This window comes from Homalodisca vitripennis, chromosome 4 (genome assembly GCF_021130785.1).
Source record: "Homalodisca vitripennis isolate AUS2020 chromosome 4, UT_GWSS_2.1, whole genome shotgun sequence".
Classification (NCBI taxonomy): Eukaryota; Metazoa; Arthropoda; class Insecta; order Hemiptera; family Cicadellidae; genus Homalodisca; species Homalodisca vitripennis.
Window position 1 is genome coordinate 170,120,802 of NC_060210.1, and position 113,783 is coordinate 170,234,584.

The window sequence follows — 113,783 nt, forward strand, 5'->3', positions numbered from 1 at the left end:
GAGTAAAAAATAGGCCACACTTCTTTATCTTGAGAGCAATGGAAATGTAAATACACTGTTTCAATACTTCATAGCACACTTTTATAAATATTATTAAGCCATTGCGGGTGACGAAAACCTTATCACATGACAATCAGCGGTCGGAAATCGGCCGTCCCACCGCAGTGCATACACAGTTTACTTGGAGTAATTTTAAATACACTATTTTAATACATTATATATATTTTTATTTACTACCATATGCATTTATTTATTTAGATAGGTACTGAACTAAAACAAATCTAGAATAAGTTCGTCAAAGACTTCGCAGAGCTCACTCAAGATTGTACACTAATATTCGCGAACAAACTGGAACTAATTCATCGTCACACAAATCATTGTTGTAACCATATTCTCCATCATCGCAACTTTATAATAACAATCTGTCAAGTTCTAAAATACACAGGTTTATCGCCCATTGTAAACAACGAACATGACCGAAATACATTTATTACAAACAAAACTGAAAGTGAAGTTCATATTAGTAAACAGATGATACCATTCCAGCTGATATTATTTCTAAGCTACTACTGCGAAAATAATAGAGTACAAAACATAACTGAGAGCATCCGAGTGCATTCTAGTGGAAAAAGTATGAAATAAACAGTAATTGCTAAACAACGAACAGAGGATGAATAGCTCACGTCTTTCAGAGTTTGGTCCACTGGACAATCGGACGTGCGTCTTTCACCCGCAGTGAATTAATGACAAATTATTAAGCCTTTTTGCACCCTTACTTTAGTGCTGGCATTTAATTAGAAAATAAATTAACTTGAACTTAAAGATAAAAACATACCTTTGGTGGCAGTTGTAAGGTATTCCAGTTGTTATTTACATACTGTAAAATATCTGCATCTATCTCATGAAATTTCTTTGCTTTGTAAACAGTTAGATTAAATAATACTAAATGCATCAGATCAACCCACTTCATTTCCAATCGTCGAATAAATTCTTTTCCATTATTGCACAAATTACAAACAAAAACATAAAATCTGAAACAAAAAACAAAGAAATGAGAATGAGAATAAAACAAGACACTAATTACTGCTAATAAATCTAGGAAAACTGTGTCTAAGATGTTTCCTAAACGAGTCAAATTATCAAATAATCAAGTGACTTACATAATTTTAATTTCTGAGTGCACATACAATATAAAAATCCTCTGCCAAAAGGCTGATTAATTGCCACCTATTGCAACTTGCGCTGTTTTCCTCCGTCTAAAGGGGAGCATCTTGAAACATCTTGCCGCTCTAGCAGTTCAGTAAACCTGCCATTCTCTTTTTGCCATCTCCTAGGAGTGGAGTGAGGAAAATTCATAGAATTTTGTAATTATATAAAAATTGCACAAAATCCAAGATACAAATCAGAAACTTCCCTTGTTCTATATGTTGGTTTATCAAGGCATGCTGTATAAAATAAAAAGCATCAAGTCATATTGCCATAGTAAAGAAATTAACTTAAAAAGAAAATGCTAAGAATGAGGTGTGTTGTGTTTACACTTGATCTCATATTTATTTTGATTATAAAATAACACTTCTGGCTTAGACGGAAGAAAAGTTCATTTCACATGTGGCTATCATCTCGAAATGTCAAGGGAAGGTACATTATTAGGTGGACAATTTGCACTAAACTGATGATACAGCGTTGTAAATATTTGCATGGCAATTTATGTGTAGGACTTTAAAATATTTTAAAATTAAATCTCACAATTTAATTCTTTAAATATTTCTGCCTAGCTATGAAGAACCATATCCATTCTACAGGTGTAAACTTAAATTTAACATTAAACCTAAGAACTAAAACTGGATATTTGCTTATTAACACATTCACTTATTATTTTTTAGTGTTATATTTTTAAGACTTTTGTATGGTTATTATCTCGAAACCTCAAGAAATGTTTGAATGTCCACAATCTTGAAATCTTTAAAAAATATAAAAAATGCAAGAATAAAAGTCGTTATTTGTGCCTATGTTAAGAAAAGCCAAGTGAACACTTTCGAACAAATCAAAATTCAAAATTTGTTTGGATAAAACTGGCTGATCAAGTCATATGCAAATTTCGATATACACCCTTGATATTAAAAAAATGTAAACTTACTAAAACTAGGTTAATTTTAATCATTCACATTTCAATTTAATTCTTTTGCCCTGTTAACTAGGCCCTACTAATTAGTTATTTTATTGGGACTTACGGATCACCCAGATATAAAGGGTAATGCAGACATCGGATACAATGCTCGTGGAACCACTGCTTACACCGGCCACACTGCAGCATTTTCATGTACCAATCCCCAGGAAGGCCGCAGTAACAATACTTGTTGTCACTGTTCACTCTATGGTGCGTATCCCACACCAAGTTGTCCATCTACCAATCACAAAATCAGTCTACAGTGGTACGTCTACTTAACTAACAGTATTTATGATCTGCTCATTTGCTGAGACAATTTGAAATAGGCTTACAACTTAACTAATAGTTATATCATACAAAAAACAAATGAACTTATCAATTGTCCTGATTGTTATATCATTATAAACTCATTAGGTTAACCCTCTCCCGGTCGAATTACCGTGACACGCTTTTGGCGCTACTGGGCTGAATTAAATCGGGTGCTCTGCCACGAGGGGACACTTATTCGCGTTTTTACTAAGTAAAGAACTTTATTTTAATAAAACTATTATGTATTGTACATCGTTACAAAGATGATTAAATCCTCTATAATAACGTTGTATTTATTTAAAAAATATCAACCTTATGAGGTAAATTAAAATCAAACAAAAAGCCAAACTTACATGAAAAATCTTGTTTTAATTGACTGCGAAAACGACTAACAAAATTATTTCAGTAATGTAACCTGTATAAAAAGTCCCAAATAGTTAATCAAATTACGTAAGATAGCAGCACAAGTCAGAAAGAATTGTACTACTAAACAACTAGATCACCGTCAATGAAATAATCAATGAACCGTTTCAAATTATTAATCCTAGATAGCGTTCCTAGTCATAAAACTATGAATAAACAAGGCAACAATGACACTGCCAATAGATATTTCCAGTATTAGTTCCCCAAACAATCGTATGACAGCAGCACAAAGCAGAGGGCGTTGATAAAGCAGTTCGAGGCGATTGGAGGTGTTTGGACTTTAGCGCTAGGCGCCCTGCCGAGGTGTTTTGAAGCGTTTGCCCGGGAGAGGGTTAAACCCACCCAATTGTAATACTTTCAATTTTCACAATAGAAAGCCCATAAATGGTCTTAAATCTATCAAACACAACCACGGTTCTTACTCAATCTTAGTCATCAAATTCACGGCTAATTCATAGTTTTCACGGGGGGAAAAATAATAATTTCACTGTCAACTGTTTTTATAAACAACATTATGAATGAAAATAGCAAAAAGATGGGGTTTCTTTCAGTTGAGAAACTTCAAACTGAGTCCTGAGCCAATGCACACATTCGTGGCACGTTTTGACGTTAGACTCTGAAATCGGGCACTCAGTGAGAAAGCACCAACCATAACTTGCAACTCCATAAGTCCAACAAGCAGCAGTCAGCGATTTCTGGGTGATAAGAGCATGAAAAGCTGAGTTCGGTGTTTGAATTACATTATGGAGCAGTTCACAAGAGCGAGCACGTGCTGGCCGATCACGGGTGACTGCAACGTGCAGGTGTGACGGTCACAAACAAACCACCACTACCTCTACTAGAGCGTAGCTGACAGTGGTGACGTAATAGATATTTGGGACCATTGGACAGTTCACAAGAGTGAGCACGTGCTGGCCGATCACGGGTGACTGCAACGTGCAGGTGTGACGGTCGCTAACAACCACCACTACCTCTACTAGAGCGTAGCTGACAGTGGTGACGTAGTAGATATGTGGGACCATTGGACAGTTCACAAGAGCGAGCACGTGCTGGCCGATCACGGGTGACTGCAACGTGCAGGTGTGACGGTCACAAACAACCACCACTACCTCTACTAGAGCGTAGCTGATAGTGGTGACGTAGTAGATATGTGGGACCATTGGACAGTTCACAAGAGCGAGCACGTGCTGGCCGATCACGGGTGACTGCAACGTGCAGGTGTGACGGTCCCTAACAACCACCACTACCTCTACTAGAGCGTAGCTGACAGTGGTGACGTGGTAGATATGTGGGACCATTGGACAGTTCACAAGAGCGAGCACGTGCTGGCCGATCACGCGCGTGACTGTAACGTGCAGGTGTGACGGTCGCTAACAACCACCACTACCTCTACTAGAGCGTACCTGACAGTGGTGACGTAGTAGATATGTGGGACCATTGGACAGTTCACAAGAGCGAGCACGTGCTGGCCGATCACGGGTGACTGTAACGTGCAAGGTGTGACGGTCACAAACAACCACCACTACCTCTACTAGAGCGTAGCTGACAGTGGTGACGTAGTAGATATGTGGGACCATTGGACAGTTCACAAGAGCGAGCACGTGCTGGCCGATCACGGGTGACTGCAACGTGCAGGTGTGACGGTCACAAACAACCACCACTACCTCTACTAGAGCGTAGCTGACAGTGGTGACGTAGTAGATATGTGGGACCATTGGACAGTTCACAAGAGCGAGCACGTGCTGGCCGATCACGGGTGACTGCAACGTGCAGGTGTGACGGTCACAAACAACCACCACTACCTCTACTAGAGCGTAGCTGACAGTGGTGACGTAGTAGATATGTGGGACCATTGGACAGTTCACAAGAGCGAGCACGTGCTGGCCGATCACGGGTGACTGCAACGTGCAGGTGTGACGGTCACAAACAACCACCACTACCTCTACTAGAGCGTAGCTGACAGTGGTGACGTAGTAGATATGTGGGACCATTGGACAGTTCACAAGAGCGAGCACGTGCTGGCCGATCACGGGTGACTGCAACGTGCAGGTGTGACGGTCGCTAACAACCACCACTACCTCTACTAGAGCGTAGCTGACAGTGGTGACGTAGTAGATATGTGGGACCATTGGACAGTTCAGAAAAGTATTTTTTCAACTTCGATCACATGCCAGATTGTCCAATGTGATCTGAGGTCGGGAAAGACTGATTGAAAATGCCCATGACCATCAGTGCGGGCTTAGATGACGCCTCAGTGTCACCCCGCATTTCTGACAAAAAAAGAAAAACATCACTCAAGATAATATCCAAATTTAAGCTCAGATCACATGAGCGCTCATAAAGGTTAACTTTCACTTTAACTACTAGTACCATATTTATGATAACTTAAATCTAAATCTACTTATAGTGTATAATAACTAGTAGTAGATAGGATTATTAGGTATATTAATTTTTACTCAAATAAATACTTTATTAGTTTTATATTATTTTTACACAGATATAATAGGCATATACAAGTCAAAACTGATAATGCAACACTAAAACGTAGAAAATGACTAAATAAAAAATAAACATGTTTTTAAAACTGAAAATAGTAAATTAATTACTCCTATATTCAAGCAGAATTGTAATACCATTACATTTCTACTAAATATGTAAAAGAATTATGTTACTAAACAACAAATATGTATGCAAAACAAAAATTGGTGTATATAGTAGATGATTAATTTTTCATGTATACTTTTATGTCTCAAGTCCCACATCTTTCAATATTAATAACATTTATTATTATACATTTTTAGGAGATACAACTTAAATGGGGTTCTCAATTGAATTGTACGTAGGAGAAATTTATTTAGCAAAAAAATTATAATTTTGTCTTTTAGCCCATTTCAAAATATCGTAGTTAAAAATTGTTTTCGTTAATTTAATTATTTACATGTTAAGCTATGAATAAAGCAAGAAGTTTATATTTTAGTAATATATATTTTGTTACATCAAGTTCCAATTCTTGCAAACTTTTGACGACATTTCTGTACTCAAAGTTCATGAAATAAAGAGTTTTGTCTATTGTCTATTACAGCTATATCAATAAAATTGTTATCTCGTGAAATTAGTACTCAAATTTAATTATTCATTTGGACATGCTCCCTTTAGTAAAATAACCAAATTATTATCAAATGCAATTCTCCTGCCATGCACAACTACAAGTTCTGTTGGATAAGTACTATAATTGTAAAATAAATAACAATAACAAATTTTCAGGTAAATAGTTATTCATATATATGGGTATATTTTTAAGGTGATGTAATCTGATTATAAGTAACAAAACGAACAAATAACAATAAATAAAAGTTTTTATTTACTAGTGCACAGATATCACATGAAATATTGCAAATAAAAAACATAAAATATTAACATCATAATGTGCAAAACATAATGTTTATACTTTATATACATATTATTCAACAAGACCATGAACTCCTCTCTAGCTGAATCCACTGACACCCATATTTCAATAAAGAAAGCTGTGGTCAGCCTGCTCGCTCTCACTTGTGTGAACCGCTCCATTTTATCAGGTAAGCTAAAAAAATTACGATTAGACTTGCACAATTCTCGCTCACATGTAAACCAGACATTACGACATTGTCACAGTGATAACGCATGTTGATTCATTTATTAGCAAGTTGTAGATATTTTTACGGTTTGTAATTTCCGTTTTTTAATAAATCCTTGCATACCTGTATAATTAGAATGCAAATCTTGATTGCTTATGTCTGATACTCACATCATAAGGCAGCTTATTTTTTGTTTGTTCTTGAGGAACCACTGAGAGGGGAGGAGGAGGGGCAGGCGCTTGTTTCCTCATGGCACGTAATGGCTTTGGTGGTGTTGTTTGGCATCTTTGGCACTCCCAACAGTCGACTCCTACTTCTATTATAGGCTAAAACAACATAAGCGAATTAATTTGTGATATACATTCAAGTTAGAGGGGCAGGTGCTCGTTTCCTCATGGCACGTAATGGCTTTGGTGGTGTTGTTTGGAAGCCTTGGCACTCTTAACAGTAGACCCCTACTTCTATTATAGGCTAAAACAACATAAGCGAATTAATTTGTGATATACATTCAAGTTAGAGGGGCAGGTGCTCGTTTCCTCATGGCACGTAATGGCTTTGGTGGTGTTGTTTGGAATCCTTGGCACTCCCAACAGTAGACCCCTACTTCTATTATAGGCTAAAACAACATAAGCGAATTAATTTGTGATATACATTTAAGTTAGAGGGGCAGGTGCTCGTTTCCTCATGGCACGTAATGGCTTTGTTGGTGTTGTTTGGAAGCCTTGGCACTCTTAACAGTAGACCCCTACTTCTATTATAGGCTAAAACAACAAAAGAGAATTAATTTGTGATATACATTCAAGTTAGAGGGGCAGGTGCTCGTTTCCTCATGGCACGTAATGGCTTTGGTGGTGTTGTTTGGTATTTTTGGCACTCCCAACAGTAGACCCTTACTTCTATTATAGGCTAAAACAACAAAAGAGAATTAATTTGTGATATACATTCAAGTTAGAGGGGCAGGTGGTCGTTTCCTCATGGCACGTAATGGCTTTGGTGGTGCTGATTAGTATCTTTGGCACTCCCAACAGTAGACCCCTACTTCTATTATAGGCAAAAACAACAAAAGAGAATTAATTTGTGATATACATTCAAGTTAGAGGGGCAGGTGGTCGTTTCCTCATGGCATGTAATGGCTTTGGTGGTGTTGTTTGGTATCTTTGGCACTCCCAACAGTAGACTCCTACTTCTATTATAGGCTAAAACAACAAAAGAGAATTAATTTGTGATATACATTCAAGTTAGAGGGGCAGGTGCTCGTTTCCTCATGGCACGTAATGGCTTTGGTGGTGTTGTTTGGTATTTTTGGCACTCCCAACAGTAGACCCTTACTTCTATTATAGGCTAAAACAACAAAAGAGAATTAATTTGTGATATACATTCAAGTTAGAGGGGCAGGTGGTCGTTTCCTCATGGCACGTAATGGCTTTGGTGGTGCTGATTAGTATCTTTGGCACTCCCAACAGTAGACCCCTACTTCTATTATAGGCAAAAACAACAAAAGAGAATTAATTTGTGATATACATTCAAGTTAGAGGGGCAGGTGGTCGTTTCCTCATGGCATGTAATGGCTTTGGTGGTGTTGTTTGGTATCTTTGGCACTCCCAACAGTAGACTTCTATTTCAATTATAGGCTAAAACAACATAAGCGAATTAATTTGTAATATGCGTTTTAGTCAAAGTTATCACTGAAGGAATTGTATATAAATACCAAACATTTTTATTCAAATCTTTTTAAATTTAAATATTAATATATTTAATTTTTAATTTGTCAATTAATTTTATGATATCAAAATACTGTGGAAAAAGAACAGAATTTAACCCTTTGAATGCCACAAGGCAAAAAACTTAGTACAAAAGAAATGCACTAGCAACTATATTGCAAGTCATATGCGAAAAATGCCAGGGAATAATAAGAAGTATTACCGGGCTTCCGGAAAAAGAATATATTTTTATTATTTTTCATACTATTTTTATGAATCAGGTATCAAAATATTTGTAAAAAGTTGTATTACAATAAAATGTTACAAAACAAATGAAACAACATAAAATAATATTAGTTTTGGCATGTCAAAACCAAAAAATGTATAAAGCAATTTTTATTTTTTAGTTTTTATTTTTTTTAACAAATTAATAAGAAACAATTTTACTATGGGAAGAATTTTTTTAATATTCTTTATAACATTGTTAATGTGAAAAAAAATAATGGTTAACTTTTTTATATAATTACTATAGTTACATAACAATGCTTGAAATTATGTACATAATGAAAAAATCATTTTTCAGTACCGGTAACACAACACTAAAACAAAAATAATTAATGCATTACTTACATTTATCCTTTGGTTCTAAAGTATATCTAATATATGGTCTTCATATTTTCCCAAAAAATATGTACACACACACACACACGCGCGCGCGCGCACACACACACACACACACACACACGCGCGCGCGCGCACGCACGGGAGATATCAATTTAACAAAATCATTTTAGAGATCCTAACCTCAAAACGATGTAAACACAACCATGTAACCGAACGTATTATTTTTAGATATTACGCATACTATAAGTAGCGAGTTGTTTACGCGCCAACGATGTTACGCGCCCGGTTAATCACCGCCCGCTGTTGTTGCTTCTATTATTCTGTGTTTTTTTTATCTTCACTAATATAAAGTACTATGTGAACTATTATTTATCTATTGCAGGATAGTTAAGAAATAAAACAATATTGGTTGTGAAAAGAATTCATGAAAAATAAAGCGTTAAAAATTACGATAACAGACGGCGACGACGGATCGTCGCCTGGCACTTTTCGCACAGTAAGTCGGCGACGATAGATCGTCGCCGTGGCACTTTTCGCAAGGGTTTTTGGCGACGATGTATCGTCGCCGTGGCACGCAAAGGGTTAAAATAGTAAAAAATTCTTTATCTCTATTGATAAAAATTTATAGGATGGGTTTTTTAAGTTACCCTGTTTTTAAAATGGTAACATGTTTTTATAAGCAATAATAGTTAAATAAGTTTAAATATTTCAGGTAATTTTAATTTAAAGACTGTTTTGTATTAAGTCTTTGTTAAAAATATATATTTACTGACTCTTAACTAGTTATAACTCTAGAACTATTTTATAAAATCTAAAAATTTCCAATTTCTCAAAAAGCACTAACAATCTGTATAGTACTTCAGTCTTCTTCTGATTGAAAATAATCCTATAAACTCACCTCAAAATGTTTGTTCTTACACTTAAAGGAGGATACTACCTTGTATAATTTTTTTTAAGAGAAAATTGGAAAAGTTTACTTAGAAGCTACTACACTAAAAATAGGCTAATAGATGTACCTGATGGCAGAGTTGGTGATAACCTCTGGAACACCGGTCGCAGACCACAACTTCATTGTCTTTCTTGGTCTGTGACTTCTTACATATTACACACATCACATTGTCCACCTTATTGAGCTTTGCTAGGTGCTTGAAAGCAGACCAATGGTCAGTATTGTCATCGAATTTCACCAAACACTTTTCTTGTACAAGATTCACCTAAAATTATTAAAATCAAAACACATTAGATTCTTGAATAATTAATTCAAGAACATGGAACTCTTAACCAACAGAGTATATGTTTGAGAATAATTACTAAGCAAATCGTCACAGTAAATGCCTGGCTCACCCATCTCTATGAACGATATTTTGGATACCGACTTGTTTCCAAAACCGTGTGATATTCTGATTGATTGTTAAGTTATATTAGAAAAATAGAACACTATACTTCGAGGAAGAACACTGTGGTTTGACACCCGAGAAAAGGGTAGAGATTTTAACCCTTATAACGTCAGTATATCTTTTCACGACTTCCAGCAAACGGCACAATATTAAAAAAAAAAAAATTTTTAAATGTGTAAAGTTCATTTTTATTTTTACTTTCTATAATTATGGTAAGTATAAAAAAGTAAAAATTTTAAAATTATCTTGTACGTACATATATTTATGGGACATTAAATTGTAGATATAAATAAAGTCAAAATAAAAGGCACACAAAATTTTATTAGCTAAACTATAAACATTACCAGACAATTATATAAATTACACTTGTGATAAATATAAAAAAGAAATGCATGATTGTAAATATACAACACTACCTGAAGCCAAACTGCAAACAAAAGCACGCGCGCTGTACGGCGTCTGTGCCGTGTGGTGGGGAGAGTGTCTTGACACCGCGTCTATTGTTTCAAACAATGTAACGCAACAGCTATATTTTGACGCTTGACATAGGTCAATAACCCACACACATGGTTGACGCATACCGTTAGTGACATTGATCGGATTTAAAAGGAACTTAAATTTGCTATAGACGCAGTTTTGTGTCTATGCGCCATACGGCGTCTGTGACGTTATAAGGGTTAATATTTTAAACATAGTGTTCTATTTTTGTAACATATAACAATAGCAAATGTCTGAAATAATATTGTTCTTCATAATCATCCATGTATACGAATATTTATCATTGGTGTATATTTTAATTTGGTAGACGTTTGAAGTGAGATGTTTAGTGTGTGAAAGAGGTCGCCAGGATCCGGCTCAGTCTTTATCTTCTTTAGAAAAAGAAAGTATGCAATTAAGGCTTCATAGTTTACTTACTATTATTATTATTATTAATTATTGTCATTCATTACACCTTCTCCCAACACTTCAGAATTGTTACCAGTAAATTTCAGAAGCTTTTACTATGCTAAATATGTTATAGATTTATAGGCGGTAAATAACTAAACAAATACAGACAGATGGCAGAGTAATGGGAGGTCAGCTGAGAGTGGCATTACCTGACACAAGGCAGAAAAATTATGCACAATCAATTCTTATTTTATAACTACAATTCTCACACATATTCTCTAGCCTTGTGAGTAATCTGGGATACATTTCAATGCAAAAAGTAACTACAAAATGAATTTAAATAGTTTATATTATAATAAATTAACAGAAAAAGCTAGTAGTAGTAGTTACATTAATGTGAAATTTCTTTAATGATAAGTAATACTTATTTCAAAAATGGTGAGGAAAACCAAATACAAGCAGAATAAAATTGACATGACAAAAAGCAATTAAAAAGTTAGCATTAACAAATCAGTCAAGACATAATATCATCATAAGATATAACCACAGTGCAAAATTTACCAAATTAATCAAATTGTAAAAGAACCTATCATAATCTTTCAAATTTTGTATCTATCTATAATTATATCATTTGGAGTTTACATAATATTGCAATATTTGATCAAGACTGTGAATAGTGTGTTCAGTTACTGTTATATATGAATATTCTTTGTGTCTTTATCTAGTAAGTTTAAATATATTTGCAACAGGTGCACATCACCCCATATGACGTAATGTGTCGGATGTTTTAATCGTATGATTTTGAATAAACGGCATTGGCTACTCGAGATCACCTGATCCCCCTCTCCTTTGGTCACTGCCTTGTCCGAGCATTCCTTGAGCCGCAGTAGGCAGTCAACTCCCAGTCTCGCTTGCCACACCACCCCTCGTGTGGCCGTGTCTTAAGAAATGTAAAAAGTGTTCTTTATTTTCGATTCACCCGCCCCCGGCACAAGTACTGTTATTTAGATACAAACATAACAAATGGCGACGAGGTCGGTTAAATTTACATACCGGGCAATGCAACTGTTCGATTGTGCCGCGTAGTGTAAATTTGGAACAACACGTGTAAATGTCGGATGACGAAGTGGATTTAGTGCCGTTACTACACACGATATCGAACTGCCGGCAACACAAAAAAATGTCGGGAATAATCGGCGGAATCGGTGAATACGATCAAAAATAGTGAGACGTGGTCGTCTTATATCGAGCGTTTCGAACTATTCATCGAGTGCAACAATATTAAGGAGGAGAAAAAGGTTAGCACGTTATTAACTGTTGCCGGTTGTAAAAAACTTACAGTCTATTACGGGATTTATGCACGCCCAATAAGCCGTTCTACAAAAAGTTTTGACGCATTAGTATCTTTGATTCAAGATCACTTGTATCAAAACCATCGTTCATAGCCGAGAGGTACAAATTCAGCAAGAGGATTCAGCACGAAGGCGAATCAGCAGCAGACTACATCGCCCAGTTAAGAAAAATGTCCACCCATTGTGAATTTGGGGCAGTTTTAAACGATTACCTGCGAGATCGTTTAGTCTCCGGAATTAGAAATGAAGCAACAAAACAAAAACTGTTTAGGAGAATCCAGCTTGACATTTGACCAAGCAGTTAAAATCATCACGTCAGCAGAAGAAGCCGCTGAGAAGAATGCAGCAGCCCTGGCGATCAGCGGAAGCCGCAACGCCGAGCGAATACAAAAGATGACAGCTCATCACCGCAGTGTAACAGCTGGGGAGCAGAGCATCGGCGGGTGCCGGCGGCGCTACCACACCTGGAAGTCACCACCACAACCCCAAAAGCAGCGCTTCGCACGACTACAAAGTGCAGTGTTCGTGTTGTGGTAATGTGGGCCATTTGCGCCATCAGTGTCGATTGTTTGGTGTTACGTGTAACGCGTGTGGAAAAAAAGAATCACATTGCTAAGGTTTGTCGATCAAAGGGTAAGCCCCAAAAACCAACAATCTAAGTTTAAACACTTTAAAATAAAAATGATAGTAGACATAATTATGTAGAAGAAGTATGTAAGTCAAAACACTGATAGTAATGTTGAACCTGAAAGCTATGAGGAAGATATTTCAAATTTATTTAAAATGAATGAAAGGGAAGTTGAGCACATTAAAGTTAGTCCGGTTAAATTAGAATTAATAGTTAAGGGTAAGCCAATCTATTTTGAGGCTGATACAGGCGCGTCAGTAAGCGTGTGCAGCGAGAGAAATTTTACAAAGAAACCTTAATAGTTGTAAATTATTGCCCACTGACTTATCTCTAAGCTTCGTATACGAATGAACCTATAGTTCCGTTAGGGAAAATTGAAGTGGGATGTTCAATATCAAGGAGTTAGCAAATTTCTTGAATTGTTTGTAATCAAGAAAGGAGCTCACCCTCTCATAGGACGAAATTGGCTTCAAAGTCTCGGTGTGGAAATATCTTTCAAAAATAAAATATTTGACATAAGCAATAAAGACAGTAATCCGGATGTTACGAGTAAACATTGCATTGAATTAACTAAAGATTTGATCAAAGAATTTCCGGAAGTTTTCAGTGACAAATTAGGTCAATACAAAAGGTGAACCAGTTAAATTAAAGTTAAAACCTGACGCCACACCAAGGTATTTTAAGCCACGGTCCATTCCCCTTTTCACTTAAAACTAAAGTCGAAAAAGAACTAGAAAGGTTAACTGAAGAAAAAGTACTTGTTCCAGTAAAAAGTAGTGACTGGGGCACTCCCATTGTTCCAGTAATAAAACCAGACGGAGGAATACGCATTTGCGGAGATTTTAAAGTTACCTTAAATCCATGTTTAGAAGTTGAAAGTACCCTATCCCCAGAATAGATGAATTGTTTACTTGTTTACAGAAAGGCGAGAAATTCAGTAAAATAGATTTATGCCAAGCTTATATGCAGCTAGAGTTAGATGAAGAATCTAAGAAATTATGCACTATCAGTACCCATAAAGGGTTATTCAGTTATCAAAGAATGCCGTTCGGAATTTCTTCCGCAACGAGTATATTTCAGTACAGAATCGAACAGTGTTTACAAGACTTGTCCAATGTTGTTGTATTTTTAGACGATATATTGATTACAGATGTAAACGATGATCTACACTATCAAAAACTTAGGGAAGTTTGCAAACGCCTAAGCGAAAATGGTCTCACAGTAAAAAAAGAATAAATGCACATTTTTTGCACCTAAAGTGGAGTATTTAGGTTTCTGTATTGACAAAGAAGGGTTGCACACTTCCGAATCTAAGTAGAAGCAATTAGGAATGCTCCCATACCTAAAACAGTGACAGAGGTCAAAGCTTTAGTAGGTCTAATTAATTACTACTCAAAGTTCATACCAAATTGTTCCACTATACTAAGGTCCATGTACAGTCTTCTTAAGAAGGACACACCTTTTAATTTTGATAAGAATTGTATCGCAGCTTTTGACAAAGTAAAAGAGTTACTTTCAAACGCACCAATTTTTGGCGCATTAATGACACTAATTTGCCTTTGAAGTTAGCCGTAGATGCTAGTTTCAGTTGGCTTGGGAGCCGTCCTAAGTGTTATCTCACCAGGTGGTATAGAGAAACCAATAGCCTATCAGTCACGCACGCACACTCTCACAAGCTGAGCGGAACTATTCACAGATAGAGAAAGAAGCTCTGGCTATCGTATTTGCAGTCAAAAAAGTTTAATCAATACTTGTGACGGTCGGAAATTTATTTTGTACACTGATCATAAACCTCTTTTAAGTATCTTTGGAAATAAAAAAGGGTTACCTATCTTTGCTGCGGTCGCATGCAAAAGATATGCTTTGTTCCTGTCCGGTTACGAATTTGACATTCAATAACGTAAAGACGGAACTAAATAATGCAGATATGTTATCTAGATTGCCTTTAAGTGTCAATCACAACAATGCTACTGATGAGTTTGCGTGGCAAGGTACCTATTTACATTGTATTCAAGAAAGCTCATTACCTTTGACTTTTGAACATGTAAAATCAGATACACAGAAAGATCCAGTTTTAAGTAAAGTGTATGGCTTCATTATGCACGGTTGGCCTAATGTCATTCCTGAGGGAAGCGAAGAGCTTACTCCGTTATTTCCAGAGACAGAGACGAACTAACAGGTTGAATTTGGAGTAATTATGTGGGGTTATAAAGTAGTCGTACCAGTAACTTTAAGGGATTATGTACTTAAAGAGCTTCATTCTAGTCATTTAGGTATTGTGAAATGAAATCGGTAGCACGCAGCTACGTCTGGTGGAACGGTATTGATGAACAGATCACAAATATAGCTAACAGTTGTTCTTCCTGTCTCCGGGAACGGAACAACCCGTCAAAAAGTCAATTACATGTTTGGCACTATCCTTCCGCTCCCTGGGAACGTATTCATGTGGACTACCTAGGACCTTTTAAAAATAAAATGTATTTAATCGTCATTGACGCTCACTCAAAATGGTTAGAAGTAGGCGAAGTTAGTTCAACTTCCGCTAAACTAGCTATAAGTTTTCTAAGAGAGCTATTTAGTCGCTTTGGTCTACCTGTTAATTTACATTCTGATAATGGACCACCCTTTACCTCATCGGAGTTCAAACAGTTCATGGAAATTGAACGGTATAAAACATACTTCAGTCCAGTGTATCATCCAAAAAAGTAATGGCCAAGCAGAAAACAGCGTGAAATTTGCTAAAGACAAATTAAAGCGAGCATTTCATGACAATGCAGATGCTAGCGTAGCCTTAAGTAGGATATTGTTTGACTAACCGTAACTCTGTACATAGTACTACCAATGAAACACCAAGCAAGTCAATGTTTGGCAGGAAATGCGCGCACCCGGTTGGATCTATTGAGACCAAACATTACCCAGTTTGTAAATAAGAAACAAAGAGGAGAGCAAAAAATAGTTTTAATAAAAATATTTACTAGGGTAGTTTATCCAGGTCAAACTGTATTAATGCGAGATTACAGGTCAAACAACAAATGGTTGCAAGGTATTGTAAATAAACAAATCAGTCCTGTTATGTATGAAATAGAGTTAAGTTCTGGCATTGTAACGAAACGTCACATAGATCAATTGATCGGTCTGAGTGACAGTTCGCTAGACAGAGACTCGAGTGCAGTAGCAGAAACTGTACCGAGAAACGTGGCAACCCCTACTTCCGCATACGCAGACGTAGACTTGGCAGCGCCGCAATACCAATCGCAGTGTAACTCTCCCCCTGCACATGACGTAAATCGATCGCCAGTTGGCATGGCAACCACTACGGCGAGTGGTGGAAGGTCACTCTCTTCCCCCTCTACCCCGCACCGTACTACACCAATATCAGAGCGCGTAAAATCAGCTGTTCTTGACAGCACCTGCCAAAAGTCGGATGCGACGCTATCCTGAGCGCACTAGAAAACCCGTAAATAAACTTGACTTATAATAAAGATGTACTTATTCAGTAATGGTTGTGTATTATGTTATACTATGTGTTTTTTTCTTTTTATTATATTGTGGTTTTATCAAGCGTTTATTTAATTTAAACTTGTTTAGTGTTTACTTTTTGTCAACTTATTGTTAATTATAGAATCATGTCATATCAGTACTTTATCAATTATTACTTTAAGTATCAAGAGGAAGCATTCAAACTATTGAAGGACAATTAATTTTTAAATTTGATTTGTTTGTAATTTCTGAATTTAATAGGGAGGAAATTGTTATATATGAATATTCTTTGTGTCTTTATCTAGTAAGTTTAAATTATATTTGCAACAGGTGCACATCACCCCATATGACGTAATGTGTCGGATGTTTTTAATCGTATGATTTTGAATAAACGGCATTGGCTACTCGAGATCACCTGATCCCCTCTCCTTTGATCACTGCCTTGTCCAAGCATTCCTTGAGCCGCAGTGGGCAGTCAACTCCCAGTCTCGCTTGCCACCACCACACCCCTCGTGTGGCCGTGTCTTAAGAAATGTAAATGTGTTCTTTATTTCGATTCACCCGCCCCCGGCACAAGTACTGTTATTTAGATACAAACATAACAGTTACAATATCAATTTAAATAACAATAATTGCTATTAAGTTTTTTTTTTTTTTAACTGTAACCAAAAAGTATATTTCTGAGATTTTAACAGTGGTTGTAAGTTAAAATTATACGATTCCAAAAATTGATAAACAAGCGTGTGAGCATGGTGGCCAGTCATACCAACCAAAAGCTGTATGTACACAGATTTGTAAAACCTGTGATATATTTTCACAATGTGAGGCCTTACTTATGAGTCAAGGTTGGCTCACTAAACAAGCAGTTTTGTTTTCTAGATTTCTATTACCTCAACAACTGTGCCCAAGTAAAAGTTGCCATCCTTCCTCTGAACAAGTACCTCATCTCCACAACAAAACACCCGATCCCTTGTTGTGGAGTCTGGAGCCGTCGGACTCTCCGCATCTCGCTGGTCCTGAAAAGAATCGTTGATTAACCTTCATGATAACTTATATAGCAGCAGACTTCTTAACAGAATAAATTAAGTGACAATGTAGTTGCAATTTTCAGATTTATTTTCAGCTCTGAAGAATCATATTCATAGCATGTATGTAAATTTACTCGAGATTAAATTCACTATATCTATATGATTTTATTTTATGAGATCACAACAAAAGTAAACTATTTTAAAAACATCCTTTTTAAGATTATTTGCTGCTCTGTTAGTTTTTATACAATTTGTCACCAAATGTTATTTATACATTATTTTAGAAGCCGCAATTTTTAACATTATTGTAAAATTATATCTATGTTTTGACACTTTTATTATTATGTATTGAAACTGATCTCAAAAACTGGAAAATGGTATGCATCATAGTAGTTGGGGATATCTTGTAACCAAGTCCACAGAAAAATTGCTGAAGACTCAGTCATGGAATCTTTACAAATATAATATATAAAAGATAACTGGAGAGAATAGTATTTAGATACAAAAACATTAACTTTCTTCAAGTCGTATTACATCAAAAGTACATGAAATTTGTATAACACTTCCAGCGTTAGTTGTCGCGATCACAACAGGTTAATAGTTGTTTACAATTATGTTTTTAGAAGAAGTTTTTTTTCCATCTGAAATATAACGTATCATATATTGTATTAAACAGCTGATTATAAACTTCCTGTTACACACTGTCTATTGATGCATATCGTATTTGGCTAAGTTATGTGCCTTGTAGAAAATCTTGTAGTAACACATCAATCACAACTGTTTATTGATCATATGTTGTCATCGCTCTAATTGTGTTGTAACATTTGTGATTTGTGGGTCATTTTGAAATATTTTCATTGTAATCCCAATTTATTTGTGAGTAAAAATGTATATAATGTTTGATGGTTTTATTAGTTAACATGTTACAAATTCCAAAAACTAGAAGTAGTATTTTTACTGTCAATATTTTGTTTTGATATTGTAAATTAAGAAAGAATATATATGTAAATAAATGTATACAATATCTAAAAATACCATGGATAGTGTAAAAAATTAATATTTTGGATAAGTGCATTTTTAGTTCTTGTATTTTATAAAAGAGTACAAACTTTTGAAATGAAAAAAATTGTAACAATTTTAATATTTATAAGACGTCTACAATACACAAAATACAAGGTAGGGAAACAAGACATTACATGCTTTTAACAAATTGTAACAAGTTTACATTATTTTCTTTCACTATTTTTCTTGGGATCTGGTTACACAAGTCCCAAACATTCCAAGTTTTGATGCCCCTAATTAAATTTCTCATGGAGTGTTGGAGTTATCCAAAGCGATTTCCGCTGTATTCCAAAACAACATGTGTGCTATAAGAATTATATTCCTTTTAAAAGAAAAATTGCTAATCACTAATGTGAACAGTTTCAGTTATATTAAAAGTCAAAGTAATTGTTTCAATACACAAATTATGTTAAAAATACACATAATACTATCAAATAGGCTACTTTAGATTGCAAGTAGACTAAATAAGAAGTTTTAATTTACTACTAAACCAATAGTGCTTTTAATCTCCAATTCATATGAAAAAAAATGCATTTCAAAATTGTAAACTTATACATATTTACAGACCATTTAAAACGGTTACAAATACAATTACCACACATGTTGCTGGCGGCATCGCTGGGTTTCACATTGTTCTTTTTTTTACAAACACAGAATATTAAAGGAAGAGTATTGAAAATTGTTGTTCAAAATATTGAAAGGGCGAAAAATTTAAATAATTCAGATATATCATAATTAGTATTAGATAATAAAGTAAAGAAGAAAAAAAAATTAAACAATTGTAAAATGTAATGAAAAACATCATTTTGTTACATTTATGAAATAAAGTAGTATATAATTGATTACTTTAGTAGTAGTAATGTCAATAAAATAGCCTAATAATCACTAACTTATAGTTAAAGTACATATTAATAATATTTAACTCCTTCAGGTGGTTTGGTAGTATGTGTACATCTCACAACACAATTGTAATATGTGTTAAAAGTTCCTAAATAATGTTTGTTGTCATTCTGTCATTTGGTTGTCATGTGGGAAAATCATGAATTATTTTGAATATTTAACCATTGGAAAACAAATAAGAAACAAAAGCTGTTCTTATTTTTTGTTTTATTTAGTTGAGTATTGGCAATACTGTAATGAAAAGGCTGCTGTTATAAACTGATTGCAGTTATGGCAGCATTAGTAACAAAGTGGGCAGGCTTGCCAACAAGGATGTTATTTTCTGGATGTTTTACATTGCTAGAATTAATTTTTCTTTAGGAAAATGTTAAGAGATTATTGTAATATATGAAATAACTTATTGTGACGGTGAAATAAATTGCACAATGAACAATGAATTTTGTTGATGTTTTGCCACACTGATAGTAAAGAGCCATATTTCCCAAGGACAACGCTTATTGAGAGGTTTAAACTTATGCATATATGTTATTACTGTGGTCTCCATAAGTGTTCAATAGAACTAATACAAATGTACAAGTAGCATTTAGTGAATCCAGTAAACAGTTTAAGGTATAGTTCAGTAGCAAGTTAAATTAAATAAAACTAAAACCAAATTATCAAAAAAATAAATTAACATATGTTAGAACTACCTCTGTGGTAAAATTTAATATTATATTCATGTGTCATTAATTTATACCGTTTAAAAGTCTATAAAATAATTCATATTTTTAATAATTTTTTGGCCATTTAATAGTAGATGAGGATTAATCTTGGTACTTTTATAAATTTAAAAATTTTTTAAAGACGATTAAAGTAAACATTATCTCATCATTTTATTTTTACCACCCAAACATTAACCATTCATATCCCATGCACATGTATAGGCATGTGGTGCCTCACTACAAGTCATATTATGTATTTATGTATGTGTATGTGTGTGTGTAGAGTTTAAAATTGTTGTTGCTTTGTATTACATTGAAAACAATGTTGATCGCTTATGCTGTAGGTAGAGGAATCAGCTGATAAGAGTACTGTAAGGCTTGACTGCACATTATTAAAAACATGCATAAACCGCCACTCTGTCCATCAGGCCTGGGTTGAATACAAGGTCATAACCAGGCATATGAAACTTATCTTTCTCACCACTTTTAATGTAGACTTCTGTCATCAAAATAATTAATTTATATTTTTCTGTTAACTGTTTAAATAAATGCATAGTTCATCAAGATTTTTCAAAAACTTTTTATGTTTAAAACAAGTATTTTAAAATTAATTTCCAAATCATAACTAGTTAGAAAAGTGTTGGACATAAATTATTTAAAAGACTAATTTTGTATTTATTCTTCTCATATACTGAAAACTTACAACTCTGTTGACTGCCCATTCCTGCTCTCACCCAGCAACTTTGTTAATCTAATCTGTTCAAGAAAAGTTACCTGTATTTTTTCCTATCTTCTTTCTACTTGAAAAATATTTTCCCCTCTCTAGCCCAGACATACTGCCATCCTTGCTCCTCGAGTTTTTTTGTATCATACAAAAGGTCTTTATTATATGGTGTCAAATGCTCATTTACATAGACATTAGTCTTAGGAACATCCTTCACAAAGTAGGTCAACCTAACACTGTTTTTTTTTTACATTTAAACAGGAATGAGTCACGGATTTGTCTGTTTGAAAACTGAACAACTATGGGCTTAGGGCCCCTTTCACATTTGGTTGGAATATGATGCATAGCTTGAATGTCACTTACAAAGGTTATCAGGACACCTACAACTCCTGATAGTGTTTCCAAAACACCACTCATACTTTTGTTTCTGTGCTCTGGCACCAATCTATTTGAATATTTGTTTCTGTTGTACTGCTCTAAATAATGTAACTTAGCTTTGTATGCTTTGTATATGTCAATATCTTTTATAAACAGTTTGTTTTCATTTACTAAGAGGTCCTGAGAATCCTGCAGAGTTTAAACTTGGGTTGCATAGCTTTTAATTTGGATCTCAGTCATCAATCTTACGATAAAAAATACTCCAGTGAATTTTTTAAATAATTTAACTGAGCACCCAAATTTGTCTTGTACTGCAGGAATTGAGACTTAATAGTTTCCTCCATTTTAGCTAAAAACTCAGTGTGAAGTTTTTCTATACCAGCAAACTCCCTAGATCCCTTACCTTTGCTTGAACGGCACTTACTACAGTTCCAGTTTTCACTCCTTGCCAATTTCATCCTATTCCGAGTGCTTTCTAAAATGTCAGTACATTGAAAGTATAGGTACAATGTTATACCAAATTATTATAAAAGTTTAAATGAAAATCAATTCGAGGAAGAGTTGAAGACGTTACTGATGTATAATCCTTTTTATTTTGTACCAGAATTCTTTAATTTTAATTTTGACTCATTTTGGAAAAAAAACACCAGTATAGTAATATACTAAAAGCAAGTTGGCTGAAAAATAACTGTAAGATAGTAGTCTGTATTGTTGTTTTTGTATTTTAGGATAGTTATAGTATTAGTTTTGCATTTATGACAAATCACCTGTCCAAAATGTGTTCACATTGTCCTTGAATGTAATGTGCTAATAAAGAATGTAGAATGTCTAATGTCACTACAAAGAGAACAATTCCATCAAACAATTTCCAAACAAAAGTAAGCATCAGTATTTCTGGCTGTTGATAGTAATTTTTCTGATCTGTGCCCATCGTGGATTTCATTTTAGCAGGTTAGCCTATACTTTTTTTTATTTATTTCTAAGGTTCCAGTGATAAACATAAGTTTAGAATATAAAAACTTCACTAGTGGGATTGACATAAAAATTGTCCACAAATAGGAGGAAACCCTTAATCAAACACGTTCCCATTTCCAACAACTTGATGTATGCCAATTATTTTTTAATTGGTAAGATAAGTTATCACAGATTTGTTTACAGATGACGATAAGCTTCTTTGAATACTGGATCTATTGGGTATGTCAGTGTTGAAAGTGAGTGTTGATCTCTTCTAATCATTAAAAACAAAACTCTCAATAGAACTACGGGGGCTATCCAGAAAGTAACAGACGTTTTTGAATGGTGCAGCAGTGGGCAGGGCTACCTACTTGATACTTGTAATTCGACAGAATTTGACCACTGGGGTTTCTACAGGTCAAACTTGGGTGCAGTATGATAAGCGGCCACCATCACAATCACATCAACAATATTCCCGACTATCTAAAAATACTGAAAACAATATAATCTACAATGCAGTCATTCCTGAGTCCTGTTTTTAATGATTTTTTTGTAGCTCTCTAGTTGGATTCTATTATTTGCAGATGTTAGTGGATCGACGTTTGTGTGATTTATAGTTAAATGGTCATATCCTTTTGTATTTATACCAAAATCGGCTTTCCACAAATCTAACTATTGTTACTCCTCGTTTGAAATGCTTGACAATCTATATATATAAAAATGAAACTGTTCGTGTGTAACAGCATCACTCACAAACGGCTGGACGGATTCGCCTAATTTTTTTTTTAATTTGTTCGTCTTGATCTGTAGAAGGTTATAGGATACTTTTTATCCCTTTCCCGATTCAGGATTCCGCCCCACTGGTTACAGAAATACCCGTAAGAAATGCATTGCAGCAAACATATGTTATTAAGTGAAAGAGTCTTTTCAAATTTTTAATCAGCTGTTCTTTGTAAACATATATAATGCGACAAAAAATATATTTATATATAAATTTCTTTACACTTATAGTTTTAAAGCATAGAGTAAGCTTAAGAGAAACGACAAATTTTGTTTAAACTGTTTCTGCAATCATAATATATAAAAATGAATGTTTGTGTGTTTGTCCTTTATAGACTCAGAAACTATTGGACCGATCACTATGAAAATTTGTATTTTTCTATGTAGAAGGTTTATACGCAATGCCCATTGATGTAACTAACCAACAGGCTTTACTGCAAGATATAAAAGTTATCAAAGCGCCTGCACATTATAAACTGCAGTTACAACACAGTAGTTACGTATATTAAAATATCCAAACACTATTTGAAGGCAAAGAAATATACGGGCAAAGCTTAAGAGACGCGTGCGAAGCCGCGGGAAACAGCTAGTATTTACTATAAGTAAATCAGTAAATCTCCAAAAGGAAAGAACCGCATCTTATCCTTTTGGAAATGTCTATATTTGTGTTTATTTCAATAATATATATCATCCATGTACCCTCTGTAGTCTTCTACAGTTGCTCTTTCCATTTTTTGTTTCATCACCACCTACCAATTCTTTATTTTCAAACTTGTCATCTAACCATACAAAACAAACCTCTCTAGAATAGAATAGCCAATCTAGAATTGTATTTCTGCACATACTGATGCCATAAAAACTACATTAATTTATAAAAAAGTCATAGTTGGTTTGATTCCAACTAAAATAGTACATGATTGTTAATATATTAATTCAAACCAAATTTACTATGTTCAAAAAGTCTTCTCAAGTGTGTTTTTAGTATCGTGTTTGTTCTGATTTTGTTTGCTACGGAACACTATTAATTTGATTTCCACCCCTAGTTCTAGTCTTTATCTCTCCCAGAAACACCAAAATTATAATCAAAACTTATACTACCAAAATTTATATACAAATAAATACAAACTTGACACTTCGGATTTAGCCCTTTGCACTCCCGACATTCGTTGTATCAGACGATCAATCGCAAATTGTAAGAAAACCTCTGACATACGATATAACGGATGTTTGATTGGTCATGTTTACTGGCTATATAAATGGTTAGTCCAAATGCGATAAACACAATCTAAATAGTTGTAGAAAATAATGATGAAGTAAACATTGATACTATATGGATTTTTTTTTAAATAAGTTACTGAATGATTTGGTTTGGATTTCATGGGTGATAGTTTTGTAAGCATCACATCTAATTCAGATGAATCTGAAGATGCAGACAGTGAAATTAAGAGAGTTATGTCAGGTTTAGACGACCACATTGATGATGACCATAACTGGGAACTATCAAAAGTAACTAGCTTTGATGAAGAATATTTTGTTTCCAAGAGAGTAAAGTAAGGCCTGTTAGTCCATTAATTGACGAAACTATTGATGATGTCATCACATGTTCAGGTAAACCTTTTACATTCTACTAGTCATTATGTTAAGACTTCTGATAACCTGCCACAACAAAACTAGGCCGTGTAAATAATGATGTGAATATTCTTGTTTAGAATAATATTGAAAATGTCATTAGATTTGCACAAGATTTTTAAATGCCTGGTCCAGATCATGACATTTCATAAGACTTAGATCCTAATATTCCTGATTATATGGAGTGGACTGCTGTCATATATAAGAGACTATAAGATATGGCTACCAATACATTGCTACGCACGCACATGTTTTCTCTAAATTCAAGAGCTTGACAATGGAGACCTGTAACTTTGGGAGAAATGAGAGCTTTTATAGTCACAATGAATATGGGGCTCAATAGAAAACGTATTATAGGTTTCCGGGAAAAACTATCTTAGAAAAGAAGACCTGAAACCGTGCTCTCGACAAAACAAACAGGCAAATCCACCCAAAAGATAATAAAGAAAAGAAATCATCAAGATGATAAGAGTCTCTGAAATGATAAGACTCCTACAAGCACTTTATAGGCAGTGTCGATGGATCCGAACAAATGATTTTGCTATTTGGATGACAGACGCACCCTAAAAGACTGGAAAAAGGTGACCTTCAATATTTTTGCAAGGATGATATTGAACACACACCATCTACTCAGAAAACACTTCCGGAAAAGTCCTCTCTAAGTATCATTTTACAGTATCAATCATTGAGGATCTATCTAAGCAATGGCTCTATGGAAAATATGCTGGTTGTCAAAGTGATGGAGATAGACCAAAAGTCAACTTAACTATTGGTTTATGAAATTTACCAGGCAAACTAGAAAGAAACTGTTGTCTGCAGCCCAACCAGCACCAGAGGAGGAGGAAAAAGGATGGTCATGAATATCGATGATTCCATATTATTCAATAATCATCATCCGATTGTGTTGGTAGCCGTTTATTATACTGTAGTCAACAAGAGTTGATTTTGTCACTAAACCCTTACAGAATTGATAAAAAGCCCTTGGAGTTTTTTGTGAATACATTTGCAATAGATGCCAGCGATTTTGACAGTGACGAAAAATCTTACTCCAAAGTGTTACAGGAGCAAGATCGTTATCAAGGAAACATTGTTAAATGTTTAAAAATGCATTTTGGCACAAAAAGCACATGATCATCCCCATTGTCCTTGCTGACGTCATTACTCACTATACAAATTATTTAACTTTAAGTAATTTTCAACGATATTGTTATTCTGTTAACACATCTGGAAATTATTAATTATGAATATTTACAGGTCAAATATTTTTATATTTGATAGCTTAGATATTTCTAATTGATAATATAGTTGATTAGATTGTGGTGGTGACTGCTTATTATTATTGTGGTACTGAAACCTCAAAAAATACCCTCAGGAAGAACCACAGTAGCTCCGAAGATTTTATTTTTTACATAAATTTTATATAAATGTGTAGGCCTAAAACTATGTTAATATTCGGACTTACCCTTCTTCGACTTGTTCCTGACATCTTCAATATCTGACTTTAAGCAAATCTTGACAATGTAAGTGCCCTTTATGAGCAGAAGGGCTACTGTCAGTGACTTGAAAAGGTAAATCCTTTCCTAAAATACAGTTTAGTTTTGGTTACAACAGATTTACACAATTTATATTAGCCTATCTACACTTAATAATTAAACCATGATCGATATATAACTAAACAAATTTTAATTGGTAATAAAATGCTAACAAAAAACACATACAAGAATTTAAATGGGCATAACAGATCATAATTTATTCTTACTAAAATTTGAGCATTAAAACTGATTACATGAATTCAAAGCAAAATATATAGATCTAAGTGGTAGAAAAATGCAAGAAACGGAAATAAAAAAGCTATTCACCTAAAGCCTGTGAGTTTCATTTGTACGAAATTCCTACCGTCTTCTCCATAAAAAGTCAGCCATGTTTGGTTAAACTAAACACGGGCGGACGATTTCCTTGAAGAAGATCATATAAACTTCAAATTCTACATCTAATATCCATTCTAAGAGCACCACTGAAAATATTTGAATAATGATATACACTCTCCTAATAAATTAGAGAACATTTTGGTAAAAATCATAATACTAAAACGAATCAAACATTGCTAAATATTGTTAGTACCGTTCAGCCTATCGGTAATCATATTTCAGAACCTATAAACTTTGAGCATCAAGAAACAGCATCCAAACTAGCGCTCCTATTCTCCTAACACAGAACTAAATAACATCTAAACATAGACAAATAGCAAACAATAAGTATAATGTTTGTTAATGATGCTTCCAGTAGTTAGAAATATGGCATCAGCATCAACTGTACCGTAGCACTATTGTATCATAACTGTTCGTTTGGCAGAATAACCGGTAATGAGCAAATTAAGTTTGGATTCAAATTACTAAAAAAAGGAAATAATAATACGAACAAATCTAATGCGTTATACAGGTGTTTGTTGTAAAAAATTATAGTTCTGTAATACCTTTATACGAATGAGTGTTCCTTACGCTTTATTTAGCTCTGGGATGAACCTTAACACATACTCTTTTTACATTTTTGTTGTGTGATGGTTGCGGCAATCTCAAATTGTTGCAAGAAGTGACTACTACTACTACTAATAATAATAATATATATAATTGCCAACAATAGATAGCTCGAATTACCGACAACAAACAACGCATAGTAGAGTAGGAATCCTTTTAGATTGCACTCCACTCAGGTAATGTTAATGAGTCATGTGTGCTGGACATCTGAGGAACGTTTTGCTAATAGGGATTACCAAAAGCTAACTGAGGACAAGTGAAAAGTATACTCTTCCACTTGCTTCCAAGGCCTGAGCTGCTAACTCAAGTAAAATGCAGATATCTTCTATCCTTTGTCCTTATTCGCTGGCTTACAAGATTATTCCACGATGCAGCCATCTGACAGGCAATGCATAGTAATGCTGTCACCTATTGAATTCATTGGACATTTACAACAATGTAATATAAGCTATCCGTTATTGCATCAAAGGTTTATTGTGCCAACTGCTAACTATGTAGGTATTTATTGGACAATCAATCGAGAAGAATATTAGGTGAGTTGTTTACATATCGTGAGTTCAAATGGTTTTCTCGTCGGCCGAAGGAGCGGCATTTTCTTGCTAACCACACAAATAAGAGAGTAGTCCACAAACGTAAGATATTTATTTTATTTTTCTGTACAAATGAAATTGCAATAACAAGGTAATTTTAAATTTGCCACATTGGTTTATCCTAGCCAAGCATGATTTATCAATAAGGAATTAAACTAGGAGTTACCCACGGCTTAGTGTATGAGCACTTTTAGTTCGAGTGATTTTTTTAATATATATATATATATATATATATATATATATATATATATATATATATATATATATATATATATATATATATATATATATATATATATATATATATATAAGAGAACCTACATATGTCAAAAGACAAATTAAATGGGGTTTTCTAACAGTCTTTAAATAAATGGAAGTTTTGTCATAATATATATATTCATGGAGACAATTTCAAACCTAATACAAATTCTGTAGTTGGAGATTATTTTCCTCCTTGCGATATAGTTAGTGAAGATTGTGTAAAAAGACCAGATGGAATGGTTTTGACTTTTTTAAATCTCATTTAAGTCTCAGCGTCAGCTATGCCGGCTTCGAAGTGCACTGGTTTTTTATTTTCAAAGTGCGTTATTGGACCTCCCCGGGATTTGAACCCGTGATCTCTCGGTTAGAGAGCCGAGAGTATTAGTCTATGGAGGAGGACGGTTTTGACTTGTAAAATATCAGTACCAAAACTGACAGATGGACCTTTTCCTACATTATTTGAAAATCGATCAAGTAAAAAACAAACTACTATGGTTGTGGTTTTCTAGGTTATATGTCACAAACTGTATCAAAGAGAAATAAGCATGAAAAAGAAAATCAGAAAGTGACTACATAAGTTTAGTAACAAGTGAAGAGATCGAAAGTGATAAAGTAAATATTTTGTAATTTTAGTAAGAATCTGGACAACTTATAGAATAAGAAGCTAGGTTAATAGTCCAATAACATTATTGAAATTGTACAGCCTTTTCAAAATCAACGTACTTATTGAGTGGTCTCGTAAAATAAGTTTGTCATTTTGCTGTAATAAATATTTTGAAGTTAATATTTATTCGAAGGATGTTGACATTAGAGTTAAACAACGTGTTTCCCTTGGGAAACAATAAACGTGATTTCTCATATAAGTCATGGACGGTATTAAATAAAATATCATATTATCTCTCCAGTTTGTAGATTTGTTGATAAAACTCTCAGAATGCGATGAATTTTAACACACACACACACACACACACACACACACACACACACACACACACACACACACACACACACACACACACACACACACACACACACACACACACACACACACACACACACACACACACACACACATGATTTGAAAACAGCGCAATAAATATAGAAAACATGTCAGAGTATGGTAAATAACTATAACGCTCTTAGAGCTAGAATACTTTTTTTAACAAATTGGACTTATCATGGAATTTTCTAGTTGTAGTTCTATAATGCTAACGTAAGCATCCATATTAAGTTTTACTAATCCTTCAGGCTACATTTCCCTTCGGGCAAGCAATGGTTTAACATTGCCCAATAAACGTTACTTCTATACGTTTTAAATTAAATTGGACTGCCGTAATTCTGGTTTAAGCGATCAGCAATGTGCTAACAATGTTGTGGTCAGTTGCAACGGAAGAATAACTACTGATGGAATGACAATCTGAATTCGACAATCGAGCGACAATCGGTTGTTTCCTGAATATTACTCCTCATCTTTACTTCTTACGAATCCTTTCCCTGCACAATTTAAATTAACACGTGATTATACTACAATACAGAAGTAAAAAAAAAGTTATGCAAAATGTAAAAACATGCAGAATAATCGAACGCTAAAAAACAAATCGGTTGTTAATAACAGGTTAAAGGCGATTCGTTTCGCGTCGGTTTTTACTGAGGATCAACTGGTACAACAATAATTAGGAACACTGCACTATTAGTAGGATGCCTTAACGGCCAGGCTTGCAATGATATGTTTCTTACTAATGGTTTAACACTGCCCAATAAGCGCTATTTCAAATTAAATTAGACTGTTAAAATTTTGGTCTAATGGATCAGCAACGTGCTTACTTGAAAAAAAGTGTTTAAGTGTTATGGAAAAAAAGTGTTATGGAATATTATGTTATGGATCATACAGCGTTGTACATTAATAGTCTTTGAGTGTATTACAAAGACATCTAGAGTATAAAAGAAGAAATAAACGTAGTTAACAGCCGGAGCCGGTTAGCGTTAGCGACGAGCTCCTCCCGTTTGTTTTCAATGGGGTGATCGTGACAGGCGGAGAGAAAAAGTGGGGATGGAGGGGCCCCTCCTGCCAACTAGAGATAGCCCGCGTATTAGAATAGTGGAATAAGCAGTCCGCGCGTTCTCGCTCTGTACTCCTCTGAATTTAATAGAGCCTGGTGGTGTAATATGTATATGTATGTATATGTATAAATGTAATATATATATTACATTTTCAAAGCTGGATGCTGCAGGATGCAGCGCAATTAAATTTATTTCATTGAACCGTGATTTTACAACGTAATTAATGGCAGGCAATTACTCTTGTCTACATACAAATAAACCAATACAACGGAGTATCGAAATACCAAAAAAGACGTAAGGAAGTCTAATGTAACAAAGTAACTTCGTTACATTCAGTGGCGTAGCTATAAAACATTCGAGGGTGGATTAAACATCCAGGAGGATTAAAAAGAGCCCTACTTAGCATAGTAGTTAAAGAATTTATCTTCAGGGTCTCCAAACACAAAATCAACAATTATGTTGAGTTTTTTAATTGCATCTTTCGTATTAAAATGTAAACCAATAAAATTGTTTCGTAACATTATATTTGGTTCATTGCATTTTCCAACTGCCTTAATCAAATAAATATAATTTGTAGGTTACATTACTATTAGTTAGAAATTATTCGATAATTTCCATGTACTATAGATCAGATCAGCATTATAATCGCGTACGCCAGACGACACAAAATGACACTTATCAGGCTTGGTCGAAGTTGCATGCACAATTTCAAGTCTAGCTTATTTCTCACGTGCTATGTTAGGTATTTAAGTCAGGTAGTTGTCATTGATTTTGTCATATTTCTATAATTATGTTTTTGGTTAAGTAATTATTAATTTATTTACTACCAATTAAGGATTCCACATTATAATATGTTGCTTTTGTCCTATTAATTTGAATATATTCCAATATCACAAAAAAAGATAACTGGATATGGTTATAATTTATATTTATGGCATTTTATGTATACTGAATTAGCTTTAGACTTTGAAAATTATATAATGTGTTTTTAATTCAAATTTAAGTGTTTTATTAAAGCTTAGTTTAAATGGGTAGATTTATCGTATTTGAATTTATTTGTTAATTTCATTTGCTTGAGTGTTGTTTTCTTTTGTTTTTCTAAGAAAGTTGGAGCCTCTACACAGGCAGTTCCTTGCCTTTTGAGGTCCTATTTTGTTTTCTTGAATTTTGTTTATTGATGTACCCTAGCTGTATTAAAATAAAAAAAGACATGTTCATATTTCTTTAATAAAAAGTAACATTGTTTTATTTTTATTCTCATGTCAATTGTGTCTACAACTAAGGAGCAATGTTTGTGTTTGTGCTTAAGGTATAAATGATGTTTATATAATTTTACTATTGTACATATTTTCAAGAAAATAAATAATTTTTCTATTCTATTCTAGATTATGACATTTTATTCGTTGTGCACCATCTCACATTTTGTAAAGTATCTTTAGAGTTATAAAGAAAGTTCAATATTAATATAATTAATTCGATACTTCGATTAATTTCTATGTTTTGCAGATATGTTCGGATATAAAACGACTCATTAATTCGGATATAAAACGACTCATTAATTCGGATATAAAACGACTCATTAATTTGTAAGATAATAGAAATCAGAACCGTTCCGAACTGAGGTCGCTATCAGCCGCATGTACAGGGTTTGTCAGGAATGTTCGGGATTTATCGGTACTGCTCGGCTCTGCCCCCACTCTTTCTCTCCGCCTGTCACGATCACCCCATTGAAAACAAACGGGAGGAGCTCGTGCGTTAGCGTAGCTAGACTTTGGCAGTTGTTCTGCTTGTGCCCAGCAGCTGACATAATTATACACAAAGTAAAATAAAAGCTCCAAAACAATTATTTGATTCTTAACGTTAAGAATTTTAGGGATTTTCATTTCCTGTGGTGTGGTAAAGTGCTTGAAAGATTGGTAAACAAAGAGTAAATTTTCTATCCTCAGTAAAGTAAGAAAAATGAATTGTGGAAATTGTTCAAGAGGGTGAAGATATGGATGCTTGGTTTGATAGTTCATCTTCAGGAACTTTTAAGGTAAATATTATAAGTTCCACTCGGCATATTTCGTTGATTTTTCGAAGAAGTTAGTTAATTACAACTAAGGAAATGCCTGAAATAGGATAAAAAATCCTAAAAATTGGAGAATTTTTATTAAGGAAATTTATGATGGATCCTGCCATAAGCCATATTGCCAATCATTTAGGCTAATTTTTCTTCCAATATTCGCTAAGACTTATTGGATAATGTTTGCTCTAACCATGTTACCTTAAAAAACCTAATCACCTTGAACAATTTCTTTAAATAGTATAGGCTTACTAGTCAATACATTTCTAGAAAGAATTAATTAGTTAGTTGTTAATTATTTTGTTGATGTTATATTTAAGTTGCATGAAAATGTTGTGAAATTATTGTATATTGGCAGATGCCGTTGAAATAATAATAAATAAATAAATAAATTAGGCATTAAAAACCATATAATGCACAAAAACCATTAGTGTGTTTGAATTTCAATTATTTATCTGAATTAGTGCATCGATCTGGTGGGCCAAAGGAATCTGGGTTTTAGGGTCACGAGGATAACAAACTAAGGGTAGATTATAATAACAGGGGGTAATTATCATATTAACCGCCGGGGCGGAAAAATACGAGTTTTGCGTTCTTAACTTATTGGAATCGTCCTATATAAAAAAAAGTATAAGGTTTGATGGGGTGGAAATGAGAAATAACGAAGTTCTAGAAAATAAAAAATTAAATAACTTTCCAGTAATATCTCCATGTTCTACATCCACGTCTAGCGTCACGTGACCTTTTGTGGCCAATGATTGAACCTCGTGATGACGTCATCGGTTGCGCCGCCATCTTTGCAAACGTAAATGAGAAATTACAGAAATGAGCAGAATTTTGATCAAAATTAAATAATGTTTTTCTTAATTTCGAGAAAAAAATTAATTACGAGTGCCTCCGGCCATCAGCGCGGGCTTCGGCAGCACCTTCGGTGCTGCCCCGCGCTGATGTCAATAAAAGAAAAACATCCCTCGAGATAGTACCTATCAGTAAAATATAAAATTCTAGAGGGGCTGATCAAAAATATAAATTGAAATGTAATGCAAAGGCAATTATGTAAAGTTTAAAAAACTAAATAAATCATGAAAAACTCAAATATATAGATGGATATTAACAGAGAACACTTACCATTAGTGTGTTGGCGGATATAGCTAAACAGCAGCAACAAAAAAGTGGTCTATCACAACGAAACGACACAGTCTCTCCGGTTTAAAAACACCACTCGACCGCACGACGAACAAAATACACTCATTTTTAAAAATGCCCTGTTCTATTAAAAAAGATATAATTTCGTTTCGGTTAAAACGTAAGCTCTTTACGTGCCCTACGAAACACTCCGACACACACAATTCACTAGGGTTGGTTGAACTAGTGGATGGTTGATTCATCATTGTAAACTCACTCACTCAATCCGACCTACTGAACACGATATCTTGTGTAGAACTGACCTATGCACCGGACAACTCAGATAACAGGTATGCTATCAGGCTGCTATCAGTCCCGGCCGCAGATAATATTCAAGTAAACAGATTATCCAGACACAGCACACAAACTGAACATTAAAACATTAGAAACTTTACCACTTATCAATATACCCCCTAAAATCATGTTATTTGTCATTTGCACCCCCTAGTACTATATATATTTTTTGTTCAGGAGGGTGAGCAGAATACGTTGGTAACGTCAAATTCGTGATTTGCCGCCCCGGCGTTTAATCTTACTGGTACCTAACAGGGTTATCAACAATCATGTGAGAAAAGGACAGAGATTCTGAGTGGTAGATTATGTCGGGGAGACTTTTAGGGTAGAGTACGATAAGCGGACCCGGTTTTTTATATTGAAGAATGTAGTCTTCGATACCTAATATTCGCATCTCAAATCCTGGACTATCAATCGATATAAAAGTATCTATAGTACTTAATACCAATCATATGTTTTAAATTAAAATAAGAATTTATTATTATTATAGTGATCAAACAAATTATTATAACAAAAATTAGGAAAACTGAAGACGACCATATTTGCTTCTCTCACAGTTACAGTTGTTTCTTTCCCATAAATTTCACATAATGGGGTTTTCGGTAAGAGTCCAACATGTTGAAGCCACAAAAACAATATAGGCTATTTTATTTATGTCATCATCTTTCAAAGCTGTGTCGTGTAGGCCTAGTTTTAAAATTGACTGCCATTTTTAATAATTAAAATTACTTATGTAAAATTGAAAAATATTACCCTACGTGTATTATTTTAAAGTGTTTACAGCTGTTGATATAGATTATTTAAGTTAATAATTAATCAGTATTGATTGATTATATCGATGGTTATGATTAAGTAATATCGTTTGCTAATTTCGATATAAAAAACCGGGTCCGCTTATCGTACCCTACCCGACTTTTATAAGCAGCCTACACTCGTTATTCGATTGCTATTATCGAACAATTCAATATATTATCCAACTTTGATGTATGTAAAACTCGTTCACTATAAGAGTTATAATAAATTATTGTAACAAGAAGAATCTCGTACATTACACTTTTAAATACATAAATTTTACAATAACGTTACAAAACGACAAAACCAACCATGGCCTAGACTTAGATATCCAAGAAACCTTACAATATTTATAACTTGCCCAGCTTGATATCAATAAGTAATCGCTTTTGTGAAATGGAGGAAAGAATTCTCCCCATGTGTTCCTAGGAGCCAAACCCACATGTTAAAGCTACTTAAATAAATCTCATCACTTATGAGAAATATCGTATATATTTTTTCCTCATATTCATCACCATTTTCAAAGTCTCTAAATATTAGTTACTTCCTGTTGTTTATTGTTTACATTAAAAATTTCTGGTAAATATTAAGATCAGCGACTACCGCTCCGATCGCCGTAAGGTTTTTCGTACTAACACAGGTTAACGTAATTTCACCGAAAAAAATAGTCCCGATTATCGCTAACATATAAAAACAAGTTTTACGGCAGTACAATGTTGGCAATACAAAACACATAAATAACAAGATTTTCGACTATCAAACTAAAAACAATGGCCGACCATGGACGTTTTGATGAATTGACAGTAGCCACGTGACAAACAGGAAGATTTCCGATTGGCCGGACGGGTCACGTGACCTATAGGACGGCTTCGATTGACCGCCAGACGTACACAAACAAACCCATATGGACAAGGAATAATTAGTGAAGTTATTGACATGGCTTGCGATGGTTCTTGTCACACGCTAAAAAGACCCTACCTTGCCTATTCAAAATTCAGATCACGCGATGCTTGCCCGCTGCGCAGCGCTTCGCGCTGCTTGCTCTTTTAGAAAAAAAATTAACTCGAGCTTGCAAAGTCCAAGCTCAGATCACGCATGACTGCTTACACACACAACACTCAGACAGAACTAACGCAGGTTTCATTACAGGCAAAAGATAAGCGGCGCGCGTTTATTACTGATAAGATAAGACGAGTTTATACTAGAATTAGTATATGGACTACTACCCTATAAACTAATAACACCAAAAAAAACGAATAAATGCATTGTCAGTCAGGTTTTTCACATTTTATTTTTTCCAAAATTTTTTTTGGGGGGGGAGTAAACGGCTATGGCGATAATCGGGACTACTTTTTTCGGTGAAATTACGTGCCCTACGAACTAATAACACCAAAAAAACGAATAAATGCACTGTCAGTTAGGTTTTTTTAATTTTATTTTTCCAAAAATTTTTTTTTGGGGGGGGGGAGTAAACGGCTACGGCGATAATCGGGACTATTTTTTTCGGTGAAATTACGTTAACCTGTGTTAGAATGCAAAAAATTACGGCGATCGGAGCGGTAGTCGCTGAGCTTAAGATTTACCCTTCTTTTAAATGAAAAAGATAGTTAACTTCCGAACTTTACGCAAAATAACATTGAAAGGTGATTGAATACTGTTTCTTTCTTGGTTTCAAGATTTTTTGTTTGATTAATGGTTATGTTTTTCTTATTATGCATGACATTAAATACCTTTTTTAAACTGTTTCTATTACTTTGAAACATGTTATTTTAATTTAGTAGTTTAGATACATTGATATTGATTGATAGTTTTGTTGTTCTATATATAAAGTATTGATGATTGTAATAAGCAATATAAAAACCAGATCCACTTATCGTACTCTGCCCAGCTATACTATAATACAATCTTATAAGTCTATAACGTAATTCAGTTCGACATTATTATTGCAAAGTAATTGAAACAAAGTTGAATCATGTGTATGGTATCTGAGTAATGGTCGCTAGAGACGGGAAATGCTGTTGTTTGTCATTGTCCTTTACAAAATAACGTATTGCCATTTACAATGCCCTTTAATAAAGTTATTACGTTCCTGTAACCTGTTATTTTGGCAGCATGTTAATATACAAACATTTAACTAACTCACTACAACGTAACATTGGCTGATAAACTAATAAATTTATAAACAAATTCAAATTTGACTATACAACACAATTATTGGGTACTACTCCGTCCTTTTCTACTATTTATTATTAGGCTATACATATGTACGTATTATAATATATTAAAAGATAGAGATAACCTTAACAAGCGCTCAAGTGATTTGAGCTTGAATTTGGATATTAATTCAAGGGATGCTTTCCTTATTTTTCCATAAGTGCGGGGTAGCGCCGAAGATGCCACCGAAACCCACATTGATGGGCAGGGGCATTTCTGACTTCAGATCACATCCCAGATCATCCAACTTCTCCGACGTGAGATCACGTTGGATCACTGGTGACCACGCACTGCTGGTGAAAAAGGAAAAACATCCTTCGAGATAGTACCCAAATTCAAGCTCAGATCATGTAAGTGCTTGTAAAAGTTACGCATAACTTTGGTACTACAAGTAAAATATTTACGATAAATTAATCCAAACTTACTAATATAAAAAAATAACATTGCATAGTATAATATTTCTATTCTTAGCCTCATTTCTTGCATCAAATGGCCCCCGCTGTTACTGGTTACTGAGTAACCCAAAACCAAAAATCGTTACGAGAACAAATTATTTAGGCTAGCTGTTGCTGAAACAACATGATGCCTCACCGTTTTACTTCAGTGTAGTCCATGTTAAACATTACATAATTGAGTACTTCAAAATTTTATGAAAATAAATAAATTATACTGTTTTCAAGAGTTGATTTTGCAGATAAGCCATTTGATTCCCTGCTCTACTACCATGATCCATTGTCTTACAATCGATTTGATACGCCTTAAGTTGAAAACAATACATAAGGTCTATTTTGTTCTGGGATGTGAACTAATTCACATTAGTGAAAATTAAAAATAATGGAGCTGTACACTCACACCTTACCAAAAACATTATTTGCAGTACACTAGATCAAGGTAAGTAGCTTGTGGGAAAGGGATTGTATGGTATTGTGATGGTAAGGGGATAGGATTTCAAAGCTATTAAAATTTGTCCCCTTTGAAAGAAATAACTTGTAGTGGAATGTTAAACTGATTTAATTTAAAAAATTGCAAAAATCATAACAATTTCTATTTAAAATTTCTAACTGTGGTTTATAAATTATTTCACTAATATAAAATGTAAATATATCATACACAAGTTTTTATTTTTAACTAAAAAAAAGTGAATCTATGCAACAAATGTCATGTAATTTTTTAGTACAAATTATTATTTTTATTTTAAGAGCTATTACAATGTGTAAGAACAGACAGGATAATGAATGACTTTGCCTCTTTTTGTACCATTGTGTAATGGCTCGGTTTGGAACTACTTCCAGCATGTTTAGTCTTAACAGGTGCCCATACTAATACCCACTTTGCCTTTTAGCCCCATAAAAAACAATGTTAAACATCAAATTCTTTTACTCCTTAATGGGAGGAGATCTTAGCATTATGGGAAATGTCTTATTTTAAAGATAGGCTATGATTAATACGCCAAACACTTTTTAGTTTTTGTGATATTGTTTTTGTTATTTAGGACAAAATCTCAATTTTGTTATTACTTCATTGTTGAATATTAGAAAAGTTCACACTTTACTAGAAAAACTCAACGTTATTTTGATGTATATTATTTGTCTTAAATTTTTGAATTCTGTTGACAAAGGTATTAATTTCTTACATTACAAAATTTAGTTTGAAGTCATAATTTTAAAGTGATGAATGGATTTTCTAGGGGACGCAGTTTATGAAGTAGAAGAACCAAGCAATATAACATTGAGTACTCTAATCAATTGTAATAAATTAAGTAGGCCTTTAAATGTCATTGGTTACAATACTTTTTCCATTTTTTAATTAAAGAAGTATTTTCCTGGAGTACAAAGTAACCCTTGTTTAAAATAGCACTCAACCATAATAACTGTGTAAAGTTAATATAACTTAGATATCCATCATCCATGGAGTCCAAGGTAATGTATACCTGATAATTATTATATGCAATTATTTAACATTACTGTACTTAAATATGATCTTCTTATGGTATGTTTACTTCTAAAATGTTCTCGCCTATCAGTAGTTAGTTTTTAAAATTATAAACACCAGGTTAAATAAATTATCTTAAATATCTTGATTCAGAAGTTACTGTTGTGTGTCACATTTTTACTGGCATTGCTCCAGAAATATTTAGTATTGTAAATTACAGATTGTTATGAAAAAGAAATAAATCCAATGTCTAAATTCTAATGATAAAGCTAATATTGGATGATGTAAATATAGATTTTGCTCAGATATCCCTTCCAAAGATCACTCACTATCGAGGTGATTAATTCTGAGACACGAACAGTCAACAAGGAGAACCATCTTGAGATATCCATTGATCTGGAGATCTATCTCCAGTTTTCAAACTGATAAACATACTTCTCTCATATTATTGAGAGATATTGAATTGAAAAAAATCTTTGTTCATCAAAGTACATGTATTATGTACAAGAATTGTGTCAAGTTCTTTTGTTAAAAATCAATTTTAAGATATTATAAGGCATACATTAGGTATATATTGTAGTTAATGTAACATATTTATCTTAGTAGATAAGTCTTCAATAAAAACGGTTTTATAATTTTAAATCATATTTTTAGATCTAAATACATATGTTTAAGATTATCATATACCAAAACACTCGTTAATTGTTTAGAATGAGTGTTCAGTTACATTATTTTTACATTTATCTTAAAATATTTTGCCCCTCTCTTAATTTTTGTACATACACATCACGAAAGCAATTTATTAAAGAAATTGCTTTCGTGATGTGTATGTTAAAAAAAATCCAAATTGTGATGAGCAGTTGCAATGTTCTCCTTGTTTGTAGTATAAGTATAGAAGCTCCCCAGAAGTGTTAAATTCTGGTATGCATGATTGACTGCCAACATTGTTTTATATGTATAATGAATATTAATAGTAATTATTCTTTGTTCCTTTACATGCCCCCTAACAGATGCAGAATAATCTAAATTCCAAGTAATTCTTAAAGCTGGTTTTTTGCAAGATAAATATTCTGCCCAAATTTTCCTCTGATGTTGCCCAATATGTGTTAGTTCCAAAAGAGATAGCAGTGAGTATGAAGGCAAAATATATTGGGCGTTAAGTTTCTCTTCAACAAATTTTTTTATAATCCATAGATGGCATAAATTCCTAAGGTAATTTTTGTATGGTCAACATGTTTGTTCCAGCTAAGATTTTCATTGGAAATCAATCCTAGAAATTTCTGTTGGTCGGTTTGAGTTATCACAGAATAGTAAATAAAAATGTTTGGATGATTTGTATTTATGTTTTGTTTAGTTTTAAAAAGAATGAAATTAGTTTTGTCAGGATTTAAAAGTAATTGATAACTATTCAAAAACTTATCTGTGTTGTTTAAATTTAATTATGAGTGTATCTCAAGTTTGCTCATAAAAAGAATCATGTATAAAAAGGTTAGCATCGTTAGCATATAAACTAAGACTGTTGCCTTAATTTTTAAATACTTGTGATAAACCTGTTACATAGCAAATAAAAAGTGGTAGCCCCAAATAGACCCTTGAGGAACCCCACTCTTCACAATTAGCTAAGGAGAAATGCTGATTATCAGTTTATTATAAACTAAGTATGACATTTAAACAAACTGTTGTCTGTTTGATAGGTAAAACTTAACAAATTTATTGTTCTCTTTTGTATTCCAAAATTAGATAGTTTTTCTACGAGTTCGGTATGATTAACTCTATCAAAAGCACATGTTAAATCTAAAAATATTCCTACTGTATTTTTTTTATTATCAGTAGCATCAGTGATAGATTCGGTAAATTAAGACACAGCACTAATTACTGACCTTTTTGGACAGAATCCGTGTTGATTTTCGTCTGTAAGATATTTACCTTCCAAATATTTTATTAATTAGTACGGTTGTACATGGCTTTTTCATATATTATAGACATATTAGGTAATAATACCAATGGCCGATACTTGCTTATATCCATTTTTTCCATTTTTGTATATGGGAAAATATTTTTGTAATTTTTAGATGTGTTATGAATGGTAAAGAATAGTCCTCGCCACGCTCCAGTTGCATTGAGCTAATTCACTAGTAAAGTGTTTGGTTAGTTGTCATTATTTTAACTTTGACATCCATATAAACGTGGTTGAACACATGACATTATGACCTCATAAAATATATACAGTTTTCATATGAGTTTTTGCTTTAACACAGAGCTCTAATAGCTGAAAATATGGCCATTCTTGGCTAAATTAATGTCTAAAATTAATCTAATTGTATTTTTGTAATTCCAATATATTAAAATTTGTATGGTATAAATATAAAAATTTATAAACATGTAAAATCAACCACCTCAGGACCAATTGAATAGATTGATCCAAAAATGTTTCGTAGGAACCAGGGAACTCTAAAGTTACAATTGTACAACATTTTGTAATGATGACTGATTGAGGTAGTTTTGTTTCATTTTATAACATAACCAAACTCCATAACATAACCAAAATTTTTACTGAAATAAAAAGTATACTTTTAAGACAAAAAAGTAACAAGCATCAAAGCAGTCCAAATATCCTTTTTAAATCAGCCAATATAGTTCTGCCTTTATAAGAAAAATAGGTGGCCAGTTGTAGAGTTAATGTCAATATTATATTATTGGTTATTGTCATTTTAAAATTAAGTGTTATACATTAAATTGACATACATTTGGTTTACATTTTATTATTACTATAAATACAAATTTTTTTGATTAAAAGGTAAGTTTATTTTATTTATGGTTTCTGATCAATTGTGTATTGTAGGAGTGGGGAAGCATGGCACAGCCTCCAACAGCCATAGATAATTTAACTGCGGCTCTCAAAGGAAACATAATCCCCAACCAAGAATATTTACTTCAAGGCAGTGTCCTGGACTCTGTTGTTGAGGTTCTTCTTCACCGACTTCGTGGGCTTTGTGATAATGTTGACGCGCGGGACCTGAGACATTCCAAGATCACGAGATGTGTTTTAGTCTTCGTAAGTTCCATATAGCAATAATGACTAGATCATTACATGACTGATATTGTAGACATGATAAACATTTTTAATGGAATATATTATAGCAACCTATTTAGTGTATAGAGTTCACTTTTGGCTAGTTTATATTTTCCAGTTGAACCTGCAATGAGTACAGCGAAAACCGATGTGTCAGTTGTATCTGGAAAACCCCATGGATGTCCATGAATGGCATATCACTAGTCACAAATGTTGAGATATTTGGGTAAAATGGTTGATCAATAGGTCCAGTTTACTGCAGAAGATGACTGTAAATAGTGAATATTTATTGTCATTAAGCAGTCAATGCAATCAACAGTTAAAATTCTAACATGACTATAATAATACCAAGCAGTTTCAAAGCCTATATACAAACATTTCACCCATTTTTCAGTGATAAGTTAGTGAGTAAAAAAGAATAATTAAAATTAGATAAAATTAAAACAGTAAATTAAAACTAATCAACAAGATTGGATATAAACATGATGAAAGGTCTATAACCGAATATATAACAACTAAAAGCCACAATAGTTAAAAGCTGAAAATTAAATTGTTACTGTGAAGATTCAGAGTTGGGGTATAGAATCTTTTACTGGTATCGAAAAAAGTCATTTCATGATAAAACGGGTTTTGAATAAGCCAATCTAAAATATTATTTTTAATTAATAGCTTGCTGTGGTAAAACTACTCTAATATTGAACCCAATATTCAGCAAAGTTTGAGATTGTAAAAGTTATTGTACGAGGGCTGTTTTTTTTTCAACTTCCGATGTGGTATAAAAATAAAACTAGGGAGAGTAATTAAATAAATTTACTATCAAAAGTTAGGTACATTATTAGTTACTTTTCAACATAATCGCCATTTAAATTGAGGCATTTTTCATACCTGGGTACAAGCTTCTTAATACCTTCTTCATAGAAGTTTGCCGCCAGTGATTTGAGATGGTTTTTCACGGCGTCTCGCAGCGCGTCGTCTGTTCGGAAGCTCTGCCCTCCTAGCATCTTCTTCAGTTCCGGGAAAAGGTGATAGTCACTCGGCGCTAAGTCAGGACTATACGCTGGATGGTCAAAAACATCCCATTTAAAACCGTCAAGAAGACGCTTTGTCAAAGCAGCACTGTGAGGACGGGCGTTGTCATGAATGAGCACTACTCCCGATGTGAGCATTCCTCTCCTTTTGTTCTGGATAGCTCTCCGCAAACGTTGTAACGTACCGCAGTATCCTTCCGCATTGATTGTGGTACCTGGCTCTAAAAACTCAACAAGCAATACACCTTTTTGATCCCAAAACACGGTGGCCATAATCTTTTTGTTGTTGAAAGTTTTTTTTTTTGAATTTTTTGGGTTTGTTTGGAGAGTTTGAATGCATCCATTGTTGGGACTGCTGTTTCGTTTCTGGGGTGTCGTACAGAACCCATGTCCCATCTCCTGTCACGATTTTGATCAAAAAATCTTCGCCATCAGCTTCATAACGGTTCAGAAAAGATGTTGCTGACGCCATTCACCGAGCTTTGTGGTCATCAGACAACATCTTCGGCACCCATCGCGCACAAAGTTTTTTGTAGCCTAACTTGTCAGTTACGATAGAGTATAGGGCTGACCTTGAAATCTCAGGAAACTGATTGGATAGCTCCGTTATCGTAGGCTAAACCTTCGATTGCTTCTTACACTTTGGTCAACTCGATCAACGAGGTCTTCGTTTGCGACCGACTTTCGTCCTTGCCCCCCTTCATCATGAATGTCAACTCGTCCATCTTTAAATTTCCTACACCAATCACGCACTGCACTGTCACTCATAAAGCTTTCACCGTATACTCGTTCCATTCTACGGTGAATTTCTGCTGCAGATAACCTTTCAGCTTGCAAGAAACGAATGAAACTTCTCAACTCACACTTGGCGGGAGATTCTATCAAGGTAGCCATGTTTATGTGTCGCTAGATAAATTGGAAATGGCGTCGGCCGTCCGAAAATGAGTGAGGTTGTAGTGGGAGAGGTGCGCAGTCGACTGCCGCGCATTGCTGGCCGATACCGCTCGCCCAACCATCTAGCGGCACGATCGGAAGTTGAAAAAAAAAACAGCCCTCGTATGTGTGTGATTTTTGTTCAAATTTAAAAAAAGCAATTTTCAATAAAAATAAGATACTTCACATATGCAATCACTGTGCCTGGACATCACCCGCACATGGTACATTACACACAATTTATTCACAATTTCTCCCTTTTCCTGTTATGTGTAAAACTAGATAAAATGTGTATAAAAGCCATAAAAACCATTATGTACAATACAGAAAAAAAATCTTACATGATGTGTACAATATAAACAGCAGCGTGAAACATTGTCAAAATAGTACCTACATTACACTATAACGGTCTGGTTAGTAACCTGGGTAACCAAAGTGAGGGAAAAGACAATTTTGAGAAGTTTCGGTCATCTTGCGTTAGATTCCAGCACGTACCAGAGGGAGAAACGAAACTCTCCCTTTTGGTACGTTGACTGCCACATTAAACATGTTAAGGCATATCTCATATGTTAATAATGTACCATATCTTTAATTTGTCCTTTTGTTTTCATAGTATTATAGCTTTGGACAATTGTAAAGTAGTTTTGTTCTTTATACATTAAAACCTTATAATTGTATTTTTCTCTGTATTACATGTTTAGAGTATTCCAAAATTAGTTTAGTAACAACCGTCTTTGTGCTGATCGGCCTGAACATTTTTTGACGAGATATCTTGTCAACGATTCGCAATCGATTAATGCATCATCAAATGATATTTCAAGATTACAGCTTCACATGAAATATAAGTTTCTCTGACTGTGCTTGAAGAAATATTTTAGTTACGTTCCCACAAGCGTCAGTTCGAGTTGCACAGTTTTGTTAGTTCATGAGCCGCCAAGGACATCACCAATTGAAAGAACAACTTCTCTGTCTGACTCACACAATATTGTGAGAGAACACTTACTAGGATATCACATCTGCTACACGGTCTGCTAGGTTTACCTCAATGTCAGAATAAACTTTGTCATCACTAGAAATAAAATGATCTAAAATTAGCTCTCAAAAATTACATGATCAGTCTCTAAAGCTTTCATGCATAATAAACAATTAAAACTATAACCTAAGAAAGCTAAACCACTGTAAGAATAACACTAAAACATTATAAAATACATTTTCCCACAAATACTTTTGGATTTGTAACTCCACACACAAAACCTGACTCTTGTTTACAATTTCACAACAACGTGGATGGCACAACAAAGTGGCTGACGTGCATTAAGTTCACGTCAGCTGTCTGTTGAGAACGATGACCGATGTTGTACGATAATTGAAATAAGAACAATTAATTGCTACTATAGTTAATGTTTGTCATAATATACAAAATAACAGTAAATTATATGATATTTAATACCTACAATTTAAATTGTACATGTTTACAATATTCTGACGGGGACGAAAATTCTCATCATGCCACCTTTACGGTTAAAATAATTGCTAAGATAATTGTTAATAAGCTATATATCATATATATACATCAATATCATTTGTTCTCTTGGGACAAGAAGTTTAGAAACTACACATAATCGTAAAAGGACCTTTGTGCTGCTTCCGAAGTGTCAGAATATTCTGGATAGGTAAGGTTGGTGGTAATGGCATCCTGTCAAGATCCATAAGGAAGAATTTAAGGTATTAATCTCATCAGTCATGTCTCCTCGGAAGAAGGGGAAGCCAGCTCTGAACCAGCCTCTTCAGTCAAAGCAGGCAGGGGATGGCACACCCTTATGTCTAGGCTAGCTAGAACTTTTGACACTTAGGGAGTCCCACCAACTCCGACAGTCATCTCCTGCAGTAGATTAGACATCAATCTACCCTTGAACCCCAGAATCTCGACATTTGCGGTTAGTGGTGTGCCTCTCCTGGACATCCATAAGGTTGCATAGATTTAAGAGACACATCGATTGCTGATATACCCAGTGTAGGTTCAGTTGGACAGTATAAACCAGCCAGAAGTGAACCCTCCTGGGAAATAGAAAGAAATAATCAATTTTGTAAATATGTGAAAGAAACTGTCTATGAATTATTTATGAGTTATGCGTACCAGTAAAATTTGAATGTAAAAATACCTTTCTTTGTTTTATTTTATTGACTAGATTGTAATATTAGATCCAGGCATGTGAAACTCAGTATGTTATGTTATGAAATCTCTTTTTCAGTTAAAACAAAAATGGACTTTTCATTCAGAAAATTGATAATGTTATGAAAAACGTCATTGACACACCACATGTCGATGCGATAGATCTCAGTAACCTAACCATCAACACACACATATCAATGCAAAAGATTAGGGTTGAAGCTGTCCTCAACCATAAAAGATCCCAGATGAGAATATTGCCACAGTTAATGCACAAGGTGCCTTTTCCAACTCTATGTAGAAATATCTTCGTACATAGGCTATAAAAAAGCACAATTTTATAACCCAAAATCTAAAAATAAATATATAGGTTCAAAATTTAGAAGAAGATTTAAGAATATCCTCTTAAAAAAAACGTAAATTCTACAACTAAACTCAAAATCTGCTGTTTACAAGAAAATGACCGTAACATTTTATTAATAGTATTAATGCTTACTGCTGAACTGCACGTAACAACAGACAGGTGATTATATAGTGTGTATAGCTACATCTATATGTCTAAATGTAGATTAAAATTTATTTTCCTTTATTATTACATACTTTTGATACCAATACTGTTTTGTTATTATGGAAAGAAAGATTTTTGTCTGCTAATTGCCTGTTATATTGTACTGTAAATTTGTAATAACTTGACTGCTGCAGGAGGAACCAATGCTCAACAACCTGCAAGCCTACTATTGCGGGTGCGGAGAGCTATGGACTATCCAGACATGCCCTGGCAACTGCGATATATTGGCCAGCCTGAGCTCGGGACAGGTATACTTTACTTATACCTGTTATGAGAGAAAAAAAAACATATAAAACATTCTAAATTCAGGTGTTTGATTGAACAAAACCTAAGATTTTGTTAATCTCTGGAAAAATCAAATAAAATATTACATTTAAATCTGGCATCATTTATTGGCTGCTTGGTTGATGGTATCTCACAAGTGTCAAGCTTAGGAATTTTCAGTACATCTAGGACCCGATTTGATGTATTCTGAGAAACCTCTACTCATTCAAGATTTTTTTGTTCAAATTGGACCTTTGTGCTGCTTCCGGAGTGACAGAATATTTTGGATAGTTAAGATTAGGGGTAGGAATTGCCTCCTATGAAGATCCACGAGGAAGAATTTTGGGCATTAATCTCAGTTATGTTCCTTTTGAAGAAGGAAAAGCCAGCTCTGATCCAGCTTCTCCAGTCAAAGCAGGCAGTGGTTGGCAAGCTCTTATGTCTAGACCAGCAAGAATCTTTGACTCTTAGGGAACCCCACCAATTCCACTCTGCAGTAGACTAGACCTTTTGAACTACCTTTGTATCCCAGAATCTCAACTTTTGCAGTTAATGATGTCGCTTCTGGACATCCATAAGGTTTCCCAGATTTAAGTGGGTTTTTGCTGTCCCCAGTGTCGATTAGGTATAAACCAGCCAGAAGTGAAGCCGCCTGGGGTCTCATTCAAGATTAGGAAGAGTAAACGTTTGTTAGTTCATGTTATCCGTCACTACATAGTAGATAGGAATTAGGTTTAAGCCATGTATTATTTTTTAATAAAAAACTTTATTTATTTATTTATTACATAAACATTTAAGAATTTGTCGTATTACAATAAATAGAATCAAGCAGTGGTGTTGTTTATAAGATCCATGAATTCTTCAGTAGTGTATACAGGATTCTTCAAGAAGAATTCTTAGTCTGTTTCTAGTCATGTTCAGTAGGTGATCTACAAGGAGGTTTTCAGCTTTTTGTTTATGTAAGATGGATTTTTCTCAATGCTATTTACATGGTTTGCCCATGCGAGTTCTTTGTCTAGAGTTATTCCTAGAAACTTAATCTGATCAGCCACTAATATATTGGGGATAGTAGTGGCCACAAATTTTTCCTGCTAAAATGTACTTTTTTTCTTGTCAGGGTTTATTGCCAGGTAATTTTTTTACTATGGCTTTTTGTAGAAAAGCCACAGAGCTATCATACAATTCTTGAACAGTGTCATTTATTAAAAGGTGAGTTGTGTCATCTGCATTATGCAGCTGGTATTTTATTTTTGAATTAGAGCTGGGAAGTCGTTAGTCAACCAAATTAATAGAATATGTAGGTCCCAGCACAGAACTACTCTTGTGATTAGTTGAGGATCTGATCTGAACGTGGTAGTGAGGCCAAATGTAGTATGTTGGATATCTACAACTTAGGATCTCCCTTTAAGTTAGTTGAAAAACCATTTGTGTTTTAAGCCTTTTACTCCCAAAATTTAAAATGTTTTTGAGATCAGATCAAGTCTTACACAGTTGAAAGCCTTGCTGTAGTCTAAAAATAAGGTTACAAATTTATTGTCCTTTGTCTATGCTGTCGTTTAAAGACTCAACAAGGTTTATGATGGTAGAAATAGTTGATTTTTCCTTTTAGAATCTTTGTTGGCAGTCAGTAATTAAAGCCTGTTTTGTGAGGTGGGTTATTAACCTCTTTAGTATTATTTTGTCTATAATTTTTGAAAATGTTAAAAATTATGATATGGGTCTGTAATGTTTTGGGTCTTTTTTGGTGCTTTTCGTGCTTGGGATATACCAAGTGTGATAAGAACTTATTATGATAGAAGTTGTTTTGTTTCTTTAACCCATTAGCCACTCAATATTCTTGCGCCCAACCTCCTTGTATAAATCCAATTAAATATACAAAAAATACAAGGGTTTAGTAAAACTCTCACAAAATATTCAATTTTATTGCTATTTGGTTGACTGAGCCATTGTTTTTTAGCTAACGAAACAGGCTATAACATACTGTAATTTATAAGTACTAAATTATATAAGATTTCTTTTAATTTCGAGGATAATTTTAAAAAAATTTGAAAGCAAGAAACTTTTTTTACTACAAAACATAGTAAGTTATAATCTATGATGTTTGATGTAATTTTATAGGAAATTTAATTCTTTAAGAGGAAAATTTTATTTTATTGATTTATATTAATTTTTTCAAGTTTTTACATAGATTTTTGTAAAATGTGACATGTGTTCTTACACAAATCCTAAAAAACACAAAAAAAGTGCAAGGGTATAGTGTTATACCTTGATTCACATTCTGGGGTTAATACATATTTATATGTATAGTATATGACCTTTTGTTAATTTTTAATACATAAACATTATTTGAGCCCATACTAATGTTTAAACAAATATTTAATTACGTATGTCATCATTACCGTACCGTCTCGTAATGGCCGATGCGGTACCAAAACACCGATCACGCTGATATTTTTATGGAATTAATACATATTTATATATATAGTACATGTTCTTTAGTTTAATTTTAATACATAAACTTTATTGTTTGAGCCCATACTAATGTTTAAACAAATATTTAATACTGTATGTTGTCATCACTGTACCGTCTCGCGATCAGTGTTTTGGTACTGCGTCGGCCGTCATGAGACGGTACCATGATAAGTGGTCAATGGGTTAAATTTTGTGGATAATCAAATCCTTTTATCCATTTGTCAAAGTTTTGGTCCACTTTTCCATCGGAAATTCTGTAAAGATAAGGGTTGATATACTACCTCCCACTTATCATGAAATATGAATTGATGGGTCTGCTAGGCCCCCCAAATCGTAAATACTGGATGTGACATTGCTACTATGGCAAGTAAATTGTGGCCCATATACAAAAGCCTGCAGGAGCTGTTCAGGATATCTATACAAATTTATAACGTAAAAACTTGACGTTTATTTTTACCTATTTGTTTATGTATTAAAAAAAAACTTGTGATAAAAAAGTTATTATAACATCTTTTTAGTCATTGTAAAAAAATATGATTAAAAATGTTATATTTGGAGAATTGTTTGTTGGGACTGAAGTTAATCTTTAAGAAGATAGATGTGTAGCAAAAGTGAACCACTAGCAGTTTTCAGTAAACCTGATGTAATTCTGATTGACAGGAGATAAGTCACGGCCAACAATAGTGAGGAACAGCATTGACATTGGTACCAGTAACACAGTTGTTGAGTTTCTAACAGAGCTCGGTTGTCGGCTGGACTTCGAATACGTGGCACGAGGTTATATGTTCCGCAAGGGGAGGATGAAAGTGACAGTTTCAAAGATTTTCAAAGTGAGTGTGCTTGTTGAGATAATATACTGTAGTGTATACAATAAATAGTCAGTATTTGCTTAACCTTTTGGGCATTATTGACATTCTGGAACATCACTATTTTTTATGTTCACAAGAACATATGTAAGTGTACAGGAACCAAACAAGAATTAATGCCATAAGTCAGAAACAGCTGGTTACTGATTTCTTTTACAGATGAGACAAACTAATCCTAGCAAGAAAACTTTTACATATAGCTTTTTGTGTTCTGTTAATAATAGTTATGTTCTTTGAAAAGCCACGTATTGGTTTTAAAGTATACAAAATTTAAAAAAATATTTTCAGAAATATAAAAATATGATGTTCTGGACTGTCACTACTTTTTACTACCAATTATATAATTGTAAAATAGTTAAGTATTAACTGTTATCCCAAAATCTGGTGACTGATGAACATATTAAGTCTACTGCTCTTACTTGAATCCTTCTCCAGTAAATTCTCACAGGTCAATCATTGTTGTGATATAGCCAATTTGGAACAATAACGTTTTTTTATTAATATAAAGGTGTCATTTAATAGTACATAAAAATTATGTAATGATTTTATATGAATTTCAATTTTTATATATACAAGGGCCATCCAGAAAGTAACAGACGTTTTTTAATCTTGCTGTGTTTAGTATGCATCGAGCTGTACTTGCGCGGTCTGTATCTCTTTTACTTTTCTCTCTGTGATTAATTAAAATGTGTGCTACGATTGAAAATCTAGTCACTTGTGGAGTGCATTCAGTGATTGGGTTTTTGTTGGCAAAAATCCATAAACCAATTGAAATCCATCGCCAACTGTGTGATGTTTATGGAAATGGAATAATGAGTGAAAGCAGAGTAAGACAGTGGTGTATTGACTTTAAAAACGGCCGCACCAATGTTCATGACGATAGTCGTAGCGGTCGGCCTAGCCTAGTGACAGAAGATTTTATGTTAGAAATCAATGACAAAGTTCATGAAAATCGCTGTTTCTCAATGACTGATTTCTCTGAACATTTCCCACAAATTTCACGAAGTTTACTTCATAAAATTGTTGTACGGAAGCTTGGAAACCACAAATTTTGGTGGGTTCCAAAAATCCTTACGGAAGATCACAAAAAAACAAAGACTTGTTGTATTGTAACTTTCCTTGATCTGATCGTATCATTACTGCTGATGAAACATGGGTGGAGCATGTCAATTGTGAAACAAAAATGTAGTCTATGAAATGGTGGCACACACATTCTCCAAAAAAAAAAAATCAAGAAAATGTCTTCAAACTCTATCAGCGAAAAAGATTATGACAACCTTTTTTTTTGGATGCTAAGGGTGTAATTCTGGTTGATTTCCTTGAACGAGGGTCAACAATCAATGCAGAGAGGTAGGTACTGTGAAACATTGCAGAAGTTATGGCGAGTGATACAAAAAACAACATGTGTAGGGGAAAATTTAGCTAAAAAATTTTTGTTTTTTCATGACAATGCATGTTCCCATACAGCCAATCGTACACGACAAGTTTTGGATGATTTTGATAAGAATGTGTTTGATCATCTGCCTAGATCTGGCACCAAGCGGCTATCACCTCTTTTCAGCGATAAAGACCTGGCACATAACGCAGTGCTTCGATAGTGACGCTGAACTTCATGCTGGTGTTAATCAGTGGTTAAGAAAATCTCAGGCAGCAGATTTCTACAGAGCTGGAATCGAAAAACTTGTGTAACGTTATGATAAATGTCTCAATTTGAAAATAGCCTAAGAGTGTAGCTTTTAAATCTATATAATAAAATGTTCCTATTTCAGTTGGTTAATTTTTTTCCAGAAAACGTCTGTTATTTTCTGGATAGCCCTCGTATCTTTGGTGCAAGTTTCAGAGAGAAAAAATATTGTATTACATTTATCACTTTCATAATAATGAAAGTACATAAATGTACAATAGTAATGGCTGTTGTTTTCTTTATGCATTGTTAGTTTGCTTATTATGACTAAACAATGTTATATGCAGTAGTAAAGTGGAAATCAGAAATTTTCCAAATAGAAAAATTAACATTGCTTCTAATTTTATGAGTGTATTCATATTAATTGAGATGTAAGAAGCTTTCTAGACCAATAAATATGGTGAGTTTTGCTAAATTAACTGTTATTTCTAATTTTTTTTTAAAGGAACAATATTTCAAAATGAAATAAAAATGATTATTTCAATATAATATGTTACCAATATGGGTAAATGCCATCTTCGTAACAGTACAGTACTTCAAATTTAATCAATATAAATATACAAATTTATGAAATAAGTCCAACAAATCAGATTTTCTTAAACCAAATAAAGTTTTGAAAACTTTGTAAATTTTGGAATTTGAATTATCATAAGAAATTTCTTATGTTCTTAAAAAAAATTAAATTTGCGCTGTCAGAGTTGGTTGAGTAATTCCCAATGAAATGTTTCCAGGCTATTCATGACAGTAGGTTGCCCCAATGTTCTTCATAATGAATTATTCTTCATTTCTTCATTATACATCAATTACACACATTTCCATAACTCATTAAACTTTCACCATAAATTTCAACAAACCTGTGGGTGGATTTCAGCAGGATGAACTGTATACATTTAAAAATCGAATAATAGAAAGCATTTTATAATTGGTGAGTGTAATATACTACTACTATTATACTTTAAATAAATAAATTGTTAAACTTAATTTATTATTCTGATGATTATAGCTAGAAATAATAAATAACTTAGTATGATACAAATGTGAACTTTAATGATGATAAATTGACATACAGGTTTGAATTTTGAAACAAGATGGAGGATACAATAATAATGGTAAATTTTTAAATACAGTTCTTAAATTTTAGGGCAGGGTGGTCGTGCTGGCTTAATGAAATAGAAATATTGGGTATTTTTTTTTAATAAAAGATATTGTAATTTTGAAAAATAATTGTTGTTAAATTTTAATTATATTAATTTTGAATTATTAGCCAAATCGAATGTTCCTGGGTTTTATATTCTTCCAATGGATCACTGTTAAATTTAAAAGGAATTTTCTCACCCAATGTCTGTCTTCTGCTTCTCTGTACTTCAGTGATAATATGAATTTAATAAATTAACCTTTCCTTTGAATCAAATACTGCTTACATATTATAAAATGTAACCAGTTCCTTTATTTAAAATATTAATCTTGCTTCACTCCTTCTATATCCCTCTCTCCTCTCCACTTTTAAAAACTCTGCTCTCTTCACTCTTCAACAATCGTCCCTGCACACTGTATCACTGACTTTAGTTCACTTTATAACTTTTTAGTTTTTTATATGTAATAAGGTGAATTCTGATTAATTTTGATTTTGTATTTATTATTGTTTGTATTTAAATTTGAGATAATTTATAAATAATTATTCCTTAATTATTATTACTAATAAATTTCTAAATTAAATTAGGCCTAAGTATTGAAATGAATGTGAGATGGGCGTATGAAATGAGTCATTACATGAGATTGATTTGACGACAAAAAAAGCAGTAAAACCGCATAACCTACACATTGACATAGTAGTAAGAAACTGACAAAGAGTGGTGAACCTTGAAGGGATATCACCGTTTCATCGCATGTTTCACATTTATTTCTTATAAATATTAAATATATGTATTATACATAAAAACTTGTAAAACAATCACCCATCCAGGTGAAGAGATCTAGGTTATTCTAAGATGAGATGTTTGTGTTATATTAAATTTGTCCAATTAATTTTGAAAATATGAATGTTAATGACATAGCTAGTGATTGCAGCACCAAAGATACTATGGGCAATACTGTATTTCTGAGGTAGATGAGGCCTAGTAGGTCTCTTTTTCTGGTTCAACACTAGGTAGCTTTATAAAATTCCCTATTTATTCATATTATACAGATTTGAAACAAGTAAGCTAGCTCTGTATGATTGATGTTTGTGCAGATGGTTCAACCCAAGACACCTGATGCTATGGAGCCCATATCTCAGTCATATCTGGTAGAGTTAAGTGTGTTGGCTCCACTTGGCCAGGATGCCATTGCAGAAGACATGCGTCTGTTTGCTGAACAGCTACGTCCATTGGTACAGTTGGAAAAGGTTGATTACAAGAGACTTCCTTTGCCCATGGGACCCTAGTTTAATTGAATCTGTGATTTGAAAAATTAATATTAATAAACATTTGTAAAAAACCAGTAATATTTGAGATTATTTTCAGTTGTAATATAAATAATTTATTTTCCTTTGGACATCACAAAAATGTAAAAATGTTCTTAACTGTGGAGGCCACCAGCTACCAATCATTACAACAATCTGTATCGAGTAGCAACAGAAAAATGTGTTGCATTTCACTTCAGGTTTTATAAAAATGTTACCTACTAAAAAAACTACTACATATTAAAAGGTACTATTGTTTTGCTAAATATATTCTGATTGTTGCTTGTGGATGATTAACCCTTTGCGATCGGGAGGCCACAAATATGGCCCAAACTTATCTGTTGCTTAGCTCAGATATATATAGTCTCATATGGGTTGTTCTCTCAGCTCGCCGGGCCATGCCAGTTTCTTGCATAACCATTTATGTTACTTTTACTTACATTCAGATGATAGTATTTGATCTTCAGCTCTTTTGATTACTGAGATTTAAATGAAATTCTTAGTAATTACTAAATTTATCAGATTCAAGTTTGAAATTTTATTGATTGGTTATTTATTATTTGCTTTTAAACAAACCAAGTAATATGCAACTAAGTTATAGGTTGATCTGTTTTAAAAGGATTTTTATTTGTAGAAATCTGTCTAAATTAGGTCTCTAGTATCAACAGAATGTTTTCTTGTTCCCCATTTTGAGCTTTGTCACCACCAAATGCACTAGTCTTTTAATAAATAGATAGGATACGCTATGGTAGTTATAGTGACACTGACAGTCTGATAAAAATCATGTCTAAATAATGTACTAGAGTATGTGCTGTAAATAGAGATACATTAATTTAGTTACTTATTTGGTTGAGAGATTGCAATACTTTCCAGCCACAACTGGATAGGGATTGAATTTAATAACTGCGCAATATAGTGGGCCACACTTAATAGACTGGCAAGATGAACATCAAAACAGCAAGGGCCACTAGACAAACAACAATCCCAAACAGTCAAACAGAGTTGCCAACATAATAAAACTAATTTTTCCTGAAAAGAAAATAATAACACAATTTCCAGAGTAAAAGTTCCTTTTGTTTCTTAACCTATTGAGGAGTAGCTGACAGTAGTTCTAAAAGAGTAGTGACGGTTTTAACCTTCCATTATAGGTTTATTCATATAATCATTATTACTGCTGTTCACATTCTCTAGTGGCGTTCTTGTGTACTATTTTGACTGTAAAATGTTTAAGGTAATATTGCTGTAAGGTGCTGGCTCCTAGCGAAAGAATAATAATGAAAACTTTGCTGCCAATTTTCCATAGACAAACAAATAAACGTCAGAGAAATATTGGAAAACACATGTTGTGCTGAGAGAAAAAGCTGCATCTGTCCCTCGTCAGGTAGGCAGAGCTTAACAGCCTTTACACTTGCCAGGTCACCATTTCCAGCACCCTCTACTGGCAAGAGAAAATGGTAGAAGAAAACTAAAACGCTACTTTGTGTGCTCAAATACAATACAGAATCAGGGTAAAATCAAAGAAACTGCTTATGAATACACCAATTGTGAAGTAGCACTTTGTGTGTACCAGTGTTTTGAAAATTATTATACTTTGCCAAAATTCTTAAAGAAAACAAAGTGTATAGTTTTAACGCTTAGAAGGCGTAAATAATGTATTATTTTGGTAATTTTAATGTTTCAATAAATTTAGAACAAAAACAACAAAGTGTTTGTTACTCCCTGGAGTCCATTAATAAGTTTTGCTGACACTAATAGACCCTCTAGGTAGTTTGATAGTTATAACTGTCAGTACTCCTCAACAGGTTAAACATTTAAAAAACTACAGATTTTCAAAATTTCCCTGAAGATTTGTTGCTATTGACTCTTACTGTTGCTGTCACCTTGTTTTACAGTACTTAAATAAAGACAATATAGTGTATATGGAACAATTTAATTTGCTTTCTATCTTTGACTTTTTACAGGAAAAAATTAAATCTGTTTGTATGAGTAACCAATGGTAAATGTATTACCATGAATCATTGCACGGAAAATAAGTTAGAATAAGAGAGAAACAGCTTCTATGAGTCATAAGTAATTGCTTTATGTGAAAGTGGACCTAATAATTTCATATTATGCTAAAACATCTAAAAAATAGTTTGCTTTTGACAAATTTACATATCAATTTTATAATAAAAAATATCTCCGAACTTGTTAGCATACATCAGAGACATATATATATATATATATATATATATGAATCCCCTGCTGCTGTATACTAAATTAGACTTACAGACTATCATATTCCTGCCAGTCTCCACCAAAGAGAATAAGCACAGTGTAAATGAGTATGCACACTTTATTCAGCAAAGGAAAGTTACGACTGGCAACTCAGTTAGAAAAAGAAACTTCTTGGTGATGTAGTGAGTGTTTAGTGGTATTGTGTGTTCCATAGTGTATAGGGTTTACCACACAAAAGCCCTTGTGATACTATACGCTCTGCATGTGAATATTGATTTGGATTTACACTTCAGTCGCCTTCCTCCAAGGTGGCGTCTGACCTCTCACTAAGTAGACCGATGACTTCTCGGGTTATGGTCTGATTACGGAACATGGTCACCTGAGGAAGCATGTTCACAGAATTGGCATCCTTCGGGAGGATCTGCTATGTACAATGTGTGATGAGCAGGAGTGCTGATCACCTGCTCTTTGATTGTCCTGCAATAGCAAGGGAACGGTATGTCATTTTTGGTAGTTTGAAAAGGCCATTGAGGCTTAAGCGCATGACAATAGGCCCCATAGAAGAAGATTTGGGTTTATACTATTTAGACTTGTATTTATTTATAAATCAGGTAATATTTATTACTGACTGTCTTTATCTGTGAGTATGAAATAGTCATTTTCGAAAAGCAGTTCAGTTTAAAAGTAATTTAAGTTTCCTTAAATTTTTGATTTGCTGTGATATACTATTGGAAAATAATTTTGACTCCTGCTCACAAACGCAGGTTATAACAAGTAATCGAGAGTAAATAATATTTATTTTCAATTGAAGTAAACTGTATTTTATTATTAGACTCTCGGACTGCTGTTAAAAGCGTTTAGTCTAAAACTAATTAGGGTTTCCCAAAACTACTGATCTGATGACAGAAGGAGCTCGTTACAAATAATCGTGAGTAAATAAAATTTATTATCAAAGAAATAAAACTATATTTTATTATTAGGCTCTCAGGATGTTGTGAAAATTGGTGGAGGTTTTCCTAAACAACATGTAATTGTAACTAAATTCATGTTCGATTAATTAAAAACCATTCTTTTATTAATATGCTCTCAGATTGCAAGTATTCTGTCTAAAATAAACGTAGGTTTCACTAACTTTCAGAACTTAAGGTTTGTTATCATAAATACGTGACTAGTATTACCAAAGTTAAAGATGCTTTATGAGCGCTCACGTGATCTGAACTTAATTTGGGTACTACCTCGAGGGATGTTCTCTTTGTTTTCCGCCGGAATTGCGAGCTGGCGCCGACACCGAAGCCTGCATTGATGGCTAGGGGCATTTCCAGTTGGTACTTCTCCGACCGTTATCACTTTCCAGATCGTCCAACTTTCCCGATGTCAGATCACGTCGGAAAAACGAATAACACCCTTCGAAATAGTATCTAAATCAACGTATCTAAAGCAGCTCAATTACGTGAGCGCTCGTTAACTTTTAATATTTATAATACGTACGTAGGTATATTTACCTAATTATATAGACTAATAACACATAGTAGATAGGAACAAAGTGGCCTTCTTTCGCCGACATCGCTTCTTTTCGCCCAAACAAGAACCGATCGTCATAATGACATGCAATTTTCACAGTAAGTCAAATAAAGTCTGTTCTTTATAATAATGTAGTTTTGTAGGTCCTCTTCCAAAATAGTGGCCTTCGGATAGTATCAAAGTACCATTAAATTTGTCCTACTATAACAATGAGAGGCTAGTCCGCAAAATAGATAGATACTTCATCTAAATACCAAAATACGAATATCAAAAATTGAACACGGTGATTTGGTCCTTGCAGTGTTGGTAATTATGAAATCGTGGGTGTAATCACATCAATAGAACTTTTGGGATCCAATAACTTTTTGAGTCAACACATTAATAATCGAAATACAAAACCTCTCTAGACCTCTGGAAAATGACCGGGCTGAAGTTAACAGATGTAAGCTGTTTATTTGCTGCAGCCTACAGTTTCACTGCCCTCATAAAAGTAGTCTAGTCGAAACAAAAATACCCTGCCATTTCGTAAACCACTCAATTATTACATAGTTTATTACACTTTAATTTTAACAAGAATAATTAGAACTCAATCTTTTGAAAACTAATAATACGGTACATTTATTGGTGTCGTTACATATCAATAAAAAATACATAGTAATATATTAATACGTGATCCACTATATCCCCGTAACCAGATTTGATATATATTTTTATATACACTAAAATACAGTATTTTGTGTCTACTTCTCCGGGGTTACGGAGATATCGTAGCTCACCTATTATTGTAACTTTGACCTCTACAATTTTTAAAATCAGGGCCAACACTTTCAAATGTTTACATAATAGAAATTGCCTTAGATTTATGTCATTTATTTGAGAGAGCAGCAATATCTCAATAATTTATTGTAGCTGTGTGTTTATGATATCTGTGGTGTCATCCGCTAGATTTATCACACATTTGTTTTGATATAATTATTTTACTTCCTTACCTTAGAAATTCGTTATCCAATTTTAACAATTTGTGTGTGCGCGCGCGCGCGCGCGCGCGTGTGTGTGTGTGTGTGTGTGTGTGTGTGTAAAACTCAATGATTATATGTCGTTTTTAAGTGTTGGTTTTACCAAGACCCATTAGACAGTCAGTATTTGGAATCTAAATGGTTTTTCATTTTGGGCGGGTAGATGAAATAAAACAAGCTATGTATGATATGTTAACGAAATTTATTTTTCATGCGAAAGGCCCATGTATGCTATTATATATATGGAATATGACAGCGTTGAAATGTCCACCGCGGTTTCTCACAATGGTACGGATTTGAGTTGTCCAATTTTTAATTACTCTGCCGCATAAGTCTGGTTGAATTTGAGCGATGGCCTGGGTTATGTTGATCTTAAGTTCATCGGTTGATTGAAGCCTATTGGCATAGACCTGCGACTTCAGAAAACACCATAAAAGTCTTGGGGCGTCAAATCGCGCGATCTTGGTGGCCAATTCACGTCACCTCTGCGAGAGATAACCATACCCTCAAATCGTTCATGCAAAATGTTCATGGTGTCGTTCGCTGAGGGCCATGTAGCGCGTCCTGCTGAAACCACATGTAGTTTTCGTCCATATCATTCAATTTAGGCCAAAAAAATCCGTTATCATCGTTCTATAGCGTTCGCCGTTGACAATGGTGGCCTCACCAACGTTGTTTTTTTTTTTTAATATGGACCATTCACACCGCCAGCCCAAAATCCGCACTAAACAGTAACGTTTTGTGGATGCATCGCTACCAGGTAAACCTCGCGTGGGTTGGCGTAGTCCCATATACGTCAACTATGCTTGTTAATATAGCGATCCATCCAGAAATGTGTTTCGTCGTTGAAGATATTTTTTCGGGAGAAATTAGGGTCCTCTTCCAAACGCTGCAAAGCCCACTCGGCGAACAAACGGCGTTGTCTGTGGTCATAAACTTTTATCTCGTGGGTCAGTTGGATTTTGTCCGGATGCAGGCCTAAATCGAGACGCAAAAATTCGCCAAGTTTAAGTTTTCGAAAGGCCGAGTTCTTGTGAACGGCGAGGAATTGACTGCCTCGGGTTCCTCTGCACACTTTCACGGGCAGCGGCGACGTTCACGATAGATCTGCTGTTCCTTTAACGTCTGGGTGTAGGTCGGTTGTCTACCAAACAGGTCTTCTCGAATATAGCTAAGCTACCAAACGTTGAAGAGTTGACATTGAAGGGCCCCCGCGTCTGCCGTAAAATGGTCGCAACGCACGTAACGTTTTAACTATTGAATACTCATTTTGATAATTTAATCATCTGAACGTGCTGCTCAATCGTGTAACTTGTCGTGGTGAAATAACTTTTCTTTTATCTCATTTAGGCCTCAGCATCAGCTATGCCGGCTTCGAAGTGCACTGGTTTTTTTATTAAAGTAAGTACATGATTGGACCTCCCTGGGATTTGAACCCGTGATCTCTCAGTTAGAGAGCCGAGACTATAACCATTATAATTCTACGGAGGAGGACATGTGAAATAACTTGTCATTAAATGGCAGCACTCACTGAACAATACACTATTGAAACATCTGACACCAAAACAACATGGCCGCCACAGGCTGCCAAAATCTACCCGCCCAAAATGAAAACCCCTTTATATTATTAGTCAACTAGGTTCAGAATAAATCATCAAAATATTGTGTTGAAGTTTGAAAAAGTAAACACTGAAGTAATATTTTTGTCCTGTTTACATATAAAAAGATAACTTTGACGTCATGAATCCCGAGGTGCACTGTTATGTGGTTTCTTCTTTAGAAAAATTGCTTAATATGTTAGGAGTTGTTACTGACAACATTTTTTATCAAAGTAAACCTTCCAATACACGGGATTTCAATTTAGATGCATAATCTACCAATAAATAGTAACTCCATATAATGAAAAATAAAAACCCGTTAATAAAGTAACAGCATAAAGGGTTTTAATCACTACAAAAAAACCATATAAAAATAATACAGGGTTGAACAATACATAATTATAAAATTAGTTTTGACAAAACACATTTGATATAAACGTATGGAAATTTGTATTTGTTAATTATTTACCACATTCACCCCCTCTTGATAAGAAAATCTTCTAGGTATTTTGGTAGATGTCTATTTCTTGTAGTTCGTCTTAAAGAGGAGTAAACAGAATTATGAATTTTTTAGTTGGCTGAGGGGAATCAATGTTTTGTTGCGGAGCGTATGAACTACTTGTTTCAGATGAATGAGGATGTGGTGCAACATGACTACGTTTCAATGAAGAGCTACTTGTTACATCCATTATATACATATCCCGATTTGATATTTGTGGTACTTAAGAGATATTACTATCCGGTTGGTACACTACCAAAACAGATTGATCCATGTTATCTTTGAGAGTACATTGGTATTGCCTCCTTTCAGAGCTAGCTGTTTCAGGGAAACTGTCTTCTCATCTCCGTTATTGAGACGTATAGTTGCACAATTGGGATTTACATCCATTAGTTCGACCTCGTCTACCAGCGGATCGTACTTGCTCTGTCTTACATTTCTCTTCAAGAACACTTTTTCAGAATTAAGTAGCCAGGTTGGTAAAATTTGGCCGTTTCAAAATCTTCTGGAATGAATAAACATTTGTTTATGTGTTGTCACATTTGTAGCAGTGCATATTACATAATAGAATGTAAAGTATCATTTAAGACATAGCCTTCCAGATTATGCCGTTGTAACGTTCGATCTGGCCATTATCTTGAGGATTATATGGTGTAGTTCTGCTTGTCGCTATGCCTTTGTTGTTAAGAAAGTCTTTAAGAACTTTTGACATGAAAGAAGAGCCCCTGTCAGTATGAATTTAGAGGGTGGTAGTCCAAATAAAATAAAACAGGTAACATAACTTTTCCACCATTGTGCTCGACGTTATGTAATGGTGTGGATAAGCAAAAGAAAAACGTAAGAATTCATAAAAAAATCGTTAGTAAATATTTATTTTTGGAGTTTATTGGCAATGGTCCCTTAAAATCCATGTTCATCCTTTCAAATGGAGCAATTGATTTTATTAACTCTGTTTCTTGGGGTTTCTAAATTCTAGGCTTTACTTCTGCGCAGATTGAACATGTAGCAGCCATCTTATTTAATTCCTCCAAAGAATAAGTCAGATCCCGACTTCTTACTCAAGGTTGAGCATGGATTTATACAGTTTGTTTTTGCCTGTCAATCCACAAACTCTGGACAGTGTGTCAGCTATCTCATTCTGTTTACCAGGTCTGTAAACAATGTCGTATTTATTACATGCAAGTTCTAAGCGCCATCTAAATATCTTCTAGTTTTTCATTTCACTAGAGTTACTATTGTGAAACATGATTTTTTGGGTCGTTTTTCATAAACGGTCCTAACTTTACTACACCTTATAAACCTGGAATGAAAGAAAAATAAATTCATCTGTACCCCAGAGACGTTTGTGGCAGTTAAAAAGCCCTTTCTTCAAACAAATTTTCTTCACAACCCTGATATCTCTACAGTAATTTTCAGACAGATCCTTGAGACATGTAATCGCTGCTCACCTGTCCCGGGATCAGAGATAACGGTGACAAAGCTGCCATTGCGTTCATCTCTTATACCCTATAACCAACGTAACAACGTTTTACCACTACAAAAAAGGAAATTACGCGCTGTAATAAACTGTAAAAGACCCGACGCATTGTGCTAGACACAAACCCCAACATTTTATCTGACAGTCATGCAATAACTGTCCTAAAGATGTCTAACTCGATAGATCCTCACTATAGATCCACACTTCGAATTAATTCAGCATTGTAAAACGATCAGACAGCTGACGCTTTAATTTATATTCCTATACATCAAGATAACACCTCTCCATAATTTAGTATTAGCTTACATTCAGTGGGTACAAGAAGACTCTTCTTCCTCTTGCTGTTTAATTTGTAGTATTGTACATACTTCCCTATTATTTAAAATAGCTTCCGGGCCCCGTCGTCAACACGCTCCTTTCAAATAGACGTGAGGCGGGATCCAGTCAGGATCCCCGGAAGGCCCGAACCCCCGTAAAAATTGTACGAAAAACCCGGTTTGAGCATGGACCTTCTCAGGTTGTATCATTTAACACCTATTTTTGAAATGCGACCACTACCACCTTCATTGTGGAGCGGGAACATGTTTCATCTTTTTACGAGAAGGCTTCATCTTTAAAATTAGGGGCCGGAGAATTAAGAAAACAGCTGCAATATATGACCCTTGTAAGTGTAAATCAATAATGTAAATCAACCCCCATACTTCTTATGGCATCGCCAGTGTTATTACCTCTAATGATAAGAATGTCCACCTAGGCGTTGATGTCATTAGATCCCTTCCACCTAACACAGGCAATGGGAAGTACATTTTAATTTCCACCCCCCCCCCCCCCCACCCCCCCCCCCCCCCACCCCCCCCCCCCCCCACCCCCCCCCCCCCCCACCCCCCCCCCCCCCCACCCCCCCCCCCCCCCAATGATCATTGGTGCAATCTAAATTTAAAATTAGGCAATGACGTCTTCTATGCAACCTGCATTACACTACTGATCAAGCACTTTACAATAACAATTTTCTAAATTTTAAATGTAAACAAATGTTTCTGCCTCTTTGATGAACTTCAGCTGGAAGTATTAACAGCTGTTAAGTATCAGTTCGCTTTGTATTACGTGTCGTAGTGCAGTCTGTCGGATCCAATATAAAACACTCCAACATCAAGAACAATTTATAATTAAAAAATTAATTAAATAAACTATTTAAATTGAACCAAATTGTGAATCTGAACCATTCTCGAATCCCCTTCAACACACACACAAAAGTTTGTCAAAATCGGTCCAGTCGTTTAGGAGGAGTTCAGTCACATACACATGAACACAAGAAAATATATATATAAAGATGCAGAATGTTTATTTAGAATGTCAAGTAGATATACTGATGGCGAGAGAAAAGAAGAGACCTGGCCCGTGCCGGCGCACAGCTGTGTACTAGTGTGTTGCCCGCGCGGTAATTTTCAGGCGCTTCGCCCCACAGCCAACCCTGCGAATTGTTTATCATAGCAATGGAACAGTGAAACAATAATGGAATTACGAAACAAGGCGCGGCAACATACTAGTAGTAGCGCCTGCAAATTTCAGATAGGCCAGAATCCAGGTCTCTTCTTTTCTCTCGCGATCAGTACAGTAAATCATTATGATGTTATTCGACAAATGAGTATGTGGCAGCACACTGGAACAATCAATCAATGAACATAAATATCCATCCCTATTTTGTCCTGTGTAAAAGTAATCATATCCTCATGTATCAAAGAGAATCTGAAAAATTATGTTTATTTAGTAACATTATTTGAGTCTAAATATTTAATACATCTTTAAATGTTGAATTAATTCAAATTAAATAAATTGGAACAACTTAATATGTATTATCAAATTTATTCTACAATACATAGGGAACTGAATGAATTTTAAAAATGAAATTAACCCCTTTATTTATAGAACTTGCATTACAGAAACTCTTTTACATGTAATCTAAAGACTGTTCCAAATTTTAATAACCTGCCAACCAGTAATAATATAGACTAGATCTCTCATCTACAAGTTTATTTAATTATAAGATTTCTTATCTTTTGTGTGGCAATTCTGAACTAACATCTACAATCAAGATGTTCTTATGATGATCAAAATTATTTAACAATTCACTTGATGTACAACATTACAGTATTACAGAATATTGTACTCAAAATTCATTACTCATTTACAATTACAGGATCACCTCAAAGATGTATAGACAGGGCAAAGTTAGCAATCCCAGCTACCGGACAGTATTTTACTTCACTTGACGTGTGGAATTTTGACATTCGGACAACTCTTGTGCAGTCTAAATTCACAAGGTAGGAACACCGATGTAAACCTGTACAATACCAGAAATGCTATCTACATTCTCCCAGCATATTATCTGAAGCAATACGAGCAGAAACCTTCATACATGGGAATGAAGCTCTGCAACCTACCACCCTAACAGCTGGCCAAAAGAGGTAACTGACCTGCAATATTTGCACTAGAGGAGTTTCTACAAAAGACTTTAAAACCCTGCTTTTGAATTTTTGACACTATAATATCAATGCTTGTAAATAAAGATGTTCTCATTCTCATTCATTGATATTAAATAAAACACATTCTGTATTTAACACTCTCCCTAAGATCATCATCTGACGTTTCCGTTATCACGGGTCGTCGTACACAGCCTCCTCCACTTTTGTCTGTCATTCCAGGTCTCCTCTTCCTCCACCTGCATTTTCTGTAGTCCCCTTCTCTCTATGTCTTTCCACACTTGGTCCTCCCATCTTCCTCTCGGTCTTCCTCTTTCCTCCTTCTCCAGTGCTATTCTCCCTAATATATCATGTGTAAATTACCTGGATTATTTTGTGGCAGAAAACCATTATCTGGACTAATAGTATAGTTTCAGACAATAGGGAAAGATCAGAGTTTTATGTCCAGTAGTCAGTATTAAACACTATATACACCTCAAACAATTAAGTGATCATTTCTATTGACTGGTGTAGGATAAATATAAATAATATGAGTGAGTTATACTTTGCCCACAGATAAAGGAAACATCTTGATAAGGAAGATAAGTAATTTTTTTTTATTCTGAAATAGTACTGTTAAAGATAAATACTGCTGATTTGCTTATCAGACACAAACAAGAATGAGATAAGAAAAATGCCTTTTTCTAATTATCTGAACTTAGTGTATCAGCTTAAATATTGATCAATTGATTTTTTGTGGTTGTTCTGTTTAGTTTTCATCGTAATGGCGGGTTTTGTATAGTCTTTGTCTGATACAGAAGTCAGTAGAGTGGTCACTTCGATAGAATAAGGTATTTCCAAAGGGGATGTGGGTAGACGCTTAGCTGTTGGTCATTCAGTGGTTTCAAGATTGGGAACCAGGAGCAAGGCTCTCTTCGCAGAAGACCAGGACAAGGTCGAGGTCCACCACGTACATAGAAGACAGATTTTTACAAGATAATCCACTTTGTAATCGGTTTTCAACTGCTAGAGAACGTAAAAATGATCTTAGTCAAGCAACTGGTACTCATACTCAGACTTGTGAGAAACTGACTCCAGGAAAATGAAATGAGGTCTAGGAGACCTGTCCAAGTGCTTTGATTGTTGCATGTTGTAGAGAGTAAGATTGCAGTTCCCAAGACACAATAGGCGTTGCAGTTGAGGCAATGGCGAAAGTAATATTCACAGACAAGTCAAAATTCACAATTTTTTGTAATGACGGCCGTGTCATCGTATGAAAAAAAAAAGAAATTAGCTGTTTGTTAACTGATTCCTAAATATAAGGGTTCTGTTTGGTGGAGGCTCAATATTAGCAGTTATCTCAGCCAGAGGAGGTAACACACATTGAGTGTGCAATTTGAAAGAAAGATTATCATTTCTTACATTTGAAATTTAAAAAGAGTTTTTTTTGTGTTTTGGATGATTTTTAACCAACTAACCAAGTTAAAATTTCAAAATTAAAAAAAAAAAACTTATTCTGTGTTTGACTACTAATATAAGACTTTAAACACACAAAAACAATTGTTAGATATCAAACAATAAACTAAGTACAAACTATTAAAAAAGTGATCCCTTAGTTGTTTTGAGGTGTGTATATTTTGTAGCTTAAGATGCAACTGCCAAATGTATCACAATTTAGTTAATGTTCTCAATATTATAAATCAAGGTAACTGGAATGAAAAACAATAATTATCACAACACACTTTATTGTATATTTAATCTTTTCTACAGACCATACATTCAGAAGTATTCCACATTCAAGATGAATATAACTTGATTAAAACCAAAAAACTTTTCTGTTTAAACTCACTTCCTTATCAACATTGAGACGCTGGGTAGCTAAAGTGTTAAACACATTCTTCGCCTAATCTTTTTATTGGTCTTCATACAAACGTTCTTTACATTTTACTATGATCAGATGTGGCAGTGGAAGATCTTTCAATAGCATCAACTAAAACAGTCTTAAAATATTTTAATCCAATATTATGACTTATTTAGGCCAACACTACACTTTTATTAATTATTGTCTAATAAATTAGCTGTAGTCAAGTCAATTTCTTGTGGCAATATACTAAAACTTAAAAAACAATTACTTAATATACTTATCTTTATTTTTTTTACTTATTTAACTTCTTCATTTTACATTAAAATATTAAAAAAAAAATATTTAATTTATAGTGTTTGTGTAGACAATATGGGTACACAATAAATTGTAAACCAAATAACATTATTATGTTGATCTTTTAAGATCCAACAAAAATTAATGTTTTTACAAATATTCAATGATCAGAGATATAATATGAGTAAAGTTAATTATGTATTATACATTTTAGTATTGTCAGGGTTTTAAACATTTATCTTAATTTCAATAGAGCTGATATTTCTGAAGATATAATCCTGTTAATCTAGTCCCAGTTGTGAAAATGAAATATACAAATTTCTGTTATAATTATGAACTGATAACATTATTTCAGTTAAACTGTGCTGTGTGCAAGTAGCATTTTTACTCATTTTACTATTTTCTATGTAATAAATAATAAATCTGTACATTTTGGCTAATATTGATCTGTTATACAGAGTAAAGCGCTAGGTCGGATTTAATAAATTCTGTGAATTGGTGTTATCACTCTAGAAAGGCACAACACACATTCCTTACAAACAAAAATCGCTAAGTAATACAATTTTTGTCCATTTCAAAAAGTAAATTTAATCCACTTCATTTTTTCACCCCTAATACAAGATATTGTGTTTCCCAAGAGATTCTGGAAAAATTACATAGATTATCTAATGTTATGTTAGTCTAATTTGTATAACACTCTATATGTCTCATTTTAATTCGAAATGAAAGTCCTAACAATAGGCACTTCTATAATCACCAAATCTTGTAATGGAAAATTTTATATAAACAAGAGTTAGCATACAAAGTAAAAGAGAACATCTTGATAAATTTTGTTTGGTACATCAGAATTTATGTGATATTTTACTATAAAATTACTTATTTTTACAGGTTCACTAATTTAATTCAGAAGGTGGCAAGCAGGCTTCTTTAAATTTCGCCATGGGACAAAGTAAACACAACTTTTAATTAATATTTCTATTTCATTTTCCAAACAAATTTTACTACCAGATGTCTCATTTTTTTATTTAAGTCTTCCAAATACTCGTGGAACAGCCACTCTGAAGCCCTTTCTTCTACTTTTTGCATCAATTATGACTTGTGCTTGTCGCTTAAGGAATCCTCTAGTTGGAATTTCATCTTCATCTTCAGGCTCACTTGTTTTTTCTGGATGAACTTCAAACGTCTGAGGATAGATTGGTGCATCAACTTTTATAACACGAACAGTCAGCTGAAAACAAAATTTAATGAGTTAAGTTTGATAAAATTTATGCTTTTTGTATGTTCAAAAAGATACAAAACTGTAAAACTTTGTCGTCATTTAGAAATAAAGCACCCAGAACACAAAAGTAAGTCAGTAAACTATTTTAAAATTAAACTAGGTGAGCTCAAATCATCACAAAAGGTTATTTCAAAACATTCTGGTATAAATGTAAATGAAAATGCAACCCTTTACTTCTTATGAGGTATCGCAACTTGTTGCAAAATGTGATAAAAACCATACAATTGCAGAAGAATTTATAGTACCATCAGCAGTAATTCTTTGCAAAAGAATGTTGAGTGATGCAGCCGCTAAGCCAGTAGCTACTGTCCCACTCTCAAATAATAGGAATTACAGATTTGCCTAATAACATTGAAAATACCATATTGGTTAGGATTTGCTTATGAGACATGTTTGCTCTTCAGTTGGATGAGAGCACAGACATATCAAAGAAAGCAGCCATGTTGGTTTTTGATCGATATTTATGGGAAGACCAGTTGTTCGAAAGATTTTCTTTTTTATGTGAACTACTCCATAGAACAACAGATGATATTTTCACTGCATTGAATGTCTTTCTTTGTTAAACATGACATTGACTGGAGGAAATGTGTGGGTTTGTCTACGGATGGAGCAACATCCATGGCTGGATACAAAACAGGTCTTCAAGCTTGTATCAAATCTGTAGCTCCTAACATGAAATAGTCACACCTAGAGCACACCTATTAGCATTCATCGAGAGACCTTAGTAGCCAAGAGATTGCCTGAAATGTTGCAGAAAGTTCTTAACGAAGTAATTCAAATTATTAACTGCATTCAAACTCGACCTTTGCAGTCCAGATTGTTTGCTTTGGTGTGTAAAGAGATGGGTAGTGAGCAAGAGCAGAAATAAGATGGCTCTCTCGAGGTGGATCTTGACAAGGTTTTTCGAGCTTAAAGATGAGGTCAGACTCTTCCTTATTGATACCAAGTATGCAGATTTACAGACTTTTCTTGGCTTTGCATAACTGCCTACCAAGAACATTTGATGTGTTTGAACAGTTGAATGTTTTGAATCTAGATTTACAAGGTAACAATGTAAAAACATGTTCAAAGTTGAAGATAAAGTTAGTGCAATGGTTAAAAAGTGTCAGTTGGGGGCAACAGGAGTCGATGCTTCCAAATTTATAGGAAACATTCCCTTATTCCACAATGTTAGACACATCTTTAGGAAATTAAATTTCTGGTATAGTTATTGCTGGGTCCTTAATTTAATTTTGACATGGTGATGATTTTGGTCAATGTCATAAATATGGTAATTTAACCACAAGCAAATTTTGAAACTTATATTAGCATTTTATTTACTCCTATAGAGTATTAAAAATAATACTATTATAATTGAATAATGCAATAAATCTGAGAGATGAAAAATATCAAAATTTCTACATGTCCAAGTTCTAATAATATGCAATGGAACAATCGTACTTTATACCTCTCTCATATTATTTTCAATAACAACCATCTCCAGAGTTGCAGTGGCAGATGACACTTGCATGGTTTACTATGGATATTTCTGTGCCATGCAATCGCGCATGTAAGGGTGACTCTGCCATGTCAGAAAGAGTGTTTATTGCAAAAACATTCATAAGAGCCATAAATAGAGCAGAACCAAATACCCCATTACTCCAAGTTTTGCAGGCTTGATTTGGTCACAATACCAAAAATTTATTCAATAGAATTAGCAATTGTAACATCGAAAAACGCTAAGTCAAAACTGAATCCTCAATTACCTAACTCGACTGAGGAGGTGACTTTCAGTACTTATTACATTGCCTGGTTTTGCATGAAAAAGGAATAGATTACAGGGACATATTATTATTTTTAACTTTTTACTAGAAGAAACTTGTTTTCAAAACAAAAGTTAATAAATATTTGTCTATAGTAAAACCAAAACGTATTTTGTAACTTAATTTAATAATAGGATGATTGTGTTTGATATGTTATATATTAACTGGTTGTTGCTTGGTATAACTTTGGAAATTGGGATTAAAAAATAAATAAATTAAATTGAATAAACACATAAGGTTGATTGATTTTTTTTAATAACTTAAGTTTTGACTTAAAGGAGTAGAAATGCACTGATTGAAATACAGGAATACCATAATTTTCAAACTAAGAATTTTAATAAGACATAAAATAATAGATAAAAAATCTGTACTATTGACTGTAATATTACAGTAGTAATTAATTTTTAAGCTTAAAACAGAAAATATGTAAAAAAAAGATAGAATATCTTGCATTAAATAAAGACCATATGTCCCAAAATTCAATCTAATGAATAAAGATTAGAGTTGTTGGTGTTCGTGTGTTCAAGACAATTTCAATAAATGTTGGATGATTAGAACTTACTCTTTCTATTTCCAATTGTTCTTCATCTTTTTTCTCAATGTTTTCAAACAGGCTGTGAAGTTTCAACTTTAAAACATTAACTGTCTCTTCTGAATCATCAATCTCCTGTGTTGAAGGTGGAACTGACAGAGGCTCATACTCCTATAACCATTTTCAGATTTATTTACCTTGTCAATAGTAGTTGTTTTCAAAATTGGCATTCTAAAAAATAATTAATAACCTAATATTTAGTATCTATTCATCATATTACATCAAAGTTCTTTGTTACTATTAATTAATTAACAGTCAGGCAGTGTATTATAACTTTGATGTGGTGAGTTTGAAGATTTATTTATACAATATGAAACTGTTTTAATGTTGAGTTTAGCTCCAATTCACCTTCCTCTTAGTGCAGCGTATGGAATCTGAGTTGGATTAACTCAACATTTACATTGGATCAACCCTTCCTACCATAGCTATGTTATATGTTATTACGATTTCACTTTGTAGCTTTCCAAGGCATAAATAATAATACTCTATACAAGTCAGAAGTATGTTGGAAATAATGTGTTGCTTTTTGTATAATTTAATTCTTCAGGTACCCATATAACTTTATAATAATGTATGAAATGTTATACATTGTTAATTGTGAAATTAAACCTTTGTTAGAGTACTATTTAAGAATAATGTTTGTCTCAATGAGGCTCTTGATGTACTAAAGGTGAAGTATTTGTTATGAATGATAACTTTTAAATCTTTAGAGTTATCACATACAATATGACATGTGGTCCGAATGACCGTTTTTACCATTGAAGTAAAGTACTACAAAGTATCCATACCTGTAGCATTGAGCACATAGTAAGCAGTCGTGCTTTAATTTGAAGTATCTGTTCTCGGATATGAGCAGATTCTTCATCCAACTTTTCTTTTTTGTCAATTTCATTCTGTATGGCAATTTTTAACTTTTCTACTTCTTCCTCATTTCTGAAAATATAATAAATTAAACCTCCTTTACGTTTTCTTCCTAAACTATATATTACCTGAACTAATAAACAAGGGTCAACAGATTGAAGAGGCCAAAGCACAGACAAAAGACAAAGACTGCTGTTGTGTTTGCATGTTGTTCTTATTGAAGAGAAGTAATTTCTCTACCAAGTAATAATCCCCAAACTTATTTAATTTAACATTTTAACTACTATACCCATAGTATCTACAGAGACAAGTGCGTTCTTCTGTAGACTAATGTTTTTAAGTGTGTTGTCTTGCACTGGATTACGGCCATAGGATTTACATGCTGGTTATTTTCTTCTCAGGACTTAACAGTTTCTAAACAGCCTCCATCTGGAGACTATGCATATAAGAACTACATTTTTAAAATGTATTTAAATATTATTAACTGCCTGAAAAATCCGAGCACAGTTTTACAGGCTCGAATCAGAGTTATTTGTGATACCAGGAAAACTTTTCCTTTGGAGCTGACAACCTATACTAGTAGTGGAAATTTGATTTGACACATTACCAGTATTATTAATTTTATTGTGTATCTCAATATTTTTGTAATGTCATGCCAAAGCAATCTATACACGAATGGATTTTTAGAACTTATTTACTTATAAGAGAGTTGTAACTTTTAATTCAGTCTATTCACTAAATACTTTAAAAAATAACTTCTTTTTAACCCCATTGTATATAAAAAATAGAGGTGTGACTCAAAAGTCATATTTCCAATTTTATTTTATAAAGTTCAATTAATGTTAAGTATTACACATTTGATTTGCCTAAAAATGTTGTTATTATTCTTTATGAATATGATACAGTTATCCATATTCATGACATATTGCGTTCTATATTATTATTAGCTGAATGTTAGCGAAGCCTATCACTCGAAAGGCTAGAACAATTTTATTTCTGTCTGTCTGCACAATATTTTGTTATTATTCTTTATGAATATGATACAGTTATCCATATTCATGTTCTATATTATTATTAGCTGAAAGTTAGCAAAGCCTATCACTCGAAAGGCTAGAACAATTTTATTTCTGTCTGTCTGCACAATATTTTGTTATTATTCTTTATGAATATGATACAGTTATCCATATTCATGTTCTATATTATTATTAGCTGAAAGTTAGCGTAGCCTATCACTCGAAAGGCTAGAACAATTTTATTTCTGTCTGTCTGCACAATATTTTGTTATTATTCTTTATGAATATGATACAGTTATCCATATTCATGTTCTATATTATTATTAGCTGAATGTTAGCGTAGCCTATCACTCGAAAGGCTAGAACAATTTTATTTCTGTCTGTTTGCACAATATTTTGTTATTATTCTTTATGAATATGATACAGTTATCCATATTCATGTTCTATATTATTATTAGCTGAAAGTTAGCAAAGCCTATCACTCGAAAGGCTAGAACAATTTTATTTCTGTCTGTCTGCACAATATTTTGTTATTATTCTTTATGAATATGATACAGTTATCCATATTCATGTTCTATATTATTATTAGCTGAAAGTTAGCAAAGCCTATCACTCGAAAGGCTAGAACAATTTTATTTCTGTCTGTCTGCACAATATTTTGTTATTATTCTTTATGAATATGATACAGTTATCCACATTCATGACATATTGCGTTCTATATTATTATTAGCTGAATGTTAGCGTAGCCTATCACTCGAAAGGCTAGAACAATTTTATTTCTGTCTGTCTGCACAATATTTTGTTATTATTCTTTATGAATATGATACAGTTATCCATATTCATGTTCTATATTATTATTAGCTGAATGTTAGCGTAGCCTATCACTCGAAAGGCTAGAACAATTTTATTTCTGTCTGTTTGCACAATATTTTGTTATTATTCTTTATGAATATGATACAGTTATCCATATTCATGTTCTATATTATTATTAGCTGAAAGTTAGCAAAGCCTATCACTCGAAAGGCTAGAACAATTTTATTTCTGTCTGTTTGCACAATATTTTGAAAGCAAAGTGACCTGAAAATTTTGCATAAAGCTTCATTTTTGTATAAGGAACATTGAGTTTGATGATGATACACTCCATGAGATTTAGTTGAACGCTAGTGTACATTTTTTACTTTGGTCTTATGAGTAAAAACATCTACAATCATAATGGCAATGAGAAACTAAAACAATAACAAATTGTATGATTGTAAAATAACTTATTACAATCGCATGACATTTTGATATGTGGAGTAGTTTATTAGACTTTAGTTAAATTCTATCAGGTTCTTTTGTTGCTCTATTGTATCTGTTTATTTATATATGGGTAAAATAGAGTTTGATGTTTGTGCATGTCCCTCCATGGGATTTGGTTGATCTTCAACAAAGCCCACACCGATATCTTGAGAATGAAATGAGCTATAGAATTGAAATTCTGTCTGCAACTTCAGCAAAGCCTGTTATATGATAGGTGGTGTGGTTTACTCCTACTTTGTTTAAAAAAAAAGTATAATACCTTCAGTCCGCCAGGCTAAATGCATAGCAGCTATGGCCATAGACTAGAGAGGATTGCATGAGTAAAATCACAGACTGCATGTGTAAAATCACCAGTCTACAGGAAAAAACATGTTCAGCTTAGATTCTACAAGTTAAGTCTACTTAGCTTCAAAAACTCTAGTCTTCAAAGTGGCGAAATTTTGAGAAAAAAATAGAAACAAAAAAGTTAACAAATATTATCTTGGGGTTTTTCCATATGCAACAGTGAAGGTCTGTTATCTGAAAGGTTATCAAAGAGATGAAAGTAGAACTTCTAACTGAGGAAATCACAGGGACAGACAAGGAAATGTGGAATGGCTTAGCAGTGAGTTGTTTTATTGTGTAAGTTTTGTCCACTTGTATTATAATTTGTTTTGCTTATTGTTGTATAGCCCTTATATTGAAGAAATTAATATTAGATATGTATTATTAAAAGATAAAAATTGCAAGAGTAAAATAGCTTAATATTTACAGAAAAACATGTAACTTGATTTTTGTTTATGTTGCGAAATAATTAAGATGAAAATTTTGAACTAAAGCAGACAGTTGCCATTTGAAACTGTTATTGGTTGAGAATGGCTAATGAACTTATTTGAAAAACTATTTAGAATTATGGCAGTTGTCATGTTCCAAGCTTGCACTATATTGCATAAGCCCATGTGTATACACCCATTATTTTTCAGAAATCATGTGATTTTGGGTTCTGTAGGCAATGATCAGCAACAATTTCTCTTGATTTTGACACTTCTATGAAATCTATTTTTAAAATCCTTGTTACATTTTTATGATATAATCCACACATACAAGATGTGGTTATTAAATAACGAGACATGCGTTGTAAATAATTGTATTTTTAGTTTATACATAATCACTTATTGTCACCTTCAATATACAATCCTTCTCTATCACTACAACGCTTCATGCAAATTTTCCATTGTTAGAAACAGTTCTGGAATCTTCTGTCAGCTCCTTCATGACACCTGCCGCTTTCTCTCTTACAGTTTCCACAGGCCCAAATCTTGTCCCTTTTAATTCAGATTTCACCTTAGAGAACAAGTAGAAGTCACGTGGTGCAAGATCTGGTGAATAAGGTGATGTTCTAACAATGTGGTGCTGTACTTGGCTTGGAACCTCTTGACAGATAACGCGGAATGAGCTGGCATGTTGTCTTGGTGGAGAACCCATGATTTGTCCTTCCACATTTTGGGACGTTTTTTCCTTACTCCTTACTTCTAGTGCATGGATTAGGACTTCATTTTTAGATCATAAGTAAAAACTACGTTTCATCTCATTATCGTTTCCATAAAATTTTGGTCATTTTCAATTGTATACAAAGTGTCAGTACAAAACTTTTTGCAAGTTTCTTGTTTTTTAAATGTTAGAAATTTAGGCACTATTTTAGCACACACTTTTTGCATGTTATAATTGTCATGTAAAATTTGCCGTACATAATCTTTATTAATACCTACAGTTTCACCAATTGCCCAAATACTTAATCGATGGTTAGACCGAATCAAATTATCGAGTTTTTCAACATTTTCATCCGTTTTTGACGTTGAAGGGACATTGACGTGGTCATGAATCATCTTCAACGTCTATTCTTTTTTTAAGTATATTATTATTTTTAAGTAAGTTTCAGTAGCAGCTCTTCCAAGTTTAAAGTGAAATTTCATAATAATTAGTTGCTCTACTACTATACTAACCATTTTATCCGTCAGAACAAAAATATAACAATAACGCAAACATATGCTCTTACTAAAATATAGTGTTGTTTACTAAAGAGAAAGGTTCACACTAAACATCTGCTGATTAATGGTGGGTGACGCGTTCCTTCATGATCCATAGCAGCACTGGTTTCGTTATTTAATAGTCACACCTTGTACTCTAGTGACTGCTTATTTTGCTACATTAGTTCCATACAATGGATTAAAATGACTGCAACAATTAAATAGTACTTATGAGTAAAATAGTTTGTTACTAATTTTGAAATATAAAATTTCACCATAAGATGTTAGGGGTAAAAGTACTTTCATGGAGCCATAATTCTCCCCTCACCACTGTCACCCCAAGGGCTTCTGTTGCTTAAACAAAATAATGATTTCAATAAAGCCTTAGAAGCCATTTGATCAAACATTTGAACATAGAAACTCATAAGTCTTACTCAGCTTGAATAGGTTTTCTTTTGAGTTGTTTGCCTCCCAAGGAACAATTCGCTCGAAATGGTGAATCAGAGAATAAGCCACAAGATCAGGCTGGATCATAGTAACATCCAAGAGCAGTGGAAACTCATTTAACAATAATGTGAACTAACAAAATATACACATTAATAAGATATAGGAAAATTGCCATCCAATGATTAGGGTTACAACCTTACATGACTGGTTTATAACATTCAGCTATATTGAGATTACTCAATTATGAAGGCATTTTAAACCATTTTAATGTGCATAAAAACGGGAATAATTCAGTGCTGAGCAGGCAATAGGGCTAGTAATAATTAATATTGTAGCATATCATAATATGGCATTGTAACATTCTAATCAATCAATAGTCTAACAACAGAATAGAAGAAAAGTAACTACAGGTAATTGAATGTCCTTACTGTTCTTTGTCTTTCACTTGTGCAAATTTGAAAGCTTCAAGTTCAGCAAGCATCATGTCTTTTCTAACTTCCAATTGTTTCTTTTCTTGCTCAGTTGTGTTTTTAAGGAATGTAAGTCTCTTTCTTGTCTCAATTTGTGATAGAAACCGTTGGAGCACATCTTTGGTGTCAGTTACTCCTGCATTAAACACATGTTTTGTTATATTATGAATCTTCTTTTGAAGTTATAAAATTAAGAATTTTTACAATACATTATAGTGATAACTGTGATAAATAGTATACAAAGTATACGAGTGCAATCACTACTCATAATTGTCTATTATTTATAACTGTCTATAAACTAATTACATGTAAATATATTATATAAATATTAACTAGTTAGTTAACCTGTTGCTTCTTTCAGGGTAGTGAATGCTTTTTCGAGATTCTCAACAGTTTGTGAAGTCTCATCTGATGGAGGATGTGTCATGTCTGTGGATGTGACAGTGTCCTGGTGCAATAGAGGTCTTCCTGTGGGAAATATTCTACGCTCCAGACGCTCTAACTCAGCCTTGCGCTCATCCACACGCATCCTGTGCCAACGTCAGTCATCAGTAAATTCATACAGTAAATTATTACAAGTAATGATAATTTATATTTCCTAAGGGTTACATACGGTATTCTTACTTGAGTTCCATGAGCTGCCGCTCTCTAGATTTCCCAGCATTCATGACCATTACTTCTTGGCGAAGCAACATGCCTTTAGTGCTATCCCGAAGATCCAAAGCATCTCGATTTATGGCCTGTGGAGTATTATAAAATGTAACTTATTATTTGAAACATTCAATATGTTTTGGTATATAAGCAGCAGACAATATCCATATTTACCAACAGAAATTCAACATTTTATACAAATAGATCATGAATAAATACAGGAGTTGGAAGTTAACTAACTTAATTATTATACATAATTCTAAAAGAATATAAGAGTGCTTTGAAAAATCAAATATAGGTTTGCTAAATGAATTTCAGAATAGGGCTCATTTTACAGTCCCTAAAAAGCATTATGAATTGCTTCATACTGTATTTGGCATTTTAGCCATCAAAATATATATATATATAAATTCTTAACGTCTTGAAGTGTGTTGCCTAGTGGCTTAAATAGTCTCCTAAAGCAGTTTCCAAAGAAAACTACAATTGTTTAATGCATAATATTTCGTTGTATTACAACTTTGTCAAGTACACTTGTAAAACTTGTTTTATTCTGTGTATGTTTTACAAGTCTACTTAACAAAGTTGTAATACAACGAACTATTGTATATTAAACAATTGTAGTTTTCTTTTGAAACTGCTTTAAGAGATTATGTATATATAAATTGATATACCTATATATATTGAGATTAAAATGTAATTCATTTTTACTAAAAATTAAGTAAAGGCAGTCAAAGTATGGTATAAACCTTCTTGTTTTAGATAATTGGCATTGTACTGTCTTTTCCGCCTTATAGTGAGACTTCTTGAAAATTTAAATTCAATTTAGAAAATTCATATCCAAATGAAACAATTCATGTGTATCATTGTGTCATTTTTTTAATGAAATAAAAATTAAATGGATTTTCATAATAGTTGTTATGTCTAGGCCTTTTTATGAAGTTATTTATGAAGTTAGTTATCCTCATAAATTGTGTTTTAAATCAAACAAAATCAAATTTTTTAAAGTAAATATAAATATTTATTGTGTTGAACAATCTTAAAGATTTTAGTTTAAAGCATTCACTGTGGGTAGTTATAAAACATACTGAAGTACATAGATTTAAAAACAGAATGTACAATTTCTGATTAAATAGTTTTCTTTTTATTGTGTCAATTAGTCTCATTTGAAATTTAAGCTACAATTTAAGCTTGTAAAACAATGGGCCATGCTATTAAAAATTTTAAATTTACTCCCAGGTTACATCATTGTGAATATGGAGGACAGTAATTTTGAAATTCACTAAAACAAGTTCACTCAAAACTATGTTATTATTATTCCTTGAAGTACATTTCATTATTCAACTATAAAAAATGCATTTGTATGTACTGTAATATTGTATTTTATCAAAACATATAACTCATCGTTTACAACTTTTATGGAGAACTGTTTAGAGAGGTGTCATGCTCGATGTGCAAAACAAAAAATGTTGTGCAAAACATCTTTTTTAATCTTGTGAACTGAAAACATATATTTCCTGTGAACCAAAACTGAATTTCGTGAAACATTCACTATACTTTCTCTTATTTATAGTTTTAACATAAAATACATCTCTGATGTAATTATGCAAAGTAAATACTGATTTAAAATACTGGAATTCCCTACTCATCTAAAAAATTACAATGCCCCAGCTCTGAATCTATACAGTCATCCCTTTACATGCTGACTCACCACCATAGCCCACGACTAGACAATGTACCACTTAGAAACCAAAGCCATAATTTTCTGCTTCAAACCTGCTCCTGCCAAATGAACGTTTAATCCATAAAGTACTCAAACAGCTCCAGTGAGTTGTTTAGTCAGAGTCATAAGTCTTTATTCACAGATTCATTGCAACAGAGATAAGTCAGCTTAATCTAAATGTTTTTTTCTACTCATAATACACTGTTGAAAATATATGTCATATCCATACATTTAATTTAAAGTTCCAAATTTAAAATTCATAATAGTCGTGTATAAACTCCTCCAGACCATAGTGTAGCCGGTTTAGCAACCATTAGTAGATGATTTTCCTCAATAGCTGTTGGGAGCGATGAGCTTTAATTTCATCAGGAACCATGTTCCACTATTTGGCACCAATGTATGATGGTTGTTTCTCAAATATATTTAGACGGTGTTTAAGGAAGGACATAATTGTTGGCTCTCCTTATCTGATAATGGTAGATCTCTGCTTCCTTGTCAGATTTTGTTTGTTTGCAAAAGTGACTATCTTCAGGGTGAAAAGTCTACTAACAGTTAGGATGTTGAGATGATTAAATGAGTCCCTGCATTAGTCCAGTGGGTCTAGGTTGGAGAGAATGTGAATTGCCTTTTCCTAGACTTCTCTTTAAAGGAGCTTTCCCAAACAGTGAAATCATATCTCAGATAGGTTTTGAACAAAGCATGATAAGCTATTTTAACTGTATTGAGACTGCTCTCCTGTGTAAGCCTTCTCAAGATATGTAGATAGGAGTTAAGATTTTAGAAAACTGGTCTACATGAGGGTTCTAGGATAGCTGGTCATCCTGGATATCTTATGTGGTTCACTGTAGTCAGTTCAAGCATGTCAACTGCCTGATTTTTTTCTTCTTCCAAAGAAAATATGCTAACTTATTCTTGTTTAAATCTGGATTATTTGCATTACAGTACTTTTGGGTCATATGTATAAAGTATGGTTTTTTGGACGATTTTACCAGGACTCGGACTGGGCCTGCCACACATTTGTTTGAGGTTATGGTGTTGACGGATGAAATAGCTCAATCTAATAACTATAACACTATTATAGGCTAAATTTGTAATAGTTTTAATTATAATTTCAAAGAAATTGTGACTGTTACTTTAAAAATAATAACTTACTTTTGATTTAACAATCTTGATCGTGTTAATTTATGTTGTGCATTCAAGCAGAAAAGTCAATAATAGTTTCTGTGATGAAAAACAAACATCTCAATACTTGTTTTGACCCGAGGAATCATAACTGAAATTTCTATACAAAAGGCAAATTATCTTCAATTGAGAATAAAATCAAATTTAAAAACACGTCTTTTAAAGATAATTTTCCTACAATCATTAATATCTAAAAATAATTACAATCGGACAACTAATAGACTAATTATTATACATTTTAATTCACTAAATGAATCAAAACAATGCTTAAAATGGTCCAATTATAAGATTTTTTCTGTACTCATTTTTAGCAATATACATTAGATCTTACTATCATTAACAAAATAATAAGATGTCAATAGGTTAATGGGTAGGGGGAGGGGAGTGAAGTGGTTTAACAGGAGCACGGTGGCAGGACATTACGGATTCTCACCAAATACCTTTTCCGGGGCCCACCAAAGCTGAGTATGGTCCTGACAGTACTGAAATATAAAACTCTATCTCCAGTGTTTTAAGTGTCAGATTATATGCAGGAGGAGCATACTGTAGTATCATTTGCTATACATTAATAGTTTGTAGTATCCACTAAGGTAGTTTGGAAGGTCATTATATTATGAAAAAAATTTATCCCAGAGTAAATCCTTGTGGCACACCTCTGGCCATAACCATTTGGCTAGATATGATATTTTGGGTCGTTTGGTTCAAAATTGTTTTTATTTCAACAGATTGGGTTCGATTTGTAAGATAGCTCTTATAAAGTAAGTAAATATTCAACAGATTTCAAATTCTTAATTTGACCCAACAACATACAATTATTTTTAATGCAACTACACTACTCTAAAAGCAATTTGGAATTATATTATATAATATTAAAATAAAATAAATCAGATATACAGAATACACCAGGATATTACATTTCCAATTAAATAAAAAAATATATATATATTAATAAAGTACATTACTTCTGTTAATAAATAATACATTGTTCTAAAACAAGAGTATTAATATTTGCACAGTGCTGTGTAGTAAGTATTATATTCAACATACCTGAAGATATTTTATCTCTGTATCCTGTTTCATAATGTTCTGCTCCAGTTTTTTTAGTGTGCTCTCAAATAAAACACTATCGTCCAATAGACTTGCTCGAATAGCTCGATACTTCTTGCGCATATGTTCTGCTTCCATCATATTCATCTCTACTTTGTGGATGTTGTTCTCCAGTATTGATACAGCCTGTCAGAAAATATATATTTTCTCATAAGTTACTTAGATTAAACAGGTAAAATAATCTAAATTAAACAAGCAAAACGATATTTGTTCTATTTAAAACCATAAACAGTATTGAAAAGGGATAAAATTAAAAGATTTTAAGAATATAAAAAAGTATAAAATAAAAGTAAAAAGGTGTAAAATGTATAGTTGTCTAAATCACTTTGTATGATTTATCATATTTATATTCATTAAATATAACAACTAATCTTCACTTTTGTTTTCTTAAATAAATTTATTAGTTCTATTTTTTGTTTCCATATTTTTCAAAAATGTGCATGTTGTGATGTTTTTTTCTGGCTCATATGTAGTATCTTCTCTTTCCTTGTTCATTCTTTTCTATCATCCAATTTTATCAGAGTTGCTCTACTTTCATTGGAAACAAATTTGTATTTTTGATTGTGGTCTGAATAGGTATCATCAGAAGACAGAAGGTTGGAATACCTATCATCAGAAGGTTGGGAAATGTTATAAAGGCGGCAAAATTACAAGTTTCCAAGTGCTCAAATAATTTTAAATGCTATTCTACCAAGACATGGACATAGAGTATCATCTGATTAATCGCTCAAATAAAAACCTAAGATGGCTTTGTAGAGAACTTGTGTGATTTTTATGATGTTAGCAGGAATTTGGAAAACAGTGTTGAAAAAATATGGAAACAAAAAATAGAACTAATAAATTTATTTAAGAAAAACAAAAGTGAAGATTTAGTTGTTATATTTAATGAATATAAATATGATAAATCATCGTACTTTAATATTTGTTGTGCCATGTATGAGATGTGAAGAGTGCATGTACTTTTATTCATGTTGGAAATGAATGCGTTAAGATTTAAGGATGTAAAGTTAGGCTTGGCACTTAGTTTAAAGATACTTTTAGATTTCAATTATTGTGGTAATATGGCAAATGTATTTTTGTTACCTAAGTTATATTATTATGGTTTTTATTATCCTGTATTTGTACAGAAAGAACTATGTAATGTATTTATTATTTGGAAAATAAATTATAAATTATTTATCTTGATTTACACTTGGCCATAGATGGGCATTTCATTTAAACTACAAGGGCACTGATCATCTTAATCGAACTATTCACTGGGTAGCTTCTTCCTGTAAAAAGCAAATTTCATGAGACAAAGACGCAAAGACCTCGAATTTAGTCAATAAAGATCTCTCTCCAATCCACTCACAGGACTTCTGTAAGGGATGCAAATATGAACAACATTGGGTTCCAGAAGTGTGATTATTGCCTGAAGATTTTCAAAAACAAACTACAAGAACCATTGCCAACTAAAAAACAATCTTTGCTCTTTCTGTGGTTGTTATCTGGTCTCTCAGCTGAATTGTTACAATCGGACAACATAATGAATAGAAAATAAATGCTAAATCATCGTACTTTATATTTGTTGTGCCATGTAAAATGAATGTGAAGAGTTGCATGTACTTTTATTCATTTTGGAATGAATGCGTTAAGTTTTAAGGATGTAAAGTTAGGGCGCTTTGGCACTATAGTTTAAGATACTTTTAGATTTCAATTAATTGTGGTAATGGCAAATGTATTTTGTTACCTAAGTATATTATTATGGTTTTTATTATCCTGTATTTGTACAAAGAACTAGGTCTTAATGTATTTATTTGGAAAATAAATTATAAAATTATTTATCTGATTTACACTTGGCCAAGATGGCATTCATTTAAACTAACAAGGGCACTGAGCATCCTTAATCGAACTATTCACTTGGGTAGCATCTTCCCTTGTAAAAAGCAAATTGAGACAAAGACGCAAAGACTGAATTAGTCAATAAAGTGGATCTCTCTCCCATCTCACAGGACTTCTGTAATGGATGCAAATATGAACAACATTGGATCCAGAAGTGTGATTTATTGCCTGAAAGATTTTCAAAACAAACTATCAAGAACCATTGCCAACTAAAACAATCTTGCTCATCCTGTGGTTGTTACTGGTCACTCATTCAGCTGAAATTGTTACAATCGTACACAACATTCATATTGTCTGTCGCCGTTCCATCTGTCTTCAGCCGTGGTCTCAGAGTATGGACTCACCACTGGCACTGCCTTGCCCGACTACACTCGCCTCAATCGCATCAAGCCCCTGCCCGCTACCAGTCCTGAGTGTTCGCCTTCTCACTCTACCCCAAGACTACACCAACATCCCAACACCAAATGAATCTTTTTTAGCCACACCAGCAGTAGCTTGTATGAACCAGCTTAAACTCATTTTATGATGTCAACAGTGAGGCAGGAATTCTGTGAACTGGATTGCTTTAAAGATACAGAATTGTTCAGATCTAATGAAAAATTTTCTGTTTTTCATTTGAAATATACATGGGATGGTTTGCATAAAATTGATGAACAAAGTGACACTTTTAAAGTTTTAAAATTCCATCCAACTATTGTCTGTTTTACTGAGCATTGGTGCAATAAATCTTGAGCAGCGTTTATGGTGCCGAGAAAACTTATCTAGGGGTGGTTTTCTTGCATACTGGGTGAAGCAAGGTGTACAGTATACTTGGAATCTCGAACTTTGTGAACCTTCAGTGTGACATTTCAGTTTTGAATGTCTTGTGCTGTCACAATTAAAAGCTTGCTTTTTCTGAGATAGGATTGGTGGTGGCTACAGTGTACTGATCTCCTAGGTTCCAGCATTGATTCTTTCATTGGATGCGTTTGAGTCGCTTAGTTTGATGGTCATGCTCAGGGGTTTTAAAACAGTTTTTTCATAGTGTGTGGCGATCTTCAATGTTGATTTTTCTGAGGGACTCAAGGGAGAGGAAACACTGATTTTCTTGGAATGTCATTAACTCAGCTACTGAAAATTTAAGTATTACCTGTCCTACCAAAATAGATATTCCGGTGGTTCCAGGACATGTATTGATAACATTATAACCTTCATTCAAAGAGTTTTCATCAGTCACAAATCGCATGTTTTTGAAACGGGACTTTCTGACCATTGGCCCAGCTGACTGTGTTATCTCCCCTTTCACCTCGTCAATCTTCGATCTGTTTGGAAATGAAGTTTCGAAATGATAAATGATGAAAACATTATCACACTCTCTAATTTCCTTTCCTCCAGCAAGCCATGAAAATTGGGTGGATGTCATTGAAGCTCCTGATTGTAATACGGAACGGCATTTAAGTCATTTTAAATACCTTTCTTTGTTTGTTTAACCATGCTTGTCCTGAACGCTCAAAAAAAAACTTAAAGGTCCTGGGAAAAAGCCTTGGATAACGACAGGAATAAGAACCTCATGTGCGTCGCTGAAAACGGGAAGCTTTATGTTGTAAGTAAGAGTAATTTTTCCACAGGATTTCATGGTCTTATTTTAGAAGGTATAAAAAATCTATTCTTCGTAGTAGGTAGCAGAATACATCAGGCAAAAAAGAATTTTCAACATTGATTACATTTTAAAAAGCAGTAATCTGAGCTATGGCCAACTTGGAAAGTTTGTGATATGAGCTTGGTAATTCAAAATCTTCAAACAACACTACTGTCCTCACCGATGGTGATCGTAGCTATCAGAACCCTAACTGATGTAGAAGAGAAAGTTTAAACGAATTATTGTTGTTTCAGTTGGTGCATCAACTATCACAGCTGGCTTCTATTGATTCGGCCTCTCCTCGTTATGTTGCAAATATCCCAGCTCTTCACTACAAAAATAGATAAACCTTCTTCTTTTTTTGTTTGAACCCAACCACTATGGAAAAGGTTCTAAGCTCGATTTTCACAAAGCTGAGAAACTCGAAGTCGAGTGGGGTGAATGGGGTTACATCTGATGTTCTTAAGAAGTGCGCATATCTTATAGCTTTATCCTCTGGTAGGACCTACACATAATTAACCAATATTTTTCTGAGGGTGAATTTTTCCAGAAAATCTAAAGCTGTCTGTCCCCATACGCCCACTCCATAAAAAAGGCCAAAAAACTGAAGATTAATTCCAATTACAGGAGGCCAATCAGTCTGGCTCTCAACCTTTGCTAAGATCTTTAGAGATGATCATTCTGGCAAGACTTCATGGTTACGTTTTGACTCTTAATACTCTCTTGACCTGCATCTCAGTTTGGTTTCAGAAAAGGGTTTTCAACTTCTAGCGCTGTCAATGATGTCATTGGTGCCGTGTTGGGAGCCATGGAATGGGTCATAGTGTGTCGGTGCGATATTTACTGTCGATCTGTACAAAGGCTTTCGACTGTTAGTAAACCATTCTGTTCTTTTGGGTGAAACTTGAAAGATCTTTGGCTTGACCGGTGGCAGCTCTCTCACTCCTTTCCTCATATACTCTCTGAGAGTGGGGGGGGGGAAAAGAAAGCAGACAGTTTCTTGTAAACAAATAAAAGGACAAACTTCAAAGAGGGTGTGCTTGAGGACCACTCAGGAGGTACCTCAAGGCTCTGTACTTCGTCCTTTTTTATTTTCTATATAATATAATATACATATATATAAACGACCTGTCCTATTCACAACTATGAAATCAGAGCATTGTTTGCTATGCCGGATGACACAACTGCTCTATCGTCTTGTCGTGATATTCATAGCCGTCGAAATTATTTTGAACATCAGTCATATGTCAGCTTGAGTAAGTGGTTTTGAGACAAATGGTCCATTCTCTTGAATGAAGAAAAAATTAGAATCATGTTTTTCTCACCAAACTTTTTCGTGACGTGATTAGCGTTCAGTTTCAGCCGTAAATGGTGACTCAACCCATCAGAGTCTGCCTCTCCTTCCTTTGGTGTTGTCATTGATTACAAGCTCAACTGGTCTAAAACATATAGATAGGCTATGCTCAAAGCTGGTCATCACTTTACTTTGCTTTTCGGTAGTTTTAATGCCTCAGTTGGTAAAGAAACGTATCCTTCAAATTTACTGTGCTTATGATTATACAGTATATCTGAAATACGCTATTGGATTCTGGGGGATATTATTCTAGTGAAATTTTAAGGGTATTTAGAGTCCAAAAAATAATTGTTCGCATTATGTCTGCAAGCGGGTAATCGTGCTCGACCAGGTAAGCCCTTTTTTCAGCAACTGAATCTCCTCACTCTTCCAAGTATCTATTATACTTGAAGAATTGACTTTCTTATAAAATAACCCACATCTCTTTGCAGAGAACACTTAATCATCAGTACAATACCCGCCACAGGGGTAATATGGTCTACCCGACTCCATAGATTGACAATCTTTTGAAAGGGGCAGCTGGCCTCGGCACCCTGAAACAAACATAACCAGCTCACAAACTTTTTTTTTTTCAAAAATTTTATAAAAAACGAGTTAAAACTATTTTGCTTGAAAAATGTTCGCGTACTCTGTTCAAGAAATTCCTGTCAGATTGCACAAACATGTGGAAATAACCTATGTTGACTATTTGAGATTTTTGATTTAAATTATTTATTATATTTATCTACTATTTTATCTATGACTTATTTCCGTAACTTTTTGTTATTAATGAAATAAATTATTTCTGATTCTGATTCTGACATCTTTTCAATATTTTATTTTTATTTATTTAGTATTTTAACTACGATACCATCTGAACTCACTTAGCATAATGTAGAACACAAATATTTTAAATGGTTGCTTCTGCTGTATTTTTATTACTATTAAATCTAAAGCACAAACCAATTCACTTTTTCATCATATTTTATTTGATCATCTTGCTGATACAGACCATTAGTTTAACTTTTTATAACAAATCTTTTTTCAAGAACTCAACTATATTACTCAAAAGGTGTAACCAAATTCCTATTGTCCTGCCAACGAATAGACAGTTGTACCCTCTTTACTTCAAAAGAGAAATTCTGTTTAAAACATGATGATAGATTTTATAAATAAATAAAAGGTCTATCACTGTCAGTTTCAGTATTTGAATATATGGTCTAAAAATGGATTTCTTGACCTGTCTCACATTACTTTTTGTGAAATGATAAGGCACATCTATTCTACATTTAATACACACTTTAGGTAGTATTGAACAATCTCAGATGAATCAGATTAATTCATTCTTATCCAATGTCACAAACGGAGGTAACCCTTATGATAACCCAAAATGGGGAAAATATTGACTGCAACTGCTGAATGACGTATTGGAGAGTTCAGTTGATCTATCTCAATGTAATTAGCCTACTACATGCATTTCCAAAAATGCTATTTATATAACAGTCTAGCATCCTTCTGAAATAGCCCCTTTTTAAATGGCCTTGTTTTGCAAACATTCATTCAAAACAGTAATCTTACTCAAAATTATATCTTTTTCACTTTCATTAGCATCTGAAATTGCCAGGTTAGTCTCAAAACTCATTAAATCATGAACACAACACTAGTTGACCATATTGGGTAATGAGGGATAGGAAATGTGCATAGCAATGTGAGATTTTACATATTTAGTCTCATAGTGAAAATGAGAGAGTACATAACAATTTGCAGAGAAAACTGAAAAGCTAATGCCCAAATATTACCAATAAAGGTTTCCAGTTACCAGTATAAAAATATACTCTTAGTTTCATTTATAAATATTTGGGAAATGTTTAAATGCCACAAGTGGTAGTGCAAATAGCACTGTGTACTTGAGGGTATTTCCTCTATAAACTAGTTAAACTTCTAAAGGTAAACCAGAGAGAAAATATTATAGCTACAAAGGCATCAGGTGCTGTAAGACTAATTGATACATACATCCAGTGTATGTTACCAAACTGTTATCAGTTATCAGTGACAACTAAGAAAGAATATTATCTTAGATTAAAAGTGAAAACTAAAACAAGCATCAGATAACCATATAAACAGTACTGAGAAGAAACCAAAGTATAGAGTGCAGAATAAAAAGAACATGTTGATACTGATAATAATTAATGTAAATTAAATAATTAATCCACATGAAATAATTAAGAATTCCTATGAATTATTTACTGAAGTTACATAATAAACATTGGCAATCAATATTAAAACCAAAAAAGTACACAATTTATATCCCATATGGCTTATTGTACACTAATTCAGCTCCCCATTATGGCTATAGAAGAGACACAGGAGGTGTTTAGGATATGAAACCTAAAACCTCAATTAATGATATATCAGCTTCTAACAACAAATGCACCTTGTTTTGTCAGTTATCATTAGTGACAGATTTCACTTTCTTGGGCCCTAGGGCCGAACAAATGTTTCCCCTATTCCTGAAATTTTGCTTATGAGTTTTATGAAAATTACTCTACCAAAACGTGAAAAAATACAAGGGCTGATTTTTTTAAACCTCTGATCATGTACGGTACATTCTCCGATGGGTTTCTATTGCACTATTCCATTCTGCTTGCAGGAAATTAATAAAACTCATCAATTCACATTTGGCGGAAGAATCAATAGAGACGGCCATGTTTACGCGACTGCTACTCAGCACAAACTAGCTGCTTGAATTCCGCAGTGACAAATGTTATAGCAGGGAATATGCACCATCGACTACTGCCCAAACCGCAGACCTGCCACTTGTTTAGCCGCCATGGCGTGAGATCATAGGTTTAAAAAAATCAGCCCTTGTATTTTTTCACGTTTTGGTAGAGCAATTTTCATAAAACTCACAAGCAAAATTTCAACTATGGAATCAAATTTTTTTGGTCCTAGGGCCCAAGAAAGAGACATCTGTCACTAATGATAACTGACAAAACAAGGTTCGTTTGTTGTCAGAAGCTGATACACCATTAATTGAGGTTTTAGGTTTCATACCCTAACCACGTATATCTCCATGGCGTGAGATCAGAGGTTGAAAAAAACCACCCTCATAGTAGATTCCTAATTCTTGTAACATATATTTAGATTTTTTTTTAATTCCAAGCACTAAAATAAAATAAATCATTGTCTGAATAACCAGATGACAAGAAAATCATTAGTGCGTATTTATAACTATAGCAGTAAAAAATATAGATTTGCCGCCAGGTCTAGTGGGTTTATTGGTAAATTAGCTATTGATTTATTTGCTATCAAATCCTGATGGTCTTTTTATTTGTCATTGTATTGAGTTTGGAAGTGACAATAACAATTCTTTCATTTCACTAAGTTATTAAAATTGAATATATTGTATTGACCAACTCTAACTGAATGTTAACCATTAATCACCAGAATTGCTCACTCTGTTAAAGTAATTATTTTATTATTTTTAATGGTTGATCAAAATTACTTCTTTCTACCTTTATACCCTCTGACAGTTGTGTCTTAATACCGCAGTATCAGTTATCCACTTTCACCATGTTAGTGGGAGTCTGATAGAATACGACATAACATGATTTGCATTATCATGTTGTAAATTTGGTTTTACCTTTCCCCGAGGGTCAAGCTGTTTCCGAATACCTTCGTTTGCTGTGTTGATGAGGAGCTCTTGGTATTCATCAGCCAAATCTTTCATTCGCTTTTGATGCTAAAATCAACACCCATGTCAAATAAGATATTTAATAAAATAAATTATTAAGATTGACAATTAAAATTCTTTAAAATTCACATTTGTATCATTTATATAATAAAATAATATACCATTATCTTTACATATAAACATGTTTGAAACTATTGTTATGAAATGAAGTGATATATTATGAAACCAATGATAATAATCAGTTACATGGGGTTTTGGTAATTGGTAGTGTGTGAATTTTATATATTTACAAGTCTCTTCCATTTATTTGATACTTATTTTATTGATTTTTTTGTGTAAAATAAAGCTTTGTCAGAACATTACAAGATGTATTGCATAATCATTGTTTTCTAAAATAGTGTAGTTAGTGAAGAGGAAACTGAATATTTTTTTACTTTTCCTCATTGTTAGTAAGCAAAAGAACGTCATTGGATCAATTCATTTGTTTTCTATCATCTTTCCCATTTTCAATTTTGCATACAGTTCAATTTTAGCAGTAAACCTTTCACACAATGTTAGATATTATGTTTTATGACTAAACAATACAATTTAGTAAATCAGTGAAATATTACATGTTACATAAATAACACACACAAAAAACATTTATATTAAACCTTGGTTAAGCATAGCATGCCATTTACAATAATAGTCTTATTTAATTGAAATATTTATAAACTTTATAATTTTAATTTCATTTAAGGTGTTAAGACAACTTAGAGATGCAGAGATGTTACTAAGACATTCTGTATTTAATTAGATTGTATTTATTATCAAAGTTGAACTTTTTTTCATGTATTTAAAGTTTATAAAATGTACAATATTAAAACAAGTTATTAAGTTGCAATGTTGTATCAGGCATAAGATCATTAACAGGTTAAAAAAATTTGACTATAGTTGTTAAGTGTGTGTATACGAGGATGGGAATAAGTGCAGTAACTGTTTTTAATTTTATATATCAAGATGTTTTAAATTAAGATACATTGACAGATGCTACAATATTTTATCTAGTTTTTTTTATCAATACATCTCAAAATAGTACTGACTATTCACCTTTGTTTTATTTATAGCATACTTGAAACAAAATTTGGCTATAGTCAGTTTTACTATAAAAGCTTCAATTAGGAATCTTTTTAAGGCTTGTAAGGTACAACGCTCTGGAGGATTCTCAGCCAACCTCAAGCCTAGTTAAATATTTGGTCAATTAATAATTATTATTGATTCATGTTTCCAAAGTAAACATGATCGTATCATAATATTATTGACAAATATTAGACAAATATTAAAAGTAGTTTTCTATACCATTTGCGCGTGATATCTTATCAAATCCAGTTTCTTTTGGAGATCAATCACTTTATAGTCCAATAGCTGAGCTGCCTCTCGAGTCTCTTTGTTCCGTAGAGCGATTGTCTCCTTTGGGTACTTGTTACTAGTCTTCAAGATGCTTTCATCACACTGTAACCAAAAGGATTTTGTTATCAAATTGTATGCAATTTATCAGTTGAGAACATTTATTTTTGGTGCTGAATTCTGTCCAGTCACTTTGAATTAACACAAATTTTATAAAGTGTTCATTAATGTTTGATAAAAGAATAACTTTTCTTCATAGAGTGTTCCGTCATAAAATAACAAACTGATATCTATGCTCCGCCAATGTTTTCAGCCAATATATTGAATCATAAATTAAATACCATCCCTGTATAAAAGTAATGAATAGTTCAATTATGTAAACAAAATTTTGTTTAATTGAGTGGAACAAGACAATTTTGTAATAAAAAAATATCATAAAAACAACTTTATGTTGAGTTAATAATCTATATATATATAAAAATGAATGTTTGTGTGTTTGTCCATTATGGAATCGTACACTATTTGATCGATCATTATGAACATTTTAATGTATATGTACTTTTTGACAGAGAAGGTTTATATGCTATACTCATTTATAAAACTCACCACGAGGTGGCGCTGCAAAATATAAAAGTTTTCAAAGCGCCTGCACATTATAAACTGCAATTACGAGACAGTTACGTATATTAATTTGCCAAAGACTATTTGAAGGCACTAAGTAGAATATATGTTTGTCTTTATGATAAATATATGGTTGAACTTAAAGCTTGACTGTTAGACCGCTTTATAATAAAATACATGTACGTGTATAATGGCTTTATAATAAGCAAACACAAATTTTCTTGATCGTGACAACAAGGCAAACTCTACATCGGAGTTAGAAATATAATGCACTTGAACCAGAAGTGCAAATACATGGCCAAGGCTTACGTAAAGCGTGCGAAGCCGCGGGAAACAGCTAGTTGAATATAAAAATAATATGGAATTAATAATTCATATCAGCTGTTAACTTCAGTGTCTGTACAGCGTAATAGTAATGCATCAAACTTTTTAACTGTATTATAGAAAGCATAGGTTCAAACCTTTTGTGGACTAGATCAATTTGTATCAAAAATACCCATCTACTTTACATTTATCCCCTTTACTCTGCTAATTATGTCTCCTGCACATGTCAATGTAAGCTTTGAATGATGGTCAGGCACAGAAAATGACCTACCTGAGAAAAAAACTTATAAATATTATTTAAATCAAATGGCAACTATGGTACAGTACAGATGGGTTATTAAAACCTACTTTAGGTGGCTTTCCCAGCTGTAGCTGTAACTGTTTGATGGTTTTCTTCAAATTTCTAATTTTTTCAATATTCCTTTTCTTTTCAGCATCACACTCTTCATAGTGAGCTTTTCGTTGTCCCTCTAAAACAATAAAACAATCATATACACAAAGCAACAACTGAAAAACGTAAATAATAAACTAACTAACATCTAACAGATTAGTATTATGTGTTTTCAACCTGTTAATAAAAATTCAATCAAATCAGATTAATTTCTACAAAAACTCATAATTGAACCGTTCTTATTTTTCCCTTTGTACAAATCTAATAACATACTTGTTTTAAATAAGATTATTTGTTACACTGAGACAAATATTTTAATATAAAGTGAATATTTGTAGTAAATTTAATTTAATTTAAATTAAATATGCTTCTCAGAAGTGGGGTGTTTCAGCATCTTTCACCTCAGGCAGTACCGGTTTAAGAATAAATCAAATACAATTGAATCACGAATTGTAAGAACTCCATAAGTAACATTATGATCAAAATTAATTGTTTACATATACGGATAAAGTGAATGCATTATATTTTATTTCAGCGCACTCTTGTGTTTTATACCCTCCCTAGCTTTCTGCTGTGAAATGTAACATAATAAACAAAAATGTTAATGTATCATGTGGCAAGCAAGATATCTCTAGAAAGATTTCATCTGTAAACTTATAATTTTGCATGAAACTTAATTTCTAAATAGACCAAAATTAGTTCTGTAATGTAAAATGTCTAATCATGGCATTTTGTTGAGTCCTACAGAAGCCAATCACTCAAGAGGCTGACAAAATTTCATTTTTGTCTGGCAGGTATATTAAAAATTTCTTATCTGTATGATTTTCTATCTGTCCACAGCACATCTTGAGAATCAAAGTCAAAGTCAAAATATTTTTATTGTACATTCATCAAGAATTACAATATTGTCAATAAACAGAAATCATTTCAGCTTTAGTCAGATTGTAGGAGTTCTCCATTGTTTTTGAAGAATTCGCTTATGCTGTAGAATGGTCTTCTCACTAGCCATGTCTTCAATTCTCATCTTAGCCGATCTCCAGTGAAGTCCTTCATGAATGCAAGTAGATGGTTTTGAAATCTGCAGCCGGCATATGGTTTTTTCTCTGATAGGGTGGTGCGATGGACTGGCAAGTTATATCTTGAGCCATGATGAGTGTGGTAGGAGTGGAAGTCTCTGTTTTTTGGTGGTGAAAGTTTGTCCACATAGAGGATACTTTCTTGTATGTAAAGAGATACAACTGTCATGATCTCTAGGTCTTGGAATGTCTGACAACAGGTATGACATGGTTCAAGGTTCGCCAATGCTCTGACAGCCTTCTTCTGTAGAAGGAGAATCCGGTTGATATTGTGTGTTGAGGTTCCTCCCCAGACTAGTAGACCATAACGGATATAAGATTCTACTAATGCAAAATAAGCTGTTTTGGCTGCTGCTAGTCCTGCAATCCATTTTATTCTTCGGACGACATATATGCCTGTACTGATTTTTATAGACAAGTGGTCGATGTGGTCCGTCCAAGTGAACTTGCTATCGAGCAATACACCAAGGAATTTTGTTTGTTTTGATTGAGATGATTGTTTTGAATGAAATGAGCTGCAGATTTGAAATTTTGTAATCAATCTCAATGAAGCCTGTTATGCAACACGTGGTGTGGCGTATTTCTGCCTTGTAATAAATTTGTTTTTAGAGATCACTTGAATCTTGGCTTGAGGTTTATTTGATTAATGTGGAAGAAAAATATAATGTTTTCTATTCAACATTTATATTCTTGTTTGATCAATTTTGTAACATCAAAGACTTGCAATTAGAATACTAAGAATCTAAAAGACACATGCAGTAGAAAATGCATATGGAACCACCTATCTAAAATATATTATCCAAATCTATGCTTATAATGTTCACAGTAAAACCACCACACACTTGTATTATTCTATGATATAGAGGGAAATACATCTCCTTTCTTAATTTTATGGTCAAATAGTTGAGTTTAGATTGTTGTGCAGTTGCCATTTTTTATGCAGGGATAATTCTTATTTAGACTTATATATACTCTGCTTTGTATTCTTGATGGAAGTGAGTAGGTTTTAATGGAAAAGACATTTTTCATACTTCCACATTTAATTTGGAAATTAAATTAAATGTGGAAGTATGAAAAATGTCTTTTCCATTATATATACTACATGAATCATCATTCCTTTAAAAATATTATAAAGTATAGGATCATGTTCAGGATTAGAAATATCAGCGTAAATAGCTTTATCAAAGTTATCACCAATGATGCTATCATAAACCCACAGAAGTAAGTGAATATGTGGTAAACCACACTTCTACCATTCAATACAAGACATAAAACCTCTCACTCATACAAGAAATCTCCTTTACTTGAAACAATCAGTAATTCTTTTACATTAAAGTATAAAAGTTATGCAGTTATGACATAACACTGATGTTTTGGTCAGGATATAACTTTTGTTGAACCTTCCCAGTTAGGATTGTATGTTGTATGTGAAGGTAATGAAAAACCTTGTTGCATAATGAAAAAGGTACGAAAGTCAAAGCATCCTGAGCTCACTTGTGCAGGTATCCTGGGTTTTCTGTGTAAGATAAAGTTAATACAATTCTTAATTCTACTTGATTAGTGTTATGTCGACCCACAACATATCTTAAGTGAATCTATGAACCTTTATTTTACTAAGGTTGCAAACAACGTTCATTGGCCAGGATTAACACTTTCACAAAAGACCGGAGCAGTATCTAATATTGGCACACACCACAGAGTGCTCATATAATGATTGGTAACAAATGTATTAATCATCTTGTATTGTGGTTGTTCTGATTTGTGGATTCTGGTTTGATTTTTAACTATTTTCACTGCTGTTCTGTGCACTTTAGGATTATCTGATATTTTGTTGATATCTGGATATGGTTTTTTTATGTGTTTGTTAATGTAATTTATATTCACTTTTTAATTGCATTTTTCTATTAACATTGTTATACCTTGCTCAATCTTTCGCTTTCATTCTTGTTTAAAATTTGTAAATTCAAACTTTCTACTTGATCATTATTATTCAGTATTAGTCATACTACAATCATCAAAGTGCCCATTTACTAAATTTGCAATAAAATGTAATTTTTGTACATGATTTTAATTTTTAGTCTTTTAAATTTCACAATAAAAATAAACTTTTAATAATAATTGAAAATGGTTTCTAGCAGCTCACAGTTTACATCATCCACTATAAATGTGTGCACATTATTAGATGGCAAATACTTGTTTGAACTTGAGAGATTATAACCATTTTTACTATAGTTGGTAGAAAATTCTTCCCAATGATTCAATATAGCACAATAATCTGTTTAACTTCTACTAATTTTTCTTCACTATGATAAACAACATCAAAAGACAAACACTATGTGATAAAAACAGAATACTTATTGTAGTATGATACTACCTCTGCTAACATTAAGATTTTCTACTGCCCTGACTTTTTAAATGGATTAAAATTATTCATTTTGAATTTACTGCCCAGTTAATTTCAAACATATTCATTTCAATATTACAATGTTTACATAAAAAATACATCAACCAGATTATATATAACAGAATATTTCTATTAACAGATTTGCTCGTAAATCCCCAGTAACTTGTGGCTTGTTAATCTGGCGGACAAAGGCAAAGCAACCGACGGTCAAAGACAATCTTATAAAAACTGGCTTGTCTGTTAATAACAGGAGCTTTCAGAATCAGCCCTACAACTGCACTTGGAGTTATTTTAGCACTTTTACCAATAGACTTTTTTTTTGTCATGCCGGAAGTATATTAGTCCTAGTATTGAATGAAAGTTGCAGACCATTGGAGGGTATGCTCCATTAGTATGGGACACTGCACTATTACTAAAGCGATCTAATACTAGATGTGATATCAGACACTATAGCAAAGAGTCTGTATTTAGTAAGCCCTTTCTCATAACCATCCGATTCCAACTGGAGAACTGGAGAAGGAAGAAGAAACCAAAACTAGTCGAACGTGATCTAGTCTACACAGATGGTTCATTGTTGAAGGTAAATCTTGCTATAAGGTGCAGAGCTCATCTTCCAGAACAACTCTCAGCAAAAGTCTGTGAGAGCATTGCAAGTCTTTCAGCATGTACGCTATTTTAGTTTGCGCTAATAGAATTGACTACAAATTATATCCATCAATGGATAGTGATTCTATCTGATAGCCAGACTGCTATTACAGCCATTAACTTGACAGAATTTATTTCTAGGATGTTAAGGGAATGCTTTAAAACTATCTGCTCTAACTAGTCGTATTTCAGCACATCTCAGCTGGGTTCCTCGACATGCCGGTTTTAGAGCCAATGAACTTGTTGAAGAACTAGTGAGAAATGACTCAAAACACTTTCTTAGATCTGAACCAACTTGTTACTTACCAAGCTATTAAGAAATGTTTCAGAGGTAAGCACTGCCATCAGTGGCAGAGTTTCTCTAGACAATTATTTGGAAATAAACTCATTAGAGGAACTAACATCCAGTATCTAAAATGGCTGTTGAACCTAGAAAGGTCTTTTGTACATGGGTCTCTGGATTGCTGTTAATTCAGGAAATACTTGCACACTTTAGGACACACTACTGAAGATCCTGAAGAGGTTAGGAAAAGAACTCTATTTGTAACCTCATAGCCAGATGATGAATTCAACTTAAGCATTGGGCAGAAACTTTTGGACCTCGTTGAAGGTACAGGGGTAGTAGCGGAACTTAGGGTGCACAATATGCTTAGGTTGAGGTGCTGGGAACTAAGATGTTGATGTGCTTTATACCTCCTTTTAATCTAAAATAGTACATTCGCTATTACCATCACTATAGACCAGCATCATATTTAAGTAAAGTTATAGTAAAGAAATAAATATTAGTAGCTGGCTTGAGAAGAGCAATTGTTGTGAGTTCTTGCATAATGGCCTATGAGCGAAATGATTAATTGCCAAAACAAACCCACTCATTTATCAACAGCAACTATAAATAAAGATTTATTTTTCTTGTTTGGTATATAGATGGTATAATCATTGATTTTACTACTGTAGTTTATCACGTAGGTATAATTTATTTTATTAAAATTTTGAAAACTTACTTGGTTGAACACTGTGTTTATTTCACTACTTTCCTAAATATTTAATCAAACGTTGGTAAAAAATATGATTAATCAAAGTTTTATGGAACATGGGACTTAGTCAACAAATCAGTTACTCAAAGATATTAATCGACCTTGACAAACTGATTGATGAAGTTTGATATTTTATATGAAATCTTGAACAAATGATTAACAATAACAACTTGTTTGAACAAACCAATATATAAAGAATGATTCAGGGTTTTTTTATACGTATATTCACTTGTATGCAGTTTGATTTTAAAACCTTTGAAGAGTTTCCAAACTGTAATTTTTTTATTCAGACAAACCAAAGTAACTGCAAAAATGTCAACACGTATGAGCAAGTTCTTAAATGCTTGTAAGAAACTGCTAACTAAAATCTTATAACCTTGTTAGAATTGAAAACATTTAAACTGAGAAAATTATTTTTTAACCACTTATATTATGTGATCACTTTTAAGTAAATTAACACAGGATTTATATTTATTAAACAGTAAAATTTCATAATTTACATCCTACATTTACATGACCATATACCTACATTACTATGACATAGATGTTATATGCAAGGCTTGTAAAAATTATTAAATTTGGCTTTTCAAAAGAATCAAATTTGATCATGTATTCTTGGATGAAATATTATATAGCAATAAAATAATTAGTCTCCAAATATATTTGATGAAGCCTATTTATTATGGAAACTTTAATTAATTTAGTCAATTAATTTTTGAAATACCATACATTGTTTAGCACTAATTCAAAAGGTTGAATGAAATGTCAGTAGGACTACAGTAATCCAGTTCTGGTTGGCAGCTCTTAATTTTCAATTATATTAATTTAAGCATAAATGGAAAAAATTGTTTAGAATAAATACTCACCTGAAAGTTGAATCTTTTTCTTGATTTCTGCAATTTGTCTATTAACAACTTCCAAAATGGATTCACTATCATCTAAAGTTGGCCCCGGCATTTTAAGAAATTATGTCTCAATACTAGGAGTTCATACATGAGCCTCAAACAACACTAGTTGCCATGGAGTTGTGCTACTGTACGATATCTCCCACATTGTTACTATTGATTCTGATACTGACTTTTGTAGAGGATATCATCTTTAGGAACTAAATTGTTAAGATACATTCCTCAGTTCGTAATCGCTAAAGTCACTTAAGGCAATAATAATATTATCAGGTTTGAAGCTATGATAACATTTTTTACTATTTTCTTACAAACATTAAGTAGATCATTTTAAATTTTCCATTATATGGTGACTCGATGATGTAACAAAAATAAACGCATAACAATTAGCATGTTTAATATTATTATTTTTAGATTTTATCAGTATTAAAATATTAAAGTTGTTTGTATTTATTCAACAGCATCTGTGGATAAAATCTGTGTTGGTCTGCATGTGCCAATAGTTTTGGAAGGATAATGCTTGTAAGGCATCAGGAACACAATTGGAACTAATAAGAATAATTATATAAATAGGAAGGAAAAGAAGGAAAGGACACTCTATACACAATACCAAACCCATTTCATTCAACCACCCCACATATCTTTGCATAAGTAATAGCAATCTTGTCCCACCTTGTACATTTCATATGTTTTCCTTCAAGTTGCAATTCTCATGAGCAATTGAGGCATAAAGGATAAATTCGTCAAAAACTCAGGAAAGATAGCAATCTTGTTCTACCTTTTAGAGTTCATATACTTACCTCCAACTTGGAATTATACTGATCATTCAAGGCATACATTCAGGACAAAATCATCAAGACTTAGAGGTGATAGCAATCTTGTTCTACCTTTAACAGTTCAAATGCCTCCCTTTAAGTTGTAAATTCTAATGAGCAGTCAAGGCATACAGGAGAAAATTGGTAGGAACTCAGGAGTGATAGCAATATTGTTCCACCTTTAACAGTTCAATAACTTTCCTTTAAGTTGTAAATTCTAATGAGCTAATGAGCAGTCAAGGCATACAGGAGAAAATTGGTAGGAACTCAGGAAGTGATAGCAATATTGTTCTACCTTTAACAGTTCAATAACTTCCCTTTAAGTTGTAAATTCTAATGAGCAGTAAAGGCATACAGGAGAAAATTGGTTTAAACTCAGGAAGTGATAGCAATATTGTTCCACTGATTATAGTTCATATACCTGCCTCCAAGTTACAGTTGTACTGATGTATGATTTGTTAAGCAAATAACAAAAGCTCCTTAAAAAACTATGTGCTTCTTTTTCCATCCCATCTTTATGTAGTTTGGTTTTAAGTTGTGTAATATCGCATAAGTTGAGATCACTCAGTACTCTGCGTTTACTCAGTTTTAGGGATAGTTGAGATTACCTAACAATGTACCAAGGACTTTTGTTTACACTATCATTCATGATGGCAGCTATTCCAGCTCTGGCTCTTACTGTCCCTATGTTGGATGCTTGGCAATTTACTAAGTTTTGTATGTAAACTTATACAATGGTGGTGGCTGCTAGGAACAATACAGATGTATCTCAATACTGTTGTGGTGTGTGTAGGTCGGTGCAGCCTGTGATTATTGCAGATAGAAAAGCTGAAGAGAAGGCATGATGCATCCTGATCCTCTGAGTGTCAAAGGTTTTCAGTAATCCCTGATTCTTACTCTGCATTGCATGGGCTGGAAGCTGGAATTTGTTCTTAAGACATCACTTTCATATTAAGTCTGGTTTCAAATCATGTAAATGGATTTGCACTATATTCTAACTTGATTGTTACATGTAGAAACAAAGTTTTATGTAAAAAATTGTAAAATAGTTTTCAAAATATTCTGTAGACAGTTGCGCTACACTAACACAAATCCAATTTCCTACAGAGACACATGCAAAATCATCAAACTCGATTTAGAAAAGAAATTACGTGCAAAATTTTAAGATTAAAGTTCAATTACTTCTCGAGATATTCTGTGAAAAACAGACGGACATAAATGACAGATAAAAGAAGTATCATTTCAATCATCTTAGTTAAAATATACAAAACTAGTGGACCCTTTGCTTAAAATTAAGCAATTGAAATTGGTTATTTCAAAATATAACAAAGAAAACAAAATATGAAATTCATTCACTTATTGGTATAGACTTTTCCCCTTATCAAACAAAAAAAAACGCTTTCAATCACTTAATATAAATATTCCAACTAACAAAATTAAAAGGCTTATTAAACACAAACATACTCAACAAACCTTATAACTTAATAACAAATAATGATAACAATTATCAGGGCTATTGTTGAACAAATTAAGCTAATGAAAAATGTCTAAAAGACTTTTTTTAGTACAGTCTGAGATATCTCTTTTATCTTTATATATGTGTGTGTGTGTGTGTGTGTGTGTGTGTGTGTGTGTGTGTGTGTGTGTGTGTGTGTTTGTTTGTTTTAAAAAGATTTGGCTGAGTTCAGAATGAAGTTTACCATGTGTGGAAAAATTTATTCAGGAAATATACAATAACTTTGGAAATTGATATTCCTTGAGCATTGTTAATATATTGTAAAATCTAATGTGATGGACAATTGCTTTCTCTCCATTTAAATGGAAGTCATCCACCTCTATAGTAACTCTGTTGAAATTCAAGATGTATGTCCATATCATTAACAGCAGTGTGTCAATGCTTTCAAATTATCTTTCTTTCTTCGAGAGTCTTTTTATTCTATCAAACCATGATCAATATTAACTGGTGCAAGAATACCCTAAATTCCTGTGTCTCCTCTTTAATACTTTCCTTGACCTCAAGATTAGAGTATATAAACTCTATATGTCAGCCCCTTAATCATTTACAATAGAACTAACAATCAGTTTCTACAATAAATATGGTTAAAGATTTCTGTTACAGAACATTTCTTGTCACAGTTTTTTGTGCATATTTGCTTGAATTTCAAATTAATGGATTGTCAAATCAGATTTTAATAATAATACATTTATTGTCATATTAATATTTTACAACCATTGACAAAGTCGAGGCATAGTCGTTTATAGAGAAATATGTCATCAAAATATCTATGATAACTAATTAATCTAAAATACTAATAAATTATTAAAACTTGAGTAACTTTGATGTAAAAATAAAATAATTAAATCCTAAAATGAAAAAAGAGGTTTTAATATTGAATCAAATGATGAATAATGAGGTTTTTTGGTGCTCCATTTTACAATAAATCATAATTTTTGAATTATATAAGGACAACTTTTCTTAGCTTTAAACACAGCAAAAACGCCATTAAGCTGTTGACAAATTGTTATATTTTTTGCTTTTACTTCTGTCAAAAAAATAAGCATGCAGATATTCTGAGAATCTTTAGGTGAGCCCTGTCCCACAATGTTTAACCTCAGCATATTAATTAATATGCTATAATATATTTTCCAATTCAGTCATTCAGTTTGGGTAAGATGTCATTTTGTCTTTTTCAAAGAATTTGTTGCCTCATCTTTGCCATAAAAGTAAATTTAGACATGTAGCAGCAAATGTAAAAATTGGTTGTTTACTCTGCATCTTTTTAATTAGTCAACATTTGGAGTTATTACGTACTATTTTGTGAACTTGAACATAATTGTATGTAAACTATGCATCTTGGATTCAGAATGATACTCTCACTGCAGTTTTACCGTTGCATATATATGGCTGGAAGGTTCCTTCTAACGAGTCACTTCCAATCATTAAAACTTTAATGAACTCATTTGTCCAATAAAATGGCAATCTTAATATTTATTGTAGTAATAGTATGCAATGTAATGTACAATCCATTAATTTCTTATCACAACTAAAATGTAATGAGTCATAAAACATTTAATACTACTCATTAAATGTAGGTAATTACTGTAAAATTTCTTCCAGCTTTTACGACCACTAAGTTGTCTTATATCTGTAGGTTTTATAACATGATAGGAAATGTAAACAAACTAATTTCCTCATTCTACTGTATATATTTCTTGGAATATCTTTAGTTATTAATCATAAAAACTTGTTTATGACTTTAAATTATAGAAAACCAAAAAAAAGAAAAGAAAATCAGTTTCACTCTTTATTTGTTCAATAATGAAGAAAAGATGTTTATCACAGTGTTAGTGTTAATATATATTTGGTTATTGTTTTTCTTCATATCAATGAATGAACAGCTATTTCAAAATAAAATTTAAGTAAAACCTTACATGTTTACCTGCATTTTGCTAATTAAAAAGATGCAGAGTAAAATTATTACTCTCCATGTTATCCATTTAGAAAAAAACCAAACTTTGATGGTGGATTAAATCCTGTAGAATTATCTTAATATCGAAAACAAGCAATGTTTGTAACTCCTTTTTCACTTTTTTGGTTCCATCAGTATGAAAATTTGAGAGACCCCAGGTTAGATCTTATTTCTGACCAACTTTTTTTGTCAAAATGTAGTAATTTCGGGCCCTCTTGTGGTTTTATTTATTTAGTGTTTTTTTTTTATATGGTTTATTTTTTATTTTTTGTTCCCTGTGGGTTACATGCCTGATGGAAGACCTCCATAACACATGACTCGAAATCAACTTAGAAACAAGCCAATGAAGTGGACATCAAACAACTTTCTACCTCCAATGTCTTGCTAACCATTATGAACTAAGCTCTGTTATCTAAACAAAGAAGCAGGAAAAGTATCACCACATCATGGCTCAGGTAAACAAAGAAGAATTGAACGATCGCCGTGCTTAAAATCGCCAACAATACGTTGTTCCACGCTCTGAAGAACTAGGCTACGAAACAGATATTCTCCTCGAACAACTCCGTCAACACAAGTCTGCTCGACAGCCTGAGGAAAACTACGAGGAAAGAGCCGGTCGTCTTGTAAAAGTCCGCCAACAGGATGTAACGCCAGCAGTCTCGCAAAGTTCAACTCCTGTCGAATATAAACGTCTGGACCTATCACTGTAAAGCCGTATACTTCTATGAGGTACGAGTTCAGAGCAAGACTGGAAAATTCATTCGGTGACTGTTATCTACATGGAAATAAACACCGCCACGATTTCCCAACGTAGGAGCGCTGCTGTTCACGCGAAAACACCGCCTTTCAGAAGATTTTAACTCTAGCATAGACCGACTCAACGCCATCTTCTAGTCTTGCATCATTCTACTAGCTTTGCTTCAACAGGCCGGAGGCCACAATGACCACCGTTTGAATTTCGCAGCTCAGTACAAGGCACGAAAGAAAATGTTGAAAGATCGTGCAACGGCTGGGTGTTCTTCCTCGACACCGGCCAAGCTGTCGCCGAACTAATTCCTGCATATGTTGAAATTTACCAAGATCCGCATCTGATGGAAGCCACATACGCGACTAAACTCCTTGCGTTCAGTCGTTTATAATGAGGTGTAAAATCGTTGAAAAAATAATGCTCGGTCCGCTGCTCTCCCTAAAGCAGCAAATTGACGGCTGTATAGGGATACAGCCGTCAATTTTCAATTTGATAATGGCACCACCACACCCAAACATCCACAACGTTGCAACAGTGAACGATGTAGCAGCTTATATTCTTAATTAGCGTTAGTAACACACAGTTACCAAGCTTCCCTCGGTTTCCTGGTAATAACTAATAAGTAAAATTGAAACCCGCTGTGTACAATTTAGTACCAAGGCCGTTTTTTACATCAATCGTTACACAATCGCCTGAGTTTATTAAAGATATATATTCCAAGCATATAGCTCAATTTGTTCTCAATAACCTTGACGAAAGTTTAAGGTTCGCTGACGCTTAGCCAAATCCTATAAAGGGACAAGTAGGCTACATTAACAAACTCGATATTGCCTATATAGATTATACACAATTTCAGGTCTGTAGATCTATATGTCCTATAGATATACGCGGACAGACAGGTGAGGAAACAAAAAATTGTCCTTCATCGCCAGCTCTCGGCCAATAAAATTGCACATTTTTCTTAATTAAAGCTCGATTCAATTTCCATCTATGGGGCCAAGTTTCATGGCAGATCTACTCATTTTATTCGGAATTGATGCATAATATTAAATTTGTCTGAGAAGTGTAATAATATAAAAATGATCAGAAACGTGTTTAAAATAAAAGGCTACTTTTGTTAAAAACGTTTCCTTCTTCCACCTCCTTCGTTGCTACATTTTAAACCAGACTTCTTAACTGGACTTTCACATAGTTACAATTGTCCCCTGTCTTTATCATGAGCTCGCTTTGTCAATGTTCGTTGCTCGATGTTGTAGAAAATGGATTAACTACTTTGACCTTAGATAATATAGTTGTTTTTTTTTATTAACTACAAAACTAACTATAAATATGATGTCTCAATATGAATTGTTTTCATCGAACTTGTTCAAATCTCGAAGCTTACTAAGTTTCAGTAATTACCAACTCCTTAGGTTGGTTCTGATACAAACTCGACTAACTCCACATTTCATATAAATTTGTCTTCTTTCATTATAAAACAAAGTGAAATGAATCACTATGTAAATTTATTTATAATATTTATAAAACTGTAATCGACGAAATACAAAAAACTAATATTTGGGATTTTTTGTGAAAATAACTAAGCCTTTTTTAGATAATGTTTTAAAATACAGACTCAAATAAAATGTCGATAGTTTTGTACAACTTTAATACGTTTTTATCATACAAGTTTGATTATATAATGTTAAGGCTCAACCTGTTAGTAATAACGATCGCTCTAGATAGTTAGTAGGGCCTACAACCACTCGTCAATTAGTAGTGTCCACTGTTTCAATAATTCTCAGCAAAAAGGACTAAATTAGCTGTTACTAAAAAAGCTGGATAGGGCGGGAGTGCGTGGTGTAGCCCATGAGTGGTTCAGATCATACCTCCGTGAGCGGAAACAGTTTGTTTGTATTGGTGGCTATGAAAGCTCGACTAGCACAATTATGTGCGGTGTGCCACAAGGATCTGTTTTGGGTCCCATATTATTTTTAATTTTTATTAATGATCTTTATAGAGGCCCCTTTTATGGTAAACTAACTGGGTTCGCTGATGATACAGCTTTATCTTATAGTGCCCCAACTGAACTACTTCTATGGAATTATATACAACAAGATCTATACTATCTTCGATTATGGTTTAGTAACAATGGACTTGCATTAAATGCTCAGAAATCACTATATATAAATTTTTCATTAACTCAAACTTTCAATTATGATGAACCTTTGAAGTACCATAATTTGAGTTGTCAACAGAATCAATGTGATTGTGTCACCCTTACTCAGGGCAACACTGTGAAGTACTTGGGACTCCACATTGATGAAAACCTTCTTTGGAAAGTACATATAAAAACAATTAGAAACATATTTACTTGTATTTCTTAGAAAGTTTTATTTTATTAGACAACTTTGTCATGACAATGTATTAATAAAAATGTATTTTGCATTTGTTCATTCTAAATTAAACTATGGTCTGTCATGCTGGGGCAGTACATTTAAATCACATTTAAAGAAAATTACAAGTATTCAAAAATCATTCATTAGAATTATTTTTCGGAAAAATAGATGTGAACATGCTTTTCCATTGTTTTTTAGGCTAAGAATACTTTCCACTGCGGCATCTATATGTTTTTAAAGTGCTATGGTTATTTTTCCAAATTAGTGGTAATCCAGGAGTCACTGTTGATCTGCAAACAACTCTTGGAGGTTATATTACCAGGCAGATCGGCATGATCAGGCCACCGAGAGTTAATAGCTCTTTGCTACAGAAGTCTTTTATATACCTCGGACCCAAGTTTTACAACAGTTTTACCTGTTTATATTAAAAACTCACCCACAATGAATACCTTAAAAATCCGTGTCAAGGATTGGCTCTTGAATCATGATACTAATCAATTGGAACAATTGTTTGCTGTATTAAACTAGTTAATAACTACACTTTTCTTAAACAATACTATAATAACCAAACAGGTAAGATAATATGTCCCTCTAAAGAATAAGTAAAAAATCTATTTAAAAAAATAAAGTTATAAACAAATTTACTTTTGGGTAAATTATTTTTGCCTCAAATGTACAGTAGTTGCCTCAAGACAGATAATAGATACAGTAATGATATTGCATGTGATAGCTTATGTTTTCATATTGGATGTGTGGATATGTGTGTTTTGTGTGTGTGTGTGTGTGTGTGTGTGTGTGTGTGTGTGTGTGTGTGTGTGTGTGTGTGTGTGTGTTTGGTTAACAGGAGACAACAGTAAATTTCCAAATTGAAAATATAAAATACTGGTAACTCCCACGCAAAATCAGAAGAGTTTATCTTCTCTTGCGTGTGTATTTATTCTCTCAGCAGTTCTGCATCAGCTTATATTTCTGTTTTGTTTAATAATTTCTATTATAACATTTATTTTCAATAATAGAAAAACACATCCTAATTAGTTAACACGTTATTTGATCAAACACTAAGTATAGAAGTATAATATTGTTGTTGTTTTGTTACAATTAATTGATTGTGAAGAGAGAATAAACGTTTCATTTCATTTCAATTACAAGACAGGGCTGAAGTTTTATTTAAATGTATGCAAATCAATCCATACACCATATTTATGCAAAATCCTACGCAGAGTTATTTTCATCCAAAGTACAAGTCTTCACTGGTCACGCGATAAAAAAATGGCAAAATATGGCCTCCGGTGATTCTCCTCCCCTCTCCGCGAGTGTCAGTTCATATACTACCGTAGAAGCGATTCAATAGGTTCACAAGACCAACCGAGGACAAACCCTTCGTTTTGTTGCCCTGATGTCTATAATCTTATATTTTAACAGCCTAACATGAACAAACCAACATATTATTATCACACAATTACCCTCACCTTGAATAATTTTATTATTACGTACTTTCCTTAGTATCAAACATACATTTAGAACTATTGTGTACTTTTATTTACATTTTTAGAGTTGTTCCTCGTTTCTGGTAGAATAGTGCGCATAAACAACTAGTTGAGGACTGGAGGTTGCTCTGATCGAGTAATGTAGAATTGTGAGTTATTCAGACTATTTGCTAATAAAGATTTCTTAGAATTGTTTACCCTCTATTAATAGTAGGTCTTCATGTCTCGAGTTATCATTTGAGCTCTAGAAACCTCTCAATTGCCGGTTTATCTAGTAGTCTAATGTAATGTTGAGAGTTCATAACCACGCGTAGACCGTTCGTTTGGTATAGACTACGGACTCCTGTGCATAGGCCGAACAATACAATATAGGTGCCTCCACAATATTCCACATAGTTCCGTCCTAATTTTTTTACAGACTACGTTTGAGAACTAATATTACATTACGAATATTACCGAAACGTGAATATGTATAATAAACTAACCGTATTTGTTACCAGATCTAGAAATGTATGTTTTAAAGTTGTTTTTAATATGTATAAGGAGGGAAAGAGTCTCTAATCCTGTTATCACTGTAACTTCATTTAAATAAAAAAGTTTAAAACTAACTTATACTTGCTTAGGCCTATTATGTCTCTAAGTAGAACCTATTGCTATTTCACTTCCGAGAAGACATAAGATACTATTATGTTTCAGGGTTGATTGCAACTATAAATAGTTGCACTGCCGTTGTGATTGTTGTCAAAAGAAATAATAGTATTCAAGCAAAATCCATCTCAAACTATGAGACTGTGGACATTGTGGAAGTATCTTTAATTGTAGTATTGCTCGGCCTATGCACAGGAGTCTTTAGTCTATACCAAACGAATGGTCTACGCGTGGTTATGAACTCTCAATATTACATTACATTAGACCACTAGATTATCCAAACAGAAAATATTATCTTTTACAACGACAACTGTGTTGTATACTATAACGTTATACAGGGTGGTTATAAATTATTGTACACATTTTAAGATTGAATAAATAAATAACCAATCAACTTAAAAACATGGAAATTGTTTTATTAAATAGCAAATTTACAACAGTTTCATTACCAATGAAGGACAAAAATATTACTGTTACTCATACTTTTACAAGGAAACTAAACTAATTCCACGTGCTCTCCGAGGTTTGCACGCAAAGTTTGTAGTCTAAATTCAACCTCACACCATGTGTTTCTGAGCATTACTGGAGTTATGCTTCCAATAACCTCTCGAACTCTATTCTTGAGTTCCTCAATATCTTGAACTTTTTTGGCGAAGACTCTGTCCTTGACATAGCCCCACAAAAAAAAGTCTAAGGGTGTAATGTCTGGGGAACGTGGAGGACAAGGAATTGGACCATCCCGTCCAATCCAACGACCAGGCAACGTGTCATTTAGGTAGTCACCTACTATCTTACCCCAGTGTGGAGGGGCACCATCTTGCTGCCAGTAAACATTTGGTTGTCTATGCTCAATTTGCGGTATTGCAAAAAGTTCAAGCATGTCGAGGTATACCTCTTTAGTGATTGTCGGTCCTGCGAAGAAAAAGGGTCCTATCACTTCATCTATAGCCAATGCACACCAAACGTTTATTTTAGGGCTATCTCTTTCTTGTTCTCGAACATTATGAGGATTTTCAGTACCCCAAATCCTACAATTGTGTCTATTCACCTTACCAGAAACATGAAAGGTTGCTTCATCAGAAAAAATTACTTTTTTCAAGAAATTGCTTTCTCCAATGTTTATTGTTTGTTCTTCGAGGTCAAGTAATCTAACAGCAAAATCGTAGCGTCGAGGTTTATCGTTAGGTTTTAGTTCATGTAATAACTGAATTTTGTATGGATGGAGCTTAAGGTGTTTGTGCAAAATTTTTAAGTCTGTTGATCGAGGTAATCCTAATTCCAAACTTGCACGCCGAGTAGACTTACCAGGGCTCCTCGTAAACAATTCTCTTACTTGATCAACAATAGCTTCAGAAACTGGAGGTCTACCAGCACCTTTTCTATGTTGGACACTTCCCGTCTGTTCAAACTGCTTATACCAGCGTTTTATAGAATTGTTACTCGGAGGATTGCGGCCATACTCTAAACGAAACCTTCTTTGAACAGTTATTACAGATCTGCTTTCATGAAACCAAAGAACACACCTTGCTTTTTCTTGCACACTAGCCATTTTGATACTGAGGTTAGTTTAGTGTTTGTTTAGTCAACTGTTATTAACAGCTGGTGTGGAAAGATCCATTGTTGACCAGCTGACTATGTCACAACACAAGTCATTAAGAAGAATCATACCTTACACCCACAGTTTAAGTGACATTTTTACTTTCTTTTTATAATTATTGTAATGTGTACAATTATTAATTTTCAGTCAGTATATAAAACTGTTTTAAATTTACAATTTAATAAAACAATTCCCATGTTTTTAAGTTGATTGGTTATTTATTTATTCAATCTTAAAATGTGTACAATAATTTATAACCACCCTGTATTATTTGTTCAACACTATTCAGTAAAGAAAGCTAAAATTTACACAATCCTTAATGCCATACAGAGTTTGGTAGTGAAATAAATTACATTTGACTGATAATAACTAAACTCATACTACATCATTATTGTCACCGTTGAAGATAAGTAAGGACAATCCGCAGGAAGCATGTCAGCTAAACTTCGCTACCGATAAGGAAAGGTCGGGTGAGTGTACAAGACTTAATAGGCTCCAGTAATGTATTCCCTGTAGGAATCGGGTTTCCACAGGAAGATATAGCAATTCTCTATCGAAATATTGGCCGCCATCTTTATAAAGGGTTTGCAAAGCTAAAGTTAGTTGTTTTAAAGTACTTTTAATTAGTGTGTTCCTATTGATCTATGAACTGTGTAAATAACAGAACTTACATAAAGGTTTTGCTCAAACGTAAACAGGCGCCATCTTTAAACAATGAGGGTGGTATAGAGGCTCTGTGCCGAATTCGATCTGTACCAATGAGATGTTTTGGCAGTAGTTATCGTGTTCTCAAGTTCACATTATATTGCATAAGCCCATAGTTTGAAAATTGTTATGGATGTGGAGGTTAAAATGAGTCTTTACAATAATTTCCATATGTTAACCGTAACATAAATATATGGTATGATTAAGCCACATTAAAGATATTTCAACATATAAAATAAATATTCAGGATATTTAATTAAGTACTATTTATTTGAAAGTATTTTTACCTTAAATTGTTATTACTTTATATGTATTTGGTAATTAACACAAACCGGACAAGTCAATTAATTAAGATTTGTTCCGACCATCCTTCCACGTACTTTTGGTTAATTTTCTCAGCAGTATTAGGCTACTCAAACAGACAACCATTACATAATGATCTCTGGTCGTGTCTAAAATAATTAAAGATCATGTTTTTTTTTATTTTGGCTTGCTCTGCTTTCTTTTAAAATTATTTTCAACTGGCTAATGGCGGCCTCTTAACATTACCACCAGTTACAGCAGATTAAGATGTTGTTTGCTGCATCTGTTAAATTCCGTCATCTCTCTCCACAAACTTTTTATTTTCATACGCTACTTTAACTACTGAAATATAAAAACAAAAAAGTAAATCAAGAAATTATTTGTGATTGTCTGAACAAGGTTAGTAAGTATTTCTACTTTTCGAACAGACATCTTATCGAATTACGGTTCATATTTGACTGACACGAACTCTTCGGTGCTGCCCGCACTGTAAACGGCTAATGAAAAACAAGAAAATATCTATCACGTCAGAGATCAAAATTCTAGGTGGTAATAAAAATCGCAAAGGACGTATAACTGTTAGAAACACATTGTTCCATATTATTTTATAATGGAATCTAACCTGTTCAATAAACTAGTTTATAATTTCCACTGTACGCCTAATAGTGATTTAATCAGCTCCGCAAACACAGCAAAGCAGGAGATTGTCCGGCCGTCTAAGGCCTTGAACTGTTTAATATTTGTTGGAAATGTGTTTGTTCGTGTGCCTGTCTGTCAATGCTGAGAACACTATCTAATACACCACTTGGCATCTTGCTAGAAAGGAAGCCTCTATTTTGTACTTTGATCCTGTTTCGACAGAGGATAGTGTATATGAGGTCAATTTAAGTTTTGCAAACCGAGCAATGAGAATATATTTGATGAAACTTAACTATTATTCATAAAAGCGATATCGAATATACAATTAACCTACTTAGTGGAGGGAAAGGTCCACATAGTTTGGGAGGTTACATAGGAGTACGAATAGAGCTATAATCTTATTTTCAGTAGAAATATGTCCAAGGATATGCACTAAATTATGTCACTAAATTATATATGTAAATGTCGTACACACAAGAATATATTTATATATGTAAATATTTTACAGAGACATGACGTTATTGCAGGCAATCTGTCTTTCAAATGTAATTTCTTACGGCGCGGCGAGCCCATAAAATTCTCTGTGGTGGTACTTTCTTGTTTTCCAGGCAAACGTGTGCAGACAGGGGAGATGGTAACAATATCAAATTTGTCAAATTGGTGGGTTTGGATATCAATGTCTGTTTAGATGTATAATTTGTATAATAAAACATTTATAGATATTAACGACATTATTTCTGCTTCTAGGATGTGACTGTATAATGCTTTGTAACATGGGACGTGCATATCAATAATCAATAATGTGTTTCACAATTAATTATCTTGTTTTGTATGATATTAACGACATAATTATTTCTGCTTCTAGGATGTGACTGTATAATGCTTTGTAACATGGGACGTGCATATCAATAATCAATAATGTGTTTCACAATAAAATTATCTTGTTTTGTATGATATTAACGACATTATTTCTGCTTCTAGGATGTGGAACTGTATAATGCTTTGTAACATGGGACGTGCATATCAATAATCAATAATGTGTTTCACAATTAATTATCTTGTTTTGTATGATATTAACGACATTATTTCTGCTTCTGGGATGTGACTGTATAATGCTTTGTAACATGGGACGTGCATATCAATAATCAGGTAATGTGTTTCACAAAATTAATTATCTTGTTTTGTATGATATATTAACGACATTATTTCTGCTTCTAGGATGTGGACTGTATAATGCTTTGTAACATGGGACGTGCATATCAATAATCAATAATGTGTTTCACAATTAATTATCTTGTTTTGTATGATATTAACGACATTATTTCTGCTTCTAGGATTGTGACTGTATAATGCTTTGTAACATGGGACGTGCATATCAATAATCAATAATGTGTTTCACAATTAATTATCTTGTTTTGTATGATATTAACGACATTATTTCTGCTTCTAGGATGTGACTGTATAATGCTTTGTAACATGGGACGTGCATATCAATAATCAATAATGTGTTTCACAATTAATTATCTTGTTTTGTATGATATTAACGACATTATTTCTGCTTCTAGGATGTGACTGTATAATGCTTTGTAACATGGGACGTGCATATCAATAATCAATAATGTGATTTCACACAATTAATTTATCTTGTTTTGTAATATATTAACAACATTATTTCTGCTTCTAGGATGTGACTGTATAATGCTTTGTAACATGGGACGTGCATATCAATAATCAATAATGTGTTTCACAAATTAATTATCTTGTTTTGTATGATATTAACGACATTATTTCTGCTTCTAGGATGTGGACTGTATAATGCTTTGTAACATGGGACGTGCATATCAATAATCAATAATGTGTTTCACATTATTTTATCTTGTTTTGTTTGATATTAACGACATTATTTCTGCTTCTAGGACTGTGACTGTATAATGCTTTGTAACATGGGACGTGCATATCAATAATCAATAATGTGTTTCACAATTAATTATCTTGTTTTGTATGATATTAACGGCATTATTTCTGCTTCTAGGATGTGACTGTATAATGCTTGTAACATGGGACGTGCATATCAATAATCAATAATGTGTTTCACAATTAATTATCTTGTTTTGTATGATATTAACGACATTATTTCTGCTTC

At 33.3% G+C, this 113,783-nt stretch overlaps 3 protein-coding genes across 3 annotated transcripts; 1 reads left to right on the top strand and 2 right to left on the bottom strand.

Moving 5' to 3' along the window:
• Positions 1-786: 786 nt before the first annotated feature.
• LOC124360596 (metal-response element-binding transcription factor 2) lies at positions 787-26,903 on the bottom strand. Its single transcript, XM_046814342.1, has 7 exons — positions 26,601-26,903; positions 26,204-26,321; positions 17,476-17,601; positions 9,857-10,054; positions 6,687-6,842; positions 2,232-2,404; positions 787-1,031 (listed from the first exon to the last, which is right to left on the bottom strand). Exons 2-7 carry the CDS (start codon positions 26,225-26,227, stop codon positions 818-820), a joined length of 891 nt encoding a protein of 296 aa, XP_046670298.1. The 5' UTR covers positions 26,228-26,321; positions 26,601-26,903; the 3' UTR covers positions 787-817.
• Positions 26,904-31,948: 5,045 nt separating this feature from the next.
• On the top strand, positions 31,949-54,205 carry LOC124360598 (mediator of RNA polymerase II transcription subunit 18). Its single transcript, XM_046814343.1, is given in 7 exon segments — positions 31,949-32,222; positions 38,425-38,656; positions 41,512-41,676; positions 41,679-41,724; positions 46,576-46,689; positions 49,838-50,007; positions 53,958-54,205. Coding segments are annotated over 6 exon segments (699 nt in total). The 5' UTR covers positions 31,949-32,222; positions 38,425-38,644; the 3' UTR covers positions 54,150-54,205.
• A 13,652-nt stretch (positions 54,206-67,857) lies between these two features.
• LOC124361293 (outer dynein arm-docking complex subunit 3) lies at positions 67,858-99,689 on the bottom strand. The gene is made up of 11 exons (XM_046815340.1): positions 99,651-99,689; positions 92,747-92,905; positions 91,406-91,558; positions 90,017-90,115; positions 81,482-81,667; positions 77,506-77,621; positions 77,227-77,411; positions 76,840-77,017; positions 71,574-71,718; positions 70,756-70,896; positions 67,858-68,340 (listed from the first exon to the last, which is right to left on the bottom strand). Exons 1-11 carry the CDS (start codon positions 99,687-99,689, stop codon positions 68,134-68,136), a joined length of 1,608 nt encoding a protein of 535 aa, XP_046671296.1. The 3' UTR covers positions 67,858-68,133.
• Positions 99,690-113,783: the final 14,094 nt, after the last annotated feature.

Excerpts from the sequence above, each read along its gene's own strand:
- LOC124360596 (XM_046814342.1), bottom strand. The coding sequence starts at position 26,227 with ATGTCAGGAACAAGTCGAAGAAGG. Across the intron at positions 6,843-9,856 it reads ATCACCAACTCTGCCATCAG|CCTATAATAGAAGTAGGAGT; the intron begins GTACATCTATTA and ends ATGTTGTTTTAG. Across the intron at positions 1,032-2,231 it reads CCTTTATATCTGGGTGATCC|ATTTTATGTTTTTGTTTGTA; the intron begins GTAAGTCCCAAT and ends TTTTTGTTTCAG.
- LOC124361293 (XM_046815340.1), bottom strand. The coding sequence starts at position 99,689 with ATGTATGCCTTGAATGATCAGTATAATTCCAAGTTGGAG. Across the intron at positions 77,622-81,481 it reads CAGAGATAAAATATCTTCAG|GCCATAAATCGAGATGCTTT; the intron begins GTATGTTGAATA and ends AATACTCCACAG. Across the intron at positions 77,412-77,505 it reads CGGCAGCTCATGGAACTCAA|GATGCGTGTGGATGAGCGCA; the intron begins GTAAGAATACCG and ends ACGTTGGCACAG.